The 144,179-nt window shown below is 33.4% G+C and overlaps 12 protein-coding genes and 2 long non-coding RNA genes across 28 annotated transcripts in view; 4 read left to right on the top strand and 10 right to left on the bottom strand.

Moving 5' to 3' along the window:
- Positions 1-1,718, top strand: part of LOC108196445 (sphingosine kinase 2) — a 13,927-nt gene extending 12,209 nt beyond the window's left edge. For 2 of the 3 annotated variants that reach the window (XM_017363740.2, XM_017363741.2), the window contains 2 exons: positions 82-204; positions 1,307-1,718. In XM_017363740.2, coding sequence (XP_017219229.1) covers positions 82-204; positions 1,307-1,498 — 315 coding nt within the window. In that variant the 3' untranslated portion in view covers positions 1,499-1,718. The remainder of the gene's footprint in view (positions 1-81; positions 205-1,306) is intronic. The other variant, XM_064081483.1, reaches the window with a different exon arrangement.
- Positions 1,719-11,345: 9,627 nt separating this feature from the next.
- On the bottom strand, positions 11,346-22,713 carry LOC135148063 (uncharacterized). Of its 4 annotated transcripts, none has more exons than XM_064082303.1 (4): positions 22,238-22,713; positions 21,186-21,271; positions 20,995-21,049; positions 11,346-20,917 (listed from the first exon to the last, which is right to left on the bottom strand). In XM_064082303.1, the coding sequence occupies exon 4, from the start codon at positions 18,479-18,481 to the stop codon at positions 13,052-13,054; it is 5,430 nt and encodes a 1,809-aa protein (XP_063938373.1). In that variant the 5' UTR covers positions 18,482-20,917; positions 20,995-21,049; positions 21,186-21,271; positions 22,238-22,713; the 3' UTR covers positions 11,346-13,051. The 4 variants fall into 4 exon arrangements, with proteins under 4 accessions (XP_063938373.1, XP_063938374.1, XP_063938375.1 ...); XM_064082304.1 differs by having other exon boundaries at positions 20,995-21,101; XM_064082305.1 differs by having other exon boundaries at positions 21,186-21,276.
- Positions 22,714-23,336: 623 nt separating this feature from the next.
- Positions 23,337-24,832, bottom strand: LOC135147847 (uncharacterized). The gene is made up of 2 exons (XR_010285748.1): positions 24,688-24,832; positions 23,337-24,517 (listed from the first exon to the last, which is right to left on the bottom strand). It is a non-coding gene; the product is annotated as an uncharacterized LOC135147847 (long non-coding RNA).
- A 14,452-nt stretch (positions 24,833-39,284) lies between these two features.
- LOC108196393 (B3 domain-containing transcription repressor VAL2) lies at positions 39,285-53,338 on the top strand. The gene is made up of 13 exons (XM_017363661.2): positions 39,285-39,664; positions 40,209-40,290; positions 40,435-40,533; positions 41,942-42,266; positions 42,414-42,741; positions 43,216-43,312; positions 44,668-44,842; positions 45,192-45,268; positions 50,036-50,437; positions 51,171-51,220; positions 51,785-51,898; positions 52,303-52,364; positions 52,436-53,338. Exons 1-13 carry the CDS (start codon positions 39,534-39,536, stop codon positions 53,125-53,127), a joined length of 2,634 nt encoding a protein of 877 aa, XP_017219150.1. The 5' UTR covers positions 39,285-39,533; the 3' UTR covers positions 53,128-53,338.
- Positions 53,339-55,999: 2,661 nt separating this feature from the next.
- LOC108193816 (uncharacterized) lies at positions 56,000-62,148 on the top strand. 4 transcript variants are annotated; one of them, XR_010285901.1, is made up of 4 exons: positions 56,001-56,191; positions 56,820-57,864; positions 60,563-60,808; positions 62,075-62,148. XR_010285901.1 is itself a non-coding variant. In XM_017360641.2 (3 exons), the coding sequence occupies exon 2, from the start codon at positions 56,925-56,927 to the stop codon at positions 57,861-57,863; it is 939 nt and encodes a 312-aa protein (XP_017216130.1). In that variant the 5' UTR covers positions 56,000-56,191; positions 56,859-56,924; the 3' UTR covers position 57,864; positions 60,563-60,824. The 4 variants fall into 4 exon arrangements, 2 of the variants coding, with proteins under 2 accessions (XP_017216130.1, XP_017216131.1); XR_010285900.1 differs by having other exon boundaries at positions 56,859-57,864; XM_017360641.2 differs by lacking the exon at positions 62,075-62,148 and having other exon boundaries at positions 56,000-56,191; positions 56,859-57,864; positions 60,563-60,824.
- Positions 62,149-63,380: 1,232 nt separating this feature from the next.
- LOC108193449 (uncharacterized) lies at positions 63,381-68,178 on the bottom strand. 4 transcript variants are annotated; one of them, XM_017360104.2, is made up of 5 exons: positions 67,990-68,178; positions 67,081-67,378; positions 66,857-66,979; positions 65,901-66,191; positions 63,381-63,885 (listed from the first exon to the last, which is right to left on the bottom strand). In XM_017360104.2, exons 2-5 carry the CDS (start codon positions 67,342-67,344, stop codon positions 63,682-63,684), a joined length of 882 nt encoding a protein of 293 aa, XP_017215593.1. In that variant the 5' UTR covers positions 67,345-67,378; positions 67,990-68,178; the 3' UTR covers positions 63,381-63,681. The 4 variants fall into 4 exon arrangements, with proteins under 4 accessions (XP_017215593.1, XP_017215594.1, XP_017215595.1 ...); XM_017360105.2 differs by having other exon boundaries at positions 67,081-67,373; positions 67,990-68,140; XM_017360106.2 differs by having other exon boundaries at positions 67,081-67,390; positions 67,990-68,128.
- Positions 68,179-69,543: 1,365 nt separating this feature from the next.
- On the top strand, positions 69,544-75,483 carry LOC108193550 (uncharacterized). Of its 3 annotated transcripts, none has more exons than XM_017360257.2 (11): positions 69,544-69,748; positions 69,836-69,907; positions 70,012-70,104; positions 70,967-71,048; positions 71,187-71,243; positions 72,069-72,133; positions 72,269-72,364; positions 72,517-72,603; positions 74,021-74,101; positions 74,272-74,978; positions 75,073-75,483. In XM_017360257.2, coding segments are annotated over exons 1-11 (1,440 nt in total). In that variant the 5' UTR covers positions 69,544-69,649; the 3' UTR covers positions 75,074-75,483. The 3 variants fall into 3 exon arrangements, with proteins under 3 accessions (XP_017215746.1, XP_063938223.1, XP_017215747.1); XM_017360258.2 differs by having other exon boundaries at positions 69,575-69,748; positions 74,272-74,982; positions 75,073-75,213; XM_064082153.1 differs by lacking the exon at positions 72,517-72,603 and having other exon boundaries at positions 69,574-69,748; positions 75,073-75,213.
- A 1,367-nt stretch (positions 75,484-76,850) lies between these two features.
- Positions 76,851-83,605, bottom strand: LOC108196301 (uncharacterized). Its single transcript, XM_017363530.2, has 8 exons — positions 83,373-83,605; positions 83,164-83,187; positions 81,970-82,075; positions 81,766-81,834; positions 81,084-81,577; positions 79,808-80,069; positions 78,575-78,783; positions 76,851-77,127 (listed from the first exon to the last, which is right to left on the bottom strand). Exons 1-8 carry the CDS (start codon positions 83,375-83,377, stop codon positions 77,061-77,063), a joined length of 1,236 nt encoding a protein of 411 aa, XP_017219019.1. The 5' UTR covers positions 83,378-83,605; the 3' UTR covers positions 76,851-77,060.
- Positions 83,606-86,204: 2,599 nt separating this feature from the next.
- Positions 86,205-87,975, bottom strand: LOC108193501 (uncharacterized). The gene is made up of 3 exons (XM_017360184.2): positions 87,627-87,975; positions 87,031-87,458; positions 86,205-86,848 (listed from the first exon to the last, which is right to left on the bottom strand). The coding sequence occupies exons 1-3, from the start codon at positions 87,789-87,791 to the stop codon at positions 86,413-86,415; spliced, it is 1,029 nt and encodes a 342-aa protein (XP_017215673.1). The 5' UTR covers positions 87,792-87,975; the 3' UTR covers positions 86,205-86,412.
- Positions 87,976-93,914: 5,939 nt separating this feature from the next.
- On the bottom strand, positions 93,915-104,355 carry LOC108196060 (uncharacterized). 2 transcript variants are annotated; one of them, XM_064080960.1, is made up of 14 exons: positions 104,021-104,355; positions 102,255-102,416; positions 101,975-102,040; positions 101,724-101,867; positions 101,462-101,575; positions 99,976-100,077; positions 99,692-99,877; positions 98,811-98,900; positions 98,600-98,734; positions 97,816-97,938; positions 97,387-97,472; positions 95,733-96,345; positions 95,538-95,615; positions 93,915-95,108 (listed from the first exon to the last, which is right to left on the bottom strand). In XM_064080960.1, the coding sequence occupies exons 1-14, from the start codon at positions 104,228-104,230 to the stop codon at positions 94,068-94,070; spliced, it is 3,150 nt and encodes a 1,049-aa protein (XP_063937030.1). In that variant the 5' UTR covers positions 104,231-104,355; the 3' UTR covers positions 93,915-94,067. The 2 variants fall into 2 exon arrangements, with proteins under 2 accessions (XP_063937030.1, XP_017218626.1); XM_017363137.2 differs by having other exon boundaries at positions 103,998-104,355.
- Positions 104,356-109,520: 5,165 nt separating this feature from the next.
- LOC135147740 (uncharacterized) lies at positions 109,521-110,545 on the bottom strand. The gene is made up of 3 exons (XR_010285527.1): positions 110,396-110,545; positions 109,941-110,000; positions 109,521-109,847 (listed from the first exon to the last, which is right to left on the bottom strand). It is a non-coding gene; the product is annotated as an uncharacterized LOC135147740 (long non-coding RNA).
- A 4,710-nt stretch (positions 110,546-115,255) lies between these two features.
- On the bottom strand, positions 115,256-116,617 carry LOC108194188 (squamosa promoter-binding protein 1). The gene is made up of 2 exons (XM_017361104.2): positions 116,173-116,617; positions 115,256-115,632 (listed from the first exon to the last, which is right to left on the bottom strand). The coding sequence occupies exons 1-2, from the start codon at positions 116,478-116,480 to the stop codon at positions 115,515-115,517; spliced, it is 426 nt and encodes a 141-aa protein (XP_017216593.1). The 5' UTR covers positions 116,481-116,617; the 3' UTR covers positions 115,256-115,514.
- Positions 116,618-129,506: 12,889 nt separating this feature from the next.
- On the bottom strand, positions 129,507-129,830 carry LOC108194784 (protein RALF-like 4). The gene has a single exon (XM_017361723.1). The coding sequence runs from the start codon at positions 129,828-129,830 to the stop codon at positions 129,507-129,509; it is 324 nt and encodes a 107-aa protein (XP_017217212.1).
- Positions 129,831-131,039: 1,209 nt separating this feature from the next.
- Positions 131,040-135,874, bottom strand: LOC108196105 (eukaryotic translation initiation factor 3 subunit D). Its single transcript, XM_017363214.2, has 2 exons — positions 134,045-135,874; positions 131,040-131,217 (listed from the first exon to the last, which is right to left on the bottom strand). Exon 1 carries the CDS (start codon positions 135,762-135,764, stop codon positions 134,055-134,057), a length of 1,710 nt encoding a protein of 569 aa, XP_017218703.1. The 5' UTR covers positions 135,765-135,874; the 3' UTR covers positions 131,040-131,217; positions 134,045-134,054.
- Positions 135,875-144,179: the final 8,305 nt, after the last annotated feature.

Genomic DNA, 144,179 nt, shown 5'->3' on the forward strand with positions numbered 1-144,179 from the left:
CCATTGGCCCAAGAGGTAAGGGGTTATGTTATTTTTTGAAATACAATAGTTAATTAATTATTTTTGCTTGTTCATGTGCAGTTTGCTGATGGTTATTTGGATCTGATCATAATGAAGACTTGCTCCAAGTTACCCTTGCTAGCTTTAATGGCTGAAATGAACAACGGTAAATATGTCAAATCACCGCATGTATTGTATCTTAAGGTGAGTCTATTCTTTGAATACCAACTATTAAACCAACCTGGTATATCTATATCTGTGCCTGTGTGTTTCAGATTTATAATTAATCTGGTACTGGAGTCCATAGAACTTCATTGCTTGACGTTAAAAATAATTTATCTGTGGTATACACATTCAGAAATAATATATTTAAAGATGAAGATGTTCAGTATGTGCTCTTAAAAATAGTGAAATATAACTATAATAAAATCAACAAAGGTGATGTAAAATGATTTGGGAAAAAATGGAAAGAGTTTTAAAAGCAAGGAAATATAAATTCTTTTATGATAATTAATAACAAACTTTAACAAAAGGAACATTCCATGGATACTGAGCCTATGTAATAAATAGAAGCAATTAGGTATGTGTCATTCACCTATTATATATCAATAAATATAATCAAAATTAAAATATAAACATTTATAATAGAATAATGTCACGTATCCCATGTTTTTCCAAATGACGTGGCTAACAACTGTCCGATTTTGATTAAGTAAGTTGTGTGCACAGAGAGGTCCCCATTAGTATTAGTGTGAACGGAACCAATCAAAAATCATCAACTGAGATTTTGAAAAAAAAAATTAAGAATAATTTTTGGGATCTCTACCATTTTCCTTCAGAATAATGCTAAAGTTCCCTGTTTGGTACTAAAATAATTTGCAAATGCGACATGGCATGTTGAGATTTGTCGTCAAAATAACACTTTATTGAGACGGGGCACACAGCATCCATACCAATAACAAACATAAAAATGTTCCCTACATCTTCACCCCAATAACAAAATTTAAATTATTCCAAACCCCCTAATCTCACATCATTTGAGAATAAATTGATCCACCTAATTTTGTACTCTAGCACTACGTACTCATTCAAAATTAGAAATAGCTGATTTCCATTTCAACAAATATTAAGGGTGATGACCCGTTTCCTATCTAACTGAATTAAGAGTCTTGACTGGATGGGACATCAAGTGTATTCTGACGTTGTATATAAAAAAAACTGAGTGCACGGACTGTAGAATGTGTACTAAGTAGTATGCAAATGATTGTTACGAGTGAAGCTGATGTGATTCTTTTTGTATGAATAGGTGAAGGCATTCATTTTAGAACCTGGTTCACAAATTGCTGATCCATCCAAGGAAGGGATCATAGACTCAGACGGTGAGGTGCTGGCTAGAGGGAAAGGAACATATAATTGTGACCAGAAGTCACTGCTGACATACGGAAAGCTTCAAATAACTGTGGATCAAGGTTTAGCTACGCTTTTTACCCCAATTTAGGACTATTCTTTAAACCTTTTTGTTGATGTGATGTTAATCATGTAATTAAATTTGTAACGCCAAAACATTTAATTTTGTGTTATTAGTGGTGGCAGTCTGTTTTGTAAACAGATGCAAACGACTTGGAAAACATGTGCATTTGTGCAGAAAGGTGCCCTGCACGAATCCGTCTATACTCTATATATAAAATATTGTGGAAAAATGTTACGAATTTTTTTTTTCACAAGTTACGAAAAAAAAATTGAATGAGTGCAAAATTGTTATAATGAGATTTGAGAAGAAATTGAGTATAAGAAAGATTGGAGCATTCCTGGAGGTGTGATCTGTATAGAGTGTAAGTAATGGAACGGAGAAAATAATGAAATTTATAAACATTTGTTCATAACATTATTCAAATTTTATTCCATTACTTCTGTATTCATTCACCTTAAACATGACATAAATGTGTGTTCATTACAAACTAGTTTTGTTCATGAAGTGCAAACAAGGCAAAATAAAACCTTTTTTTTATAAAAGAATAATTTACACTTTGCACCTTGAAAGTTTAAGAGCTTTTTCGATTTGGTCTCAAACAATATTTCTTTTCAATATGCACTCGAATATTTAAAAAGCGCTCGATATGTACTCCTCTGACCTCTTCCATCAAATTGACCGTTAAGTTAAAAGCTACGCGATTTACATTTTGCACCTCAAAAGTTTAAACGTTTTTTCATAAATATTTTCAAAAACTAATGAGAATGGGATTCCAAATACAAGCTACAAGGTTTGAATACTGCACAACTTGTTGCATACTTGGCATAACATCAGGTTAATGCTTTATTTCGTCAATCTACTGAATCAAAACTCTCAGTTGGCCTACCGAATCAAAAAAGTTTTCAGTCAACTAATTGTCCCATTAAAAATTTTCAAATAAGCCACTCCGTCAATCTCCTTTAAATTTTTAACGGGTTAATATTCTATTTCATCACTATACTCGATCAAAATTTTCAGTTGCCCTACCGAGCTCGCCAGCATCTGCACTGCACCACCTTAGAGACTCTAATGTCAACAATATGAAGATTATTTGAGGAATTTTGTTGAGAGAGTATTTGGAGTATCGGAGATGCCTGGTGAGTGCTTGGAGACCGTGTGATGCCAGGTGATGGTTGGCATCCCCGTGCTCGAGGCAAGCTCATGTTGAACATAGAGTAGGTGCTGAACACAGTTCAGATTCCCTGCCGTGATAACTTTGGCACAAGGATTCAGCGGTTGTTTATCATTGTTCGTAAAGAATTTATCTTCTTTTCCAGCATTGAATTTCACTTTTTTGGTGGTAGGCAAATATTCGGCACCTGCATTATTCTTGTTTTCATGTTTATACTATTTTGCTTCAAATTGTAGTAGGACATAACATGGACTTATGTTGTATGTTCTAAACCTCTGATTGCTTGCTTGCTCGCTCCCGACTCTGTTTTCTTTCCATCCAAACCATCAACAAAATCCAATCAGCCCAGTACATACATAAACACGTGTATATATATACACAAGCAGGGGCAACTCTGGGTGAGGTCTACTACTGAATCTATCGAGCAAGTGGACTGCTTGGTTTCCCTGTTGGCGTTAGAACATGCAATGCAGAACAAGGATGCAAAAATATTCAATTCCATTAAAATTAACGTTTTTCGTTAAAGTCAAAGAAATGTTTAACGGCGCTGAAATGTTTTTTATACTTAATCTCGTGATTGAAAGTTTTTAGATGCTTTATCATTTAAATAAAAACTTTTTTGGCTCGGTAGCCCAACTGAAAGTTTTGGTCCAAAAGAGTGACGAAATAGAGCATTAACCCGCTTAACATCAGGCTCGGACCTTGTGTCAAGCCAAGCTTCAACACCAACTTAACCTCTTCTGGCACATAATCTGCCCCCAAACTGCGCTCAATCGCCTAAAATTTCATCGGTGTTTCATCTTGATAGTGTCTTCATGTTTGTTTATAAAACAAGTTTTTTTTTCCTAAATACTCTTGGTATATCTTATTATATCTAATTAAATATTTTTATATGATTGTGAATTTCCTTTGATAAAGGATTTTTTTTGGTATAGCTTACAGTGTAATGAATTGATGTTAGTTTCATTAATTTAACTACTTAATATTTCTTATAATATTATAAATTTTACATTATTTTGATGTAATTGGATTGAATATGTTATTTTTTATTATTCAACAAGATATACTTATTAGTTTGCCGCTAATCTCATAGCATAATTGTGGATTTATCATTTCTAAAGAGAATAAAAACAAAATGTTGGTTTTTGTATTAAAAAGTCAAGATTGAATATGTATATCAAACTTGACCTACACAGCTTGTTTGTCATGATATATTTTTTAAAATTTAAATGTTTCGAAAATATATATATATTTTTAAATAATTATACATTATTAGTAATTTCATTCATGAACTCATGCCATTTAAATTTGATAGTCGTTAAATTGGTATAATTTTCTTATGCGCTTAAAATAATTACTTCATGCATTCTATTTTTAAGAAATTAACAAATATAGCATGTAATCTATTGTATTAACTTAATATAAACTTTTTATTTGGGAGAGAGAAACAAAAATTTGGGAACTAGCTAGAAAGCTGGAGAGAATATATATTTTTTTTATCATATTCTGAACTTTAACTAAAAGAGTATTGTCGGAGGTATCAAATTAGTAAAAATATGTTACTGAATTATATATGTAGCACTATTAATGTAGAAGTTTTGAATAATTGTACTGAATAGATTAATATGAACGCAGGGATTCATTATTATTATTATGATATAGTTTGTAAATAAATTTCCACATGATTACCTACCTGCCTGTTACGACTACTGCAACAAAATCGGCTTTTTGCGATGGATTTCTTATGACAGATTTGTTTGCATGCAAAACTTATGACGGAAAAGCAAAAATCTGTCGTAATTTCTGATCATTTCTTATTTCAGGTCATATTTACTATTTTTATGCGATAGAGATTCTAAAACAAAAAAATATAATATAATAAATTTTTCCCGCAAACAAAACCGTCGTAGGTTTTAGTACTTAAATATCTATATCTATTTAGAGTGGAAAAATAAATGAAAATAATATATTTTTATTATTCCATCGTAAACTAATCGTCGTAAGTTTTGTATTTAGATAATCATATATATTTAACAACGAAAAATAAATTAATATAAATAACTTTATATTTTTGTCGTAAGTTTAGTATTTTAATAACCATGCATTTTTAAAAACGAAAAATAATGAATAATATATATGTTTTTATTATTCCGTCGTAAGTTAAAAACAAAATTATATTCAGAGAATTTTGTTTTGCCTTCTTTCTTTCCAGCATGAAAAGGCTTAATCTGTTTAATCTGTTGACTATTTACATCCTTTAAAATCATGTCACTCTTGATACATAACAAAAGAACATATTTGAGTCTTGGACACATGTACACATACACATAAAAACAAGAATATACAAAAATTCGAGAGGCTGACTCTATACTTAATAACCGAGCTTTCTCATGTTCTGCTGTTATGCACCTGAAATTACATGTGCTTGGAAACCCATAAAAACAAGAATACAACCATTTTCTTAGCTATAGCAATGGAAATTATTCCCATAGTAAACTACAAAACCACCCTCACACAATTCCAAACCTTTAATTACTTGGTCCACAGTACAAGAAAAGCAATTATTTTTAATCGTCAGATTCTAGTTGAAAATAGTCATTTTCGACCGGAACAGAGGTAGTCGAATTTAAAAACCCAGTCGAAAATAGCCGCCGCTCGAAATTTCCGATCGGAAATATCCGCTTTTAATTCCTATAGTGTTACATACATCTTATTATCTATATTCTTTTTCTTTTCTTTGACATTTTTGATATTTTAGAAACTAAATTTATTTTCTTTCTTTATGGATGTGTATTGTTTTAACGAATGTTGTTCATTAGGAATATATATATATATATATATATATATATATATATATATATATATATATATATTTCATTTGCCAAATATTACCTCGTGTTACAATTATTACCTCATGTTACAATTATTTTCATTATAAATATTACAATTTATCTTTGGAGAAAGACCTTCTAACACACCATCTAATAGAATGACTGATCTAACATATTGATATCATTATCAAAATTGGCAAGTCCGAAAAAGTATGTCATATCCACAAGTGAGATGATGCAACTGCTTATGCCAAAAGTGATGAAACCTTTGTGACCGTTCATGAACATCGGTTTCCATGATTCCATAATTTTTTTCCATTTCCAGCACAAAATTAAAGTTCTCATCATATCAAGAGATCCACTAGCCTCCCACATCTTTAATAAATGTTGTACGTCATTTTATTTTTTCTTTCATAAGTATTCATCACTTTCAAATACATCAATGATATCGTTGACAAACTTGTTCAAACATTTAACTACAGTCGAATTGCCAATACATTTATAGTCATTAAAGGCATCAAAAATTGTTTCATACATAATATAGGTGAAAGAACATTTCTTCTCCATTCCCTCCTCCCTTTGCTGAATTAATTATGGATTATGATTTCAAAGAGCATCTATAATATGAATATAAATGTGTCTTCCCATTCCCTGATCGGTTCGAAAAGTTCCTTGACCTTCACATAATTCTCTGTGAAAACTTTGTTTTCTTCTCTTGTTTATTTCTTTCTCCTTGTGAATCTGCTCATCATTTTCACCCTTGACTATACTTGCCTTATGGAGTACCACTCCTGCATAATGGTCAATTTAAAAACTACCACCGACCTACGTATCAACGACTTTTAACTCCTTACTGAAATCTTTTTGCTCTCTTTTCATCAGTATCAACGTACTATGATACAAACCTTGCCGATTTTGAGAATTTTTTTTCCGTATTCAGTGACACTCATATTGTCTTGCTTCAACTCAAAGAACCTTATCTATATTTGGTTCTTCATGTATCTAGGAAAAAACTTCTCCAAAAATAATTCTATAAACTTTTTCATGAGATTACCTCACCTGTTTCCTGACCCTTGATAGATTCCCACCAGTAAGTGGAATCGTTATTCAGGAAATAGCTTTGCAAAATCCATCTTCTGGTTCTCTTCGACCTTGAACATGACAAAGGATTTCTTCATTTCTTTTAGCCATAGTCTGGCCTCTGTCAGATCTATTGTACCTTTGAACTTTAGGAGGATTGTCTGCTTGAAAAGTTTTAAAAGTTACCACGGGTTGAGCAGATGGTTGTTGTTGTGCTAGGATGACTATTTGTGTTGTCTGAGTTTTTCTAGAATCTAGGTTATATCTAGGTGTCTAGGGATCTCGAACCTCCAGGGTTAAGGTTTCTAGGAGGTTGAGTAGTTCTTCGGAGAAGGATTCTAGGGTTAGGGTGAAATGGGTGTAGATGATATATACCAGAATTACTGGCAGAATCATAAGAGGGAAAACCGTCATGGGAGGTGCTAGCTAAATAGCAAGCAACTCAGATCTTGCTATAAACTCATGCTCGTTCTTTCAAGGATCATCGAAAAATCACAAATGGATCATTGAAATATAGTTGTAACAGGTAGTGACTCCAAGAATATGATTAATCCCATTAAAATCAAATTAAAATTTGTACACAGAACACTACTTGTTGTGAATTAATAATCTTCACAATATTTATCCTCACAATTAAAATATTTCGTGAATGAAATTCGAAAAAGAAATATGATGATACAATCTCACACCGGTAATTATCTCATGAACTGAAACATGTCGTAAATGTTAGTAGAAAATAAGATAACTTAAACATATCATGACAGCAAATAACCTTAACAGGTTTATGATCCAAGAATGTTTATCTCATTAATAACAAATTAAGTTTTGAAAAGTGCACACTTTTTGCTTGTGAATTTACTATATGTAAGATAGGAGGACAATCCAAATTATATTTGATAATTTATTTTAAAAGGTATAAAAGTAAGATAATATAATACATATTTCTAAGATATTAAATAAAGAAACACTTGTGATGCAAAGATAAAATTCACTGCCTTGTGTCCAACAAGAGGGATCTTAGCATGCGGGCCGGGCATGGAAAGGATTTAATTAGGTGGATAAAAAAAACTCTACTGCGGTGACGATACTGTAGGGGAGCTCCTGCTGAAAAATAGCTCGACGCCAGGATGATAAAAAACTTAACACCTCCCATTTTTATTTCTTTTTCAATATGAAAAAGAAATAAATGAGAAATCAAAAGGTCGTCTTATTCAAAACCCTAATTATGACATCCCTCCTCTCCCACTTCACACCTAGGAACGCACCGTTCCGTTCTTATAGAGAGAAAGGCTTAATTCGATGCAAAGCGAAGAACCTTACCAAGGCTTGACATGCCGCGAATCCTCTTGAAAGAGAGGGGTGCATTCGGGAACGCGGATTTTAATTTAAAGGTCAATATAAAAGCTAGCAAATGAAAAAAACCAAAATGAGTTTATCTTGTGAAAAAAAGAACTTCTACTTAATGTCATATCCAGCTCAAGTAAAATCATAATAATTATTTAAACCATAAGCTTTTGTATCAAAATCGATATCTTAGATCTCAAATGTTAACAAAAATAATGTTAACCATGTCTTACTATAAGTTATCTTACATTAAAATATAATGATGTTATACATATTCAATTCAATAATTACAAATGTAAAGATAAAATCATTTTGTTTCCCCCAATTAATGTTAGGGTGGCAGGCATATATATTATTTTCAATACTAGCAGTGCCTTCACATGTATCTAGACCTTGTTTTACACGGGTGGAGGTAATTAGGTAATGTATGTGCAAAATCCATGGTGTTCATCATCTCCATCACTATACAACCAGTTGCTAACCCAAAGCGTTTTGGCAAAATAAATTTTGCTTCTTGCCAGCAAAAAAGGTTCCTTCCCCGACCTGCCGCTATCACTTTATTCGGACTTATGGCTGCTGAGTAGTTCATACCATGAAAAAGTATTATCTTATGCTTGGTGAATAATTAGCATCTGAAATGTAACTAAAATTGCAAGCAATATATTTTCATAACCCCTGATGAGGAAAATATGGTTGGAAGCAAGTATTGATGATGCAGAAATTTATATCATATCAAATATATATCAATTAAACACAACTAACAAAACTTATATTGAGTTGCCCAAGAGAAATAGGTACAAACTTCTAAAATATCTCGAAGATAATCTTCTAAACTTCTATAATCTTTTTAAATAGTTGCAACTTATTATGCAATTAAATGTAATTTTCAACAATTTTTTTTAAATTGCATTTGTGATTGCATATATGGTTGCTAACAATTGCACATACAATTGCATCATCTCATTTAGAACAATTTATGTTGATGCAACTCTCATACTCCTTTCTATTTTCAGGACATAGTTGGTGCTTTTCCTCGGCTGTACTTCTCCATTAGCTGAGCTAACTCTGCATCAAACTCCTTATCCAACTTTACATTCTTCTCGCAGCGCTGCCTCTTCAACTCAACCTTCCTCTCTTCCCGATATTTTCGAAATTTGTATCTTTCTTCGGCAACTCAATATGGGTTTTCTTAGTTATTTTCGATTGAATTTTTTATTTTAGTTGATTTTCTGGTTGTTATAAGTTTCAACTGTTTGAAAAGCAACCATGAAATTAACTAAAATCAGTGTTTTAAAAAGCGCATTAAGCGGCCGCTTAAGCGGCCGCCTAAGCGGAATCGGCCATAAAACGCCTCGATTTTGTATTAAGCGGGTTCTTAAGCGTTTTTGAAAATTAAGCGGACTATTAAGCGGATTAAGCGGTCGTTAAGCGGATTAAGCGGTACTTAAGCGGTCAAAATGATTTTGACTTGCTAATTTTTCAGTTTTAAAATATTTTTTTATATAATATAACTATAATTATATTAAAAAATTAATATATATATATATATATTTAAAAATTTAAATTCTTACCACAATATAATATTATTTTTGAATATATTAATATTAAAATTAAATATTTAATTATATTTTATTAATCCGCTTATTGGCCCGCTTAAGATTCCGCTTAAGCGTCCGCTTTACCGCTTAAACGCTAGAAGGTCTTTTCACCGCCTAGAGCCGATTTGCGCTTTTCATAACACTGACTAAAACCAAAAAATCATCTAAAACAACCAACAAAACCGATATTGAGTTGTCGAAGAAAGGTACACACTTCTAAAAATATCTGGAAGTGAGGAAGGCGGAGTTGAAGAGGCAACGCTTCGAGGAGGATGTAAAGCTGGATAAGGAGTTTGATGCACAATTAACTCGGCTCATGGAGAAGTACAGCCGAGGAAAAGCACTAGCTATGTCCTGAAAATAGAAAGGAGTACGAGAGATGCAGCAACATAAATCGTTCTAAATGAGATAATGCAACTGTATGTGCAACTGACAACCATATAAACAACTACAAATGTAATTTAAAAAAACGGTTAAAAAATACATTTAATTGCATAATAAGTTGCAACTGTTTGAAAATTTTATAACCGATCATTATTAATATCATAGAAACAATCATAAAATCAACTAAAATAAAAAAAATAATTAAAAAGAACCAACAAAACTGATATCGAGTTGTGGAAGAAAGGTACAATCTTCTAAAATATCTGGAAGAGGAAGGCTGAGTTCAAGAGGCTGCGCTGCGAGGAGGATGTAAAGCTGGATAAGGAGTTTGATACTGAGTTGGTGATGTGCTCAAAATATGATTTTGAAATTACTCGCAAGTGCACGATCCCGTTTTAGTAATATAAGATTCGTTCCAAGGACTAAATTTATTTTCGCGAAAACTTAATTTTTAACTTAATCAAATTAGACCAAATGATTTTTGAAGGTGTTTTGATTTATCTAAATTGAAAATTAAAAATTGAATCTAAAATCTAAAATACTAATTAACAATTAAATTTGAAAGAAAATAATTATCTAAATAGAAACTACTAATTAATAATTAACAAGTAATTAGGAAACTACTGACGCAGGCAGTTGAAATGCGTGGTGCGGTAAGCGAAACAAAGGACAAGAAAATAATAAAAGAAAACAAATAAAAAGTAAATAATAAAATAATAAAATAATAAAAACAGGCGGGGTGCAACAGCAGAATACTAAATGAAATAGTAGGCGCGTGAGTAACTGACTATATCTTCTCGAACAGTAGCCGTAAACTAAACAGTGACGCAATTACATGATTCTCGCATCGGAAGTTATGGAGGTGCTCGGAATAGCTTAAATCTCGTCGGAAAATTGATTTGACCGGAAAATTAAGCCATTCCAACTATGACAAATAAAAGCACACTAACCTCTAAACCAAATTTGACACTAAATTTTACACTAAATAGCCCCTAAACTACCCATTTCTTGACCAAAACGAGATCCAAATCAAACCAAATCAACTCTAAACTACACCAAATTTCAAATCTAACCTAAACATAATATTTCCAACATAAACCCACTAACCTCAATTAAAAATCATAAACTAAAATTTACACCAAAAAGCCCCAAAATCAAGAACAAGGAGAACACCAAATCTTACCAAACTAACTCCAAATTACACAAAACTTTAAAACTAGCTTATCTATCAAGTTTCTAACAAAACCCCATCAAACTACCAACCAAAATATCAACTAAGCCATTGAACCCACTAATAATATTGAGAATCAAAAGGGGCTCAAGCTAAATACTAAAAATGTAAGCTTAAAACTTGAATCAAAGGCTCAACCCACAAGTGGTTGGCATAAATGCCACTTTATCCACTTGTTGTAAATAAAGGTTTTCATAGCCATAAATTTCAACAAGGTAAAGATGTAGGAGATGAAGAAACTAAACTTGAACTTATATTAAACAAGAAAGTGTTTACAATATTTGAGAGATTACAATTTGAAAAAGAAAGCTAGAAATTGATGGAGGCTACTAACAACTAGGTAAAACTAGGGTAAACTAACTTGAGAGCTAATGAGAGAAAAGGGTGTTTATATAGGCCAAGATTAGGGTTTTAGGGGTAGAAGGGTCCTTGTTTTTTTTTGATTTTCTTTTCCCTTTTCTTCTTCTTCTTCTTTTTCTTTTCTTTTTCTTCCTCTTTTTCCCTTCTTGCACCTTTTTGTTCCTTTTTCTCTTGAATTCTCGATTTCTCTAAAAATTCCTGAAAACAAAACAATTAACTAATAAAATACGAAAACAAGCAATAAATCGGTAGTTAAAATGTGCAAAATAATGGACCTATCAAACGTCCCCATACCTAAATTTTGCTCGTCCTCGAGTGAAAATCAAAAGAAAAGAAAATAAACTAAGAAAACTAGATGCGATTCCTAGGCTCCTTTTCGTAGGCGTGACGGGTGATTTTAGGTTCACCAACCCGTTAAACTCGTAGACGATCTCTACAAGAGGAGTTTTGTCTCCTAAGGGTTTACAGAAGATATACCCATAAAATCTTCGAGACATTCTAGCAAGTGTCTACTCGACTCTACTCTAATTTCGTTGATGTTAACAAAAAGCGTTTTTAAGGAAAATATGACTTAAAGACTCATCTACTAATAATCAAGATACAGTCGTCTCTAATCTACTTGACTCGACACAAAAATTTACTAGAAATCCAAGGAGTGTAAGTAATTTAAGGCCTTTGATGGATCCTAATCGTCTAATAACATTTTCTCTTTTTCAACCAATTTTGAACTGACCCAATCTCTATCGAAACAAATATCTAGCCAAACTTCACAAACTCTTATTCTTCTTCTCTCTTCTTTTTTTTTTTTTTTTTTTTTTTTTTTGCATTGACTTTATTTTGTCCGTTTTCTTAGGCAAACAATGTTACCCATGTAACGAGCTTTAGGTCAGTGACTCCCAAACCAAACGGTCTTAGGGCACTAGGTTTTAAAATCCCCCGACGGACTTAATAACTCGAGTAACAAAGGCCACAAAACGAGACTAGCCAATCTACTTTTGCCCATTTATCTAAAGATTTTATCTATAAAGAACAATGGGTATTGAAGTAGTTATTCCTTTTTTTCTTCTTTTTTTTTTTTTTTTTCTATATTTCTTTTTTATTCGCAAAGGTTCGATTCGACATTGTTTCAACATGTGGGTTCTCTCTCAGGTATCGAATAATATCACTAGACAATCTCTCCATCAAAGGTCTTGTGCAAATGTGTGTGCCATCTTGGAATTTAAAGTACAAATCGGTCGATACAAGTTTCAAAAAGACAACCTTACTCAACTACGTTCAAATTATCTAAAAGACACTACATATATATACTTTTCAAAAACATGCTAAACACCAACTACTCCTAAAGTTCGAGTGAGGGAAAGACAACTTAGCTAAAAGAATCTCTGTTTTTGGATTTTCTAATTTTTTTATTTTTTAGGGATTTTCATTTTTTAAGAATTACACTAAAGCCCTCCCCATACCTAAATCATGCATTGTCCTCAATGTATGCAAAAGAGAGAATTGAAATGAGAGAGTAAAGAGGAAAAATACCTGAATAGGAGATGAAGGGATTTTTATTAACTACTGAAGCAACTTACATGATCAAGGGTCGATGAGGTGGATGACCTCTTCCTCCGAATCAATAGGCAATTCTAAAAATGGTTTAAGACGTTGACCATTAACTTTAAAAACATTACCATTTTTAGGATCCTGAATTTCAATAGCACCGTGAGGAAACACAACTTGAACAATGTAAGGACCGTCCCATCTAGAACGCAACTTACCGGGAAACAAATGAAGCCTAGAATTGTAGAGAAGAACTTTTTGGCCGGGAGAAAAGGATTTTCTCAAGATGGTCTTATCATGGAAGGCCTTGGTTTTCTCTTTGTAAATTTTAGCGTTTTCGTAGGCATCATTTCGAAGCTCGTCTAACTCGGTCAATTGCAACTTTCGATGACTACCGGCGGTGGGTAAGTCGAAGTTCAATTCTCTAATGGCCCACATGGCCCTATGCTCTAACTCAACCGGCAAATGGCAAGCTTTACCATACACGAGTCTATAAGGAGACATTCCTAAGACGGTCTTAAAGGCGGTCCGATAGGCCCATAAGGCGTCTATCAACTTGGTGGACCAATCCTTCCTATTCGAGTTGACCGTCTTTTCTAGAATTTGCTTAATTTGCCGGTTCGACACCTCTACTTGGCCACTAGTTTGAGGATGATAAGGGGTAGCAAGCCTATGAGTGATGGAGTACTTCTTAAGAAGTGACTCGAATTGACGGTTCTTAAAATGTGTCCCTTGGTCACTAATGATAGCCCTAGGCGTTCCAAATCGAGAAAAGATATTCTCTTTAAGGAATCGGAGGACAACTTTGTTGTCATTGGACCGGGTCGGGATGGCTTCTACCCACTTAGAAACGTAATCTACCGCGAGAAGGATGTAAAGGTGGCCAAATGAACTAGGGAATGGGCCCATGAAATCTATGCCCCACACATCAAAGAGCTCTATAACAAGGATTGGGCTCATAGGCATCATGTTCCTTCTAGTGATTCTTCCTAGATGTTGACACCTACTACATGCGGAACAATACTCGGCGGCATCCTTAAACAAACTAGGCCAATAAAAACCGCATTGGAGGATTTTAGCGGCGGTCTTCTTCGCACTAAAATGACCTCCACATGCTTGATCGTGACAAAACGAGAGGATGCTATGAAACTCACTATTTGGGACACACCTCCTAATGATTTGATCGGGACAATGTTTAAAGAGATACGGGTCGTCCCAAAAGAAATGTTTCACTTGAGAAAAGAACTTGGCTTTATCATTCTTGGACCAATTCGAGGGAATGTCACCGGTTGCTAAGTAATTGACTATGTCGGCGAACCAAGGGAGAGTGGAAATCGTGAGAAGGTGTTCGTCGGGAAAGGACTCGCTTAAGGGCAAGTCATTAGTGGATTCAACCACTAATCGAGAGAGATGGTCGGCGACGACATTCTCACAACCTTTCTTATCCCTAATCTCTAAGTCAAACTCTTGGAGCAACAACACCCATCTAATCAAACGGGCTTTTGAGTCTTTTTTAGAGAAAAGGTACTTAAGAGCGGCATGATCGGTGTAAACAATGATTTTGGACCCGATAAGATAAGAGCGAAATTTTTCTAAGGCAAAGACTACGGCTAGAAGTTCCTTCTCGGTGGTAGAGTAATTGAGTTGGGCATCATTTAAGGTTTTACTAGCGTAGTAAATGACATGAGGCCTCTTATCTATTCGTTGTCCTAAAACCGCTCCTATGGCATAATCGGATGCGTCACACATAAGCTCAAAAGGTTGACTCCAATCGGGAGATTTCATGATCGGGGCCGAAGTCAATTCTCTCTTAAGGTCGTCGAAGGAATGAACACACTCGCTTGTGAACTCGAATTTGACATCCTTAGCTAGAAGGTTGGTCAAAGGTCGGGCCTTTTTGCTAAAATCCTGGATGAATCTACGATAAAATCCCGCATGTCCAAGGAAAGAGCGAATTTCCTTAACGGACTTGGGAGGAGGGAGATTAGCTATTAGGTCGACCTTAGCCTTGTCTACTTCGATTCCTTTTTCAGAAATTTTATGCCCTAGAACGATTCCCTCCTTAACCATGAAATGACATTTCTCCCAATTTAACACTAGATCCGTTTCCTCACATCTTTTCAACACTCGATCTAGATTGTTAAGGCATTGGTGAAAAGATGGTCCAAAGATGGAAAAGTCGTCTATGAAGACTTCTAGAAAGTCACCTATCATTTCCGAGAAGATGCTAGTCATGCACCTTTGGAACGTGGACGGGCCCGTGGTTAGGCCGAAAGCTAGACGTCTATAAGCGAAGGTTCCAAAAGGGCAAGTGAAGGTGGTCTTTTCTTGGTCCTCGGGTGCGATTGGGATTTGAAAATATCCCGAGTAACCATCTAAGAAACAATAAAACGCATGACCCGCTAACCTCTCTAGCATTTGATCGATAAAGGGCAAAGGAAAATGATCTTTCCTAGTGACGGCATTGAGCTTTCTAAAATCTATGCACATTCTCCAACCGGATTGGACACGTGTTGGAACTTGCTCATTGTTCTCATTGGTCACCAAAGTAATGCCCGACTTCTTGGGCACTACATGAACGGGACTCACCCACTTGCTATCGGAAATGGGATAAATGATCCCATTGTCTAAGCACTTAAGAATTTCTTTCTTAACTACCTCCATCATGGGAGGATTCAACCTCCTTTGAGGTTCTCTCACCGGCTTAGCATCTTCTACCAAATGAATCCTATGTTGGACAATCGCCGGGCTAATTCCTTTAATGTCCGAGATGCTCCACCCTATCGCTCCCTTATGCTTTCTAAGGATTTCTAGAAGTTCTTCCTCTTGTGACGTAGTCAAATTAGAGGCAATGATAACGGGATATGACTCATTAGGGCCTAGAAAAGCATACTTAAGAGTGTCGGGAAGAGGTTTGAGTTCTAACTCCGGCGGTTGTGACTCAACGATTTTCTTAGGTAAAGGCAAATGCTCGGGTTCAACATCACGCTTTTGACCCGTTGTAGGAATGGTGGATTCTAACATTTGGTTGACCTCATGTGTGTAGTCGGAAACATCCCAATCCTCTCCAAAATGTTTTAAGCAAAATTCAAGGGCATCTTTAGGATTCATGAGATCTTGATCAACTATTTCATCAATTAGATTGACGTCTAAAGGTTGATCATAGAAATCATCGGATTGTTTCCCTACATGAAAGATGTTGAGGTCGATTGTCATGTTGCCAAATGTTAGCTTCATTAAGCCATTCCTACAATTAATCAATGCGTTGGATGTAGCTAAAAACGGTCGTCCTAGGATAATGGGAATTTGATTCTTAGGGTTCCTAACCGGCTCGGTCTCTAGGACGACAAAATCTACGGGAAACACGAAATCACCTACTTTAATTAGCACATCCTCGATCATTCCCTTAGGAATTTTCACGGATCGATCGGCTAATTGAAGTGTGACATTGGTTTGGCGGAGCTCCCCTAAACCTAAAGCTTGGTAGACAGAATATGGAAGGAGATTAACACTAGCCCCTAAATCAAGTAACGCCTTATCCACAAAAGTTTCTCCTATGACACATGAAATTGTAGGACAACCGGGGTCCTTGTATTTCACGGGAATTTGGTTTGAAAGAATCGAACTAATGTGAGAGGTAAGGAAAGCTTTCTTAGGGACATGGTTAGTTCTCTTATGGGTGCATAACTCCTTAAGACACTTAGCATATGAGGGAATTTGTTGAATAGCATCTAAAAGGGGTATGTTGACCTTGACTTGCTTAAACACTTCCAAAATCTTCTCCATTTGAGCCGATTGCTTAGGTGAAATAAGTCTTTGTGGGTAAGGGACTCTCGGTTTATAGACTACTTCACCTTGCAACTCGGGTTCCGGGTTTGGGTCACTCGACTCCTCACGGGCTTTTGAACTCTCGGGTTTGTCATGATTAATTGTAGTGAAGGGTGGACTTGGATTAGAAGTCGAATCCCCTTTCTTACCAAGGTTCTCACCAACGTGGGTGTCTATTTGCTTACCCGACCTAAGAGAAATGACTGAATGCACATTATCCGGGGGTCTTTGATTAAGTGGAAATTTTGGGTTCGGCTCCGGTTGGCTTGGGAACTTGTTCTTTTCTCGTTCACACAACGTGCTCGCTAATTGACTCAATTGGGACTCTAACTTAGAGACGGCTTGCACATTAGAATGCAAAAGTTGCCGATCTTGGGTTAAAGTTTGCATGAAAGTTTGTTGGGATTGGGTTAAGTTAGTTTGCGATTTCACTAAGGCCTCTATGCTTTTTTCTAAGGAATTGAGTCTCTTATCCGAATCATTAAAACCGGGAGGATTTAACGGGGCTTGACTCGGGTTTTGATAATTCGGAAAAGAATTGGGATTGGGCCTAGGAAAATTAGGTTGTGGAGCTTGAAAATTTTGCCCTTGGTTCCACGAGAAATTCGGGTGATTCTTCCACCCGGGGTTGTACGTTGGTGCAAACGGGTCATTTCTAGGCTTGGGTTGGAACATCGCGTTCACTTGCTCAAAATCATGAGATTGTTGGATCTCGGGATGGGAAGCATTATAGTTCGGGAACATAGGCATAGATGAAGGGCCACTATGAGACTCTAAAGCTTCGAGTCTCTTAGTAAGGGTTGCTAATTTGGCATCGGTTGCCACATTGTTTCCTATCGAGTGCAAACCCCTAGAGCTAGACGCCTCGATCGACTTTTTAGGTTCCCTAGTAGACTCCCATAACATTGTTTTCTCGGCTAAGTCCTCGAAAAATTCCCACCCTTGGTCCTCATCTTTCTCCATGAATTTGCCTTGGCACATAGATTCTAACAAAGCGGTTGTTTGACTATCTAAGGCCTCGTACACAATCTTACAAAGTCTCCATTTCTCTATTCCATGGTGGGGGCATTGTGATAAAAGATTTTTGAAACGATCAAAGAATTTCCAAAAAGACTCATTTTCCCTTTGATGGAATTGATTTATTTCATTTGTAATACGAGTCGTTTTGTGGTTTGGAAAATACTTTTTAAGAAACATTACCACAAACCCCTCCCAAGTGGAAATAGAATTGACGGGTAGACTATACAACCATTTTTTAGCATTTTCTTTTAAAGCAAAGTTGATTAGTCTAAGCCGAATGGAGTCTTCACTCAATTGTTGGAGTTTTTGCAAACCGCAAACCTCCTCAAATTCTTGAATGAAAAGATAGGGATCCTCACCTTCACTCCCTAAAAACTTAGGCAACATGCTAATGTGATGTGCCTTAATTTCGAAATTATTCCCATTAACGGGAGGAAGGGTGATACACGATGGTTGAGCGGAACGGGATGGGTAACATCGGTCTTTAAGAGACAACGCCATGTTTACTATCGGTTCGCTAGCTTCTATGGGTTCGGAGTCGGAAGAGGATGAAGACGGGATTTCGATGATCGGTCTAACTAATCTAGACGATTCGTTCCTAACCCAAGTAGTTCGCATAAACTAGATAGTAAACACGTAGCAAATAAGTGCGAAGAAATAAAACAAACAAAAGAAAGGGTGTAAAAGTGAAAGAAAAACTTAATTCTAGGGTTCCCTAATAAAAATGAACTAGACCTTGCTCCTAACGTTAAGGACCACCAAAAACTCGATAAATCCAAAATTATTCGGACCGGTCTGGCCAGTTTGGAGCAGGCATTGCCAAGAGGCCAATCTCCGCGCTTAGACACCAAACCTTAATCGGCCAGGTAAGCTTTCGCTTGCCTAGACACCGAAGAGTCGGAATAATAAAAGATTACCTCGTCTTTTAGGTACCTTCCTAGTTGAGCGCGAAATCTTAGGGGCTAACGTCTAATTCAATTTTATTAAAGGCTAGGTAAATGCAAATGAAGAAATACGTTGTTGTGGGCTAAGGAAAGAGTGATGAAATCCCTCCCCTTATCTTGTGATTGGGTTTTGCCCTTAAGATTTATTTAAAATGATGCACCACACAACGAGATAATAAAAGCGGTAAACAAATATGGATGATTTAAACTACGTGTCCTAATCTAGAGAAAGAAAGAAAATTAACGCACCTTAGGGTCCTCCAGCGATCACCACAATTTAAAGGTACGAAAATTTAAAAAAAAACAAAAATTAAAATCTAAATGATGTGCCCTAAGTGTAAAAATGCATGATGCAACACATATTTAATTCTAACTACTATTTTTGGATTTTAAATTTTTAATTTGTTTGTGATTTTTTTAATTTCAATTTTTTTGTGATTTTCTAAATAAAATAAATTGAAATAGGAGAGAGATACAAGGTACCCAAGCAAGCTTCCAATACTCCAAGAATATTCTCCGCTTATTCCAAGCTAGCTCATATTCCTCCGATTTCCTAAAATTCAAACAAAAAGGAAGTGAGAGAATATAAAAAAAAACTAATCCGAAAAATTAAAAATTAAGCCGCGAAAATTAATTTTAGTCCCCGGCAGCGGCGCCAAAAACTTGATGTGCTCAAAATATGATTTTGAAATTACTCGCAAGTGCACGATCCCGTTTTAGTAATATAAGATTCGTTCCAAGGACTAAATTTATTTTCGCGAAAACTTAATTTTTAACTTAATCAAATTAGACCAAATGATTTTTGAAGGTGTTTTGATTTATCTAAATTGAAAATTAAAAATTGAATCTAAAATCTAAAATACTAATTAACAATTAAATTTGAAAGAAAATAATTATCTAAATAGAAACTACTAATTAATAATTAACAAGTAATTAGGAAACTACTGACGCAGGCAGTTGAAATGCGTGGTGCGGTAAGCGAAACAAAGGACAAGAAAATAATAAAAGAAAACAAATAAAAAGTAAATAATAAAATAATAAAATAATAAAAACAGGCGGGGTGCAACAGCAGAATACTAAATGAAATAGTAGGCGCGTGAGTAACTGACTATATCTTCTCGAACAGTAGCCGTAAACTAAACAGTGACGCAATTACATGATTCTCGCATCGGAAGTTATGGAGGTGCTCGGAATAGCTTAAATCTCGTCGGAAAATTGATTTGACCGGAAAATTAAGCCATTCCAACTATGACAAATAAAAGCACACTAACCTCTAAACCAAATTTGACACTAAATTTTACACTAAATAGCCCCTAAACTACCCATTTCTTGACCAAAACGAGATCCAAATCAAACCAAATCAACTCTAAACTACACCAAATTTCAAATCTAACCTAAACATAATATTTCCAACATAAACCCACTAACCTCAATTAAAAATCATAAACTAAAATTTACACCAAAAAGCCCCAAAATCAAGAACAAGGAGAACACCAAATCTTACCAAACTAACTCCAAATTACACAAAACTTTAAAACTAGCTTATCTATCAAGTTTCTAACAAAACCCCATCAAACTACCAACCAAAATATCAACTAAGCCATTGAACCCACTAATAATATTGAGAATCAAAAGGGGCTCAAGCTAAATACTAAAAATGTAAGCTTAAAACTTGAATCAAAGGCTCAACCCACAAGTGGTTGGCATAAATGCCACTTTATCCACTTGTTGTAAATAAAGGTTTTCATAGCCATAAATTTCAACAAGGTAAAGATGTAGGAGATGAAGAAACTAAACTTGAACTTATATTAAACAAGAAAGTGTTTACAATATTTGAGAGATTACAATTTGAAAAAGAAAGCTAGAAATTGATGGAGGCTACTAACAACTAGGTAAAACTAGGGTAAACTAACTTGAGAGCTAATGAGAGAAAAGGGTGTTTATATAGGCCAAGATTAGGGTTTTAGGGGTAGAAGGGTCCTTGTTTTTTTTTGATTTTCTTTTCCCTTTTCTTCTTCTTCTTCTTTTTCTTTTCTTTTTCTTCCTCTTTTTCCCTTCTTGCACCTTTTTGTTCCTTTTTCTCTTGAATTCTCGATTTCTCTAAAAATTCCTGAAAACAAAACAATTAACTAATAAAATACGAAAACAAGCAATAAATCGGTAGTTAAAATGTGCAAAATAATGGACCTATCAGTTGGCTCGGCTGACCGATCGAGAAATACAGCGAGCAAAAGCACCAGCTCTGTCCGGAAAAAATAGAAAGGAGCGTGACAAATGCAGCAGCATAAATTGTTCTAAATGATTGCAAACAAAATCACAGACCCACACAAATTCATAACCATATTATTTTACGAAAAATGAGAAAAAATTAGGTTTACCTTGCATGGTGGTACACCGGAACATTTTCTTCCTTTTTTATCAAATTGCAATCATATATGCTAAAGGATGGGAGAAAATACGCAAGCTGTACTATATGAAAATATATTAGATATGAAGATTACAAGAATATGCTCAAATAAATAATATGTAATTTAAAGGGAAACCAAAAGTTCCAACAATAAAGAATTTAAATACAAATCACATGATAAATATGTCATATTATTAGTTAAATATACAAATTTAGTGTATAATGAATTTTTATTTATTATAAATTTAACATAGATTATATTTAAGTCTTCCACAAAAAAATATATAAATATAACCCGAACCAAAATACCTTTTTAAAAAATATAGTAAAATAAGAATAAATCCACTTTAATTTACAAAACATAATTACATTTAAATTAATTTTTAAATTCTAATCATAATGAGTAGATTAATTTAATAAAATAAATGAAAACACAAGAAATGTTTGTGCAATATACTTAAATATTTATTTTTATGCATCACAACTTGATGGGATATTTTTTTCATACTATAATTTTTTAGTTTGTTTTAAAATACAATATATTAATTTATTATCAATATTTCAAGTTGCTCTATTTTTAGAATTTTAGTTTTAAGCCCATATAAAAAAATTCCAATGACCACAAATATGCTTACATATATTGTTTCAAAAATAAAATAGCAAAATAATTTGTAAAATAATTTTTTTTAAATATTTGAAACACAAATATACTTTAAATACTAAGCATCTTTAAAATATAAATTTCTTTTTTTGACTTCAATTAATATTAATTTCTTGAAATCATTGATATATTATCATCTAAAATTTACGTTGAGAGAAAAATATCTATAAAAATTATATAAGCTATATCATATATATGCACACCATCTGTCATATAAACACGTCAAAAGAAAATTTAATAGAAGACTATATCTAAAATCAAATATTAAATACATAAGAAACGTGTAATCTATTAGTACATAATCATACACACATACAAGAATATGAAATAAGATATTGGTAATGAGATTACAGATCCAATACCTTGGTAATTCCGGCAAACCCTTGTGACAGTTTACTTGGCCAACGCACATACAGGGGGAAGGATAAAGAGACTAGCATGTGTGTGTATATATACTAAAGATTTGTGTGTATATATATATTAAAGATTTATACAGATTTTGAAGCTAAATGACTGGGAGTCATGGTTGGAGAAAAGATGGAGGCTAAAGAAATGGGGAGAGAAAGGCTAAATGACTGGGAGTCATGGTTGGAGAAAAGATGGAGGCTAAAGAAATGGGGAGAGAAAGAAGAGAAGAGCGGCGGTTGAGTAACTCTTATGAGATAGGTAATGATTATTTATATGCAATTTTTAGGGTTGGAAAGAAATTGACTAAAATATCCCCTCTAATAAAATTAATAAAATCAACCTATATAAACTTTAAAATTTGAAAAGATAATGTAACAAATATAAATATGTATCTATTATGCAAAATCTAAAAAACTATGACAAATAAATTATCAAAAAAATTACTTATGTCAATTTTAAAATATTTTTAAACTACATAAGAATTTAATTAAAACATATTTTTTTCTATAATGTGTGTTACTTGTACATAACATGTGTATAAATAATATGTTTCGTCATTTGATAAATTAAAGATAATATTTAATACAACATTATATTTTATAATAAAATCAAACATACCAAGAAGGTTTTATGTATTAGTGTATGGAAACATATGTGTGTATATTATTAGAAATAAATAAAGAAAAAATTTGTATAAATAAATTTAATAAATAAAAAAGAACTAAATTTTGATTAGTAATAATAATGTAAAATGCAATAACACAAAAAGTTCAACTAAATTAAGAATATAATATTATTTTAAACTTTCAGGACAAACTTAATTTACATGCTTTCTTCCATGAAACGGTATGAATATCACTTTAAGATTAAAGTCCCATAGATTTAACAGAAGTGTCTCATAATCCATATTTTGAAAATTATACAACAATTGTCCCTACCACTTATAACAAAAATTTCTATAACTGACCTAGAAAATTATACAACAATTATTCTTACCACTTATAACAAAATTTCCAATGATTGACCCACAAAAGGATAATAATCACACTAATATTCATGACCAATATAATTGTTTAAAATTCAATTTCTTACATGTCATAAATGATTAACAATATAAAGATAAAGACATTATTTTCAAAAAAAAACATAAAGATAAAGACATGGTACAATCGAATTTGTTGACGATGTCTTGGACATAAAAGCAGCTCCGACGATAATAATTTTGTTACCCACTTTCTATCTTGGGAAGACCAACATGAAGTTGTGCACAAATAATATAACCAGCTCTCTTTAGTGGGCATGGCCAACTGCACAGGCACATTTTTGTGGTGCAGGGAATAGCATGGAAATATATCAAGGCCGAGGAAAGTCTAAGAAAATCTCAAAACTTTCACAAGCCATCCACCAACTCCAAGAAGCATGTGAATGATACGGAATATAATACGGAGAGCTCGAAGACAGGGGATGGCGAAGGACACTGATCAAGAAGAAAACAGGACCGAGGTTTGCTGAGTCTGCAAGGCTGAATTCCCCTACGGTCAGATTCTTACGGAAATAGAGAAATACGGTTGGAGTTTGATGGTCAAAGCCTTTACGGTCTTACCCGAAAAAGAGGAGCAAGTTAGTAACAATAATAATCAAAATTAAAAAATTCACAACTAAATATACTTTTTTCATCGATGTTAGAAAGGCCGAGCATTTTTAAATTCTTCTCGTTAAGAAGCTCCCACGAGAGTCATTGACCGTTATCTTGGATCAGCTCCTCATAGGTAGTTTTATCTACATCAGAGAGATGGGTGGAGTCCGCGTTTCCATCAATTACCTTGCCGAAGCTCAAACGGAACAATGTTCCCTGTCACCCCCTTATCAAATCATTTAAAGAATTCCTTTTTCTAGTTTGTGTTGTTCACGGCGATCGAGGTGCTATTAATAATATGGGGCTTATTCGGTCTGTGGTTAATTGAACTGCTGGCAGAGTTCTTAAATTGAAATTTTTTACTAAACAAAGGAACGGACATAGTAATGCCCTTTGAAAGGTACTAGACCATTAAACAATGGATGATCCTCCAAGCATTGGGTGCAAACTGAAATGGGTGTATTTGAACTTCAGCTAAGAGTGTGCAAATAAAAAGGATGGAGAAATATAAAGCCCGGATAAAATGGCATCCTTGTATACAAAGAGGGATTATGGATCCCGGTGACAAGTCTGATCCCTGGCTTCAGCTAAAGCTAACCTGAGGGGGGAGGAAGGTTCATTCTTTTACTATAAGTATTAACAGAAGCTTGACTAAAGGTAGAAGCAAAGCTGTAAGAATCTAAACTAGTTAAGTTATGGTAGTTGTCCCCCCACAAATTGATTAATTCGAACAAAGACATATTGAGAAATTATTCGGGATGAGTATACCTCTCTTTACTTAGCTAAAACTCCTCTTAGCGAGCCTTGCTTTGTTTTTATATGCCATGATTCTCGAAGAGAAGAAGCTTGATGAAAGTACTTGGACGAAAGAAGAAGTCAGTTGTTGGAAAGAGAGCGCTTGGAAAAGCTAGAGAAGAGAAACTATGTTATGTAAAAAGCATGAGGATTCTAGCCATATTATATATGAGGGGGAAACTGGAAATCATCCCGATAAATGGACCTTGTGACTGGTTATAGATGGTAAAAAGTGCATCGACATGACCTCTAGAACTCTTTAGAATTCTCTATAACTGGAAAAAGAAAATCAAAAATGCAAGACTCTGGAGAGTTCTAGAGGCCATAAATATATAAAGAAATAAGGTAATTTAAAAATAAATTACATTTATTAAAAAGAGACTTATGTAAAGCTCAGATTAACTAAAGGTCCAAAACTAAGCCAGGCCCAATATATAAATAAATAAGATATAACTCAAAAATGAATTATGTTTTTAAAGGCTTGTGTAAAGCCTAGATTAGCTAAAAGTCTAGTAAAGCCCGAGTTCAAGTCCAAGGCCCAATTTAAAAACACGAGACTTAAAAGGGCTTTGAAAAATTTGATCCGGAACCACGTCGATGATCGACCTGGATTTTCATTTGATCTGAACACAACTCACTCTCTTAGATCAATTTTCACCTATATCAAAGCAATAAACAAAAATTATATAAATATAAATATATATATATATATATATATATATATATATATATATATATATATATATTGGCAATTGCTCAAATGAGAACTTTTTTAAAATGAGAATCGTGAGAACTTTTTTAATTTATCAAAATCTCATTCATTTGAAGGGCCCCGTCAGGGGCACCTTCACAAAAAATGTATATCATTAAAGTCTCCACCTAGTTAGCCGAAAAAAAAATCAAAAAAAAATCACTGATGACGTGGCAGTGGACTTTTTGTTTTGAATTTTTTTTTACTAGCTAGGGAGAGACTAGTTTTATATGCATTTTTTATACTGGGTACCCACTAGTTTGATGTTTAGATTAGTCAAAATATGATAAATTAAAAAAGTTCTCACGGTTCTCATTTTAAGAAATTCTCTATCAAAATCTCATTCATTTGAAGGGCCCCGCCAGGGGCACCTTCACAAAAAATGCATATCATTAAGGTCTCCACCTAGCTAGCCGAGAAAAAAATAAAAAAAATTAAAAAAAAATCACTGATGACGTGGCAGTGGACCTTTTTTTTTGAATTTTTTTTTTTTGACTAGCTAGGAAGAGACTAGTTTTATATACATTTTTTATATTGGGCACCCACTAGTTTGATGTTTAGATTAGCCAAAATATGATAAATTAAGGAAGTTCTCACGGTTCTCATTTTAAGAAGTTCTCACTGGAGTAACCCTCTATATATATATATATATGTAGGCCAACATTCCAGAGAGGGACTCCTTATATGGAGTTACATAGTGCGCCACTATAAATCATCAATTTTATTATAAATTCTGTTATAGAATACATATAAAACGTGATTCTAATATAAAATACTTTAAAATAAATCTATTTTAAGTAATTTAACACTTAAAAATTTGATTAAAAAAAGTATATTTTCGAAACTGATTCTACAACAGAATAATTCTGGATGATTATTATTCTGTTATAGAATCATGTTGAGATATTGCATAATTTTAGATGATCTTTGGAATAAAAAAATTGTATAACTTCGTTTCCGGTTTAATAATCAAAATTTGCAATTATATTTCATAAAAAATATAATAGAATATATATTATGTATATATTTATAATAGTGTGCTACGTAACTCCATATAAGAGGGTATGCTACGGAGTGATACCCTATATATGTATGTATATAGGGATAGGGAGAAAATTTCTATGGAGACTGCATTTTGTGGAGGATGGAGAGACTTAATCACAGCCATCCAATCTTTAAACATCCAAGGGCTCATGTTATTTGTAGATATTTTGTCCTGCACATTCATTTTCTCTCCTTATCCTGTCCTGCACTTGTAAATCGGTATACAACAACCAGTACTTCTAAATCCTACATAACATAAAATAATAATTCCATAATATTGGCGTTCAATCACCGAAATCCTAACAAATAAAATTGATAATTGCATACAAAACAAAGATGTAGTTGGACATTGCTATGATTGGCACTGAACTCATCGTCATTGTCCTGCAACGAATTGAATTTGTTGCAAGACAAGATAACACTTAGATATATCACAAATACGCGGTACAAATTATTAACATTACATTACTAGAAATGCAGGACAAGAATAGTGTAAATTATAAAGATTGTTTTGAATTAAAAGTAAATCAAGAAATGCAGGACAAGAATATTAATAATATATTACTAGAAATGCAGGACAAGAATAATGTAAATTATTAATATTACATTACTAGAAATGTAGGACAAAGAATATTTAATCATGTCCATTAATTGCCATATTATTTTTACGGTAGATCTTGTAGTCTCTAAGGACTCCAAAATTTTTGGTCTCCATTGAACCCAACTCATTCAAATAAAAACTTTTTAAAGTGACAAACTTACAAACTTTTTTTTTGAATTTTTTTTATTCTCACATCGTATTAATCTTTAGTTATAGAATGTATTCATGTTGAAAATTCTTAAAAAAACATCACAATTTTTAAAAATAACGCATATATAAATCGTGAATTCAACATATTTGTAATTGGGGTTCAACATCGGGTGTAGAACACTAATTATCATTGTGTTGAATATATCTATAAAAATAGTTAAACTATACCTTTTTGGGTAGGGTCTAAAAACATAAATATTAGTTATATAATACGTTTAACTTAGTTGTTACATTGAAATATATATATACACACACATATATAGGGGGCTTTAGTAACTGAGTAACTTCCGATCTCGGCCTTGAGATTATTAGATACACATAACTTATGTGTTATGCATGGTACAGGATTTTATATGTTGCCCTAAATGATAGTTATTCTTTCTCATACGTGCACATACAACATTTATAACTGCTTTTTATTCGTGCAAACAAGTGTTTTTCATACTAATTGTGTTATATTTTAAGTTTCATGATTTTTTCAAGTGTTCTGTAAATTTTACTATTATTTATTTTACAATTTTTTTTATATATGTGTTGTATTTTATGTTATGTATTTTGTGAATTTTTTATTCTAATGTAAATATGTCTTTTATAAAGAAGTTATACATTTTACAAAAATTTATGTTAATTAAAATTATGTGAATTTTTTTTATAAATCTAAACTAGAAAATATGTTTAAAAAACTTCTTTTTAGTGTTATGTATCTTTTATAAAAATATGTATACTGTATTTTAATGTTATGTATGTTGTATAAAAATATGTGTACTGTATTTTAATGTTACGTATGTTGTATAAAAAAAATGTGCATTATATTTTAATGTTATATATCATGTATAAGAATATATGTATTGTATTGCGGATTATAATATGTGTACTGTATTTTAATGTTATGTATGTTGTATAAAAATATGTGTACTGTATTTTATTTTATATTTTTCTCACATGTTCAGTATTTTATTTATTTAATAATTGAAAAAATAATACACACAAAATGAATATACTGAATTGAAAGTGCAAATACAGGATAAAGCCATAAATATAAACTATAAAAAATTATGGCCGTCAAAATAAAAAAAACTAGAATATAGAATCTTGTAAAAAAATGCCGCATAAAAATATTTGAATATTTAAATAATAGAGAAGAAAATTTAAAATAGAATACTTTTAATTAATAAAAAAAATTATATAAGGTACACTATAAAAAAATTATGATGGGTTGGGCCACGTGTTTAACAGTTTTATTGGATACATATAAGGTACACTATAAAAAAATTTATTGTGCGGCTGAATCGAGTTACCCAGTTACCTATAAGTTCCTCGTTGAACCATCCCATATATATACATATGGTGGGTTGAGCTCTATGAAGTACACAAAAATATTAGAGTATTTGAGTATCCCATATATATACATATGGTGGGTTGAGCTCTATGGAGTACACAAAAATATTAGAGTATTTGAGTACAAAATTGGATAAAACATAATCTAGTCATCTAAATTTTAATTTTTTTTGCTCCAAAATATTCGTAAACATTATATTCGATAATCGGCAGATTATGTTCTACAACATAAATATTATAATCAAAATATAGAACAATTATTTTTATAAATCACAGGACACTTTCAGCAATATAACTAATTAATAAGCAGAACAATAATCTTAATACTTGTTAAAGTTGCAAGATATTAATAATTTTTTTTAATAAGCATCATTATATATCATATAAAATATAAGTGGATAATAGCAACCCACTTATCAAGCATCCACAAAATTAGGGCTTAGCCTCTTAGCATGAAATCTGAATATTACAACCCAACAATGGGTTATAACTCTACTCAGAGAGCAATAAAAATCCATCCAAAAGATACGTAATTAAAATAGAATAATTAAACTAGAACTGAAATTAAAAAGCATGCAAGAGGAGAAGATGAAGGGACCTCGAGCAAAACCTAAGCCCATCATCTTGGCTCGGACTCTCCACCATGACTAATTGCTCAATCAATGTCGAGCAAGTCTTCTCCCATCTCTGGTGCTGGAGCCATTCCTTGTGCTGCTACATTAGCCTCCCCTTCCTCAGCCTCATCCTCTGCATGCACCTCCTCCAGGACCACCTCCTCTTCTTGCAGCTGCAGATATTCATCCTCATCCAGGACCATGAAGTTGCCTCCAATGAAACCAAGTCCCATGTCGAGGTGCTAGAGTTCACTGACACGCCCGAAAGTCCTATACATCCGCACTGCTCTGAACTTTGTCTCAGCTCCATTCTCTGCAAGATATCGAGCCAAATTGTTCTGGCTGGCTCTTATCTGCCTCTTTCGAAGGATGAGGTTGCGGTCCTTCAGTCTTTGATTCAACTGTCCAATCACTCCCCTATGCCTGTGATCCACAAACCAACGCCAATCATCCCAGTCCCTGAGGGCCTCCCTTGATTCAGTTTCCAGCTCTAGCCTGTTACGACCAATCTTGAAGGCCAGCTGTAGCTCTAGGACCATTGCCCAGAGCTCATTCACCCTGCGATAGAGGTTGCCTAGGGTACCAGTGATCATGGCTAGAATCACTCCATCCTCATCCCTAATCACCACTCCCACCCCTGTTGTGTTACCATTTGGGAGTGGCGCATCATAATACACAGTGTGAACGTTGATTTTTACAAATCCAATGCTAGGAAAATCCCACCCCAAATCCATAGTGAAGAAACGAAAAGTTTAACTATGTTTCAGACAACTTATAAATGATAAGTTATAAAAATTTGGATAATCAAAGATATTATTTTTGATTAAACTAAAATATTATGTCCGGTACTCCAATACTCCAACATTTTTGTGTACTCTATAAAACTTAACCCTTTTTTTATATTCATAATATATAATTGTTCAATATGTATATGATTATATATAGTTTTATAAGTTTAGTTTATTTTGATTGGCTCCTCTTTTTAATAATGGTGAATCCCCTTGTATACAAAAACTACACCATTCAAGATGAGTTTTTTTTCTATGATCAATGAAGATGAGTTAAATACATAGAATTTAGTATGTGCTCATCAACACATCCTCGACAAACCATTATTATTGTAACTCTGTTCAGGACCGACTTTTAGCATGTGCCAGAGGGGCGACCGCACAAGGCCCAAAAATCTAAGGGGCCCCAAATTTTGAGGACCTAAATTTTTATTAATTAAAAAAATTAAATATAATACAAAGTTAAAATACAATATATATATATATATATATGAAATTTTTAATTAATTATCATTCTAACTCTTATTTTTTGTTATATTTCGATTCTTACTCACTCGAAATCTACTATATCTATTATACGAGAACAGATCTTTTCCCTGAGCAAATTAATTCAGTGTGAAAAGACTGTTTAGCCCTTTCGAGCAATGCTTGATATAGTACCGAAGCAAGACAGAGGCCTTTTCAAACGCAAGAACAGACTTTCACCATCTTGCCCTTCCGAGCCTGACTCCTGGCCTTGCTATCACAGCCGGTGGTCATTTCTGTCGGTCCATGTTCGGCTCTTTCCATATTCCGCCCAAAGCACTGCTTCCGTGTTGATCAAGAGGATCGGATTTATCTAATTTCAGAATGCAGCCTCACTGATTTGAGTGTTCCTCTACGCAGCCTGGGGATTTATCTAATTTCAGAATGCAGCCTCACTCCTTCCATGTTCTGCTGTCAGCGCTAGATGTATAGATTTTTTCTTCGTTTTCTGTGTGGGTTAGGCTTTTGTGTGTAATGTGCCAATTGTACAGCAGTCATATGCAGCAACAGCTAGATAGCTAATTTAGAGCATGAATACAAAGTTAGGAACTTACATTAATTATTCCCTGTTACCATGGCATGAACACTTGTGTTGCCGATAAATCACATCATTCTATATCATTATGCAAAGTAATGCAGATGATCAGGCATGAAGAAGTCTGAATTTTGCAAGAATTCAGATATATGTAAATTTACTGGAAGCACTAGGTAAAGATTGGACAGAAGGAGCTCTTTCGTTGAGCCGCTCTCTTCGTCTGCAACTCGGTGGGGAATATAAAATGGAAATGACAAAACATATGGATTAAAATCAAAGTGTTCTAAGTATGATATGATGTTGCTGGTATATTAGTTAATAAAAAATTGGATATTGAATGATATGTACCTGTTGCAAAACTAAAAATGCTTTCTTCTGTTAAGAATTTAGAAAATATTAATCAACACATTGGGTTGTGCACCTCATAAATTAGGTGAATTAGAATATTATTTAACAATGATATATTAATATTTAGATGTTTTTATGAATAAATATTTATATGTTCTAAATATGTGTAGATATGTTCTGGTCTATCTAAGCAAAGAGTCGAGGCTTGGCCCTCATTTGATGTTGTCTCTCACCAGAGCACAATTAGATATAAGTTTACACGCAAACACAGTAGAGGCCGCTGCTGAGTAAAAGCAATTCCTGCTTTTAGAGTGAAGACTTCTTATTTTATATCTAATAAAATGATTAAATGAATGATGTTGATTAAAACTTAGCAGGCTGCCTTTACAACAATTCATGTTATACCTCATTTGTGCTGTAATAAGTTTCAGTAGGACCATCCAGTGGCTCCATACCAAGTAAAAACTGAGAAAGTTGCGTGGAAGATGACATAGGCAGGCAGGTGAGTAGTGCTGAAAAACAACTGGCACGGGCCTCGTATAAAAACTCAGGTTATATTATTATATTATGATTATCTTTGTTTTTTTATGAATATTCTAAAATGTCAAATAAAATTCCAGATTAAAAAAAAGAGAGAAGGATTTTGAATCTAAGGTTACTGACTTAAAAGAAAAGGAGAAATCTCTTAGAGTTGAGGAGAAAAATATGGAGAAGGAAAAGGAAAAAATAATTTTGGAGGAGAAATTGTTTAGTCTTAAAGTGCAAATCTAAAAGTCTAGACATGAGATAAGAGCGACAGAGAAAAAAAGAAAGAAAGTGAAATTCTTAAATTAACAGAAAAAGAGAGGTTGGGACGTTTCCTCCTGCAGTTAGAACTAAAACAGGAGATTGATAAATGTAAATCTCAAAGATTGAAATGACTTTTAAGATTGCAAGCATAATTAGGCCAACATATAGCAATATTTTTTGTATAATTGTGTGTCTAATAGATTGCCTGAATATTAAATCGTTTAATGTAATCTTGCAAAAGTTTGAAGCCAAGCAACATGCTTTTAGGTCTAAATTTGGGCAATGACTGTCGTGGATAAGTGCATTCTGGTTCTTATACATGTCTAAAGTTAATAAAGTTATTAGAAGTCACATATGAGATGTATATTAACGGTAGATTATCAACCTTTATTTTTAGAGATATATTACTTATTCAAAGGTAAGAAGCAGTTCGTTGCATTCAGTCAGTGCATGGTTACACATTGGAGGGCAGACCATTAAGGTTTGATTCTATTGGAAACTATTATCACAGTGGTACTGCCGGTGCTTTTTCTACTTTGAGTAACGCAGCGATCTGGTGATTTTGTGACGCAGAACGGAACACTCGGATCAACAAACGTTAATCCTTATGCATACACACACAAATCCACCAACGCGAATTTGAAAGTTAAATCTGGAATCCACCAGAAAAGATGAGAAAACTCTCAAGGGTTTTGTTTATTCAATCATAAGCTGCCGACTGTTTGCTTACAATATTGTTTATATAGGAATATAAAACCCTAAAACATAATAATAAAAAAACAAATTCTACTTAAAATAAAATATTAAATATAAGTGGCATGATCATGCAGTCAGTCAGCGTGATCATGTTGTTGTCCTCTCTAGCCTCTGGAGCTTTTTCCTGCTTTGGCATGATCATGCAGTCCTTTAGCATGCTCATGCTGTTTTCCTCCCTTCTTCTTTGCAGGCCTTTTCATGTCAAGCTTCTCTTCCAAATTCTGAGCCTCTTGTTCTACATCATTTTGTAAGCACCCATTTTCATAATTCACCCTACAGGTTTCTAATGATTTCAGAGGTGCAGGTCTTTTTGCAGATAGTGTCTATAGATATATATTTTATTACTTTGTGAAAGTTTGGCATTTTATTGATAGATTGCTTGTGGAGAATAAATACTAAATTTGTTGTTAAATATGCTCTCATCATTTACGCCTTTAGTTTTTTTTTCTTCTACTCTATTCAGGGGATGAGAATGCAAGTTTCGAAACTTGAAGATGCTTATAATGGTCATAAAGGCCTGCTTCCAATAACCTGGTACTCTAATAATTTTATGAAATATCTGCTTTGTTTTGTTACTTACATGCTGATATACCGCTATACAATTTTACACTTGATTTTATCTTTTTTATAAGGTTTTCTCCAACTTTACCTTTTTAATTGTTGCTTATTAATTTTAATGTTAGTGTATATAGGGAATCGAAAGAATTTCTTGATCTTGGCCCGTCTCTGCATTTAATGCTCTCAGAGCTCATTGTGATGGTCAATTTTTGTTTAAATTATAGTGATGTATCAGTTTTGTAGCTTGTACATAATTATGTCTTCTATGTCAGAGTCATATTCAATTTGGTAAAATATTTGTTGTGGGACGATTTTTTTTATCACCAATTGCATATACTTTGGATCATTATACGTGTACGTGTTTGTTTGCAATAATATTAAAATAAAAAGACCAAGTGGCTTGCAATATAAAATACATTTTGTTGTCTATGTCACTATTTTTCTTGTCTTATTCAAACCCCACCAGGTAGATACAGTGATCATACAAGCAATTTGTTTATTGGATGCTCTTGATAAAGAGCTTAACACCTATGCTTTACAAGTTCGGGAATGGTATGGTTGACATTCTCCAAAGCTTGCGAAAATTGTGCAAGATAACATATTATATGCAAAGTCTTTGAAGCTCATGGGTGATCGAGCAAATGCTGCGAAGCTTGATATTTATGGGTTCCACGTTTATTATAGTGTCATGTTTGTTCTTTTTAATTATAATCTCAAAAATTTAAGCTCAAAACTTACATAATATTTTGTCTAAAACCTTTTCATTTATTAGATTTTATTTACTTTTTGATCCATTTTTATGAGATTAATAAATCGGGAGTGTGTGGTAGTAGTCTCTTTTAATTAACTAGAAAGTGAATATTGTCACATTAGGATGCATATAACTTCATACGGATTTCTTCCTGCAATTAGTTTAGACTAATATTAAAAGAAATATATATTGTGCTAAACTGCTAATGTACGACAGAAGAGAAGCGAGCCCGGATACTAATTGAAACCAAACATGGACAAGGATTGTTAGAAGTAGAACAAGTGATTGATTTGCACAATGCTACAGAGGTTTCTAGACTTCTGTCTTTATGTACAATTTGTGCGTATAGTACATTCTGATTATGTTCATCCTGTTTTGTTTTAGTATATTTTCTCTCATTGTTTGTCCACCAAGTCTAGGTGTTATTCTTTTTATTCGAGCTTCTCAGGTTAAAGATGGAGTAATAATGTCTAAAGATGGGAATGTCGATATTTACTAACGGCCAGTGCAGTATTTTGTTTTGTGTGTTGATCACTTGTACCAACATACCTTCATTTCTAAAAAAAAAAAAAAACTAAAAGCAATTTACATTGAAAGGGTTTCTGTCTATGATTAAAAATCACCACTTCTCTTTCAAATATCATATATATCATTGGTTCATTATCTGTTTTGAAGAAAAATTGTACTATTGTAGTGGCAGTTATGCGGAGGGATTTATCATTTATCAAGTTGTAATGGTACTTCATTTTTTTATTTTTATTTTGTCATAAGAATGGTACTTCATTTGTGCAAGGAACTACTAACAATTTATAAATATTATATATTTTCTAAAATTAATAATATAATCATAATTTACTAATTTAATTACGAGTTTGCATACGAGTCCCGTGCCTTGCACGGGCACTAATGCTAGTTTATCTAAAACCGGATACTATTTATCATATTAGAATTTATATATTTTAAGAAAAAATTTAAGAAAAATAAAAAGAGAAATGCTCCACAATACGTGATTTCATATTTTATTTGCAGAAATACGTCTTCATTGTTTCTCCTTCATCTATCCCTCATCTGTTTACTATCATGTCAATATTATGATTCTTATCAACTCCTTCTTTCCTCATCTCTCTCTACGCTTTCTCTGTCCCTCTTTATATTCCTCTCTCAAAGTATAATAATAACTTCTTTCACTCTTGATGCCACTGTCACGACGGAGCATGGAGAGGACGAAGCGGGAAATCACTAGATAGACATGGTAGACGGAGTTGAGCCAAGTACGGCGGGCGGTGCGGCTCGGTGATGGCATAGGGGAAGGTGTTACTAACGGGGAAGTATTGATATATGCGTCGGGTGTTGACCAGGGGTTGCGGTAATGTGGTGGTTGGATGTGGCTCCTGAGTTAGAGGGAGTTTGATTGTTTTTAGTTGATTTCATGGTAACTTTTGTGATATTAGCATTGGCTCCGCATGCGTACTCATTTTTCACCATTTGCAACTACTTGCAACTTATTTTGCAACTAAATATAACTTTCAATAGACTTTTTAAAAATTGCAATTTTGGTTGTATATAGGGTTGCTAGCAGTTGCATATGCAACCACCATATTTTGCAAATATTTTTTGAAATATAATATTTTTGCAATTTGCTTTAAAAAGTGACAGTATTTTTGCAAAAATTCTTTTAAACTTGGTTATATATAAAAAAAATCCCAAATAAAAATTATTTTTCATATTATATTTGTTATTTTACACTAACTATAAGAAAGATTGTAGAAGGGGGGGTTGAATACAATCTTTTACAAATTTAAAAGATTCAAGAACAATACACCAAGAATACAGCAAACAGAAAAACACCAAGTATTAAAAATACGGGTGGATTGAATGATCCACCCATGAGATTTTATATAGAAGAATCTGTGGATTGTTTACAATTCGCACAGCTGCTGGTTCATCATTCGGAACAAGTTCTAACTCTCAGTTTTTCTCTCAAGTAATCTGAACAAGTTCAACTGATGCTTCTAACTTGGTTATATACTCCAAGTTTTACAAAGCTTTTAGCTAGATTACAAAACGCACTCTAATCTAAAAACAATGCTGCACATCTTTGTCTTATGCATGCTTTCTGAGATGTTTTCATCTTTGACCATCATCTTGATTTGATCCAGATTGCATTGCATGAGATAAGTATGGTTTTGCTTCTTCTTTATTTTCCTAATTAGGCTTCCATGTCTATTTTAGTGTAATTCGATCCATGTGATTTTCGATCCATGTGATTTGTCAGACTAGAGCTCTAGTCGCTTTCAACTGCTCTTTGTTTCATCAGTTGAAAGTTCTGGTTACTTTCAACCGCTCTTGGCTTCAGTTGAATGTTGCGCTAGTCTCATCAGTTGAATGAATTACGAGCTTCATCAGTTGAATGCTGTACCAATCTCATCAGCTGAATTCCTTTGCATCATCAGTTGAATACTTTGTCTTCAGTTGAATGCTTGGTTTTCATCAGTTGAACCATGGTTCAGTTTTCATTAGTTGAATAGTTACATCTCATCAGTTGAATGTCCTTCACTTAGATAAAATTACATGGCATTTGATATTTACAATTAGCCATCCTATTCTACCCATCCGTTGACAATTCCCAAAGACAAGAAATATAACAATTACAACTGAAATTTGATAAAGATACTAAGTAAGACATGTTACAAAATGTTTATGTTATCATCAAAAATTATTGATTCTTAACAATATTTTATTTTATTTTTAAAAATTAATTGTTATAACAATTGGATAATAGTAATATATTTTTGAGTAATTAGCACTTTGCACCCCTTAACTTTGGTCGTTTTTGCGATTTGGTCTCGAACTTTAAATTATAGCAAAGTGCATCCCATAACTTATGAATTTCAATCACATTGCACCCGTTTGACTAATTTCTGTCAAAAACTAACGGTCAACTAAAGACCGAAAGTTTTAATTTTACAATTAGCACTTTGCACCCATCAACTTTTGTCGTTTTTTCGTTTCGGTCTCATATTTTTATATGTCGACAAAATGCATCCCCAACATAAAATTTTAATCATTTTATAACCTTTTTACGAATTCCCGTTAAATGTATTGGGTATCAATAATATATTTTTCTTTTCTTTTTCTAAATTTAAACACTCATATCTAATGTAGCACAATTTAAAAATAACACTATATTATATATGTATCAGCATTACACTTCTCAGTTAAGTTGTCCTTAATCCTCCGCAAACAACCAAAATATTGCCTTTTTATTAATAAACCGCCTGTAGAATCATCGGACATGCTCTGAAACTCTCGACCTTAATTAGTCAATAAAACTTGTACTAACATGCTGATATTCTATCACTTACAAAATAATTACATGTCCATCTACTGAGATTCTCTCATCACATAATCCTGAATAAATGAACTCTATCCCTCTGGCCAATTACAACTCAGTTTAAAAGCCCGCATCAATTAATCTCTAAATAATTCCAGCATGGATGACAGGTATGAGCCAGAAAGAAAGAGATGAAGAGTGAGGTGTTTGTTTTGGTAATATCTCAACACCGTCATGGATTCAAATGTTGTGGTGGACAGAATCGAGATCAATGATTGATTATTATTGATGAGAGAGGTGTGAACTGGATGGTGGAAGGGGATGGATTTGGAGTAACAGCCTGATCTCGTCAACGATTCCATCGGCTCATGAGGGATGAAATTGAGGGACATGAAGAAGTTGAGAGATATTATGTTTAATAATTCTATAAATTAATGTATGAATAAATATACAAATAATTATAATTGCACATAATCACAATTTCAGTTTTACCCATGCCATTTAACATTAAATGTTAATATTTGACGGTATTTCGTTAAAAAGTTGTGAAATGAATAAAATTTTTATGTTGGGGGATTTATTCTGCCGACATATTAAAATACGAGACCGAATCGAAAAAATGGCAAAAGTTGATGGGTGCAAAGTGCTAATTGTAAAATTAACACTTTCTGCTAGGGGTGTACACGGGTTGGTGAAACCGACCATATTTCACCCGATCCAACCCGAAATTTTTTTTAACCCGATATGTAATTGGGTTAAAAACGTATTAACCCGATTTAATTGAGTTGGACACGGGTTTCATTTTTATAAACCGATCCAGCCCAACCCGATTGAAAAGTACGAAAACATATAACATTTATCCAACCCATCACATATTAGTCCAGTTTATTTGGTTTATTGTATTTGTGTGCTCCTTAAATTTAATATAAAAATTTTTGTTTGCTACTTAAATTTATATGAGATTAAATGTATGAATGAAAAATGAGATTAAATTTATTACTATGCTTGTTTAAGAGTACACAAACATGAATACTATATTCGTTTGCTACTTAAATGTATTTGTGGTCTTAAATTTATCTATTTAAATATCAAACAAATGTAAATGTTTGTCTTACAAATTTATACGATCCAACCAAACCAAACCAATCTGATCCAAACCGAAGTACTACAAATTGGTTTGGGTTGCAAATTTATATGGTTCGGGTTGGGTTGAAATTTTGAAAAGCCGAATTAATTGGATTGGGTTGGCAAATTCCGCTAAACCGCCCAACCCGAACCGTGTACACCCCTACTTTCTGCCTTTAACATTGACCGTTAGTTTTTGACAGAAGTTAGTCAAATGGGTGCAATGTGATTGAAATTTGTAAGCTATAGGTTGTACTTTGCTATAATTCAACGTACGAGACCAAATCGCAAAAACGACCAAAGTTAAGGGGTGCAAAATACTAATTACTCTATATTCTTATATAAATATTTAGGTCCTATTATTAATTTTTGCACAGGACCCCAAAATTTGTTGAGACATCACTCTGTTTAATATTTAATCCATTTTAAAATTTTTAAAAATAAACTAAAACTAAATTACTGGAATGGTTTCTACTAGATTATGATTTTAATCAGTCCGGTCCGAGTCGGACTTATACTTTTTTGCGAGGATGTTTTAGAAATATAAACAATAAACAATGGGCGTTCTTTTCCACGTACCACCTCGATTTCCGTGCCCTGTCATCAAGGGGTTTACCCCAAAACTTTCCGATTTCACACTCATTTCGGTGTAAAAACATTTATATAACATAATCATGATATGCCTGCTGGTATAATCGGCCATATTTATGTCTATATCTCTTTAGGTCTGTGATTTCTTCTATGAACTAGCGATGGCCTCTTTGTCTTGTTCTCTCCCCAAGCTTTGCTTCAATTCCAACTGTAATCAATTGCTTCATCACAACTCTCGCCGTGGATGGCGCCGCCGCACCGGCGACTTCGCCGATTTATGCGATCGATGCGCGTAATTTTCGTTCCTTTTGACCTGTGTTTGACTCTTTGCTTTGGTTTTAACTGTGTGTTATGTATGTCCTTAGTTGTTGTGATTAAGCATTTGTTGACTGTTTGTTTTTAATAACAAACACATGCTTGCGTTAAATTAAATGGTAGCTTAGCTTTGGGATTATGTTGGGAGATATTAGTTGCTGAAATATTACAGCTCAATGATTATAAGTAGAATGTTCTATATCTTGCATATCTTGCAGGGGCATATTAGTCGTGGAATTGTTTCGTCTGAATGATTACTAGATTAAGTATGTATTTGTTCAAATGATTTGTTAACTTAAATGCACCTTTAGCTTAAAGCGGACCACGTGTAGAAATATAAATATCCGGGATTTTCTATAAGATTTGAAGTTCGATTTTGTTATTAATAAAATTGGCAACCCAGTTTAACGCATTTTCACTACAGTTTCATTGCACACATAACTGAACTCCCGACGTTATCGTGATATTGCTTTTCAACTCTTGTCGGTCTGTTAAGTCCAATTGCTTTTCTGTTATTTCAGTACTGCTTTCGAAGAGGGGAACTTTTGCGAGTCTTTCCACCTAAATGCTTCTGGTTGGAGGTCCTGTGAGACGTGTGGGAAGGTCAGATGAGTTTCCTTGTTATACTAATTCTAATTCATAAATATTTGTTTAGGTAGGACAGATTACATTGCATAGGTTGAATCGATTGATTTAGCTGTTGTACTTTTGAAGAGTGAGTCATTATAATGATGATTTTATTTGCAGAAAATTCACTGCGGTTGCATTGTCTCATCTCATATGTTCGTCTTACTGGATGCTGGAGGGATCGAATGTATAACGTGCACAAATAAAAGTCATGTCTTGGTATGCTCATTGAATATGTGCTCTATGTGAATTTTATATTGGCCACTAGTTGGTATTCCATTATATCAATATTTTGTAAATGGGGGTGACTAGGCTGTAAGGCGTTCTGCTATATATAAGCACATATATTGGATATTATGTATATACCAGATTGATTGTAATAATAATTACATCGATGTAAAGATTAGATTATTTGATTAAAACATAGAGATTTTTATTTTTGTTTAACTTTAAGACCTTTGTTATGGGTATGATGATGGTTGAATAGTACAAGTTGATAATACACACACTAGCTTAAATCCCGCGCGATGCATGGGTTAATTTTAAAATTTGTTGTATCATTATATATATTTTAATGTATCTTTTCTGTAAAGAGAAATGGTGGAGGCCCTAAAAAGATTTCCCAAAAATTTCCCAAAAAGTGATGTGGCAACTGGCAAGTTGTTATTGATTATAAATGGTCCCCCTTGTATGCACATTCATTTCACTAATTAAAACATGCCATGTGTTTTTTGAAGTTATTTTGGGAGTTGTTTTAGTACCCTTAGCATTGTTAATTTGTAAAAGATGTGTTAATTACAAATAGTATGTTGTGTAATTATATTAGAATATATATTTAGAAATAATAGTATAAATATTCAATATTTATATGTTTTTGATGGATTCAAACCTTTGACATCTAATAGTAAGTTAGTTGATTAAATATATTAATATATTATTGAGCAATTTTTTATTGTAAGATAGAATACCGAAAACAAGAAAAAAACTTTAATATATATTTGAACGCTTAATGCGCCCAGACCCCACGCAAACTTAATTCACATAACTTGTTAAGATAAAGGTGGTCTGGACACCTTTCAATTTTTACCGCCTTTCCGCCTAGGTGATGTCTTAAAAACTATGTTTTTGTCATCCCTTGTTGTGACCTGTTCAATATTATTTGATGATTTTTGGGATAGTATTTCGAACTTTAGGTGGGACAATTAGGTTGAGGACTGGTTACTTTCGCTTCTATAAATGACAGACAATCTTAATTTTTTTGTTTATCTATGCTACAACCTTCCTTGGATGATAAAGAGATATTAAACCGGACTTGCCAATATATAAATTGTTTAATTAAGGAGTGCATTATCATGCAGTCGTTAATATTAGAAGTTCCCTTCTATTCTAGTTACTTAACATTGAATGAAAACAAAATTGGTAAAGGGTTTATAGCCATTATTGATTCGATTTATAAATTTACGCGAGGTACATCTTTTATGTTCTTTTTTTTCTGAGTGATTATGTTATATTTGGATACAAATTTTGTTTAGCCTCACTCGAGGGTAATGTACACCCAGCTAGCCAAGTACTAAAGAGAAAGCTACTTGATTAGTTATACCACTTCTTTATTTGTCTTATGTTTTAGACACCAAACCCTGCATGGCCACCACCTTCACTTATCTTACCGGTGCTACCTGAAAGAGTCAAAGATCTCTCTGTAACAAATTGGAGTTCGATAGCTGCATCAGGGCCCAAGCCTTGTCGTCAAGCGCCTACGTTCTTTGATCAAGACTTGCATCCAAAGATGCCTGTAGAAGTTGACATATCTACCGGCATTAATAGGCACATTGGAAGTAAAAAACTCACCAACTCTCCCATAGAGAAAAGGAACAATCTGGATGCTTCTGGAAGACTTGTAAATGGAAGTTTGAAGCATGGTGCTTCACTGTTACTAGAAAATGGGACATCTGGTAGATGCATTCTCCTTTCTACTATATCTCTTAATTTTAATATATTGATTTGTGATGATTGGCAAACCTGTGTTGTCGTGCAATTAAAACCCCTTGTATTAAACATGAGTTGTTGGCCTAATCTGCTGAGCCGCATTTATGTGACAGTAAGCAAGTGTGACGAGCAGCCTAGTGCATATGGTAATGATAAACCACTGAGTGCTGTATCAAAAGATGAAACTTCTAGTCCTCATATACATCTGGCTCACAATCATGCATCAAAAAGTAAAACAGGGGACCATTTCAAGGTTTCTGTAAGTTATGCACAACGATCAACTCCTCCAACAGCAGCAGTGAAAAACTTCGGAAGTCCCAATGGAGTTGGCTCATCTGGTGAATCTCGAACCTGCAATGAAAGGCCTCAAGGTCGAAATCAGTTACTTCCACGGTACTGGCCTAAGATAACTGACAAGGAGCTGCAACAAATGTCAGGAGAGTATCCTAATTTTTTATGTTAACATCCTATATGCTCTATCCATTTTATATATATATATATATATATATATATATATATATATATATATAGATATAAGTTCTTAGTTTACAGCAAATGAGGGCTCTATAAATTATTTCTTGAAAATCAAACCCATATTCGTGAAAATTAGATGATGGACGTTGGAAATCTAGCAACCGTAATTTATGATCATTGTAAGTCGGTAATACAAGGAATACATTTTCTGTGGGAAATTTCCGCGGGAATTTGGGTTATAGGCTAATATCCTCTTTCTTGGTGAACTCGTGAAAGCATAAAGTCTGCACTGTTGATGAGAAGCAAATTTGTGTTTGCATTTTCAGTCTGATAACTTTTTGCGGTATTGTTTAATGTTGTGTTAGATCTTTTCGGTGCACACAAACCCACCCCCACACACACGTTAAGCAGCATTTTTTGTTATCCTTGATCAGATGTTAGCACAAACTGTGTAATTACGCCTTTGTTTGAGAAGACGTTAACTGCCAGCGATGCTGGAAAGATTGGGCGTTTAGTTCTTCCAAAAAAATGTGCAGAGGTAAAGCATTAGTTGATTACTCTCAGATTACTGGTGCATGTATTTAACTGTCGTACTATATCTATGAAAGTTGACTGCATTGTTAATTGTAAATGTATAATATATTTCGCTTGTATTCCTATCAGCTACACATAATATATATCATGAGGACACAAGGTTTTTCTCCATTTGATTTTGTGTATTGTTGCTACCTTCATCTAGGGAACAAGTTCTGTTTTCTTAGACTATCTCTTTATTTAAGCTGAATATTTCACTTCAACCGTTGAGCACTTGACCTTGTCTTGGATGATAGTGTGTGGACTGTGGACAACAATTAACCAAATCTTGGTTCGTGAAGTACCTAAGCTAAGTGTAACTGTAAAATAAATTTACACAATTAAATAAAAATATGTGTGTCGTTTCTTTTGTAGCGTAGTACATTCAGGGATGATGTGTACGGGGTGGGGGTCGAATGGATCTTGTAGTTAAACTTAAATCACAGTTTATGACAAAAGTTGTTGTGCTGGTGAACTGTAGTTAGTAGGATTGTGGCGGTATGGTGAATTCTAATAAGAAGGAGCTATGTGCATCAAGCCATCAACAACATCCAGTTGCGGTTATATACATTTGAAATTCACTCAGAAGTATATGGACTGCCTGGTGATTGTTGTTACAAAAGTTTCTTATATTTGAGCTATGAATGTATTTACTCATTCTGCATTTCCACACGAGTAAGTAATTTTAGACTATGTTACCCGGACTCTTCATTTTGTCTCGAGTATCCGTGTCGGACACTCGACACTCGGACATGGGTATGGACACTCCTACACTTATTTTAAGACAAAAACATGTAAAATTTTCAAATTAATGCTGAGTTCGACACTTCGACACGTATCCATGTTGGACACTATTAGCCGAGTCCGAGTAACTTAGATTTTAGATATTTTTACACAAGTTCCTTATATTTGAGCTATTAAAGTACTTACTCATTCTACATTTCCACACGAGTAACTAATTTTAGATATTTTAAGCATGTGTGATTTGATTTATTATGCAAGTAAAAATGTGTATGTAGTGCATAGAGTCTTTCTGTTATATACTCTATGTCTTTCTATAGTTCATGTAGTCATATTTTATAATCTGCGGCTTTGATGGCTGGTTTACTAGACTTTTTGGACATCCATGAATAGCATGTAAACAGCATAAGAAGGAAGTACCACTTCTTTTCTTTTTAATATTTTCAATTATTATATAGGATAAACTCATATGCTAGCGATTGCCCTTGTTTTCCAGGGTTTTATGATATATGACACCTAGAGTGAGGTTGGACTAGATATATGGCGGTTATTTTGATGTTTACTATATATCTTGTGCAGGTTTACCTTCCTTCAATTTCTAACTCAGAAGGAATACCTCTTCTTGTACAAGATTTGAAAGGACAGGAGTGGGTATTTCAGTTTCGATTCTGGCCCAACAATAACAGCAGAATGTATGTTTTAGAGGGGGTCATTCCTTATATTCAATCTATGCAATTGCGAGCAGGCGATACAGGTAAGACATCTATTCTCTAAAAGCTATTTTGGGGAAATTATATTGCCCTTTCTTTTGTACAGATGTCAAACTGTCTGATAATTTTTTTTATAGTAGCTACTTTCTTCAAAGCATTCTCCCTTTGGATTGGCATGTTTGTTGTTTGTTCTATTTCTCAAACATTTCCTAATGCTTTTATATTCTTGCAACTCATGTATTGGTTGTGTTTATTTGTCTCATTAAACATACTATTACTATCTTTGCTCGTTCTTTTAAATAATCCTCATGAGGCTTTTATGTTGCACTGTTTGATTCTAAAATATGAGTTTGCAGTGCTTTAAGATGGGACTAAAATATTTTCTTTTATCAGTAACATTTAGTAGGTTGGAGCCTCATGGAAAGTTGGTCCTGGGATGCAGGAAGAAGACTTCCACTTCATCAGATCAGGTTTGATTTACTTGGATCCAGTAAGCATATAGAGGAAAGCCTATAGAGGACTAGTAATAGTCTCCACAAATTTTAAATATGTGGTCAGATTGCTGTAAGAAATAATAAGGGTTTAATTAACATGTATACACTTGAAATATTACAGAATTGGAAGTAAAAATTAAATAACAATTAGCATAACCGCAAATCCAGCCCAAATTACTTTATAACTCATGTTCTTTTTAAAAAAAAATTTGACCCTTACAAGTTAAGCGTTCAAAAGGTAAAGGTGTCAAGAGGGCTTGGAATCAGGATCATATGTCATATATTTTATCACTCCACCTTAATCGAAAGCCCATATCTTGGGTTGAATAGTAGATCATATGCCATTTTTTTGTGAATAATAATTTGCCTCGGTGGCCATAATAATATATTATGATACTATCCGGAGAAGCAAGATCTCGGTGGCCATAATAATATATTATGATACTATCCGGAGAAGCAAGATCTATGCCAACATGAGCTCTGTGATACTTTGATATCAGGACCTGGGCTTACAAGGATATGCAACTTCAACAAACCCGTCCCCATTACTAATAAATGGTTCTATTATTTTACCCAGTCCAAAAGTCTAATACCAAATATTATATAATTGTACTATTGTGAATGTATATCTTATTATTTTAACCTGGTCCATTGATGATTAGAGAGTCCATTCTATTATTTGATTCGACCAAAAAGACCATATATTGACTATATATGTGTTACTTTAACCTCATCCAAAGTGGCCAAGTGGGGGCCTTAAGTGGTCGATAGTGGTGAATGTCGTGATGACAAGGGTGGTGGCGGAGGCGATGATGGTGGTGGCGGGAGCCGGGAGGGCCATCATTGTAGTAGAGGCGTAAATGTTGTGATATATAGTGTTTGTATGTGTGTTTGAATTCGAGTATTGTATATAAAACAGTGATCTCCAGTGTATAAATCGAGTTATTTTTGTTTGTAGACAGTGATCCGAAATTATTCAGGACTAGTTTCTAAGCTAATTTGGTTTCTATTAGGATAAGACACACACACAGATATATATATATATATATATATATATATATATATATATATATATATATATATATATATATATATATATATATTTATTTATTTATAGGTATATAGGGTCCTACTCCAATACAAACTACTAAAATACAAACCAATGCAATTAAGTAGAATAGGAAGGGTTTTGGGGACTAAGATTAACCTTGAGGTGGGCCTAGTAGTGTCGGATGAGGCCTAGTGGGACCGTGATGGGACTCAGTTTTGGCTCCTAGGGAAGTGTGGAGCCTTCCCAAGGCCTGTCTGGAGCTTTGGCGGGGGTGGGTCGTAGGTGGGTCATGTCATATAGGGGGTAGGTGATGACAATAGAGGGTGGTGATGACGTTTAGGGGTGGTTTCCATTGGTTTCCATTTTAGTTTGTATTTTAGTGTTTTTTATTTAAGCAATTGCAAAGATATATATAAATACAAACCTAAATTAAAGTAAAAACTATAAACTAATCTAAGCCCTTAAATAAATCTAATTTAATGGCTTCATCGAAGTCACTATGCATAATTAAAATACACCCTTCCACACATGTTCCCACATTATCCCCTCCATTTCTAATTTGATTTTTCCCATCAACAGGTGAGCTTTTTCTGAAATCTGACCTCATTGTATGTTTTCCACCTACCCACGATTAGTTTGCATACTATATGTGTTATATCTCGATGTGATTTAGGAATTTGTTTAGTTTAGTTTTTAGTTTTTAATTTTAAAGAGGTTAGTGTGTGTGTGTGTGTGTCTATATATATATATATAGAGAGAGAGAAAGAGTTTTACTCTAATACAAACCTCCTTATTCTACAAACGAAAAACTATCATTAAATTCCTAAGAGAATATCACTAAATTCTCCAACAACCCCACTTCTCCTTCTCCAGGTCAGCCTTTACCTCCACCCCACTTCCGGCAACTTCAACGTCGCCAAGTCTGCCGCTCCATCCACGTCCGCCGCCCCCATATCTACCATCTCCACCGTCACCTCGACCACATCCTTCTCTTTTCCGTTGACAACATCACCACCCCTACATACAACCTAAATATATACACACACATTAATTCATATTTTACCCGGTAGCTTCCATCTCCAGTAATCTCGGCATCGACTGTGAAATTCATCTTACACACCCATCACATCTATCTGATATCCTTCAATCTCCACAACACCAGCAACACCAGTTAAATTATAGCTACAACCACCCCAGTTTTGCGACACCCACCAATAAATCGAAACTATTGTTCCATCAACTCCTTTCATGTCTACCACCTTCATCTCCTCCTTCACATCCACTATCTCCACCACCCCCAGAATCAAGTACAAGAACGGATCCACAAATTTTCAACGATCTCTGGAAGATTTCACCATTTTTTACAATACAGATCACTAAATTTAAAAGAGAATATCACTAAATTGTATTAAGAATATCACCAAGTTGAATTGGTTTTTAGTTTTTATTTAAGAGTTGATTTGTATTTGATCACTAGCCTATATATATACATGCTAGTGATCAAATAAAAACCCAAATGAAAATGAAAACTACAAACTAATCTCAACCCTTAAATTAATTAAATCTAATGGCCCTCTAGAAAATAGTGATTTGTGTTGCAAAAATTGGTGAAAACCTCCGGATCTATCCTTGTTGTCGATTCTGGTGGTGGTGGATTTGGCGGTGGTGGAGATAGTGGAGTGGAGATGGAGGCGGTGGACATGGAGGCGGGGGTGGAGATGGCAGAGGTTGGGGTTGAGATGTCGGAGTTGGAGATTGAGGTGGATATAAATCACACCGACTATAATGCATTTTCAGATAGTAAAAATAACTGTATTCCAGATAGTAAAAGATAGGGTCACATCCACTTCACTAATTCAATATTTTATTATTTGCAGAATATGTGTGTACTACCCTGTGTTTATCTTTTTATTTGTGTTAGTAGACATGTGATAATATTTTTAATATATGAAAAGAGCTTTTTACAAACAGCATTTTGTACTATAAAGTTCTAAAATTTTACGTGTATTCTATAGATTAAGATACTTTATAATTGCTGGGTTTTGTAAAATTAAATGATTAATTTGTTTTTTAAAAATATCAAATTATGTGTCGTACTAAAATGTAAAAATAGGGAACACATTTACGTAAACAAAATGTTTTGATAATATTTTACAGGACACTTCTATTTGTCTTTATTAAAATAATTACTTGTACAGAATAGTGTGTTCAGTATTTTTATACAAGAAAACTGAATTCATAGAAGAACAAATATTTTACATTGAATTGATAAGTCACAAAATATATTTTTTGTGGAACATATTAGTTTGTTGTCTTATATCATTTACAGTTCATAGTAATTTTTGTAAGGTGGCATATTTTTATACAATAAAATATATCATAACATGACTGATAAAAGAAATGGAATATAAACCAACACACAACTTAGAAACTAAATGAAATTGACGCTGGCCTTATCCTAGAATCAGACTGCGTGCTTCTGGTATGTATGATTTAATTCTAATCTAAAGGCTAAGCATGAGTTACCTAGCTTACTCAAATATACAGTTCTATACTCAAATATACAGTTTTTCACAGAGACTAACCCATATGTATATGGATGCGGGTACCCAGCATACATATGTTACAGCATACTATTATTGGCTTAAACCTTCTACAGCGGAAAAATCACTAATTCTGGGGTTTCTCTCGTTCAGCGCCTTTTTCCCGCTGGATGTATGTTAACATTCAACTATTCTGGACTAGCTGTTATATGTTTGTGTGGATATATTTATATATAGATATACATTTATATGTGCGCATATATATATAGGCAAGTGATCAAATAGAAACCAATCTTATTTTAGAAACTAGAAACCACTCCTTGAATCACTGTTTATAACTAGTGAAATCACTAATTTCTATGTTCTTAATCACTATTTTATACAGTATATTCATCAGTATTTTTATTTTTAATAATTGAGAAAATTTATTTATGATTGACATTGGTCGTCGATTATTGATGATCAATTATAGTTGTAGAAGGTCTATGATGGTAGCAAATGACGGGATAAGGTGTGTGGTCATGGTAAATAGTCATTAGTAGTGGCAAGTTATGATGACAAACGGCGATAGGCAAATCATGGTTGTAAGTGAAGCGGGCAGTAGCGAAAGAGGTTGATAGTGATACCAAGAGTTTCATCAATGTAGTATGATTGAACATGATGGTGATATACGATGTATATATGTGTATTTATATATCTATATTTGTCAGATTTTGCATATATAAATCAGTGATTTCTGATATTAAAATAAGTGATTTTTGTAGTTAAGAACGATGATGAAAAACTAGCCAGAGACTAGTTTCTAGTTTCTAGGCTAATTTAGTTTCTAGTGGAGTAAGCCCCTATATATATACACATTTATATGTTTATATATATATTATGTCATTTCTTCCGTAAGCTTGGAAGCTAACCTTGTTCTCCCCTCTTTATCATAAATAAACGTTGTGCTTCTATCTTATTTTCTGTGAATCAAACCTTTGGCCCTTTTTGAAATCTTCGCTACGGTTTGAGTCCCTCTCAAGTCCATCACAGCCATGAACCAAAAATCCCTCCTTGAATATTATATAAGGCATAATAAGATGTTTTTTCACTTCACATTTTTGGGGTAAATATATGTCATAATTTCTCGGTTCTCTTCTTTTTTTACAGATAACGGAATCAGTTAATACTGGTGATAAAGTGTATGCCGGAGAAGCTATAGCGAAAACTACTAAACCTGGAGAAGTCATGGATCAGCGTTATTCGAATGGCAATTCAGCATCATCTAACCTTTTGCCAATGAATAAGGCAGACATAGCAGACTCAGCAAGAAACTGTTTTGAAGTTGAAATCCACAACAATGCCAAGGCAGTGCCTGGAGCTAAACTAGATTTATGTAGTAAGAGGGAGCATACTGGCTTAGGTCCAAAGAGTAAAAGATTACGAATCGAAACCGAGGAGTTAATGGAGCTAAAGCTCACCTGGGAGCAGGCTCAAGGACTGTTTCGTCGTCCTCCCAATGATGTCCCGAAGGTCGTGGTTATTGAAGGCTGCGAAATTGAAGAATATGAGGTAACATCACTTGTTCTCCGTTCATGATCATAAATTATTGGTGAGCCAATTTTATCTTCCTCTAATAGATCTGCTTATCTTCTTTTCTCTTCACCATTATGAATCTAGCAGTGTCTTCGTACGGAAATCTTATGGTAGAGTATTGGTGAGCAAATTCTATTTTAAATTGATCTGCTTCTATTCTGTTTTTTCTTCACAACTGAATCTAGTAGCAGAACAACTGATTAGCTGAATCCAGATGTATTCTCTTAATTAGAGATCACAAAATTAAGTCTTTAAAAACTTAATGCGTTACTACGTGCCACGATAGATATATACTAGATAATGAATTTTAATATGAAACGTAGAGGTAGGTATACAAATGAACTGATACAACTACTTATACTGCTAGGATTCAAATACTTGGGACCAATGTGTCTGCTGCCTTTACATACAGATACATAAATTCTGTTTGTTTGTTTCACATTTTCTCTGTGATGTTCTTAGTTGCTTTTTTTGCTAATACTTAAATTGTTTGCATGAAATATGTGAATGCAGTTAACAAGCTAGTAAAGGTCTTCACTGAATTGAACTAGGCTATTTAAGTCCTAGATGAATAAAGTGATTATTTTATTAGATAATTCTTCTTGTTTTGTATATAAGCTAGGGTCTTGTTAGTTTTGCAAAATTGTTTCTTTTTAAACCTATGCAATAGCTATATATAAATAACAGCAGGACATGTTTTCGTTTGCAGGAGCCACCAATTATAGGAATGCCTACTATTGTAGCAACAGATGATGTGGGGTAAGTCATTCATATGCGTAACTTCTTCAAATTAGTTTATTGTGTTACTTTGATGTCAATCTGTCCTATTGATCTCTAGAAAACAATTGTATTTTTAAGTTCCTATTTAAGCTAGTGAGCAATGTTTTTGTATCATTTATCAAGACAACCTTCTCTTTTTGTGGGGGGTGGGGGACAACACCAGGGAGAGGCTAATGTTGCTTCTGGGAGATAATATTCCCTCCCTATCTTGGGTGTGAATGGTACTTGGTGAGTTCTCCATAAGTTCTAATTAATACAGTCGTAACACAGTGAGTAATGGCTGCCGATATTCTTAACTTTATCGAGATTCAAGTAGGTAGATTCCTTGTATATATGCTCATATATGATTGTAAGGTTCGTCTTAGAAAACATTATGTGACTGACTCGTTCACAAACATTAAAAGTTATATCAGTAATTCAGACCTGAGTGCTACTGTCCTAGCACTAGGGATTACTATGGCTTAAGTTTCACTTCAATGGACTTTTTAGAATTATTTTGTCCTGTTGCTACTGAGTGTCAATGCTATATATCACTTGTGTCAGTGAAAGCGTTCAATGGGCACAATGCGGGAATTGTTCCAAATGGCGTAAAGTTCCGGGCTATGCTATTGTTCCATCAGGGTGGACATGCTCTGGAAACTTATGGGATCCTAAGAGGTAAGGATATTCTTCGACCAATGACATAGCACCAATGTTTTAATTGGCCTAGTACTTGTTTCAGCACTCGTGTCTCTGATGATTGTACCATTAAAAATATAAATCCCTTGCAATAATGACTTTCCCATATAGTTTTCTCTTTAAAGTTGCTTAAAAGGGTTAGAGCTGTAGACAATTTTGATTTGAAAGTTAGTTCCCTAGTTACCTTTTCATTATAATTTAAAAGTTTGATTTTTATTAATTGTTCAGATCATGCAATATATACTTGCATATATGTATATTATGCATATTATACAGAGATGTATTTGCATGATAAAATTTGCTTGCCTTTAGTTTCAACTGACACTAGCCAAGGAGCAATCAGGATTTGAGATGATAATATTCGTTTTGCCTTTTACCGTCAGATCTCTTTGTTCTGTTGATCAAGAATTAACATCTGAGGAGCTCCAAGATTTGCTACCAGCAGGTAATATCGGTATAATTGCTTTCTGGACATAAAATTTTTCTCTTTCATCTATTGATATTATTGTCATGCAGCTGGAGCTAAAAAATTGAAAACTGACAAAGAGAATCCAGATTCACTTGAGGCTTTAGAAGGGCTAGACGCACTTGCTAACCTAGCTATCATGGAAGATGGAGATGTTGATGCGTCATCATCACAGTTTACAACCAAACACCAGTTTACAACAAAACACCCTCGTCATAGACCTGGTTGCTCTTGCATAGTTTGCATTCAACCTGCTAGTGGGAAGGGCCAAAAGCACAAGCCAACATGTGTATGTAATGTTTGCTCGACAGTAAAGCGCCGTTTTAAAACCCTGCTGTTGCGGCGGCAGACGAAGCAATCAGAGAAAGAAGCTGAAACAGCACAACAAAAGCTACAACAGTCTGAACAATCAGGTGATGAGGAAGTCCAGATGTTCTGTGAAACTAGAAACGGTAGTCCTAGCCATAATTTGGTGATGAATAAGGGTTTTAGCCACGACCAGAGTAAGAAAAAATCATCTAATTCTCATTTCGAAGGTCAGATTGACCTCAATATACATCCAGAACGAGATGGAGATTTATCGTCTCTTCTTAATTCTGTTGGCATCACTAGGACGCTCCAAGATGCTACTCAACAAAAGATCTCAAGCTTAGGAGGGAATTCGACAAACTCTCAGCCACATCTTTCGGGAGTTGTAGGAAATTACAGCAATGGTGTTTTGCATGATGGTAGTAGGCATTAGAATGCTGAATCAGAACATCCAAGTTTTTTAGTAACTAAAAGATGATAAAGCACTGTTGTATCCGGAGCAAGTCAGTCTTGTTGATGGAAGTACTTTAGCTGGTGTACATTATCTGTATCAGGACTATGCTGCTTTAAATATGTACATAAAGACATGCAGTGTGTAGATGATAGATCTATGGTTACAAATTTTAAGTAATTATGTTACACAAGCAGTTGTGTCTGACGATCACCATACAGTAACAGTAGAATGTGTTTTATTTTTATAGAAACGGCCCTAGTGATGTAATGGAGGCATGCAAGTGTAGGCAGTAAGACTGTAAGAGCCAGTTTTTCTCCCCTGCTAATTTTAGATAGCATTATATTGGAAAAGAATAGAAAATAATTTACAAGGTACGAGTTAATCCTGTGTGCACAATTTGCACTAGGTTAGTATGAGTTCCAATGGGTAGTCCATCCTGTTGTGACCGCTACCGATGCTGATATGAATGATTTTCATAGCCGTATGTAGTTGCAAGAATTGTCCTCCAAATCCAAAAAAAGTCATCAAGTTGATCTAAAAAGACCTACACTCCAGCCTTGTGCTTGTGCAGTGAACTTACTTCGCCACAAAGACAGTATCTTTCTTCAAAATTTGAATTGTGTGCAGTAACGTGACAAGTTTGAGGTACTTTTTTAGAGACAGTTTGATGAACTTGTCTTGTTACTTAAACTTAACTAACGTAAAAGTGATTTATGGTATCAGAAAAAATTTAAATAACGTAAAAGTGATTTATGGTATCAGAAAAAATTTAAAAAAAAACAAGTAACGCGAAAAATTTAGAGATAGTTTGATGAAAAAAGTACTTTGAATACTTTAACTTAAGTAACGCAATTTTTTCTTTCCCCAATTTTTTAGAATAACGTGAAAAAGTACCTTAAGTGAACCTACTTCGCCACAAGGTAATTTTTTGAGTGACTGATTTTTTAAATTTTTTCTATGTCATAAATCACTTTTAAATTTATTATTATTTTAATAATTTCTAAATTATTAATAAATTAAAATTATCACATAATTTATGTTAAGTCTAACAAATTATGTGCTCAACCAGAAGTGTTTGAAGTTGGCCAACAAATAACCAGTAAATCTTTCTATGTACTAAAATAAAATATGACTCATGTTATTCATGTTTACGTGTCAGCCTCTCTTTAAGGTATCAGCAAATTTATATATGAGTTCTTGTTTGTTTGTTTTTTTTGAAAAAAATAAAATAATTCAGTAATGAAAAGCCATACGGCATCTACAGATATAATCGAAATTGAACAAACGCATAATCATATCACCGTTGAATCCTTCCTTCTTCGGTAGGCAACCAAGCGATTTTTTGAAGAGATATATACATGTTGTAATACTCCCAATGTTGTTTTGAGCAATCGACCATGAATGTATCACCATACAAATCTTTATCACTGAATCAGCACCATGAAAATCCCGCAGATCTGTAATCCCGGACATGATGAACACACAAAAACCAAACAAAAACCTAACTCTCACAAGGAGAGACCAAACAAAACCCAAATAAATTGGGAACTTATTGAAAAAAATAAAAAATTAATTAATAATAATAATATAAAAAGGCAAGATTGGGGCTTTCCACCAGTGAAAGCCGATGGAAGCCCCTCGGATGGATGGCAGAGGCGGCTTTTAGGGTTTTGAAGAGAGAGTTTTGGACGAAGAGAGTTTTTAATTGATATCCATTTATATATGAGTTCTTGTTCTTCATTAGTATTATACTTTAAAAATAATTATTTTATACAGTCTTATCTTACTATACCAATTATCTCTTATTCTCCATTAACTTTTTTAATTCTCCAGTTTCGTCCTTCACTAATTTCCAAGCATCTTCATTTCTCATTCTCCACTCATTTTCATCGTTCTTGATATTAATTCATTATAATATATTGGGATCTTTTTAAAATTACCCATCTGTAAAATTATTTTTTTAAAAATACTACCATCTTTTTCATTGTTTTTAAAAATACTTTTTCATAAAAAAAAAATTCAAAAATACGATTTGCAACTTTTGCAACCTCATTTGCAACCTTGGGCGGCGCAGCCGTAAAAGTTGCAAATGAGGTTGCAAAAGTTGCAAATGAGTTTGCAAAATTTGCAAATGAGGTTGCAAAAGTTGCAAATAAAAATGGAAAGTTGCAACTGTTGCAACTGCAATTGCAACTAGTTCAACTGAAAACTGTAAGTTGCAAAAGTTGCAAATGAGGTTGCAAATGAAGTTGCAACTGCAGTTGCAACTAAATGCAACTGAAAACTATATATAGTTGTAAATGAGGTTGCAAAAGTTGCAAATGAGGTTGCAACTGCAGTTGCAACTTTTGCAACCTCAGTTGCAACTAAATGCAACTGAAAACTGTAAGTAAAAACAGATGTATGGTGTGCCCCTGGCGGGGCCATTAGCTTACAATAGAATCAACTGAATGCAACCATATGCAACTGAATACAACCATATGCAACCATATATGCAATTACAAATCCTGATTTCAAGTTCCAGTTTTCAAATGTCATTTTCTACCTCATTTTCGGAATCGATATATATATAATGACATTTGAAAACTGGAACTTGAAATCAGGTTGCAACACGGCTGGCGCCGTCTGTAGTTGCAAATGAGGTTGCAAACAGTATTTTTGAAAAAAAAAATTATGAAAAGGTATTTTTAAAAATAATTCTGGAAGGTAGTATTTTTGAAAACAATAAAAGAAAAGGTAGGTAGTTTTGTAGATTTCCCTAATATATTTATTATAAAATTATTTTATAATGATAGGTGACTAGGGTGTCAGTTGTCACTAGGATATCCTATTTTTAAGATGAAGACCGTAGTCCGTATACATTACAAAAATGAAAATCAACCCCTAAGAATATCACTCTTTTGATTAAAAAAAAGACTCTTTTTAGCATCAGAAACGCACACCTCTGGTTGAACTTTTTTATTCTTTTTTCTGGCTGACAGACCTCTGGTTGAATTATAGATACAGATTCGTGTGTTTTGAAGACGCCGCAGTTACCTGATAGGTAAATTCTGAGTATGATATCATGTGGTTTTCACTTGTTAAGCTATTAATCTTTATGTGTTGCTGCGCTCTATGGATTTTCATTATTCACCACTGATTTGATATTCTGATTAATTTTAGTTATAAATTAGTAAGAACTAAAGAATGCTTGTATGGAGTATTGTTAATTGTTTCAAGTAAATGGATAACATGCTTCAGAATCCTAATTCATATCAGAGATTGACTGTCCCAGCTCCAAATGCTCCGGCCTCGGCTTGCTTTCGAAAACCAATATTTAGGCCGCAGATTGAATTAGTTGTTTTGACCAACGGATTAAATCAGTTGTTTTGTATGAAAATGTTTGGTAAATAACTGTTTGATTAGTTTTTTGTTTTAAAAATTAGCTTTTTGAGTTCAAACTGCTAACTTCCAAACACCAATATTAGATAATTCAAATAACCTCTAGTTTTTCTCAAACCTCTAGCTTCCGGACATGGCCTTAACTTTAAAAGAAAAGCGATAAATATCAAGTTGGCCATTGTAGAATCATAGAATACGTGTGATTTTTGATTCCCTATTTTTTTTTTTTCTTCATAATGTGTTTAACTTTTAATTTTATGCGGTTCGTGTTGACGTGTTTTATTTGTTAGGGAGTATCTGGATTATTTCATGATTGTTTTAAGCTACAGGATGAATTTATCTATATGAAATTTTGACTGAAGAGCAGTAGCACAAGCCGACCACCTCCAAGCAGCATGATGAAGCTTTTTGATTCTCATTGTCACCTCCAGGACCAAAGAATCTCCAATGTTGTCCCTAAACTAATTACAACGGCTCTTGATAATGGTATAGTTTATTTCGCTGTAAATGGAACCTCTGAGAAGGATTGGCCTAAGGTAAAGGAGATGAGTGACAGCTATCCTTGTATACTCCCCTCTTTCGGGATTCATCCCCTTTGGGTCACTAAGAGGACTCCCAGCTGGTTTAGTACATTGAAGAATTATTTTAAGGCTAATCCCTGTGCAGCAGTGGGTGAGATTGGACTGGACAAAGGTACACGTGGAAAGAAGGTTGACTTTGCTGACCAAATTGAGGTATTCCAGCAGCAGCTTCAACTAGCTAAAGATTTGAAAAGACCGGTGTCTGTTCATTGTGTGCGTGCCTTTGGAGATCTTCTTCCAGTAATGAAATCTTTGGGGCCATTCCCTGCTGGTGTGATACTCCATTCTTACCTAGGTTCTGCAGAGATGGTTCCTGAATTTGCTAAGCTTGGTGCTTACTTCTCCTTTTCAGGGTACCTTATGTCCTTGAAAGAAAGCAAAGCAAAGAAAATGCTAAAATCTGTACCTGCTGATCGAATTTTATTGGAGACTGATGCACCAGATGGGCTACCAAAATCTGATAATTTGGAGTCGCTGTTTTATATTGAAAAAGATTCTTCTCATCCTGAGGATCATAATGCTCAGGTTCAAAATGCAGCTCCAGTTGAGGGCAGTTCCTCCGACAGTACATGCTGTGATGCAAAGAACTCCTCTGCAGTACCGAATGAAACTCTGAATCATCCGGCCAACATTAAAACTGTACTTGCTTATGTGGCATCGCTGCTTGATGTCAATCAAGAAGAACTTGCAGACATAACTTATGAAAATGCATCACGGTTGTTTTCCTATGAAGGTTCTAAGTTAATATTATAAGGTTAGTTATGTGCTTCTACTTTATCACATGAGCATTTTTTCTGTTTCTAATTGGTGAAACGTTTTTACTTGTACATTATCTTTATCTGTATGTATTGGGTTGTATAATTTTCTCTTAAATTGTCAAAATTTAGAATAAGACATCTCCCGTTTTGATGTATGTCAGTTTGGGCCTGATTCTGGTAGGAGCCAACATGTACAGCCGAGACATATTTGCACAGAGTGCTCAATACTGTATTCAAAGGACAACAGTACATGTACTCTGTAATAGTTTCTGCGTCCCTGCATAGTTATATTCCCTATTTGAGCAAGAGAGCAAGTTCAATTGTAGATGCTAAATATGTATTGCTATTGCTATAATATAGCACCACAAAGTACATTTTGGTGCTAAATTAGAACTTGTACTCCAACGCGATTTTCATAATTAGTTTTAAATTTACCCAACTCTTTTAACTTCTACGTATGTTTTTGGTTTTGGTGATGTGTAATTCAATAATTGTGCAAGTCATCTACTCCAGTTATAGTTATTTATGATGTGTCAAGGGTGGATGGATCCATCCTTGGTTTCAAATATAGAACCAAGGATGCATATATGCATCTTTGCATCCAAATGTAGAACCCTTTGGAGTTGAGGGTGCTATAATATACTCCCTCTGTCCCATTTAATTGTATACGTTTCTTTTCAACTGCTCGACACGCATTTCAATGCTCTTATAAAATATAGTTCCGTAACTTATTTTTGAGATTTTCCTTTTCTGAATAAAAATATAACATCCAAACTTTAATTCAGAAAAAGAAAATTTCAAAAATAAATTACACAACTACACTCTACAAAAGCATTAAAGTCCGTGCCGCGTCCCCGTCCCCCAATGTATACAACTCAGGGGGACGGAGGGAGTAGCAATAGCACCACTTATAGCATTGAAATGGGCTTGCTCTTATGCAGAAAATTTTAAGTATCCTAAATATCTCCTACACCAGAGCATAGTTCATCAATTTACTTTCAGAGACTATAGTAAGTTCCAGTGTGCCTCATTCCTTAATACTTCAAAATTATAAGGTTTGGGTTTGGGTTATGCATTTCGCATTTATATATTATTTGGCAGTAGCTTTTAATTAATTTTGGAATGTGGGATCCTCAAAAAATGAGTTTTCGATGATGTCAACTCTTCCTCTTCCTCGGGGCTGTCTTTTTGAGTTTTGGAATTGGAGATTTCTACAGAATTTCATGTCTCATTTGTATGAATTCTAATTCGCACTCCTTATATCTTAGGAATGTACTTCTGCAATTACTTTTAATCACGGTAAAATATTTTTTAGAATTTACTTCATATAGCCAGATGTCTTTCACTTTCAGATACGATCTGTGTTTTTTCTTATTAATGTTGCAACTGTTGCATCTCTCTAATTAGGGTAGACAGAATCTGCTCGCCTTGTCTTTGTTTTATGCTTTCAAAATATTTGATAAATTTAAAGTCTTTGCTTTCCCAGTTTGTTACTCCCTCTGTCCCCTTCCCTTTTACATGTTCATTTCTAAAAGTCAAGTTGACCGATCATTGATCAAATATTAAAAAATATTCATTTATTATATATAAAAATCAAAAGTTACATTTTAAAATAGACTAGATGTACGTTTCAATCATATATATTTTTAATTATAAGATATATATAAATTTTAGTCAAACTATAATCAATTTGACCATTCAAAAGTCAAAAAGGACATGTATTTAGGGACGGAGGGAGGGAGTAGTATGTAGTAGCATTTAAAAATTTATTGACAAAAATGACATGCGGAAAAGAATCATAATATTACTTCTTTTTTGTCAGGGAATCATAATATTACATTAAATGACATAAAAATAGAGAAATGAAGAAGTAAGAATAAAGAGCCATGGTTCAAATAGAACTCCAGGAGACTTTTAGAGGCTCTTTATAAACTAAAGAGCCTCTTCTCTTCCCTCTATTTTAAGAGCCTCCACATGAGTCTCAACTTGTTTTTATTAATAGAAAAATGTGTTCCCTCCAATTCATCCACTATTTTTCCCTCTCTTTTAATTCAAACATGAATAAAATATAAAATAGAGAATGAGTGTAAGAGCATTGCCGGAGTTGAGACTTTTAATTATGTAGTAACTTGCTAGGAGCCACATTGTTTATAATGTATTTAGGAGACTCTTGGAGATGCTCTTGTACTAGTATCTAATATGGTATTTTACTCTCAGTTACATTTTGTACTTATCCTTTACCTCCACAACATTACACACCAGAAAAAATCTGTCTGGAATGAGCAATGTGATCGAGTAAATTAATGTGTAAGCCTGGTTCAGGTCGGTGTTGATAATAAGATGGATTAATAATAAAGTATATCTCCTGACCAAATAAATAAATAATAAAGTATATGAGCAATTGAGCACAGTTTTACACTCTCATACACACTATACGCGGAATAATCTAGTAGATGCCTTTAATCTTCATCAATTGTTTAAATTTGGACCAACTTGAGTAGAAGCAATATGGTTTTTACTACTTGGTCAAGCATAAAGAGTTTTAAAAACAATGAAATGATCATTTGTGATTGATATATAATGTGTGACACTTTCTTTTCCCTTAGCACTTCCTCACTGTAACTGTGATGCATATATATATGAATTTTGCTGAGGTGTATTACTTTGTAATCTGTTATATGATTTGTTGAGCAGGTCAAGATTAAGCTAGGCAGTGGACAATTCCTAACAAAAGCTGCTGATGGAAACCATAAGTGGATGTTGGGTGTTATGTGCCAGATTTTGCAGTGCTTCTTACACAGACTAGGAATGGGAGTCTGAAAATCAGTGATCGTACTTCGTATATCGATAGAAAAGTAGCGGCGAAATATAAGTTGTATTTTCATAATTAGAAGAACGGTAAAGAGAACTTTTGGTGAGCGTTTGTTTCTTACTAATATGGTTTTGATACTCTCAAGGTTTTGATGATGACACTAACAGCAAGCTAATAACATGAAACTGATATGTGTAAGCATGCTATCAAAGGTTGTTTATGCGGACTAACAGTATTTCAGGATGTTAGCATGATTATAGCTGTCAGCAAGCTTACAGGAATATTTACAAGCTATCAGCAGGCTTACAGCGTGAACAGAGAAACAATCAGATAAAGATCAAAGTCTGTTTTTCAAGGAGATTTAATAGGAAACGACTTTGTAAGGATTCTAATATTTATATATATCTGATATAAATATTAGAGCTCAGTTTTATAAAGAGTTTCATTCAAAAACGTTTTCCTAACAAATAGGAGATTTTATTTCAAATCGATCTTATCTTTAACAAACTCCTATTTTGTTTCAAACGGGTTTTAATTTAAATATCTTTACTGAGATGATTTCAAACGTGACTTATCCTTTACTCAGTAATCTTACTTCATTCAAACGTTCATCATTCAATTCAAATTTAAACGTGAGGTTGTTACCAAGATCGTTGGGAAATTTGTTGGAGTATGACCGTTGGTATGATGTATATAAACTTGAGTGTGGTTTCGGTTTTGAGAACAAGGAAAACACACCAAGCTTTCTGAAATACAACTCTTTACATTGCTAAATCTTTTATTGAGCTCTAGTACTTATATTTATATATATCGATATTGAGAGTTCATAGTTTCGGTTGTATTACACTTATTCATTGTATTGTTCAAGGTGTAATGTTTTGTTGCTGTGTATCGAGCTTGTGAAACAAGGGAACAAGGGGACTAGTTAGCTTGGAGAATATACTTGGGAAGTATAGGTCTTGGTAGGCTTTTGGTTCGTGGTTCAGGGGTTTCAGCAGGCTGATAACAGGAACAAGGGAGAAAGGGAGTTATATTATTGAATCTTGTAATCGTTGATATTATTGATTAATAATATAATCTCTTACCAGTTGGTAGGGGACCAGGACGTAGACCATTAGGGTTAGGGGTCGAACCTGGCTAAAATTCTTGGTGTTGCTAGCATACTGCTTTACATTATCTGCATTGCATTTATCTTATTAGCAGGCTAACAGTTTACTCTGAAAATTAACAGCAGGCTGTCTTTGACAGATTAATTATTCGGTAACTTATAAAAATCGGGTATATTAGCCATAACACCTATTCACCCCCCCTCTAGGTGTTATGGCTAATATACCCGATTTTTATAAGTTACCGAATAATTAATCTGTCAAAGACAGCCTGCTGTTAATTTTCAGGTTTCTGTTCATGTATCAAGATAGATTTTGAATTGGTTGTAACATAGTCAACGTGTTGTGTTATATTCCCTAAACCTTTTCTACAATTCTGTTACTGGGGAACTAAATTGATAATAGAAATTCAGAAACTGGGAATATAGAACTCAGAGCTGATCTTAACCCTTTTATCTCAGTGTTGGATTTGTACCCTTGACAGGGGCGGATGCAAAGGGTGGCTCAGGGGCTTGAGCACCTCGCGCCCAAAAAAAAGAAGGTAATAAAATTAAAATTATATATATAAGCGCCTCCCTAATAAAATTAAGCACCCCTTTAAGAATTTAACTATTTAAGCATTCAACACATTTTAAAAAAAAAAATCAGTGTATGTGATAGTCCATTTGAATTTGTATAAGAAAGCCCAAAACTCATGCTCCTCTGCTACCGAGTGCCGATTGCAGCCTCCAAGTCAGGCTGCCTGTATAACTTAAGTATGACCTGCTGCAGTGTTAGTGTGATGGCCTAGATTACTCCTCTTCTTCTCTTATTAGTAAAGAAGCTTCATATTTGATTTCCATTGTTAGTAAGCAGGGAAGCTTACAAGAAAATTAGGGAAATTGAATATGAAGTTTCCTCACAAAGAAGAGAAAAAGAGGATTAATCTATGTCATCACATTAGCACTGCAGCAGGTTATACTCCTAGTTACTTCTCCACTTAACTCCGCTATCAAACTAGGGATACTTGAACTAAGCCGAATTTGTGGAGCAAGGACTGCTAACCCGACTCTGTTAATCTGTTCCTAAGCCGATCTGTGGACTGAGTTGCTAACTGCACTCTCTCTCATCTTCAAAGAGGAATTCCCAATCTAATATCCACATAAATACCTATTCTACTTTCATGCAATAATCTAATAGCATATGGGGATTTTACCAGCTATTCCCTCTAACGCAGGGAAGTAATCCAATCCCCTCTAATAGCATATGGCCTATGGGACATGCAATGATACCTTCTAATCTTCAATTCCATTTCAATTTTTCTTTTTCTTGCTCCCCCATTTTTTTTCTGTTTACATCAACTGTTTTTAATTAATACTAAAAGATTTGTTATTTCTAATTTGCCCGAAGTTGCATCTTTTTGCTTTTGTTTAATTGTTCCCATGCAATATCAAACATTGCGTTCTGTTATGTATTTTTATTTTCTGAAACACAAGCTTTTTCAAGATGACTCAGCAAAATGGAATGCTAAATCTGACCCAAGAAGTCAAACTGTTCAACCCAGGATACAAAGAACAGGCGCACGACGAACAATCGCTAAATTTGCACAGTTCACTAAACTATGGTAATGTCTGAGTACCATTGCCAAAAATAGGAGTATCAACTAAGAAAAATATTCTGACAGCAGAATGATAGACATAGTAACATGATCCAGCTAGTATTGTCTGGACACATTGGTGACAGTAAAAAGGGCACATAATGAGTACAAATTGTGCTGTTTCTACCTCTGAATATATATTGCATTTGTTGAAAAAGTTAGCCAGCAGCAAATGAAATAGCAGGACCTCTTGGCACTGCAACTGCTAAAATCAGAAGCCCTCTGGTGCCTTAAAGAAAGCCTCTTGTGGGAAGTTCAATCATTCATTTCTCCGTTTAAATTTTGCTTGAACATCACCCATATAGGGAGCAACATGGTATGCATATTGCTGAAAAACAGAAAACACAATCATCTCAATACAAACCAAGATATTCTGAAGGCTTTCATCAATATGCTCCACCTCCAGCCAGAAATGATGAGATTTAATCACGCCCATTGAAACAAGGGTTTTAAGCACTACTCCCTGCATTGGCATAAGAATTGATTCATTCACATGTCTAGTCAGGAAGAAAATTCAGAAATACATTTAACAGACTAGAAAGGAAAAACATGATATTAGAACTCAAGAAGTACAGAGAAAATAGACGTAATGGCTCTTGGGCACATCCAAACAACATCAAGCAACTGCATCCAGATGAACTTTCAAATTCTACAGCCCCCCCCCCCCCCCCCCCCCCCCCACACACACACACACACACACACACACCAAAAAAAATTCACACAGATGTCCTCCGAGCCCCCAGATTGAAGGGTAGCAACATATTCAAATTTGAACTATAAGCTGAAGTCCAATGCTTCCAATAGGATAATTGTACTTTGGTCACGAAGCTGACCGCGAACTAAGACTGTTGTCATTGTGCTTAGTTTATGGTCAGTCAACTATCGTAACCTAGTGCAAAGACATGACAACACTTCAGCAATTTTCTGTTAATACATCAACACATGACCTCATGTAGCCATTAAATAAAACTGATTAGGAAAGAATGGTCCCATATTCTTTTCCAATCAGATCTGGCAACAAAACCAATAAGCCTCTAGTATGTGCATGTCAGTCTAGGCGTGGAGGCAAGTAAGGGCGAGCAGACGCCTCTGCTCACCCTGAAATCTGAGAATTCATGTATTCAATTTTCACTCTGATAACAGCCTCGGCCAAAACCTTAGTATATTGTAAAAGCTCAAAACCGGACATGTAAGAGATGCAAGTATATATCCTCATCTGTATACTGTACTCCTGTCTAAATGTCTATGCTAGGTTCTAATGTTTAGTAGCTGTTAAGACAGCATGAATTATATTTCTATAAGTTTTATATGTGCTCATTATTATCGGTTACGACTTAATTTTTTAATAAAGTATACTCAGTATAGGAAAAAAAACTGATTATAAGAATTAATAATTAATCCAGACAAAAGTTTAAATGATCACTTTTTAGCCCTCCCTGGATATAAAATATTCTATCAAATTTTTGTAAAAAATAGAGGAAGAAATTTTTAAGCCCTCCCTTGGATCTTAATCCTGACTCAGACCCTGCATGTTACATATTCTCTTTTAACGAAAATGGAACAAATACATTGCACTGTTAAATTTTAATAGAAGAAAACACAGAAAAAACTAGTAATCCTTAGATTTTCATGCTAGAACAGGAATTTGATTACATCAAATGTGGTCAATCAACAGGGTACCAAGCTTTTAAGGCATCACATAGTTAACATGTTAAAAATTAGAGGTGAATAGGCTAACTCAGACTCAATTTGCAGCATGGTCAATTAAGTCAAAAGGCTTACAAATAACAATAAAATTCTTATTGTTTATTTAATGGCTATGAAAGTTCATCTATTTTTAGTAATCCAAATAGAAACTATTAACAAAAAGATTATGTGATTATAAGCATTTTGAGTTGAGTGACCCAGTTGCGAGTTGGGTTTAAATTGGTGATGAAATAGCCTATTCATCCTATAAAAATAGATGAATATTGAAATATATTTAGGTCCAGATAGTGGAATATGGAAAAACTTGCAAATACGTGAGAGGACGCAAAAGATATGTGAAGGAAAATTAAGAGTATTAATTTCATTGAGGGAACGGAAACTATATTTGAAAGAGAGACAAAACTTCATCTTGAGTATGCTACAGCTAAACCCAATATAATTTTACTTCACCAATTCAGTCACTATTTTCACACAAAGCTCTCAATCAATCATGACAGTTTTGTGTGTTATCTTTAGTATAAATAGACATCTAAATTCATAACATACATGAGACTAGATCATTAACACCAGCATGTTTGTGAAGCCTCAATAAGCCTACATTTTACTCATTGGTCACACATTTAGACACTAACTTCTAAAAGGTCTCCCTAGTTTCCTATAAGATGTGGTATCAGGTACCTTCAACAATGTATTCAATTAAAAGAAGTGCTATGACAAAGAAGAGGAGTCCAAACAAGAGAATCCAACTTTTAACAAATAGTCATATATTACCTGCCAGAAGCAAAAGAAAACAGTTCCTTTAAGGCAGACGAACTTTGCCAGTGGCTTATGCGGTTCCAGTTCCTTTGCAAATACATGGTAAAATTTCACCAAGGAGTACAGAGCTAATGATATTGACATGCTAATAATGATGGTGAATAGCCAACTTGCCCAGCTGGGATAAATATCTAATATTCGTAATGTTATCATCAAAACCGAGCATATTGGGCGAGTAATGACGAATTGCCATGCCCAGTATTTCAGAAGCCTCAAAGTACGCTGGTCCAGTAGAGTAGTGCGTGGCTACAGTTAAAAAATTAAGTTATTAACAAGATGTATTCATACAATTTACAAGATTAACGAGTCACAATCATAGACTTTTTACATTGAAATGCTATTCCAATTAACTGTTACCCCAACCAAATAAAATTTAGAAGGTAGAAACAGAACCTAGTTTTAAGGGAGGTCCTTATTGTGTACTAGTAGCCGCTTACTAGAGATTTAGCCTAACATGAGAATTAGTGGTTATCTGAAGTTCAGAAAGTATAGCTACAGTTGCAGAATTATGGTAAGTTGATAAATATAAGATCCAACAACGAACTTTAACCCAGAAAACTAAAACAAGTAAAAGGGAGATGGTGGATTTGAATTACTCAACTCAAATACTCTATAAAGAAATTAATTCTGGATTCATGTAAACACCCCTTTTTACCCTTCCCTAACCAGTATATTTTCAGATCTGCAACCTGCCCTAGCCACCACGCACATTCATACAGGTGCAGTAAACAGAAAGAGTGAAAAAGAAAAGAAAATGTTTCATGTGTGTGCGTGTGTATCAGTGTATTTCACTTGATCATTCCACAAATGTCTTGTTACATTCAATATATAATATCTTGGCATTTCCATCTAACATGCTGAAATCTTTAGGCCAAGTACACGAAAAATAACTTAATGGAGAAATTGTTCACCTGAAAAAGTGTCATTGGAAATGAATGCCGAATTTCTCTTCCTTTCATTTCATCAGGTACCATGTCGCTGTCGAAGGATATGTGCAAGTAACTATATATTAAGGCCAAAAACTTCGCAATCACCTGCAATTTGGAAAAAAAAAAATCCAAGGACACATGGCAAGCATTAAAATAAGGTATAACTAACGTAAAGAACAAGTACTAGCAACAGTAATGGTACTTACAACAGCCTCATAACATTCCTTAATGGGGTCTAAAAGCATGACATATGGTTTGCTTCCTTTAAGATCCAACATACCAATAAAAGATTTAATAGCATAAATAGGAGCCAAGAGGATAATAAAGAGTATCGCTCTTTGTTCCTTTGGATTCTTCCAGTAAAATAGATGTTGTGATAGAAGCTGGACTGTAAAGTGCATTGACATGAATGCACAACCGGCACACCCCAGAACAGTAATCTCTCCACGGTTCATTTTACTTATGTCCATAGTGAATCAGCAGCTTTCAAACCCCCAGCCTACTCTGAAAAAGATGCTACAAAACTTGAGGATTATTCCAATTTATCTCGCCTTATAAGAAAAAGATCAAACTGATTTCCCCACCCTTCACCATTACAACTTAAATGAAATGTGTACACATCGATACATAACTTTGATCTAGTATGCTTATAACATAAAGTTTGTGCCTCAAAGAAAGAGAGATATGAAACCGATATGCATCTAGTTTGAGAATAAACATATAATTAGGAATTACTGGATTTCATGATCGCTACACAAGCTAATACAATTGAACCTAATGAAATCGAAATTGAGATTTGCAGTGGCATAGATTAACAAGTAAACTGATTTCTCAAATATAACGATCCAGCTTCGAGTAGTTATTAACACAAATTATAAGAATCTTTACTTCACCCAATCCAATTATCATATACAAGTGCTAGTACTAGTAGAATAAAGTAAATGGCAAAGTTGGTTCATTTCAAATTCTTAATTCCAGGGCTGGGTCTGATAAATATTGTGGTAATCATCTGGTGTTTGTTGAGTAAGAGAAAACATAGAATTGAATTGAGACACGCATGAAATAAAAGAAGAGAGCAAGTAGAATAGTGTAAATTGAGATCTGAAGAAGCTCACCGATGATGCTAGGAACAAAAATGAAGAGCTTCTTGTGAGTATGTGTTTGACTTGTAAAATTACATATCGGTTAAGAGTTAAGACGAAGAGGTATTGGGCGACTCCCAGCACACAACTGTGGAATAAGTCTGGAACTCCTGCAAGGAGCGCGTTTGGATTTTTTTTTCGCGAAAATATAAGACCCGTTTTATGAAAAAGTTTCATGCTGTTAAAAAATTACCTTATTATTTTGTCAAAAAAAAAATTACTTTCTTATTGTTAATATGATGATTAATTGATTATTATTACTATAATAAGAGTTGTTTGGAGAAGTTGAGATTTGATGAAATTGTTTCGTGAATGTTGATTATGAAAAAAGATTATCATGTATATCAACCAAACACTTGTTATCTGTCGGGAAAAGAAAAAAAAAAAAACAAACACAGGTCTTAACTTCCGGTCCTTTTGTTATAATACATGAGTCTACCACACTGCAGTTAACCAATTAAAAAAAAGAAATTATTTTAGAACCAATCAGAGGTCATTCCTAAATTTTAGACCAATCATATTTTTTCTCCAACTTTTCTTCTACCACACTATGCAGTTAACTAATCAAAAAACAGGAATTATTTTAGGACCAATTAGAAATCATTCGTAAATTTAGACCAACCATATTTATATGACAATAATATAATTTCATATGTACATTCTTTTACTCTTATTATTTTTCAATATTTCATATTGTAATTTAGCCCAGCATCGGTGCAAATTTAGAATTAGTATGAAACTGAACCGAGATAATTCAGATTTTAGGTCTGGAACAAGGAGTAGGGATTGCATTTCATATTTTCTAAACGAGTCGATCCATATATAATATTTGATTGAAAAGAAAATATGATTTTTTCCATTTGATTTAATACGAGTGACATTTACTGTTGATCAAATTCAGAGTATTAAAAAAATAATATTATTTTCTTAAAAAAATTATACCTATATTATATTATTATGTAATAAAATTATATAAATGATATCAAAATAATATTATTTCATAATGATGGCCCTCCTGCATTCACACCAACCACACCAATGAAACACACCAAATTTATGAGTTTTCGTGCTTAGCATGTGCCCATGAGCACACACTAGATAAACACATATAAAAAACAGTTTGCAAACAAAGACAAAATGATTACTCCCTCCGTCAAACCCAAATCTTTTCATTAAATTTGGACACTGAGTTTAAGAAATACGAATACTACCTCCGTCCTTTTTTACTTGTCACTTTGATTTTTTGCACGTAAGTTAAGATGATTAATGAACATACTTCTACTTATTATTCACAAAAGAAAATTTTCTGATGGCTCGACTTCCTTGTTTGTTGGAATGCCCAAGCATTTTTACGTTTCTTCTTAATAGTAGTTTGGTGGAGGCCCTGCTGTATGATGTTCCTGCTTAATGAAATTTATTTTGCTTAAAAATAATAATAATTATAATTATGTTTTTTACTCACCTTAAATTACGTACAAAAAATCAAAGTGACAAGTATAAAGAGACGGATACTAATTTTATAACTTCGGTCATTAAACCGGATCTTTCCTTTTACTCCCCTTTTTTCCTTTTATGCATTATTACAACCTAACAGCTATTAGGGTTTCAGAGAAGTGAATGCTTAACAGGAGCAATGACGATACTCAACACAAAGCAAATTCTCCAGGACAACAAAACAAACGATTCTAACGCCATTACATCTCTCACTCTCACCTTCAAAGCTCTCTCCGATGTATTCTTTCATTGCTCTCTTCTATTTCCCCTTTTTTAATCTTTAATTTAGTTATTCATAACTTTATTAAATATAATTGTTTTTTAGGTCTCATGCTTGAGTGATTTCAAGAACCTAGAGAAGCTTGACCTTACTTTCAACAATCTCTCTTCTTTAGAGGTGCTGCTTCTTTTTAATTCATTTATTAATGTAATTGAAATTGAAATTTCTTGTTTTGATATGTTATATGAATGCTGTGGTGTTTTTTGTGGCTCGGAAATTAGGCGATCAAGGTGTGTGTCAATTTGAAGTGGTTAGCGGTTGTACAGAATAAGCTGAGGAGCTTGAAAGGGATTGAAGCGCTTACTAAACTCACTGTAAGTCCGATTTTAACTGTTACACATTTGTTTTTTTAACATGGCTAACTATAGGTATGACTTACTGGATGCATTGTAGTTATACTTTATTTTGATTTACGACTCATGCTTCACTGAGAAATTTGCATTGAAACAATTGATGAGCCAAGTCACTTGCCCTCGTCATAAGGATATGTATAGAGCCTTGTGCAATCATTCTGCAATGTGAAAATGTGAAAACCTGTGCATAAAATGCAGAACAGTTCTCATTTTATAGAGCAAATGCTATATACTTTGAATTTGTGAATAAACAGTCGTAGACATAGATGATGTGCATAAATATTTCGATTATTAATTTAGCATATGTAAATCTTGTCTTTGTTCTAGTGCTTAAAAATACAGGAACCACTTTCTCTTACTGTTTTTGTAACTCCCTCCCTCACATGCCATTTTTAAATATGCGTTCATCTCTGCATCCCGAATCCCAAAACAATGGGTGTGACGAATGCCAGTAGAAATTGTTGTATTCTAATCAATCAAAACTTAGTGAAGGCTAAGAGTTCCTGGCCCCTAACTTCCAGAGGGTGTATGCAAGGAAGAAGTAACTTGCAACTAGAAATGTATGTATGGTACAAGAGTTGGATTATAGTTGTAAAATGTAGATTTTGCATCTCAGCCCAAATTCAATCGTCCGAGACACATTGTAGCTCGTCTAAGAAAAATATGATTGATACTCACATTTTAATGTGTCGAAGTAATCTTGTTATTATTATTTTTCCTAAATTTCTTGATTCTCACTTCCACCTTCATGTTGATAAACTGCTTATTGGATTTACAAAATGTCTAGTTTATCAGTGAAATCTTATTTTAATATCTGAATTAGGTGTTAAATGCCGGGAAAAACAAGCTTAACTCAATGGATGAGGTGACATCAGTTATTACCTTGCGTGCACTAATTCTGAATGGTAAGGCAATAGCTAGTGTTGTCCACCCCCCCCCCCCCCCCCCCTCTCTCGCTCCCTCTCCCTCGCTCTCTCTCGCTCCCCTGCCCCCGCTCTCTCCCTATTGGTTTGTCTACATTATCTTTCTTTCTTTTCTTGCAGATAATGAGATTACTTCTATACCAAAGCTTCATCAAATGAAGGCGCTTAATACACTTGGTATAATTCAATTGTCAATCTTGTGTATTGTATGTGAATATGTTTTTGTTAAGCAATGTTTATGATATACTTCTGTACATTAAAAGAATTCCTAGATATGTTCACGTTTGTCAAACTACTCGGTTTCTAGGCAAGTCTCACACTTGGTCATACTTTTCTATATAATGCATTGTTTAGACAGGCTCTCTATGTTAAATGGCTGATGAGTTCTATAGATATAAAAATTTGTGTCGGAGTGCATTGTCAGGAAAGGATACCTGCTTTTTTTTGAAGAAAATGCACAGTGTGATGAACTATCATTGTAATATAAATTGTCAGAAAAAGGGTCGTACTGGAATTAAAGAAATATAGATAGGCACAAGAGGGTGAAGGAAAGATCTTGAATTGGCTGTACCCCCACCACAAATTGGATAATAATAGTACCGTGGTACTGAAGCAAAGTATTGTTTTGATCACATATCAGAGTTTGAAGAAGCATAAGGACTAACATATGGATACAATTTAAAAAACAAAAATTACAGTAAAAGAAAGGATGGATTCAGATGAAGTTTCGTGGGTGCTAAATGCTGTCACTTGCTGTGCTTAAACAGTCATCCCAGATGGCTACATACAGAAAACAGCTTAATGCTTTTTACGACTTCAGTGGGCTATGTATCAATCTTTATAACTATTGTTACAAGATCAAATTTTAGTAAACAAGCCTATGAGAATTTCATCTCGCTTCTGGTTTATAATTTTTTCACAGTATCTGTTACGGACTTGCAGCTTACAAGTTTCCAGGTGATGGAAAGTGTTTTATAATTTATGACTGGTCTTAATTTGCAGTCCTTTCTAGAAATCCGATCCAGGAAATTGGTGAATCTATGACAAAGCTTAAATTAATTTCAAAAGTAAGTAATTCTCTGTTAAATGTTTAGCTATGGTTTTAAGTCTTTAACTACTAATGGTTTGTAAAGGATCTATTTTCGACTTTCTATTCTTAGCAGAAGTCTTATTTTTTATTTTATTTTTGGCTTGTAAACCAGATATCTCTTTCTCATTGCCAAATTCAAACCATTGGATCTTCACTGAAGTCCTGCACTGAATTGAGAGAGCTCCGACTTGCTCACAATGGTATCACGGTACATGTTATAGTTATAATAAATTGGTCAAATGAGGTTTTTTTAGCTGATATATTGCTTTAAGCTATTATTTTCCAAGGGCTTTCTTGTTCTTTTGAGGTTTAGTATTTTTAATACAATATCAACTTATACTCTCCTTCTCCCTTCTAAAGAATCTCCCAGATGATTTGGCATGTAATACGAGAATGCGGATATTGGATATAGGAAACAACTCCATTCGAAGGTGGTCAAATCTCAAGGTGTGCACCTTGATTGAAAACACACACTCGCACACAAGTTACTATTAAAACAGTACTGGAATTTCTTGATCTTTTGTTTTTGGTGCAAAGCCTCATTCTTTAGTCTTACTATTTATCACTTTTTTCTCTGTTAACTTTTTCATAGTTTTGCTTTAATTATTATTATTGGTTTGTGAGCTGCACTTAGTCTAAGAAAATTTTCTACTTTTTTAGTTTTAAACTCTTTTAAATAAGTTAAATAGCTAATCACTAGAAATATATATAAAAGAAATAATATATATATATATATAGAGTTTTACTCAAATAGAAACCTACTTATCCTAGAAACTAAAAACCAAGCTGAAATATCACTAAATCCTAAAGCAAATACCACTAAATTCTTAAACAACCCCATCTCCACCTCCATCTTCACCAAACCCACCTCCATCTTCACCAACCCCACCACCACCACCACCACCTCCGTCGTCGCCTCCTTCATAACCACTACCACCTCTATGCCGCCCGCCCCCTCCATGACCACCATCTCCACGTCCACCTCCATTATTTGTCTAACAACACAACCTCCACACCTCCGTCTTCACCAACCCCATCTTAATTGATGCTTCAACCTCCTTCAACTCCGCTCATACTTCTTTCTCCACCTCGAATCAACTTTAAACGCGGAGCCGCCACTATTCCGGCAACGATCCAACCCCCCACTTCAAGCCGCCCAAACCTCTGCTACAATCATCCTTCCTCCATCTCCACCTTCACCTCCACCATCTCCACCACTATCACCACCATCTGAATCGAAAACATGAACAGATCTGGAGATTCTTAGTTGGAACATATCTGGAGATTAAGTTTTCACTAATTCCTGCAACACAGATCACTAAATTCTAAAGAGAATATCACTAAATTGTACTGAGAATATTACTAACTTGTATTGGTTTCTAGTTTTTATTTTAAGATTGGTTTCTATTTGATCATGAGCCTATATATATATATATATATATATATATATATATATATATATATATATATATATATATATATATATATATATATTAGTCTTTTAACTGATATATATTATTGAATATTGTATCAAACTATATCAGAAATTTTTCAGTGTTATTATCAATATGAGGTTATTACTTGTATTAACATTCATAGCCTTTACAGTTGTATATGTAATAATTAAATTATAAGTTGCATGCGTTTCCAAGGGATTATATAGTATATATTCCATGACTTATATTTTGCTGTATTATAAATAATAATGAATGTTGATGATGATTACATTACTGTGAGACCTTCATTTTATGTAATTGTATCAATGTCATCCTTTATCGGAAGCCTGGTTCTATCATCGTATTACATACATTTTTTTTTTATGAATACATTCTTATAATTTGTTGGGCTCATGATGGAATTTTAGGTGCTGTCTTCATTGGTAAACCTCAGAAATCTAGATCTACAAGGAAACCCCATCACCGAGAAAGGGAAGTTGGCAAGAAAGGTGACAGATCTTCTGGAAGCAGATTAACTCCAATAAATACTATTGATACTTATGTTACAACTTTAACCTATAAGGGGATTAGACATTAAGAAAGTCGTGTGATTTTTTCTATATATTTTATTAATGCGGTTATTGTATATTCTAGAAACTAATATTGCATTCTGTTGCAGATGAAGAAACTAATACCAAGCTTGCAGATATATAATGCTAAACCAATAGAGAAAATTTTGGAAAATGAGGATGGCAGAATTAATGATTCTTCTGTTGATGCTGGTAACATGCGGGCAGTTAAGAAACCTAAGCAGCTAGATCGGAGCAAGGAAAGTGGTAGCCTGGAAAATGATGTTGCTGGTCCAAGCAAAGACACTGATGTAGATGGTAATGAAGATTTTTCCGTGGAGAAGAAATTGAAACCTAAAAGGAAGAATAGAGACGTAGAACCCCTGGAGAAAGCTAAGAAACGACCAATGTCTGAGGATTTGAAACAGGATGATAACAAATTTAATAAAGATGATAAATCTTCGTATCTGAATCCTGATATTAAGAACACTTTATTGCTGGAAAAACATGAATTTAAGGTAAGCTCGAAGAAAAAAACTGGGGACAAGGTGCAACTCAGCAAAGATAAGATGAACGTGACCATTGATGATGGAGAAATTCCGTTTTCTGATTTTTTCACGGCTGATATTGCTGAAAATGCTGTTACTCAAAATGAAAATATGAAGTTAAAACAAGACATCCATAGTGGAGGTGAAGCAGTGACCTTCCCAAAGAATAAAAAGAAAAACAAGGGAGGAATCTCTGGAGCTTCTGCTCTTCAGTCGCTGATGCCAGCAAATGAGATTGGATTGGGTGGCCCATCAGCTTGGAATGAGTAGTAAGTAATAACTATTCCTAGTACCATGTGAGACCCTGAACTATTATGTAACATATTTGATTCGGTAACACTGGCAAATCATTTGTGATGACAGGTTCCTGCTGTTGCCTGTTGACTTGAGAGAGTACTATTGGATTTAGAACTTATGCTTGTGTTGATCACAAGCTTGCTGCGATGTTGATGGTTTGGTATCTGCTTAACGGTGGTGAAGGGCATAGGGCATTAAAAGTTGTCCTTCTTGTGATTGCTGGATGGTACCTAAGTTGCTCCATTGAAGGTTGCACATGGACCTACATAGAGCTTTTCTGAAACTTTTAGCATACATTCGCGACTTTAGTGAACATTTATTTAAGATATCTGCTTTATTTTGAACCATTTTTTTTTTTTTTTTAAATAAATTATTGGCAATACTTTTATTAGCTGTATTTGACAGAGGTTCAATGCCGAGTATGTACTTCTGGAGTTTGGACTAGTCTAGTCTAATATCATTTATAACTTTTGGACACGTCTAATCTAATACTCCCTCCGTTTCAATTTAGATGTCCACTTTTGAAAAAAAAAATATGTTTCAAATTAGTTGCCCACTTCAACTTTGAACACAAAATTATATTTCCAAAGTCAATTCTACTCCACATATCTCTTATTTATATTTCCTAGATCAACCTCATACCACATATTATGGTCATTTAATGCATTTAATTTGTAAACAACAACTTTCCTTAAATTGTGTGATTTTTTTAAAGGGGACATCTAATTTGAAACGGAGGGAGTATCATTTATTACTAATTTGATTGAAGCAAAACACTTTGGGAAAATTAGGTTTTTGAGTCAATTTTGAGTAGAAAATGTCAGTTTACACAAAGTCAAAATATGACCTAAGGTTAAATAATTTAAAATCAGGAGTTTGTAGGATATATATTTTTTAAATAACTTGTTTTATTTTTATAATATTTTTAACCAAAGTTAATTTCATTATTAAAACAAACAATTTATCGAATTTATTTTTATTATTAAATTTTTAATAACTCATAAGTTACTTAATAAATAATAATTTATCAAAAGAAACAAAATGGAACAAAGATCAATCACCTGATCATTGATGATCCAACCACAAGGCCAACAAGTGCTATTTGAACTAATGTCTTTTCATAGATTCCTCACAAGTGCAAGGATGCTTTCATAGATTCCTCACAAGTGCAAGGATGATAAGCTCATTGATGATCCAACCACAAGTGATATTTGAATTGATGTCCTTTCAATGATTCCCCGCAAATACAAGGATTATAAAGTAATGCAAATGCAAGAATATCTATGCAGATGTTTCTTTGTTTGTTCAAAGTTGAAACAAAAAAAACAGAAGAAACATTGACCAGAAGGCAAATGAAAGGATATCTATGTCACTGTTTCTTGTTCTAAGTTGAACCAAAGAAAGCGGAAGAAACATTCTTAGATCTGGAGTGCATAATTGCTATACAAGAAATCAACTTGAATGAAATAAAGTTTGGATATCAGTTACTAGGCCAAAGAACAAGTCAAATGGGTGTTCGGAGAAAAGAAAGATGAAATAGGAATAGTAACAAGGAACAAAGCTAGACTGGTAGTCAAAGTTATTGTCAAAGGAAAAATCATCGACTATAAAGCTTTTTCTAGCCTATAATGCCCATACAAATTTTAAAGATGGGTCTCAGATCACACTTTTAACAAAATACTAAGAACCTCCCATCTTCAGCTCTAGGCAGGTAACATAGTGTTGCCTTTACTTAATTCATTGAGGTGCCGAAAGAAGAACCATTAAATTGTAAACTACACATACCACAATAAAATTGCAGTATACCTTTAAACTGAATCAATTGTAAAGATGACAAACAAAAATGAAAATGTCAAACAGATTATTATCCATAATAAAAAACATGGTGGCTCAATCATATCATCAGAACAAACAGAACTTCTCAGAAATACATTCAACAAAGAAGATCGTAATACTCTAGGATTAAACAGCAGGAAGAATTGCAGTAGGAAAAAGGTCAGACAGATTTATCCTCTTCTGCTGCCTCTAGCCTCACCATAGGATTTAAAGGCCAGTTATTCCTCCTCTTCTGCCTCCTCTAGCCATTTTGCAAAGGGCTCCATTGCCTTCACAAAGCTTTGCCTGCATACCAATTGAAAATACATCAACATCTCTAAATAATCAGTTTAGCAAATTGCTACGAGTACTGTCATAATATTTGGCAACTAGAAAAACACATCTGAAGCTCTCTATAATAATTAATTTAGCACAATATTTACTAAGTCATGTCATAATAATTTGCAAGTGCAAGAAAAGCATAGGAGCATAAATGATTCTACAAGTGTCCAGTGACTTCCCATATCTTTTGACATACTCGATTTTCATTCAGGTATTCCAGTGTTTGATAAATTATTGCTAAAAGAACAAACTGTCAAAGCATCTTAGGCGTTCAAGAAAAGGTGCAAAGCAAAAACAAAATTTGAATTTTTCTTATCGATAATAGAAACACCGCCAGAGATGAAAAAAACAGGATGCTCATTTCAGTCCCCACCCTGGGTACATGCACAAAAAAATATAAATAAATAAAAGCACCAGCCTTCTCTTAAGCTAATTATCATAAATGTCTTTTCATATAATTTACGTTCCTGCAAGCAAGTGATTTAGATCAAGTCCAATAGGTTACCTATCTCATTACCTATTAATAATATAAAACAATAAGTCCTAGTAAGTCCTAGTCATTTAGGAAATCTATTTTTAGTGTCAACTCCAATAGCAATCCCTATTTTTTGTTCCCTATTATTATTTTAATAATAAATTTGAGGGAAAGAAGGTGGAAAGAAAGGAGGGAGACGAATTTTTTATTCATAAATATTGAATAGGTAATGACTAGAGGTTACCTAAAAATAGGTAATATCTAGGAAATTTGGGAATGTGCTACTGGTTTAGGTAATCACTAGGATAGTGTCTGGGTACTATTTTTTTGATACATCACCTAAATATGAGTTTAGGAGCACATTTAGATTTAGGTAACCTATTGGACTTGCTCTTAGTTAATCTTACCATGCCAAAAAAACCCAATTAGTTCAATATACTACCTATATCAGCTTGATGCTGCAGACGTCTATCTCTGAAATGTTACCTACTACAAGTTTTTGCAAAATAAGTTCCTATTCTTCCACAAGAATTCCATCAAAAGCTAAATTTATCGTATTCGATTGTTTATTATCCTTGAATTTAGAGTACGATTGTGCCTGTTGCAAGCAAATATAAACTTTAAAGTACAGAAACTATTAAGTGCATTCTATTTTTTGCCACGAGATTTAAAAAATATTCATCAATTTAAACAAGTTTGACAAATGTTTCAGCTTGCTAAACAACTGCATAGTTGTTATATTCTTATAAAATCCTATACATATATAATACTGCACAAAAAATTAGACACACAGCTCATTAACACAATTTTTTTTTTGATATTTACACTAGATGTGATAAAACAGTACTTGGCAAAAAAAATTAAAAAAAATGTAGTTATATACACATACTCACACACAATACACATAGAAGTCCATTTCTATATTTTTAAGATTACCTGCCCTTGGGGTTTGTTCCCTTACGGAACCAGTGAAGAATGGTATCTTCTGCAAGAACGTCCAAGTCATATAGAGACCTCACAATTTCTGGAAATATCTTCATCAGCTTAGTGTCCTCGTAACACTGAACCTGGACTTTATACAGGAGTTCCAATTCAAGCTTGCCACTGGTGCAAAAGGTATTCAATAATTCGGCCCATGTTTTCACCTGGATACAACCCTTTCATGTTAGTGCACAGAAAAAAACTATTATCAAAATTGTGTTCATTTATAATATATAAAATGACAAACTGCTATTCCAAGAACACTAATGTCCACATCCATATCATTTTCCTTCTTTCTCAGTTGACTTGTTAACTGACAGATTTTCAAAAGTATATTAAGTAGTTACAAAATCAACAATGTAGGTCGGGTTTATTGAAATTTTAAGATGACAAATTGACAACAAATATTAAGACATGTATGTGTTTTTCTCTGCTCTGCAAATAAACAGATTTAAGTTCACAAAGACCGAGGCCTCGTCAGCTTGCAACACTATGAAATAAAACAGATTATATTCACAGGAAAAGAAAAAATATGGATTCACAACCTAGCACATGCCTAGTTGCTAGTCTTCGTAAGATGCATGAAACAGACTTGCAGACAACCTAGCTATATTTAGAGAATAGTGCTACAAAGGATAGCATTGTATATATGATCAGCTAGCCAAGAGAGGACATTCAAAGGCATTTATGAGATATTAGACAAGCTACGACCCCATTCGCTGCTATTTATACCATATGAATTAATCTCAGCACCTGAAAAGTTATGGAATAAAAAATTGTTCAAACTGCCCACTCCGAGGGACAGTTGTTGGACAATGTGTTGGAAGGGCAGAGCTGAAGGCATGGGAGGACAAAGTAGGACATGGATGAACTGGAGTCAATATAGTGTTCTGTGTCATAGACCGATTGTCAGAGACCGGCTTGGATTAGGAAAGAGGCATGCTAGTCATACCAATGTAGGAAGATTTTGAAATTGTGATCAAGGGTTTAAAGGATAAGGAATCAATGGGTAAAGAATTTGGAAGTAAGAAAACGCTGGTGAGTACATAGTTCATACAAAGCTATCATCATCCAGATATTACGAAGGATAGCTTTAGTCAGTACAGTAAATCTACTGCCAATTTGGCAAGCCTGAGACCTAACCAGAAGTGAAATAAAAGGACTAATATAAAATAACACCCATTATACCTGACGAAGAGCTAAGTTAGCATTCTGCTGTTGATTCTTTCCAGACCACTGGACAGCATCCATCATAACATCCCACAAGATCCGTACAACTTCAATATCTGGTAATTTAGCATCTTTAACATGTTGTTTCACAGATTCTATTACTTCAGATATATCAGCTTCCTCTGCTATCTGTGTTGTTAGTGCAGATTTCATTTCCTTCAGCTTCACCTCGAATATCTTCTTCTCATTGTATTCAACCAAGGGAGCAATTCCAGCTTTCCTGTTAGGCAATACTTGTTATACAACTTTTACCAGAGGCGGTAATGTGTTAAAATGCATATTTCTAAAGTTACATGAGAAAACTTTATAATTCTGAAGTTACATGACACTGTAAAAGGATATATATATATATATATATATATATATATATATATATATATATATATATATATATATATAGGCCAACATTCCAGGGAGGGACTCCTTATACGGAGTTACATAGTACACCATTGTAAACCATCAATTTTATTATAAATTCTGTTACAAAATACATATAAAACGTGATTCTAATATAGAATACTATAACATATATGTGTTTTAAGCAATTTAACACTTAAAATTTGATGAAAAAAGTGTATTTTCGAAACTGATTCTAAAACAGAATAATTCTAGATGATTTTTATTCTGTTATAGAATCATGTTGAGATATTGCATAATTTTAAATGATTTTTGGAATAAAAAAATTGTATAACTTCGTTTTTTGTTTAATAATCAAAATTTGTAATTATATTCCATAAAAAATATAATAAAATATATATTATGTATATATTTATAATGGTGTGCTATGTAACTCCATATAAGAGGGTATGCTATGGAGTGCTACCCTATATATATATATGTGTGTGTGTGTGTGTGTGTGTGTGTGCATAATATGAGCTTAGGGAGATCTCAGTGCCAATTAGGAGGTATAAAAAGTACAGAAAATGGCAACAATTTTTTTAACTGAAGGACAAAGAATAAAGGGAAAGGAAGAGCATACTTTTATACAACCATAACCAAAGCAACTAGTATCAAAGCATAAAGCGAAACATACCATATTGTATACATGTAACATTGATCATTACCTACAACAGCAATACTTATGACGAGGAGAGAATATAAGTGTGTCAATTAAACAACAAAACAGGAAAAATCACTTTACTAATCGTCTAAAGCAGTTCTATACCTAACTAAAACCACACGCATATTGAACAATGTGCGAACCAAACAATATTGACCATAGAATAAAACTTACGTAAAATGCTCCGAGAAGGCTTCAGGAGAACGCTTTGCAGATGGGAAGAACTCAAGAAGATTATCCTCCATCTTACCCCTCTTCAGAATTGCAATCAAATCATCAAGACTGTTGTCAATCAGATATTCCTTAAAGAAATCTGTTATAAATGACAGTACTAGCCCTTTGCCAACAAGGTTATCCTTGAGTAGAGGCTGGAATACAGTCTCTGGTGGAAGTCCCGACAATTTCTGGGAAAATGCAAGTGCTGTGAATATTGCCAGCTTCTTCCTCTCATTTTCCTCAAAAAGTTCAAGGGACTGCAAAAATCTTCTAGTAACATTTTCAAGATTTTTAATGAGGAATGGCCGTCGTCGCAATATCTTCTGTATGTAAATTACAGATGGCAAAATGAGTTCACGCTTAGGCTCGCAATCAATTACAGAGTAAGGATGGCGCTCCCCCTCATCAGATTTTGTTGTGCCAGGTTGTGTACGCCCTCCTGTGAAGACAACCTGTAGGCATCCAGCAGATATTAAGTATCACGCATTTATATTGTACACCTCAACAATCGAAAATAAAGAAATTTAGTAGATCCACGCTGAAAAGGAAAAGAAAACAGCATAGAACTATTAACAAGTTTCTGATATCAAAGAACATAGAATATCATATGCTTAAAATTCGAGAAAAACTGAACACTTGCCTCAAAAAAGGTGTCACCGTATCTAGAGAAGTTAAGGTCTGACGATTCAAGGCTCCTAGCAATAAGTTCCTGTAAAATCAATAATCAATACTATCCTTATCTTGCCTGGAAACCAATAAACTGTGTACAGGCACACTTGGGTGAATAAATAAGTAAATGAAATAAAATAAATTATACAGAGGAACATCTCTACACTAGTCTTACCAGATCACCAGCATTATCCAGATAAATCTGGACCACTGCATCAGCAAAAGCTGCAGGGTCCAGAGGAGCAGCAATGTTCCGTTTGCGGGTCTTAATCCGCGTACCACTATAACATCAGAAAATGTGAGCCAAATTTGTTGATCAGAACTAAGCTATCATGTAGAAGCTGCATTATCATTGATTTCTACCACTTATATTTATTCATATACATATACCTGTATATAGTGAACAAACACATCTAGAACAACTATCCATGTTCTCAAACATATAATAGCACTATGCTCTAGAATAATGCAGGGTAAATTTATCTTTCTTTTACACCAAGGCATTACCAAAATAGGAACCAACAAAACAAAAAAATATAGAGTTAGCTACATTCATAGCCCCAATGAATTCTTTCTGCAGAGAAGGGGCCAAGTTTTGTTGATCGCAACAAGAAGAAAATCTGTTCTCGATTTTAATAACAATCCAAGCTTACATAAAATCAATTTCATGTGCGGAATTACATGGGTCATTAACCTGAACCATATATTGCAAATTAAGCCAATAAAAATTATTGGAGCTTCATAACATCTATTCGTAAAAATTCCTGCAGCAGCAAACTTCCTAGAGTCCCGTAATTACCCGCAAAATTTTAAGGTTTTCCAATATCAATTAGATGACAGCTTAATAATATACATAAAACATGTTTTCCTTTTATTTGATCCTTTTTCCTAATATGTACAAACTGGGAGTTAAAGTGTTAATAGGTACAAACTAAAATACATATTTCAACAACCAGATCAATAACAATTTCAAATTAGTAGAAGATCACATCTTGTACAGAGAATAACAACTTATATTCAACTAACCAAAACGGAAAACACAGAACTATAACATAATGACCAAAATACACAATATGGTTCCTCAAGTAAACGGTAATGAGCACGAGCATAGTAGTTCCGCCAAGACCAATTGTAATACTAACATACATGCACTAAACACTTCATTCAAGATAATCGTATTCAAGATATGTTCAAATACATATACTATGACGGCACAATACAAGGACTAATTCAAGAAACGTATAACAATCTTAAAGAAATAAAAACAGAGCACCAAATGCCAAAATCTTTCGAGACTATCATACACAAGAAATAACAATAGATCTGGCCACAAAAACAATTGAATTACAAAAAGAAGAATGAATCTCACCCGAGCGTTGGTTTCTCCTTCGAGCTGCAAAACAAAACAAAGAACAAAAAATTAGACCTAAATTAATCAATATATACAAACATATATCCATGAATTGATGAATAAATAATAAAGAACAGATCTTGAGCCTTAACACAAAACATTCACGATAAATTGAATACATAGATCTGAAAAACAATGAATCAATTGAGATACATCTGTGTGTATACCTCATAAACCGAGACGTAAAGATTCGAAGAAGGCGAGAGAAATTGACTCTGCGATTAAGCGAAATTAATCTGGAGAGAGAGGAGAGAGGGATTTGAGAGAGACGAGAGAGATGCAGGGGGAGAGATGAAGAAGATATTTGTGTGTTTATATGTGTGAATGGGTGTATAGGTCAGGAAAAAAGAGCATAGAGATTACTACCGAAGTGGAAGCCTTGTATAAAGCGCGTGGAGATCACTTCCCATGTAGTGTTCTGTTTCTTTTTTCCTTTTTGTTGGCGAAATTAAGAGCATTTTCAAATACAAACTAAAAATAATAAATATATTAGTTTCAAAAAAAATAAAAAAATAAATATATTATTATTATTATTATTATAAATAAAAAAGAGATATGTTCTATGATATACTCGCGAAATTTTATTTCTCTAATTATATCGTCATATTTTTGCCTCCATCTTTAATAATCATGTATTTATGAGTTTTCACATATAATATTCTCATATTATGTAAAATTTAATAAAATTGATTTCAGATTATAAAATAAATTGAATTTTTGAAATATTTATAAAAAAATATACACGAAATAAACTTTTAAATCACACGTGTTTTGATGACATCATTTGATTTCTTATAATAAAAAAGTTTATCTATAACAATCAATCCCAAACACCAAAACTTGTCAGTTACATATATAAAAAACAATAAAACATGACTTGATATCTTAAGGTCCACGCTTCTAGCGAGACAATCTCCAATCATAATTTTATTTACAAAACAATTTCATCTTTATTTTTCATCTTTTTCATTTTACATCTTAATTTCATCTCTAACCATTATTTTAATGCTACTTAAATAACAACAACTTTATATACAAAACAGTGATGTAAATTACTTATATATCTATACTATACTATAATAAGCCAACATGGGTATAATTTGTAATCCAAGGTTTTAGTTATATTTTTTGGTTTGGTACTCTCCTTTTGGTACTACAAGTCTACAAATGTGGAGTCTATTAGTATTATAAACAGTTTCAAATACTAAAAACACTCATAACAATACATTATCATATAATATTTCATTAAAAAAATTATAATCATTAAAAAATTATAATGATGTTATAAATAAAATTATAAATATATAATTTTGAATATCTTTTTTTAACAAGAACTTTCATATAACTCTTTTTAACTTTAACGTGTTCTATTTCTATATAACCATTACATAACCCTTTACGTTGAAATTCGATTGATTAGATTACTGAATCTTTCAAAGATATTACACGATCGGCTATGTTTAGAAAAGATTAGAATTTTATGATTTTTTTTTATTATTTTTAAACCTACATGTACTAAATTCGCGCGGATTAAATGTACTAAAATCCTAATAAATATATATATATATATATATATATAGAGAGAGAGAGAGAGAGAGAGAGTTAAGTTCTATGGAGTACAAAAAAAAATTGGAGTATTGGAGTACAAAATTTGATAAAATGTAATCTAGTCATCTAAATTTCAATTTTTTTTGTCCAATAATATTTGTAAATATTTGACAACCTGCACATTATGTTCTGCAACATAAACATCGTGATCAAATGGTAGAATAATTATTTTTATAAATCATAGGACTTTATGTTCAGCAATATAACTAATAAGCAGAACAATAATCTTAATACTTGTTAAAGTTGAAAGATATTAATGATTAATTGACAATTATGTGCAAGACAACTAATAAATGATAGATTATATCAAAATTTGGATAATCAAAGATATTATATAGGATCAAACTAAAAAATTATTATTTGTACTCCAATACTCCAATGTTTTTATGTACTCCATAGAACTTAACTCTCTCTCTCTCTCTCTCTATATATATATATATATATATATATATATATATATTAGGGTTTGTCCATTTTTAAGTAACCGAGAGAAAATATAGTCAGTTGAATCATATAATTTAATTAAAATTCAATCCATTAATACTAAAATACTAATAAAATGATGTTAAAATTTAAATTATAAATAATAAATTACGAACTATATACTCGCCCGTGCTTCGCACGGGTTAAAGGCTAGTAAAGATAAAATAATGAATGATTGGAGAGTGAGTATTTCATTTCTAAAACCGAAAAGAAAGAAAAAATAAAATTTGAAGGAGTGACCGGAGATGCCCTGAATTCCTGGCTATGTTGATAATGGGAAATTGCCTCCTCCACATGTACGGTAGAGAGCAGAAGAAAATTTAACTTAATTTAACTTTGGTCTTCAATAAAGCATATAAGTCCGCATTGTCGAAGAAGAATATGTAACTAGGAATAACTGAAAGAATGGTTCTAATTTGCACCAATAAATGAACGGGAGCTAACTAAAATAATATCATGTCAAACATATCTTTGCAGATATTTTTAAAGAGCAGATGTTCCTAGAGCCCATGAAATTATTTTTCGCATAATCCAGCAGCAACAGAACTTGGCACGGTATGAGCCCTGCCTTTCATCAGGCAACAAAAATAAAATTCTTGGTAGAGTTCTGAGACACCAAGGTCATGCAAAATTAAATCTGTTACACACTTCTACACTTCTTCAGTTCTATTTAGGCTACTATAACAAAGAATTCCAGATTGCTATTGTCTCGGTTTTAATTGCCCGAGTAATTCCAATATTTATGTTACTCAAGTTGTATAGAGAATTGCCGGGATTGCTAAGAGCAAGTGCTCATAGTAGTTCAAGCCAACAAATATCCCAGTAGGCACTGCAAAAATGAGAAAACAGAACACTTTAGATTAGCTACATTCAATCTACTAAATTGGTTAATAACTTTGCTCAAGAAATACACAAAACAACTAAAAACCATCGTTTTTATTCGTAACCAAACTATATTTGTTACATAATCAGACCGATTCGCAAGCACAGTGACATTCAACTTGAAGGGTTTACTCGATACTATCCTTAAAAACAGAAAAACTAAAATCAGAGCAGCAGAAAATTGTATAAAATACACCTAAAGTACATTGGAGATGAACCAGGCAGATGAGCTCCTTAGCCAAGCAGCTTCTTGATCCCACTTTTCTGTTCAGCTGTTAGCCTAGCTGGAAACTTGATGTTGAACTTGATTCGCAGATTCCCTTTCTTTGAAGGATCTTTCGGTATAGGCATTCCTTCATTCGGAACGACCTCCTCATAAGATGGATGGATCACATTGTTAATCGGGATTGTCAGTTTTCTCCCATCGAGGGTTGTGATGGAAGCTGTGTATCCCGACAACGCTTCAGCAAGTGATATTCTCTGCGTGACCACTAAATCATTCCCATCTCTAGTGAACACGGTATGAGGTTTCTCATCAATCACGAAAACAAGATCAGCTGGAATAACATTTGGCTGCTCATTGCCTTTCTCCGGGAATGTTATCTTTGTACCCTTTTTCCAGCCCGGTTTAATGTTAATGGTCAAAATCTCCTCCACGGGCATTGTCTTCCTGTCCAACAATACTATTCTCGTGTTATTAACATGAAATCAGCGATCATCACTCTTGTCAAGTACACTTAATTCACTGCATACTAGTTTAAAATGATCAACTATAGAGCAAATTTACAACTTCTATCATAACTAATACTACTCAATTATCAACAGGAACATCTACTTTAGGCCGAAACTTACCCACTGGCATCAGCAATCTCCCTGGAAATCTTCATCTTCTTCGTCGTACCCTTATAAAGTTCTTCTAATTTACAAGGCAGCCTATTTTCAATCAACGGAGCTTTGCGAGGACCCGAGCTCATAGGCCTGCCTTCTCCAAACGAACTAAACATATCATCCCCAAACATTCCACTCGAAAACATGGTCGGACCCCCACCCATGCCGCCGCCGCCACCACCCATACCGGCAAACGGACTCGACCCCCCGAAAAACTCGGCGAAAATATCGTTAGCGTTTCTAGGATTAAACCTAAAAACATTCGGACCATCGCCGGTTTGAAAATATGTGGCCCCACTAGGCCCTCCGGCATTAGGCGGTGGCACTTGCCCTTTCAACCCTTCTTCACCATATTGATCATATACAGCCCTCTTCTGAGAATCACTTAAAACCTACACATCAAATCAAAAACAAATAATCCATCATAAATACCAACGACCTCTCGTTCAATAATATCTCCCTCACCCCGTTTAATATCGAGGGTTCGAACCTTGTCAAATACAAAAAATATAAAAATTTCTACAGAAATGAAAATTGTGAATAAAGGGAAAGAAGCTAACCTCGTAAGCTTCGGAGATCTGTTTGAAATTGGCTTCGGCTTGCTTCTTGTTGGTAGGGTTCTTATCAGGATGCCACTTCATAGCGAGTTTTCTGTAGGCTTTCTTAAGATCATCATCGGTGGCGTTCTTGTCCACCTGTAGAATCTTGTAATAATCAACACCCATCTTCAATTATGTTTGTGATGGCTTCTAAGTGAATTAAAGACAATGAATGTGAGCACAGGTTTTTAGGTTCTAGACATGGATGATGGATATGTGTGTATATGTATGGGAGATGGATGAGTGAGGACAGCAAAGCCCAGAAGGGGGTGGAAGTTTCTAGATTTCTCCCGCGCTTAACGTCTCCTTTCCTGATGTGGAATTTCAGTTTTCACTAGCTTTTTTAGATTTTTTTTATAAATGGGTTTTTTATTTCTTAAAAAAAAAATTGATCTTTCAAAAAAAAAATTTTAATTCTTATCTTTCCTTAAATTTATGTATCTGCGCACGGACTTTTGTGGATAAAAATAGATTCGGAGGCTAGATGATCGAATCACTTTTATACATCCAAGTGATTAAAGTTAATGAAAAATATCTGTTGTTTTAATGTTTATAAAAAGATAGCTAAAAATTAATATTTATAAGATGTTTAGTAATATCCGTCAGTGTTCTAAAAGTCGGCGATTAATCGGGATTAATCGCCGATTAATCGTTGTTCGGTCGGTCACCGTCTCGATTAAGCGTTAATCGATGTAACAATCGTTTTTTTTCTGAAAATCGATCAAGATCGGGATTAATCAGAAAAAATCGGTCACAAATCGGTGAATTTAAAAATAAAAAGTAAAATAATTTTAAAATTTTATATTTAATTTTAAATAAAACAAAAGGCAAGAAAATGACAAAATACAGAAATTAAAGTTGTTTTTATTACCTTTCACTTTTTCAATATTAGCTCTTAAACTCTAATTACACAAATTTGCAATATATTCTTTCGCAGATTCAATCAAATTCATGTTTATGTATGAGATGACTGGACTTGTATATGTATATAAAGGCATGTTTTGTGTTATAATTTATAATAAATCATTAATCTTTTGATTTTATACGACTATAAATTTATATTATATATAATTATATTAATATATATATATATATATAATTTTAAAAAAATATTAAATTTATTACGATTAATGATCCGATTAATCTCTGATTATCCGATTAATCACTGGACGGTGCCTTCACCGACTAAGTCCGATTCTCGCTTTTTACAACACTGGTATCTGTTATTATACAAAAACAAGTACTTAATATTTTTTTAAAGTGTGTACTTAATTATATATTTTTTTGAAAAACAATTAATTAATTCCGAAAGGTAAAATATGCCTTGCGCAGTGTTCTAAAAATCCCCGATTTAACCGATTAATTCCCGATTAATCCCCTGAAAGTCGGGTTACTGATTCGATTTTTGAAATCCGATTAATCCATATATATATTTCTTAATCGAAGTATATATATAAATTATTAATATTAAAATTAAAATACTATATTACTTTAAATATGAATAATTATAGAGTTTATGAATATATTAAATATATTAGTTGCTAAATAGCTAATCAATAAATATATATATATATAAAGGAGGATGCGGGCGTCTCTAGAATTGATCGATTCAGTCTTCTGATTTTTCTTAAATTTCGGATAATAAATCTAATTATAATTCAAAAATTCAAGTTTAGTACAATTCTAAAGATAATACGATTCTTTTTCTTATTGGATTCTAAAGATAATACAATTCTTTTCTTATTTAGAAATCTTAAGAGAAATACAATTTATATTTGAGATTTATAAAGTAATACAATTCTTATTTTCAATTTAGTCTTTATAATTTTCTTAAATTTATTCGGAAACTCATCGGAAGAGATTTATCCAGAAACTTATTGGAAGAGTGCAGGACATGCTCTATGGATTACCTAACAGAATTTCAAGATGTTTTAGTTCCAGGTGATTTTTCTTTTCGTTTTATGTTTGATTGTTTTGGCGCACTGTTTTTTCCAGAATTTCTACAAATTCCTGATTTCGACACCGCATGAATCCTACTAAACTGAATCTGCAAATGTCAGCAGTGTTTGCGTTTATATGTTCTGTGATTTTTCATAACCCCTCGCCGACTGGCCAAAAGGTTATCAAGATGCTCCTTTTAAAGAAAAAGAAATTACAACTTAGATTTGTCCTGATGATCAAACGGCTTGCGGCCACTATTGTCAATAATTAATCTCAAATCATGGGGTTGATGTGATTTCATTGATCATCAAAGTTCAAACCATGTCTTGAGTTCATTAACATGTTTTCTTTTTGCAATTAAAAGAATACGTTCATGTCAGGTTCGGTCTTTTTTTATATTATTATTTTGGTGAATTTATTGTAAGGAATATAAAGAAGGATGAGAAGGGCGCCTCCTAAATTTGTGAAATTCTAGGTAGTTAACAAATAGGAATCTTATAAGTAAAGATTATGAGTAAAAAAAAAGGTAAAGAGAGATAATTCGAAAAAATTAAAAAATAAAATCTATAAAAATGGAAATATTTATTCAATTATAATTATAATTTTATCATAATGTAAATGATTCTTGAGAAGATACGCAGGAATTCTGTTAAATTTTTCTAATTTTTTGAGACAAAATAGGTAAGGTAGCTAAAAAATAGTAATCGTAAGAGAGATATAATTCTAAGTAGATAAGAAATAGGAATTTTAACAAAAATATAATAGCTAAAATCTATGGAAATTCTAAGTAGTTAAGAAATAGGAATCTTAAAAGAAAAGAGAGATAATTCTAAACAATTAAAAAATTATGAATCTCAAAGAAAAATATAATAGCTAAAATCTATAAAATTGGATATATTTATCTAATTATAATTATAATTTTATTATAATGTAAATGATTCTTAATTAGTATTGTGCTTAAGGGGAGGGCGGCCCAAATTAATTTTTATCTAAATAATAATAAATTTTTTATTAGTATTAATGTTTGACGGTAAAGCGGCTAAAACAATATTTATCTAAGTTATAATGTATTTTTTATTAAAACGGTACCACGGCTTAAAATAATTTTTATCCGAATATAATCTTTAACTTTATCATTATTATAATATTTTTTATTAGTATTGTGTTCGACAGTCAGGACGACTCAAACTAATGTCTATATTATAATATTTTGTTATTAGTATTGTGCTTGACAAAAGAGTAGCTTAAACTAATTTTTATCTATATTATTATATTTAATTTTATCATAATTATTGATTAATATTGTCTTTGATGGGAGAGCGGGTCAAACAATTTTTTTATTAGTATTGTGTTTAACATGAGAGCCACTTAAACAAATTTTTATATTAATTATAATATTTTTCTTAATGATATGTTTAACAGGAACATGACTTAAAAGAATTTTTATGTAAGTTTAATATTAATTCGTATCAAAATTTCCAAAAAAATTCTTGATTAGTATTGTGTTTTAGGGAAGGACGGTCCAAATTAATTTTTATCTAAATAATAATAAATTTTCTATTAGTATTATGTTTGACAGGAAAGCGGCTAAAACAAATTTTTATCTAAGTAATAATGTATTTTTTTATTAAAACGGGACCACAGCTTAAAATAATTTTTATCCAAATATAATCTTTAACTTCATTATATCTTTGATGGGAGGGCGGGTCAAATAATTTTTTTTATTAGTATTGTGTTTGACATGAGGACCACTTAAACAAATTTTTATATTAATTATAATATTTTTTATTAATGATATGTTTAACAGGAACATGTCTCAAAATAACTTTTATGCAATTATAATATTAATTCGTATCAAAATTTATAAAAAAATATGCAATTATAATATTAATTCGTATCAAAATTTATAAAAAATTCATAACGCCGCCGCGAAGCGCGGCTTTATTCACTACTTGACATTTTAATTCTTTATATATATATAAAGGAGGATGCGGCCGTCTCTAGAATGGCTCGATTCAGTCTTCTGATTTTTCTTAAATTTTGGATAAAAAATATAGTTATACTTCAAAAAATCATGTTCAAGAATTCTAAACGTAATACAATTCTTTTCTTATTGAATTCTAAAGATGATGCAATTCTTTTCTTATTTAGTATTTCTTATTGAATTCTAAAGATGATACAATTCTTAATCCTAAAAGAAATAGGATTATATTTATTCAAACTAATAATAATAGATAAAATACAATTTATTTTTAAGATTTGTAAGGTAATACGTACAATTCTTATTTTCGATTTAGTCTTATAATTTTCTTAAATTGTAAAGATAAAAATCATTAAAAAAACTAACAGCAAAAAAATTAGAACCGTAAAAGAATAATAATTTCTAACTAATAAATAGGATTCAAAAAATAAAAATAATTAACAAATAATATATATATATATATATATATATATATATATATATAATATGAATCATATATTGATTTTATGATAATGTAAATAATTCTTGATTAGTATTGTGTTTGATGGGCACGGGAGGCGGCCCAAACTAATTTTTATCTAAATAATAATAAATTTTTTATTAGTATTCTGTTTGACGGGAATGTGGCTAAAATAATTTTTTTTATGTTATAATATATTTTTTGTTAAAACGGGACCACGGTTCAAAATACTTTTTATCCAATAATCTTTAATTTTATAATAATTAGAATAATATTTATTAGTATTGTGTTTGATAGTAAGGTGACACAAACTAATATCTAAATTATGTGGGTGTTTGTTTAACACTTATAAGTCAGAGTTTCTGGGATTATAAGTTACGAGCACTTATTCGTACGTACCGTTTGTGTAATATGAATTAGAACCGTAAGAGAATAATAATTTCTAACTAATAAATTGGATTCAAAAAATAAAAATAATTAACAAATAAAATAATATATATATATATATATATAATATGAATCATATATTGATTTTATGATAATGTAAATGATTCTTGATTAGTATTGTGTTTGACAGGCACGGGAGGCGGCCCAAACTAATTTTTATCTAAATAATAATAAATTTTCTATTAGTATTATGTTTGACGGGAATGTGGCTAAAATAATTTTTTTTCTATATTATAATATATTTTTTGTTAAAACGAGACCACAGTTCAAAATACTTTTTATCCAATAATCTTTAATTTTATCATAATTAAAATAATATTTATTAGTATTGTGTTTGATAGTATGGCGACACAAACTAATATCTAAATTATGTGGATGTTTGTTTAACACTTATAAGTCAGAGTTTCTGGTATTATAACTTAGGAGCACTTATTCATACGTACCATTTGTGTAATATGTCAAGAAGCACTTTTGTTTCAGGAATTCTACTTATTTCCCAAACACTTTAATCACTTATAAGTCTTATCTTGCTTCTAACTTCTACTTCACTTATCTATTTTAAGCAAAAAACACTTATTTTAAGCTCACCCAAACGGCCCCTAAAATGTTTTGTTATTAGTATTATGTTTGACAAGAGAGCGGTTCAAACTAATTTTGATCTAAATTATAATATTTAATTCTATCATAAAAATAATAATTATGGATTAATATTATATTTAACGGGATGCTGGTTCGAACTAATTTTATTATTATTATTATTATTGTGTTTGACAGGATGACCATATAAACAAATTTTTACACCAATTATAATATTTTTTATTTGTGATATGTTTAACGGGAAAATGACTCAAAATAATTTTTATGCTATTATAATACTGATTCATATCAAAATTTATCACGCCGCCGCGAAGCGCGGCTTTTTTCACTAGTATAATAATAACCAACTATTAAATAATATTTTAATATTAAAAATAAATCCGATTTTCACTCCGATTAATCCCTCCGATTAATCTCCGATTTCCGATTAATCCCTGAATCGGTAACTCAACCAATTATATTCGATTCCCGATTCATGTAATACTGCCTTGCGTGCTAATACAGCATACCCCTATCAATCGAATGGGCACCAATGTGGGTACTTGATTCAAACAAATAGTATAAACTGCACTTATTAATCATCTCGATTCTTTAGCAGAGGAAAAGAATATCACAGCCAAATGTAAAACTTAACAAGCCACATATTACACTTAGATCATATATTACAGCGGGACGCAACTCCACACAAACGCATAAAAACCAAATCAAACCAAGCATACCCAGTATACCATTTATCCTTAACTCCACACAAACGCATATTGTATGCAAAACAGAATGGGAAAATGAAGAAAAAAAACTCAGACGAGGACAACCGGCAAACAAGTTCAAAACAAAACCACTTCTAATTTTTACCAGGACCAACAAATTACTGGGTGACACGGTCGGAAAATTTACATACCTTCGGTTTCATATACCTACTTATTAAACACTCAATAGACTACAGCCTGCTTTCCTAAACAAATCCATAACATGAAATCTATGATTTCTGAAGCACACATCTCTCATAAAGAGCAACAAAATCCTTCTTGGTTGGATTTTTAAGTTCGAGCACCTCAGCACCGAAATTATGTCTTGTGAGCTCCTGCTTAAGTTTCTGAACAGTGAACTTTGTGTAGTCTTCAGAACTGGTCTGTTGGCTATTGTTCTGTTCTTCACCCAAAAATATGGAACCACCTTCTTCTCGTGTGAACTGTAGAGGGCTAGTTGTACTTCTCGTCCTTTTACTTCCTCTCGGTGTTCTGTCATTTAGTTCCATATCATGGACAGACTCCATACCCCCATCATAGTCATCCACTCTCACCCGCTTCCCGCAGGAAGCAGTTTTAAGCTTGCTGTCCAGTGCTGTTTCATTCAGGCGAACTGTAGTCATCTGCTGCTGAAGTAAATCCAATTTCCCTTGTGTAGCTTGCAGCTGAACAGAGAGTGATTCTGCCCTGTTTGTTGCCTCTGTACGTGCTGCACGTTCAGTCTCCAAAAGACTCTCGAGGACTTGAACAGTATTTGCCCTCTGCTCATTGTTTGATTGCAATAGTGACTCTATTTCTTTTTCCCTCTCTTCAACCCTTGCTTCCAGCATTGAGACCTTAGATCGTGCATCCATCTCAGCAATTTTGTACCTCTCTAATTCAGCAGCAAGGTCTGATCTTTGCCTTTCCAAACTTTCGAGATGCCTCTTGGCCTTCTCGATTTGATTTTGTCTTTCCATTGCTATCCTTTGCGCATCACTCTTCTCTTTTTGAGCAGTGACAGCTTCAGCACGGGCATTATCAGCCAATTCAGTAGCTCGTTTAGCTTCCCCCTCAGCGTTTTTGCATCTTTTCTGGACTTCCTCAAACCGATTGAACTCAGAGCGGTACTTCTCCTCCAGATGAACCTTTTCCTGTTCCATAGTTCTAGCCTCTCTTTCAAAAGACTGCGCGGTGGCTTTTACGGTTTCCAATTTGACCCCCAACTCCTTAATTTGCTTCTTTAGACTTGCTATCTCCATATCATAGCTTTTAATCTTTGACTCTGCAGCCTGCAAAAAGGGCACACCAGATGCCTACATAAGCACATATATTTGATGCAGGCAATTTATATTATTAATATATTGGCCAAGTTATAATGAAAGGGAAAGTAAAGTAGAAAACTGACGTTGCAGTTGTATTGTCTTATTCAAGCATGATACAATCTGTATATAAAAAGCTAACCATATCTTCAAAAAATTGAACTCAGTTTGCTGCGTAACTGACAGCAAACTACAACTTATGGGCTACCATTTGAAATATAATATTTTTTTCTACTTTTCATGACCCTATGATAATCGAAGCATAATGTCTTATCATTTATAATCAGAATCAAAAAATTAATACCAAGAAAAAAAAAGTGAATACTTTTCCCAACAACAAAACCATACAGCAAGGTGAATTTTTGGCTTATGTTTGTAACATTAGGAGCCAAAACTTACCTTCATCTCCAAGCTTAGAGTCGTCAATCTCTGTTCAGCATGTTCAATCTTAGCTGTCTTATCTTTCAGTTCCACTTCCTGCAGTTACATGATAGACAACGATAACAAAAACACTTCAGTTCTAGAAACATACTACTCTTAATATGTTTATATCACAGGTCTATACAGTATATACTTGGATAAAAAATAATTCACCTTATCAGCTAGTACACCAGAGAATTCATCTCTTAGAGCATCTTCCCTCAGTTGTGTTTGTTTGTTTGAACGTTCTTGTACAGCTGCTGCTTTCTCTAGAGCATTTTTCGCTTCTCTTACAGCAATGTCATACTTCCTTTTCCACTCCCCTGCCTCATCTTGAGCAGATTTACTTTGTTCCTGTGCAGCAGCCAACCTTGCCTCAGCAGCACTGCTTCTGGACCTAAGAATCGCAAGTTCTGAACTGGCCTGGTCTTCCTCTGCTTTCTGCTTTGATAAAAGATATTCATACTTTCTTTTCCACTCCATTCCTTCATGTCTAGCTGAATCAACAGCCTTGGATAAGCTAGAACATCTCTCTTCCAATGAGCTGCATTTGCTTTGCAGATTGGATATACGATTCATATAGTCCTCCGAGATCTTCTTCTTGTCATTTATAGCATCCTCGTACCGTTTTAAGTATTCAGATTTATACTTTTCACTAGATTCAAGTTGCTTGTTAAGTAATCCCATCTTATCTTCAATTGAGCGGCATTTTAACATGATGGAACTCTTCTCAGCTCCAATTTGATCCATTTGCTTCTTGATAAGGTCAGAAACTGGACCGTCCAAACTAAAGAGGGTAAAAGAATTGATCAAAGCACATTAAGAAGACAAAAAGAGAGTATATACAAGTATCAGTGTAGTTAGATGAGGAGGGTGACCATTATTAAAAGTACAATTCAGTTGGGAACAAAAATCAGTCTGACAACAATCATCACAGATAACACAGAAAAAAGAGAGAGAGACGCGGAGCAAGGAATCAATTAGTAATTTGCATTTATTTTAAGTTTTGTTATCTCGAGATATAACTGAATAATAACTCAATATTAAGTTTAACTACATTTGACACTCAAATTATTTGCAATATTTTAAGTGTTGTAGTAGAATAATTAGAAGTATTTACTTGTTATACTTATTATTTTGATTTTAAATATTCGAAGTGTTGTAGTAGAATGATAAGAAGATTTTTTTTTTTTTTATCTACTAGCAATCTTTATAATTCAGATTTTAAGTTTCTGCCCCAATATAAGGAGATCTAATCTTTTACTTTAAGGGAGATGTCTCTCCTGTTATGGCTTGCGATTCATACAAATTCCTCAGTTTTTGCCTTTGATAAATCTCGGGTGTTGTGATTCTTTCTACCAGAACTTATATTTTTGTTTATTGATCGTTATCCTGCAGCATTGTATAAGGGCTCCTCCCATCAAAAACTGAAATTGATATCCTGCTCATTGTACCGTTGACTGGTAACTATTCTAAAAATTGATTTAATTTAGTTCTAAATCTGTAAAATTGTGATCTCATCATTTCTTATGTCTAGATAAATTCTGCTAATCATAATAATTTTGCCCTTAAGTACTTAAATTGTGGATTAACTAATCGCTAACATTTAAAATTATTTACAAGTATATTATTCCTGTCCACGTGTTATACTTAATTACTTATAGATCTGAGAGTCTCTAGTAGTTCTTAGGTTCTCCAGAGAGCAATATTACACACACACACACATGTTCAGAAAACAGCATACACGAATAGCTGATTTCATATACCATAGGTTGATCTCCTACTTTCAAGTGAAACCCTAAATGAAAAAAAGAATACAAATACAAACCTTTGCTGCAAGAACATAGTCCACTTCCGCCATTTTTCTGGGCCATGAGAGGAGGCTTCGTATTTGGATAAAAGGCCGTCTAAAACCTGTATGTCCATTTAATGGGAAATTAATTATACACTAATTAAAAGCACATTTTATAAAAAAATAAAATTGTCAGGAGCACATTTTATAATTTAAATGAACATAATGTTGCATTTTGAACTTGCCTAATTTTTGGTAAATAGTTTCGATATCCTTGAGCAAAGGTTTTTCAAGTTGTGTGGAAAGTATACATGTAGATTCTAATAAGATGAAAAACAAATCAAAATGGGGAGATAAAAGAGAAGTAAACAATATAGAGACGCGTGTGATAGAGTCGTCATAATTTTGAAACAAATGATTTGAAATATCAACTAAAGCTAAGGTGGATCAACAGATAACTACTACCTTAATGACATTTTCTACTCGGGCATCAGGAGCATTACAAGCTGTTCTCAGATGTTTTTCCATGGTCTGTATCGCATTTGAACATTGTAATGATGCCTCCCGAAAAACGTCCTTCTTGTGATCCTACATCAGAAGCAACTATTATTAGGCATGTATGACTACTAAACCACCTGTGAGTTTCGTCACTTGGGGCTTGGTGAAATTAAGATTTATAATGCTGTTTGTTATTATGCTATCAGAAAACATTCATAAAAAATTAGGGATGCGAAGTACTCCTGTAAGTACCCAGATAAGTCATTTAAATAAGATAAGTAAGAAAAACCTAGACCGAATTTCTGTTAACTGTTTTGAAATATAAAGTTTTTGGTGGTGATGTTAGCGTTAGTGGTAGCTGTAAGAATCAATAAGACAAAAGCATACTGATTGGTCATAATATGCTAAAAAAACCTTATTCGAGTCAAATGCATTTATAAATATACTATATAATGAGAATATTAACTTAAATTTATCATGGGACCTGTATTATTTTCTATAAATGAATCATCTCAATAATTTTGAGTACTATTAATTTATCCTACAATGCATGAGGGAACTGTATAAAACAAAGAAATATAAAATATGTGGACGTTAGATTTGTAAGGTAATCCACACCTTTGCATTCACAAAGTTTATCGAAAATTATTTAGAGGAAAGAACCAAGTGAAACATAATGATTTTAAATAAAACATTTTCCAAATAATTTTGAATCTAGAGTGCTGACAAGCTCTAGGAGTTTTGTTTTTACCTCGAACGCCTTTGTCAAAAAGTGCTTGAGACGAAGTTCATGTTTCTGCCTGGTAGAACCTGACCCTACAGCAGTTGCATCAAATGCAGCCATAGCTTTCTGGACTGCTTCTTCATGTGCTTCTCTCAGTGCAGCCTATAGTCATTCAAAAGTTAAATACACTAATTCGTACACTATCTGTGAATCAATGAAAGTAAAAACAAGAACTTACTTCTTCGGGAGGCTTTGAGCGGGCAAAAGTTGACATATATACTTCAGCAGCTATATCATAAGCTCTCTGACACTCTGCTTCCTCTACACTCTACAGAACTATAAAGTTTAGACATGGATTTTTGAAGTACCACTTACTAGCAGTGCCAAAATACCGTAATCCCATATCAAAACGCAAAAAAACTGTGAAAAGGTGTTTTGGCTATACCATGCAAGTCCCACAGACTGGTTTAGTGGTCAAGCAGATTAACAATACTGCTCTATGTAATTAACTGGATCTTTTTTTTAATGGTTTTAATTGAGCCATATAATCAACTACACATACTGACAGGTGAAAATAGCAGATAGAATACAGTTAATCACCAGACAGGTACAAAAATGGAAGAACTCATGCAATTGAAGGCATAAACTCACATTTTAGACTCCAGATATTAGTATTTAATATTGAATTTCTAAGCTCATTCTCTTACATTTTTCATGCAACCGCTAGAGTTTGCAACAAACCAGACTAAATTATTTAACGACAAGCCTACAACCGAAAGATATTAGAATAAGTAAAAATCTAAGAATTTAGCTAGATAACGATTCGTCAGGTAATACTTTCAGTAGCATTCCACAGCTATGACTATGACACAGAATGATGTTGCGTTCCGCTTATGATTGAGCTACATTGGTGTATATAGATATATAATAATAACAAGAAAGACATTGATCCCCCCCCCCCCCCCCCCCCTCTTTCAAACATTATCACTCCACTTGCTATGATAAATCGAATAATTATGGTTTTGCCGATTTTATACCAGAGGAAGCAACATGTACAAACAAAGTATAATAAAAAGAAATTGAACATTAAAATTCGTAGGGACCAGAAACAAGCTAAACCTGCCATGAGGATGTTATTGTTGGCACCACCCCTTTGTTAAGTGCATCTAGGTAGGACTGCGTGATGCGGGCAAAAATAGGTCCTGTCATAACTGTACCTCCCATTTGTTTTGGCCTTGCTCTCTCAAAAATGAACGTAGTTAATGCATCTAAACCAGATCGAAATTCTGGCCTTAATTTGTTCAACTGCATGTTAGTACCAAATTTCATAAGGCTAAAAATCTGAATTCATTTACTAACCAAAAAGGATATCATGCTTTAAAATGACAGGAACAGATACTTACAGGAAGCTGATCAAGTTTCTGGAGATCATTCTCGTTGTTCGAAGGTCTTACAAGGGTGAAACATTCTCTGTCTGGAAAAAGGGCTCGAATGGATTCTCTGATCTAATAATCAGCAAGTTTAAAATTAGAAGTAGCATTAGAAACAAAAAGCTCAACTTAACTCAAAAAAAATAAACATCACTGCAAAATTTTGAAGATTAGGTTAAGAGTTATTATATTACCGACAGTTTATTAAGATCCATTGTAATTCTAATATAGCTTTAACTAGTGCAAAATTTTGGCACCAGAAAGTGGTTTGTGTTGCTATAAAGAATAATTTTATCGTCAAGATTGTTTTTGTTGCTATGCTAAACTTGAGGCTAGTTTTTTCTCCTTGGCACGCTTATGGAAACAAAGTAATTAAGAAAGAGAAAAATGTTCTTGAGGTTATCCTCGGGAACTTACCTAAGGTTAAGATAATCTGTAGTATAGAAGTGCAGTGGCAATTTTTTAAATATAAATTAATTCCTGAATTTAAAAATTATACTAAGATCTTTCTAACCTCAGGGAACTTCAGGAGCAGCAAGTCAATTAAGAAAATAATATGCAAGAACAATATTCTATTAGTACTCATGATATAATTAAGTGTACTTGATTACGTATATAAATTCTATTAGGAAAGTAGATAATTATGAATATTTTAGTTTTTTTGGTAACAGAGTCAAAAAGGATATTATAAATTTACTCAATTTCCAAGTCATTAGATTTTTATATAATCTCTTGTAATCATCATCATTAAGCCTATAAATGTATGATTTATTGGGGTATTCAATAAATCTAATAATTTTATTTATGGTTCTAAGTTCTGTCCCTGCATTCTTATCCATTTCTTAACAGTGTCCTACATCACAACAATAGCAATAGCCCTCTACAGTTGTATATATGAAACCAAGTATATATATCATATTTAGATAGGGATAAATATCAAATACATCACTCATTGTATCCAAATATATCAAATGAGTCATTTATTGCAAAAGTGACTCGATTTAGTCGCTACTTATAAAATTTGAATCAAGAACACCATCTGTCAATGACTAAATTGATACAAAATTCCAACTTTTTAATACCCGAGTTGATAGAAATTTTCACGGTAGTGACTACGTTGAGTCACATTTGTAATGACTAATGAGTGACTCACTTGATACATTTGAACCCAACGAGTAATGTATGTGATATTTAACCCTATTTGGATATGCACTAGATTCATTCGCTCTGAAACTGGTTTCATATTTTAGCGATAGCACCACCAATCTTAGCCAAGTTTGCACAATTCAGATCTATCCTACTCTGTTGAGTCACTGCATAATGAGCATTCAAGTGATAGTACTCATTGAACAGATAAGATATATTAATATAATTATTACATACACGACAAATGGATATATTCCAATAAGCATGCAAGTTTATTTTATCCGTAGCTATAATATATAGCCTAATGACCAACCTCATTTTTAGCAGCCACATCTCTCTTGCTACCTTGAACTGGCCTCAAAGCGATCTCTAGATAGTCACGAGGCGTTATTCTCCTATTATCCTCCACCAAGTCCAGATAGAAGTCCTGCAAGTATAGGTGAACAAAAGCACCAAATTTTTCAGATCACTTCACCAACCAGAATGCAAAATGAACCATGCAGGGCCACAATTTGGATGATAAAAAAAAAATAGAAAAAAGCAAGAGCGGACAGCATATATACAAACATCATTACCCTTAGAAGCCACACAAAAATAGGAGAAAACTGGCCAATCTCAGAAGCAGTACTCTTTTCCCCAGAGGCTCTGACACGTATACGTTTACTCATTTCAGTAACAAGTGAAAGACGATCAAGAGAAGCTTCATCAATTCCACCAATCTGGAAAAACAAACTTTGCATAAGCATGCGAAAAGAGATATCTTCCAAATATTGGAACACAAGTGGTTGGCACATAAGTATATACAGGAACTTATAACTTCCCCAACCTGGTTGTATATGAACATGCTCGATAATAAGACAGCTAATGAAAAAATTTGTGTGCTGTAAGTTCCCTGAAAAAGAAGCCAAGGAAAAGAAAACATGATCAAGTAACATTATTGTGTAAGAAAAGGGAAAGTTAGTAAGCGATTAAACAGTTTTCAACGGAGATCGAGCTAAGAAAAGTGAAAAGATGAATAACAGAAATAGAGACCTGGTGACGGCAAAAGATCTTCATCGGGATAAAAGAAAACTTAAAAATGAAAACCAGATAATGTAAAACCTAACCGTTTGATCGTAAGCATCAATCCCTTCACTATCTAGCAGCATAAGGTTGTATACGGTGCCATCAAGGGCAGTCCTCCTAAGAGGAGTACTCCACAGCCAAAGGCCTTTTGTACATGGTCGATGAGTTGCGGCCACCTGAAACCCACTACTCCTTCCAAGTAGCTACAACAAAGAAGCATGAGCGCGGCGCTTAGCAATCAGAAAACTTTATAATTTTTCAAAATTTCAACTTCACATTTTTGTTGTGTGTGTATGTACAATTATACATATTGTTCATTATTATAGTTATTAAGGACACGATATGACATGGAAGAGTCATGTCATATGAAAAGCAGAATAACCAGTTAATCAAAGTCTATATATATAAATATATATATACACATAACTATATATATTATATATAATATGTATGTATGTATGCATGCATGTGTGTGAGTATATATATGCATGTGTGTGCATAGGTAAGTGATCAGATAGAAACCAATGTTATTCTAGAAACTAGAAACCACTCCCACAATCACTGTTTATAACTACAAAAATCATCAGTTTATACACTATTAATCACTATTTTATACAATAAAATCAATTTTTATTTTTGATAACTAAGAAAATTTACTTATATTGCTATTGGTGGTTGATTATTGATGATCAATTATAGTTGTAGAAGGTCCATGATGGTAACAATTGACGAGATGAGGTGTGTGGTGGTAGTATATAGTCGCTAGTAGATACAAGTTATGGTGACAAGCGGTGATAGGCTAATTATGGTTGTAGGTGACGGCAAGATGTTTATCAACGTAGTATGAGTGAATTAATGATGATATACGTTATATATGTGTATGTATAAATCTATATTTGTGAGATTTCTTATATAAAAAAACAAAGATGTGCAAACGAGTGATTTTCAAAATTAAGAACAGTGATCAAAAATTGGTCAGGGACTAGTTTCTAGTTACACCATATAACACACGTAAACTATAGCAAGCAAACCAAAAAGATTAATGCCGATCTAGTCTCTGTTACTCGCAACCTTTAGGTTACCTCTCCCCTGTGTTGACTAAAAGGAATAATGCTGAACATGTAATAGTTATGTTAGTTGTCGGGTATTTTATGTGCATACATTTGTAATCAAGTGTTGGTCATCTCTGTTAAAAATTTAAATATATGGTAATAGTTATCTATTAGGAATTAAGAAAATTGTTAGAATTACATTCTTAATATCTAAAGTATGGCTTTTACTCTAATAAAAGAAGATGTAATCAATTAATCATCATATATTTATCAAAATTTGAGTAACATACTAACATTAATTTAAAACATTGACACCTCAAATATTCCATCTAACTCTCAACTAATCAGTGTAAACATCGCGTCATCATCATAACAAATTTCTATCCTTTACCACCTTAACTCAACGAGTTAAACAGCAAATTAAAAAGAAAAGCTACAACTTCTCAAACCTAACTACGTATGTACACAAAAGAACTCCCAAACCAATTTCATAATCACGCCTAATTATACTCCGCAAAACCCTAACACTCAGTCAGTACTGACGCAAAAACATAAACAAACCATAATTCAAAAATTAATTCTTCATGTCAATATATCGCGGTGAGTAATAAGTGGAGAATTCAAGTCTCGGTTACGCGAGTAGATAAATTTTACACATCCGTAATTCAGCTTTACCAATTCTAAACCCTAAACCCCAAATCAGAAGGAAAACAGCTGCGAAAAAAATAGAACCTGATTCAATATAAAGCTCTTGCCTTGTCGAGCCCGGCCGCAGACAGAAACAACACCAACAGGCTCCTTGAGAAGCTGAAGCACCGCGACAGCCTCGGGATCCATCTTGAACTTGCCATTCTCGTCGCAATAAACCAGTCGGATCGGTCTCGGAGGACCTGACGGAACCGGCGGAGTGGCTGTGTAAGGTGAGTAAGGCGGTGGCTCCGCCGAAAGGCTCGCCGGTGAGTCATCGCCTGAGCCTCGGCTGAAGAATCTTCGCATATTTGAGGAGAAAGGGGGCTCAAAGCAAGGGGGAGCAAACGTGATGTCTGTGCGAGTTCGCTTTTACAGAGTGTGTTGAATAAATAAGAAAAGTGGAGACGTTTAAAGGAATTTAAACTGCTCCGATTGACCACACCTGCCTTTATTTTTATTTTATTTTCTCTATCTTTCATAACACACTGGGCTCTTGTGGCACATCTTTCGTTCTATTTTTCTAATTTTTTAAAATTTTAAATTATTAATATCTAATATAAAAATTCCCATTTTTAGTTTTGCTATATTGAAAAAAAGTTTCAAAATTAACTTTTTCGATTTCGAAATTATTGAAAGGAAGTTTCAATTAATTTTGAATAAATTGGAAGAAAATTTCAATACTATCTTTTTCGATTTCGAAATTATTGGAAGGAAATTTCAATTCGTTTCGAATATATTGGAAGAAAATTCCAACACTGTTTTTTCTAATTTCGAAATTATTGGAAAGAAATTTTATACATTTTATATTAAAAAATATTTTATGAAGGAAAGTTTCCAAATGGTAGGAGAAATATATTGGATGTAAGTTTCAAATCGAGTTAAAATAACATCAAAACAAATTTATGGTGGAAAATTTGGGGAAAGAAATATTCTCCGTTATATTTTTCTAATCTTTTAAAATTTTTAAATTATAAATATCTAAAATAAAAATTAACTTTTTTAGTTTCGATATATTGGTCTACTTTTTTCTATTTCAAAATAATTAGAAGGAAGTTTTAGTAAGTTTAGAGTATATTGGAATAAAATTTCAAAACTAATTTTTCCAGTTTTGAAATTATTGGAATGAAGTTTCGAGCCACCAATATTGAAAATATTTAATGTGCAAAGTTTCCTAATGATTGGAGACATCTATTAGATGTAAGTGGTAGAAAAAATAACATTAAAACAAATTTTGTGATGGAAAAATTGGGGAAAAAATATTTATAAATATTCAAAATAAAAATTACTTTTTTTATTAGAACTAATATTTTATCAATTTTTCTATGATATGCGCACATGTAAGAAACAAAATTCATATATTTAATTTATTTTAATGGGCTATATTATAATGACGAATCTCCTGTGTATATAAAAGTTCGTCAATCAATATAAGTCAAATACAACAAATTTAATCCTTAACACGTGTCCATATACACACACGCTAACCAAACCATATTTTTTGTGATATTTGTTTCCTTTATTTTTCATTTTTGATATATATAACAAGCTAAATATATATATTACTTATGATGGCTAAATTACTACCGTTTATAATCTTTAATCTTTAATTTACGATAGAACAATTTATGAGGGTTTGTTTGGTGGGAGAATTTATTTGTTTACGTCAAAATGCCAGCACATAGAAATAGTATATACTTCCTCCGTCCCAGTCATTTGTATACAAATGGTTGAGATACGGAGACCAAGAAAAAATGTAAAAAATGAGTAAAGTTAGATGAAAAGTGAGTATAGTGGTGGGACCCATTTATATTTAATAATAGATTTGAGATAGTGGAGGAAAGTAGTGGGTGTAATAGTGTTTATATTATTATAGAATGAAGATAGTGGAGGAAAGTAGTGGGTGTAATAGTGTTTATATTATTATAGAATGGAGATAGTGGAAGAAAGTAGTTGGTGTAATGTTATTTTATATTATAAAAGTTACTACTTTTGGTATGTATACAATTCATGGGATGTCCCAAAAAGGAAATTGTATACAATTCATTGGGACGGAGAGAGTATGCAGAAAGTGACTCCGTCATAAGAAATGGCCAGAAAATATGACGGATTGAGCATTTCCGGTTTAAGACGTCACGCAAACTTTTTCGTCGTAAATAATTGGTTTTGTTGTAGTGTTCGTTGGTGGATAACCATACCTCACAAGCCAGGTCAGTGTCAATTTGCTCCATATACAAAACTAGGAGTGAACGCGAGCCGGGTTGGCCCGGTTTAAGTTTTTTATCGACCCAACCTATTAAATTTGGTTTGCTAATTTTCGAACCCAACCCATTAAAATTAATTTATAACCCAACCCAATTTGTCATACTTCGGGTTGGGTTGATTTGGGTCGGTTTGACGAGTTACTAACTACTAAATCGTAGTTTTAAAATTGCGCCACAACCTAAAAATTATAGAGCATTAAAACAAGTTTGGACTTTTAAAGAATAGTAGCTTCACTATCGAACTCTCAAAGGCACGTAGACGAATGAAAAATGTGCAGGTAAGATATTTTAAGGGAAACTCGAGGAAAGATACCAATGTTATAATTCAATTTTATCACACTAATGTTATAATTTCAATTGGGGTAGCTATATTTTATATATACACAATTTTGTTATACATATAATATAATGTATTTTTATTAAAATACCTTCAGGTTGGGTTGGGTTGGTCAAATAAAATCTAAAACCATACCCAACCCATTAAAATCGGGTTGGAGCCGATTCAACCCAATTAAAAAACGGTTTAAAATTTTCGGTTTGGTTCAGCCGAAAATAGGACCGGTTTGGATTGGTTTAAACGGTTTGGGTAACCCATGTACACCCCTGTACAAAACTGTTGGCTAATTTGTACAACTGCTGCATGCTTCATGATTCCTATGCTCTTATTGTGTACCTTACTTCGAGTATTACTAGTTGAGCCGCCGCGTTGCGGCGGTCTATAAAAATTATATTAATGATTCAATATTAATATTTGTAGAATGCAATAATTTTGTGGCTGTCTATAAAAATTATATTAATAATTAAAAATTAATATTTGTAGGATAAAATAAATTTAATATTATAAAAATCTTGATGTAATACTAATACTAATATAAAAAATTGCAAAATTGGACTATAACTCATGGTGAAAAAATGAAAATAAATTTCTATACGCAATTAACGATTTAAAGCACGACGAATCTTAATTTTATTTGCGTTTTTTTTAAAGCAATCATGTTCTTATATCGTCAATTTCCTTCAATTTTTTTGGATTGATTGTGCACAAAAACATCTAACTTAAATCCTTTATATAGCAATCTATAACTACCCTTGCTTATAATTACATAATCTGAAACAAAATCAGATTAAAACTTTCAAGTTACTATATTCCATAAATAATCTGAAACAAAATCAGATTCTGAGACTTGCTTCTAATATACCCGAAACTAAAAAAAGGTAATTCTAATTTTTGATATTTTTTATCCAAAAATTTTAAAAAATTATAAAAATAGAAGGGAGCGATGTGAGACGCGCCACCTACACGCCTCTCGCTTCTCCTTTATATCAATATACTTATATAAAGGAGAAGCGAGGAGCGTGTAGGTGGCGCCTCTCAAATCACTCCTTTCTATTTTTCTAATTTTTTGAAATTTTTGGATGAAAAATATCAAAAATTTGAACTACCTTTTTTAGTTTCGGGTATATTAGAAGCAAGTTTCAGAATCTGATTTTGTTTCAGATTATTTATGGAATATAGTATTTTGAAAATTTTAATCTGATTTTGTTTCAAATTATTTAATTATAGTTTCGGGTATATTAGAAGCAAATTTCAGAATCTGATTTTGTTTCAGATTATTTATGTTGGTATGAGTCAAGATATTACTATGGCAGAGGTACGCGTGGCTTTAGGCATGATGGGTAAAGGTAAAACAGTTGGGTTTGATGAGATTCCGATTGAGGTGTGGCAGTGTTTGGGGGAACAGGGGGTACGATGGTTAACAGCTCTTTTTAATTTTTTATTTCGGACATCCAGGATGCCGAGTGAGTGGCGGTTAAGTGTTGTTGTACCCATCTATAAAAATAAAGGATTCGAAGAATTGTTACTATTTCAGTGAATCAATTTGGTTTTATGCCTGGGAGGTCCACCATTGAGGTGATTTATCTCATTCGATGTCTTATGGAGAAATATCGAGAGCGTCGTAAGGATCTTCATATGGTGTTTATAGATCTTGAAAAGGCTTATGATAGTGTATCACGGGTTGTTCTTTTGAGATGTTTAGTAGCGCGAGGAGTTCCAGAGGTGTATATTCGGACCATACAGGATATGTATTCAGCAGTGGGGACGTGTGTTAGGACACCCGTTGGGGATACTCAGTATTTTCCAGTTGAGGTGGGTCTTCATCAAGGTTCGGTATTAAGCCCTTTGCTTTTTATAATTGTTTTGGATGTGATTACCCGTGACATTCAAGCTCCGGTGCCTTGGTGTATACTTTTTGCTGATGATATTGTGTTAATCGCCGAGTCTCGAAGTGAGGTTAATGTGAAATTGGAACAGTGGCGTATATCGTTGGAGGGTTATGGATTGCGTCTGAGCCGTTCTAAAACCAAGTATCTCTGGGCCAATTTCAGTGAGGAGATTCATGAGGCGGATGTTGCTGTATGTATTGCGGAGGATCGTGTCCCACAAACTAATACCTTTAAATACTTGGGTTCCATCATTCAGAGTAATGACGATATTTCTGCGGATGTTACACATCGTATTTCGACAGGATGGCTTCGTTGGCGGGCTGCTACAGGGGTGTTGTGTGATAAGAGTGTACCTTTGAAAGTTGAAGGGCAAATTCTATCGTGCAGCAATCAGACCATCATTATTATATGGTTCCGAGTGCTGGCCTTTGAGAAAGGCTGCGTATGTTGCGTTGGATCTGTGGTAACACCATGACAGATCATATACCGAATGATACTTTTCGACGTCTTTTAGTTGTTGAGTCTATCTCTAAGAAGATAAGGGAGGGACGTTTACGTTGGTATGGACATGTTCGGCGTAAGTGTAACTCAGCACCGGTTAGGAGAGTAGACACTACTAGAAATTTGCTAATACACATCAGTCAAAAACTGATGTCCCATAGAATTGTAACTGATGTTACTGTGGGCGATGTTAAAGGTACCTGTCTTTAACATCAGTTAATAAATGATGTCTATTGTTAGATCTAACATCGGTTCTGTACACCTAAATGATGTATATTATGCTCTTTAACATCAGTTCTGTAATCTTAGATGATGTCTATTGTACTAATTTACATCAGTTAATAAGTGATGTTAAAGCTTAGTGCCTTTAACATCGCCCACAAAGACATCACTTGCATTTTTTGCTTACATCGGCTAATAACTAATGTCTATAACCGTTAACATCACTTCAACTTTAAAGAAACTGATGTTATAACATTTGATTAACATCATTTCTTTACTCATTAACTGATGTAATAACATCGAATTAACATCATTTTTATAATTAAGAAATACCAAACCAAGAAACAACCAAATCAACACCTAAATCTTATTAATGCATATATAAATCAATTGTACTCTATACATCCATCAATTCCAATCTCACCGACTACACATCCATCAAATCAAATATCGATCAACTACTACACATTCATCTAATATAAATATCAAGTACATAATCAAAGCCTGTAAAGCGTGTAAAGTACATAATCAAATCTATGTCGTTGAGGTTTGCTCCTCGAAGATTAACTTTTGTCACATCCAGGCCTTTTAAATGCACCCACCACATGCAGCAACTCATTCTAAGTAACTCACTTCTGATATTTTTCTGACGAGTTCTACACAAAAGTCCAATCACTTGAACCTGGATAATGAATAGGACGGCATAGCCTAAAGCAACTAATTACAAAAATTGAAAAGCTATGACAAAAAAAGTTGGTCAGATTATATATATAACCTCTCCATTGTCTTCAAATAACTTCTGTACTTCATCGGAATGTAGCCTTCATATAAATTTCTGTGATGTTCAAGATGAAAATGAGTTTCAGTGTTATAATAAGAATCTCTACAAGAAGTTAGGAAGAAATTTCATGAAACATTAATCATTTAACCTTAAAAATAAACCAATCCCTATGCATATTTAGCATACGACTGTTTTGATCTCCAAAAGAATTAGGTATTGTATTTTGAGGGGCACACAAAGATTATTAGATTAAAAAGTAATTGATTTTTTCTATGCCATTCTCCATAAAACTGAAAATGAGCGGAATAAAAGTTATGTTCAATTGCATAGCACAAAGAAAAAAACTTTACATGTGATATTTAAATTTTAACATACGACATACCCAACACTATTTTATAGGAAGTACATTCAAAACAGAAATGACTTAAGAAGAAAAATCTTAAGTGCACCTGTTTGACGACCTGCTTCCTTACATATTTGTGATATTCTGGATTATGGAACAACTGATCTGCAAGAGCTTTAAACTATTGAGCAAGCAAAATAATTATAAAAACCTGCATGCTATATCAGGATAGTGCATATGCTAATAAATATTGATATTTAAGAATGATTTGGTGATTCCACAAATTCTTGATAGTCTCAAAGGTGTCCCCAGTCCCCACAGTATAAGCATTTAAATAAAATAAAATTTTCTTGGACAAACCTTTTTGTCCCTAGTCATATTCTTTTGATGACATAGGAGTTGGATATCAGGAAATTTAGTAATTGTAACCTCGGCATCTCTGCTCTCTTGGTGTTTCGACTGTGAAAGAATCATGGACAATGCAGGCTTTCGCTCTGTCTCTTGAGCTAGGTTGTATGGTTCCTAATCATAATAACAAACTATAGTTTTACATGCAGAACTGCACAATTTATATTACCATTCCATTATATTACCAAGATATATTAACAGAATCCAAAAACTTAGAGTAATATTAGAGAAATGCAAATTCATTTTAAAAGTAACATACCTCAAGTGGAGTCTTTGATGAGTTTTCGCTTGTACATAATGAGATGAGCTTCGTCGCAGTCATGACTAGATCAACTGTAGGTACAACCATAGAATATTAAGCAGAAGCTATAAAACTCTCTTGTCATTTTGATTTGCTAGCCAGACAAACTATCATGATCATAATAACTAAGCTGTCCAGGACTTGTCAATACAAACAGAGCTGCATATCCTAAATACGATTCTAATTCCAAGAATAAGAAATGGCTGACCTCCCGTTATAGAGTGTATAATACCACATGATTTTCTTGATTTCTGAATCTGTCTTCTAAACCCTTATAAAATACTTGATTCTGAATCTTTCTTCTAAACCTTAATAAAATATGATACCTAAAAAATGTCAGTCAAAAAAAAAGAAACTAAAACAAGAGACCACATCATGCATATAAAAACAATGACTGATTCAAATATTTCAAATCAGGAAAAGAAACAAATAAGACACATAATTAAAAATCCCCCTAACCAAACCAGAGATGTAAATCAATAATACACATATACAAGCACAACATAAGAATCCCAAGTAAACCAAGCAGATACATCAAATCAAGCAAACTACAAGGATCCTAAAAATAAACCAACAAAATAGCAAGCAAACCATAAACAAACCAAATCAATGGAGCAAAGTAACATCACATAGAACTATAAAAGTAAGCTCACTGGAAGGGGGAGAAAATGACTGCAACATAGAAAATTTGTTTGTGAAAGTAAATTTGACATAAACTTATAGAATATATACCATTGTGGTTGATGCTTGAATCTCAGACTTGCTCATGATTGTACTGTTTCTGTGCTTCTTAGCAATAACAGGATTAATCTTTCTCTTTTCGGATTCTCCCATTTTTATAGAAACTGAATAAAACTGGGATAATTAATATCCAGGCCCCAAATACCTTCTACCAATATCCTGGACTCTGCAAACTTGGTGCTATGACTTCTGAAGGAGAAATTCAGGCACAACACTATATAGTCTGACACAAGATGTTAAAATCTAGCATTCGTATATACAAACACGACCCGAAACACGAAACACACAATACAATTCCAAAACATAAATAAATTAATTCAGTTTATACAAATACCATTCCAGAACATAGATAAATAACTAGAGCAATAAACTTTAAAGATAAATCCGAACTCAAGTTTATACAAATACCATTCCATCAGACATCGCTGGTTCACCCAATTACTTCCACTTCAATTCACTGTGTGATACAATGGCAATTTCCTGGTCAGAGTACAAATATATCAGAAATATGTAGCATAAAGATATTAAAAACAACTAGACATCAAAGATACAAATCTGCATTATTTATGTTATACAAGTTTAAAGTACATCAAAAACGGTAAATATATATTATTAGTACATTATAAATTGTTCTCTCAAACTGTGTAGAAGCAACATACAAAAGCAATTGAATAGATTGATACCAGGTTTACAAAAGCGGTGACCTCTAATTTAAAACTTGGTATTTAAGTACTGATTAAAGCTAACCCACTTAAAATTTCGATCTTTTGAACCTCCGACTATAGTTTTGAAATTCGGTTAAGCTCCGACTTTTTCAAACTCCGACCTCTGAGTTTCAATTTAGTGAGAGAGCAGTGAGATTGGGATGGGTAAAGTTTCTGAGAAGATGGATAATCTGTGAGCAGGGAGAATGAGATGCGCGCGGGGAGGCTAGGGAGGCGAGAGAGATGAGCTTGGAGAAGGGGACTAGGGTTCTAAGCAGAAACAAGTGTTTAGTGTTCTAAGCAGAAACAAGTGTTTAGTGTTTTTGTTGGCTGAAATATATTTTATGTTTGGTTTTAATTATGTAATGTTATGTTTTTTGATTTGTATTTGTAATGTGTTGGGTTGTAATGTGTTGGGATATTAATTTATGTGTGTGTGAGAGTAGTTTTAATTAGTTTGATATTTTATTTTAGTTGAATAATTATAATTTTTAATATTTATTTTTTTACATTTTAGAGTTATAATATATATGATTTGTGTATTTTAATGATTTTGCTTATATATATTTTTATATTTTTAGTTGAATGATTTTATTTTAAAGTTTTGTGTTATGAATATTGGAGGGAGATGAAATTTGTTTAAGGGAGGGAAGTTGAAATTTTATAAGAGAGAGAAATTTTTGATAAGGGGGGAAATTGGGTGGGAATGGTGGAAACTTTTTTTAAACACGTATCTTACACATCAGTTGCATAAATAACTGATGTCTAAAGTACTTTAACACATCAGTTTAAGTGAAAATGATGTTAAAAGCATTTTTAACATCAGTGGCAATTCTAACTGATGTTAAATGTGTGATGTCTATTCCACTTTTTCTAGTAGTGAGAACACATATCGGTTCGGGGTAAGAGAAAGAGGGGGTCGGGCTCGTCGGACATGGGCTGATCAATTAAGTTTGGACATGGGAGCCTTAAATCTCACGGGTGATATGACATTAGACAAGAATGATTGGAGACGGCGTATTAGAGTGGTTGAGACTAGGTCTCGTGGCTCACAGAGATTATGAGGGTTATGGTGTTCAGTTTTAAGAGAGGGTTCAGCTCAGTCATTACCAGATGCATTCGCGCCAATCTAAAATGTTTGGGTAAGTCCCATGTGAAGAAGGCCATGGGCTAAGGTATTATATTCTTATTATAGCACACACTATTTTATTTGTTGTGCACTAAGCCGGGGGTCTTCACGGATACAACCTCTCTACTTTCAGGGTAGGGGCAAGGCTGCGTACATCTTACCCTCCTCAGACCCTGCTCTAAGCGGGATATACTGAGTATGTTTGATTTGGTTTGGTTTTTAGTAGTTTGAAAGTTTTAATCTGATTTTGTTTCAAATTATTTAATTATGGGAAAGAGTATCACACAAGTCTATCTGCAGCTATAAATACCCTCATAGATTATAGGATTTTGGATCATCTAAACACAACCTCCTCTCTCTCAATACCACAACTCTATCTCTCTCTGGTGATAGTTCTCTTACTTGATTTCTAACTCGGTGGTGCCGTTCTTCTGCAACGATAAGTAAGGCTGTTTATATATTATTAATAAAATAAAGGTTGTTGCAAGCAAAGGTAGTTATAGATCGCTATGTGGGAGTCGACAAATTGGTGATAGTTCTCTTGCTTGATTTCTAACTCGGTGGTGCCACTCTTCTGCAACGATAAGTGAAGGCCGTTTATATAGTATTAATAAAATAAAAGTTGTTGGAAGCAAAGGTAGTTATAGATCGCTATGTGGGAGTCGACAAATTGAAACAGGGGAAAAAAAATATAGTCTTGACATGATATTGATGGATGATATCAATAAATTAACTATTAGTAATGTATGTTTGATGGTTATTCTTTTATAATATTTGTTTTGTCCATCAAGCATGTTTGTTGTTGTTAATTTTTATATGATTTACTTTGTATATTAGGACAATATGGTGGAGAAGCGGGGAGCGTGTAGGTAGCGCCTCTCACATCGCTCCATTCTATTTTTCTGGAATTTTTGGATGAAAAATATCAAAAATTATAACTACCTTTCTTAGTTTCGGGTATATTAGAAGCAAGTTTCAAAATCTGATTTTGTTTCAGATTATTTGCGGAATATATTAGTTTGAAAGTTTTAATCTGATTTTGTTTCAGATTATTTAATTATGGGAAAGAATAGCACACAAGTCTCTCTACACCTATAAATACCCCTATAGATCGTAAGGTTTTGGATTATATAAACACAACCTCACGAATTTTAAGTTAGATGTTTTTGTGTATAATCAATCCAAAAAAATTGGCGGAAGGTGACAATGCAAGAACGTGATTACTTTTCAAAAAAAAAAACACAAATAAAATTAAGATTCGTCGTACTTTAAATTGTTAATTACCTGTATAAATTTGTTTTCATTTTTTCACCATGAATTATAGTCCAATTTTGCAATTTTATATATTAGTATTGGTATTATATCAAGATTTTTATAATATAAAATTTATCCTACAAATATTAATTCTAAAACATTAATATAGTTTTTATCAGATAGCCACAAAATTATTTTATTTTACAAATATTAATATTGAATCATTAATATAATTTTTATAGGCCGCTGCAACACGCGGCTTCTCAACTAGTAAGTACATAAAGTACATTGATGTATGACAAATTGTAGGCATGTCACTAACGATTTAGGTTTAGTTCTAAAGCTCCGTTTATACAAGAAAATTATTTGTCATTTTATCGTGCAGAAGCGGAAAAAAAAGTGCATATAGATTGAGACAGAAGCAAATACTAGCACAGAAACAAGCAGAACTGCTAAATCATATATGGACATAGGTTACATCTTTAGTTGAATAACACTTGGTAAACTTGAAAAGAAACAGTCATTTTTCTGCTAAGAGGGACATTTAGGAAGAAGTCCATATTTGACAGAAGAGAGAGAGCGTTCTAGTGATCGCTAAATCACGTTTTATTGGTGCTTCCTGAGATGGTCATTTAAATCACTTTCTTTATTCTACCAACAATTCAGTGCATTTAACTAATTCTTATTGTCAGCCTGACCCTTCTCCTGGAAAATCATATGAACTCTTGCGACGGCGTTCGTTATGTCCAAGCAAACGCCTGCGGCAACTCCTCTTAGCGTCATCAAACTCTGGTAGCTCATGGAACCTGCAGAATGCCAAATTATACCTGTATATTATCCTAATTCCCAACCCGTAAGAGAGGTATTCTAAGAACAAAGAATATATATTAAACTAAAATGTACAAATTAATCAAGTCAATCACACATACATTCTGCCTAATATTATCGGGCTTCAATTTCAGAGATCTTTTACTGATTTCCCATTTCTGTTAAGCAATTCTAGGGAAACTGTCAACGACGCTTAAAATTACAGGTTAGCTTTCTCCCATTCTTCTCTAGCTGTCTCCGTGTCTGTCTTGTGCAGAAGAAATGTTCTTGCTTATATAATTACACGGTTTATAAGGAAAAGTCATGTACCTGAAAGCTAAATTGAACGCTTCTCTTTGTCATCTTATCTGTAATTAGTCTTTTATATTTGCTCGCTGATTGAACTTTCGTCATTCGACTTTCTTGTTAAATTTGTTTATGTTAGCTTTAAGAAACATTAAACTGTACTTTTTACCAATAGATAATAACAAAAGATGAGCAAATTAAATATAGCAGTGATAAGAATTAGGTTTCCTAACCTGCTGCATTGCTGACAGAAACGCTGCTGGACTCCAGAAATAACGACGACCGGAGCCTTAGCATGAAATTCACATACTTTGTGCCTGCGGTGGTACGCCTTGGCAATGCTCATGTTCGCGAGGCAGTCCTGAACTTGGCAACAGGGTTGAGTCGATCCTCCTCCGGATCCTTTTCTTCCGGAGTAAGTCATTACCCTTTTCTTCTTGTTGTCCTCTTCGGCATCTTCATCTTCCTCGTCTTCCTTGACCACGTCTGCCTTCATCCGATCTCTCACGCTCCTCTTCCCTTCCGCCTTACCAATATCCATTCTTTTTCGCAGAGGAGCACGGGGAGATAATAAGACGAAGATGAATTAAAAATGTTTTTGGTTGGGAAGGAAGTTGAAAAAGAAAAGAATAGTGTGTGAGGACCACAAGAGCTCCATCCTTTTCCTTGGCTGTGAAAATAAATAACTGAAGGTTAGATGCTGACATTCAAGTCTAGCTCACGTACTGACATAAAATTATACGTAAAAATGTACTAGTATTGAACTTTCACAAATGTATTTAGAGCTTTTTGTACAATAAGTATTTACACAACATAAATAACATAGTACAAGAGTCTGTATGAGAAGCATTTATACTGACCCCCACCATCCATATCAGAGTTCTCTTTATGGGAGAGATTATCGGTGATGATGATGCAGCATACACCAAATGAACTTGTCACCATTGATCCAATAGTGACACTCTAATAAAGACAAGTTTATATCAATATCTGCTTCATATGCTTTGACAAAACAGTCTTACCACAAACCCTATTATGCATTCTATCTTCTAGCTACTTGAACTTGTTTTCTTCGCCCTCAAAGCTAATTAGTTCCGGAAAGTGCATATAGATAGTGTTGGGTGACCCTATTGCATCCCAAAATTTAGCTCCTCGTGACTTGACTAATTAATGATAATTTTGCTGCCTCTACAACAAACAGGACAAAACTGACAGCACAAAACCGACTGTTGTGGCCCACCAACGGCGGGTGCTAGAAGGGCTGTCTCAACTCTGCGATTGCTCGTAGGGTGAGGGCTTCCTTCGCACCGATTAATTAGTAGCAACATGTACTCCAGCAAAAAGGGCAGTATGATGATAATAACTCCCTCCGTCTCAACCATTTCTTTACTTGTTGGGATGTACCATCCAATTCTTTATATTTCAAAACTTATCAAAAATAATCAATGGGTTCTATCACTTTCTCACTTTTACTAGCTTTTCGCAGTACTTTTATTTCGCTATTGTTGTTTTATACTACATTAAAAATCAATGGAGTACCACCACTTCACCCACTTCTCTTTCTATTTTTCACTACTTTATACATATTTCCAAACCTCGGTGTCCAAACCAAACGCAAAGAATTGGCTGGGAACAGGAAGTAATAATCTAGCTAGCCACCTCTAACTGTTCCAGGAATAAGACTAGGATCTCCATGCCCAGATATGTATTCTTAGATTAAGCATCATAACATAATCAGGGATCCATAATCATTGTTACGTCCCCATTCGAAAATGCTTGAACTTCCCCAGACTGCCCTAGTCACTCTAAATCATGTCAAATGATAGTGTAATTCTACTAGATAGATGGTCCTGTGACTTGATATGATAGGAGAAAACTCATATGGTCCTGCGATTGGTAAAAGGGCCCTGTCTTGAATCGACATGTGTAGCGAGCATGGCTGGAAATCATGTCCTTGCACACATTTTTCTCCTACATGATTGTGGTAACACTGTTGAGAATGTGTCCCATTAATAAGCTAGAAGCGCATTGCCCACCTAACTTTGTGTGCTTAATTGTACTGCTAATATTACAACTTGTTCCACCAAACAGTTGGGCCATATTATATGCTTATGGCATATTGCTTAGCTTGGTCCCCCTCCCCTTCCCAGGTACGATAAAGAACTTTTCCAGAAAGATAATGCAAAAGCAGCTGTGTCTGTAGTTGCTCTAGCCTATCTTGTAAATCTGCTTCTCTTTTATTTGAACCAAAGTGTTTTGTTTTCTTGGTCACCACTAAACTTGAGTTTGGACCATGTCTAACATTCAAATTTCAAAGTAGGTCATGTTTATTACTCAAAATCAGTTCCAAAAAGCGCATTAAGGGCAGGCGGAATAGAGTACTACAACGCTTCGAGTTTGTACTCAACGGGTGATTAAACGTTTTTGAAAATTATGCAGACTATTAAGTGGTCAGCGGTCAAAATGATATTGACTTGCTATTTTTTCTAATTTTAAAATATTATTTCTTTTATAATATAATTAAAAATTAAAATTATTTTATTAAAAATGTTATTATAAATTTAAATTCTTATCATATCATAATTTATTTTAAATAAATTTATATTATATATTATTAATTCGCTTACTAACCAGTTTAAAATTTCATTTAAGCATCGGCTTAATCGCGCCTTTTAGAACTGATTTTTGACGTTTAGAACCTTAGACTATCTAAGCTTTTAACACAGTCCACTGTATCGATGGCTTTTTAGAATTGACACATGTTCATTCACCTAGCGATAGCTTGGGGTCGAGGCTCTTTCTCCTTCTCAACATGTCATGGATTCGAATGCCCTACCGATGTCAAATTATAAATTAAGAGATAATTTAACATTTGAAATCGAGGCATTTTATTTGACTTTTTTACATTCATAATCACGCTGAGGCTGAGCTGAGCACAGCAAAACTGCTATTGGCTTTTGTTGAGTATTGACCTATTCGTGAATTTACATAGGAATTTAGGTCATATAAATCCAAATCCGTCCGTCGACACAAACGAGAGCAAATATTTTTCTTTTGTCACAAAACGAGAGCAAATATTGATTGTTCAGATTTATTTTTATTTTTATACTTGAATTTATCTAGAAATAGAAGGAAAAAGGTTCTTTCATGGGTTCCATTCACTTATCTTATTTTTCATTTTTGGAAACAAATTATTTATTTTTCTAAAAAATACATGTTTACTTTATTCTGAAATAAGTACTTATTTTTATAAAAAAAATATTAAGCTCTCTAAATATCTACTTTCAAAAAAAATTCTACATTTTTATTTAAAAAACCTAAAAAATAATAGGGGTATTTTCTTAGATACCCAAACCTAGAAACTTTTTTACAAAAATACTATAGTTTTTTAATTTTTTTGCAAAATACAATCTTCCAAAAAACATCTGCAAAAATACCATTTTCTGAAAAAAAAAAATTGCAAAAATATGAAGCTTGCATTTGCAATCATATTTGCAACTGCTAGTAACCATACGCAACAACAAATACAAATTTGAAAAAATATGATGAAAATTACATTTAATTACATAATGAGTTGCAAGTGGTTGTAGTGATTGAAATTGAGCGTCCCTGCGGAGCCAATACAAATATCGTAAAACTAACCAGAAAATCAACTAAAAGACAAATACAAAAATCAACTAAAAGCAACCAAAAATATCCAAAAGAAAATTTAAAGGCAACCAAAACATCATTTGTATCTATCTACTCTACATATATGTGTCTTTGCTTTCTCTACATATATGTGTTCTTGAACAAATACAAAAATCCAACGACATGATTATAACCACGGCGGCGATGCTGGCGTCGTTGGATTTTGGTAGGATTTTGGTAGATCCAAATTGATTAGGTTCGCGAGCAACCAAGTTTACAATCACATCAATACCGGTTCAAATTCGAATAATCACATGGATATGAAAATCAATGATATTTTATAGGAAACAGAATATGAAGAGTGCTGCACAAGTGGGTGAATTATGGTAAAGAATGGAGGTCAGATGGTTTGTATTGCAAAAGATGCACAAAATAGTTTGTTGGTCTTGTAGATTGCAAATTACAGTCAGAAATTTTTTACAAAAATATTGAAACTGCAAGATATATTCGCAATTATCCCTAAAAAAGTAGCATGTTCGATAAGTATCCAAAATAATATGTGAATGTAATATTTTTCTCTCAAAATAATTATTATTCAGAGAATACAAGAGAAGACAGCACGTAGCATTAAGAGCAACACAAGAGACTCCCCACTTTGTTTCCTAAATCATATTATAATGAATTTGATGAAAAATTTGACTCCAATAGCCTCTCCCCTCCCTCTTAAAAAATTAGGAGTTACAAGACTCTCCGCGGTACAGAGAATTGTGTTAGTCTCCTAATCTCCTTCCAAAACTTATCTATCATTTCCCTCCTTCTCTGAATATTTTTCTCTCTTTTATAAATGGATAAAGAAGATGTCGAGGAGAGCTGTTAGAGTCATCCTCCTCATTTCATGAGTAAATGAATTAAGAGTGTCTATTATCATAATTTTTATAGGGAGTCCGTGTAGCAAATCTTGGAGTTGCTCTGATGCACTAGATTTAACTGACCGGTTTGGCCGGTCGAATTCCAAGCAAGAACATACTGATATCAAGTTCGTGCAGATCTCCTAAAAGTAGAACCACTTAATTCGTTTCCATTTACCGTTTCATACATTTCAGCTCCTCAAAATGTATTTTAAGGGCTAAGCGGTTTATTTATTTTTATTTTTTACATAATCACTGAACCCAGTGGCAGAACCAGAGGGGGGGCTAGGGGATGCTAGAGCCCCCCCTAACCTCGAAAAAACAATGTATATTTTTTTTCAGCCCCCGTTGAATTAGTGTGATGTTAGTATAATTTTTTTTAGCCCCCGCTGAATTATAAATGTCATAGAGAAGTATTTTATACAAACTCCTTAACTTTTCTCTAAAAATAATATAAACAATCAACTCTTAACTATTTAAGAAGTAAATTACACAATATCTCCAACAATATTCCCTACATGCGCTCTCTATCTATATCTGCTAGGAGTTTGTTGGAGTTCATTTCATCTCTATATTCTTCAAATTTAGGCTAAAGAGCCCATATGAATAATCTTTTGGACATGCTCTCAGCCTCTCATAAGTCATACGCACACATTGACACTACCCTAGAGTTCCTTTGATGAAAGTTTTCTTCGCAATTACTAATGATTTGCTCTTTGGATCCTAAGAATTAATTTTATAGGAATTAATTGACACTAGCCTAACATAGAGCTACTACTTTATATTTGCTCTTTGGATCCTAGGAATTAATTTTTTGCTTTGTACAATTTTATCCAAAGGATATCTCTTTACTAGACCTGGAGTTGTTATCAAATGAGTTAGACAAGTTTATCTATGATGTGAGAGCGGATAAAGATTAATCCGGACTTCAAAGTATAAGAAATCTTTCTGTCATGACGGTTAAGACACACGGACATACTGCTTATCTCTTAGTTTATCTTCTGGTTGAGTTAGCTCTAGTTTTACCTGTTGTCATTGCTATTGTTGAGAGAAATTTTTCTGCTATAAAACGATCAAGACTTATTAGCGTGATAGGATGAGAGATGCATGATAGTATGATGATATATATCGAGTAAGCTATTTATGCAAGTATAGATGAAAAAATATTTCAGCCTCCCTAACTATTACTCCTGGTTCCGCCACTGAACCTAAAAATGAAGAGTACAAATATCTCTGGAATAAAATTCAGGCTATAAGGCTGATAATAATTTTAAGGTGAAGACAACTTGCACTATTTCTAATGGGGTTAATTATCAAACTCATCACTGAAGTGGACAAATAATATCAACTTCATCACTGATCTCCACGGGGTCTCAAGTTGCTCACTAAACTCGCTTAATGATATCAAACTCATCACTGCCGTTAAAAAAAAGTAACGGAGGTTAGACGGAGTGACAGATTGGCGGTTGACGTGACACATTAATAAAAAAGACTGAAGAAAAACAAATGAAAGAAAATAAAAAAAAAGTAGAAGATAGAAATGCCACTTAATTTGAAGTTTATATGGAAATAAGTATGCAAACTTTTTATTAAATTGATTTTAGGATATAATTATCTAAATAAACGTATCGAACTAAATTTTAATATATAATTAAAATTGATTTTTTTCACATATAATAAAATTTTCAAAAAATAATCATAACTCGCTCCTCTTTCAAATAAAAATTAATTATAAAATTACACAAATATTCAATCTAAATAAAAGAGATTATAATATTTATAAAAATTTATAACTACATACTGTAATGACCCGGATTTTTAAAAATATTTTTATTAGTATTAAAAGTGATTTTCTTCAAAGAAGGGAATAAGATTTAATATTTTATTCCAGTTTAAGGAGTTTTCAAAATTTTATATTAAACCCCGGGTTATTGTGTTATTGATAAATAATTGTATTTTCAAAACTGATTTTCATATATTGTTTCGAAAATTCTAGATGATTATTATGTGAATATATGGGTGATGTGAGTAAGTGGTATTGGTGGATTTGTTGGTTAATTAATTATGGTTAATTATGAGTATTATATGATTAATATATGAATTTTTGTGAATTTTATATTATCTAGTTTATTGAGCTGAATGCTCGTATGTGTTCGTATTTGCGAGATTTCAATTTCTGTATGCTCAGAAGAAAATATAGTTTATTTGGATATTTTCATATCGATTTATGGAATGTTAGATGATTTTATAATCGATTTACGGATTTAATTGCGTATATTTATATTTATTTATTAATTATTTGACTTCCGTAAAACCGTTCACTCGTAACGAGGTAGCAAATTTTCTTCCCGGAAGTTTCAACAAAACTCACCTTTAGCCTAATTTGAATATTCCGGACACTTTTCGTGTTTTGACTTTTTCGATCCGGAGTACGGTTTTTCCCGAAGTCGGTCCGGCGGAGTTTTTCGGGTATTTTAATTGTTGATAATTATCCAGTTTGTCTCGATATACGTGAATGCTAGATATTTTGATTATTATATTCATTCTTATCTTGTAATAATTGCAATGGGACCCGCATACTAATGACTGATTAAAAAGCCCCGTTTTGATGATTATCTTGAAAACCAGTACCGATTGGACCCCGCTTTATTATATAAAGCTAGTAAATATCGTATTTTCATGTCATAAACGATCCAAAGGGGTACCAATTATTTGTAAATATAAATAGACCTTTCTAGAGCTTATTTTCAACCGTAAATCATTTTCACCAGTTTCTGTTCACGAATACCGAGAGAAACCGAGCTGCGTTCTTCGTGTTCTTCGTAATCAAACAAGGTTTTGAAGGTGTTATTGGAATCCGATGGAGGCGTATGAATAGTCAAAACGAAGCTATCGACGCGTAGAATCTAGTACAATCATCCGTTTATGTGCAGATTGGTCAGGTGATTTTATATTGATTTTTCAAAATTCGAATTTATATGATTTAAATGATGAATTTTTGTAAACGTGATTGTTTAATTGTTTTGATGAGTCCATGATGTAGAGCATGTTTTTCTCGTCGTTTTGGTATATTATATGTTGAATTTGGGGTTCGGAATCATATAGAAACAGTGGTTTAATTCTTGAGTAGGTGTTCTTGAGTGTTCTTCGTGGGTTATGAATATTTTCAATTGAGATTTGGGCGTTTCTTATCTGTTAATCACATGAGCAATCGGTTGATATGGTTGGATAGAGCGTGAAGAGAGGAACTTGTGGGTATGTTCAAAAGTTATGTGGGATTCCCGGAAAGGGGTCACCGGAGTTTCGAAAGAAACTCGCCGGCGGGTTTTTTTGCTTCGATTTTCCGGCCATTCTTTGCGACGATTGGTGATTCTGATTATGGGTATGGGTTTCTGGTAGTATGAACTTCAAATCTGGAGTTTATGGGGTGTGTATGACGTCGGAAAATCGATTTCCGGCGAGTTAGTGTGGTGCCCGGCGGCTTATTGCTGTTTGGTCACCGAAGGTTTGAAGATGATGAAGTTTTTGTACTCAGGTTCTGAAACTTATGAATTACCCCCTGTAACTTTGAAAAGTTGCACTTTAAACCCTGGACAAAACTTTCAAAAGTTTACAAAATAAACCTTTTGATTTAATTTTCAAAAATTGTTTTATTTAATTATTTTGATTTTCAAAAATAATTTTTAATTATTTCTTTATTTAAAAATAAATCTAATTTGATTTATTAATTAATTTTAATTAGTAATTAATTATTTTAATTAGTCAATTAATTTAAATATTAATTGATTAATTATTTTAATTGATTATTAATTGATTTTAATTGATTAATTAATTGGATTTAATTATCCTTTTTGATTTAAAAATTCCGAAAAATAGTTTCGAGCTTTAAAATATTTTTCCAAATTATTTTCAAGGCTCGATAATTGTTTATGAAGGATTTCAAGTCCAATTTCAAGTATTTGGGACTTGATTATTTATTTGAAAAGTGATTCTTTTATCGATTTTAATTCCGAAAAATGTCTAAAAATTCCAGAAAATTCCCGAAAAATCATTTTTAACCCAAGACTTGATTTAAGATCAATTGGGATGAGAAACCTTATGTGTTGTGTGTTGTCTGCTATTGGTTGGATGTGTTATGTGCCGATAGGAGAGTGAGAAAACTGTTTTGAGCATAACTTTTGATCCGTAAGTCGGAATCAAGTGAAACGAAAGAGAGACAGAAGCTTATAACGTCTATTTTAATATGATGTGATTATATGGCTGAGTCTATAGGGTGAATAATTGTTGATAAGTATGCATAATGTGATAAAATGTGATCTAAGTGCTACCAAGTGATGATTATGTGAAGTACGTGTTAGTTTTGATATTGTGAAGTGATAAATGATTGTACGATTGATATTGGATAAGAATATATGGATTATAGTGATTGGATGTGGTTGGTTGATTGTTGATTGAGATAGGATAACAGGTGGATAGTTTAATAAATAGACGAGACGATGTCGGATTTTCGATAGGATTCATATGATAATTGATTTGTAACATGTTATGTGGAATATGACTTGACTATATGTTAGAGTCAAAGCATGCTTATGTGTTATGTGGTATCTGATAAGTTTAAAGGGGTATATAAGTGGGTATCGATATGCGTGATATGTATATGCGATCGATTGTTTAGTGATTATAGTGTTATCTTATTCTCGTAAAGGATTTGGACGAGACGTGTACGCTTGAAGACGTCAGAAAGTCGGAATGGTATTGCAAAGCGAATAAGGGATGAATCGAGTAAGCGAAGTGGTGTGGCGAATAGGGTATAGCCAGGGATGGTCTAGAGACTATGATATGCATAGAGTATGAGATTGGAAAGATGAGATTGAGATGTGAGACTGGAGTCAGATTTGAGGCAAGTATCCTACACCCTGCTTTTGGATATATTGCATATTCTGATCCATTCTTTTCTATATGTGTTGCAAGTATCCTAAACCCTTCTCTTGGATATATTGCAAATATTCTGATCCATTCCTTTGGTATCTGTTGCAAGAATTCGTATCTTTCCTTTCTATATTTAAAAGTGCATATGTTCGAATCTATTCTTTCTATTCTTTAAGAATCTAAAGAATTTCCGTGTTATTAATTAATTCGAAGTTCAGATTGTCATTGAAGCATGTGTTGCTCAGTGATAGTTGGAGCTTTGAATGAATTGGGATCTTCTTGATTATTCAACCCGCCATTGTCATGCTGGTTTAGCAGGCTAAATTCAGTTGCTTAGCCGATAATGGAGGATACTGAATAGTTGAGGATTTCCTGAACTGTGATTTATGAAATGAAGGATCATGATTTATGAATAGATTATTATCAAAGTTTGAATTGGAATTATTCTGTTGTTGATGATATTTATGATGATGTTCTGTTAATTTACATTGGCTTCTTGAATTGAATTAGAGAATTGGATTATTGTTTTTATATAAACCTGTGGACCAGATTCGTGGTCATGTTAGGCCAATGAGTGCCTTGGATCCAGTGATAGAGCATGGCGGGGCCTGCTCGGGGTTAGTGCGGAACTGATCAGCTGCCTAACCTTGGTTTTAATTAAAATGTGATAGTCCAATTCAATAATTCTTTTGGAAAGATTGAATTCCTCAGTATTCAATTGCTGCAAGGTATTGTGATTTTCTTATACAATACCTAAACTCGTGAACTCAGGTTGAATCCTTTTATATCTTGAACTCGTGAACTTTTGTTATATCATTTCAGAATTTTCATTGTTTATTACTACTTGCTGAGCGTTGTTGCTCACCCTTGCTATTCCTTTCTAACCATTTCAGAAAGGCTTAAAGATGAGTGGCTAGACTGTGATGGTGAATAAGGCTAATGCTAGGCGAGGAGACAGAGTTGAGGATCCAGTGATTGAGGAGTGTTCAGGGAAGTTGATGAGGTTGATGCAAGCTAGAGCTGTGCTATAAGGATTCAAGTGTAAGTCATAGCTGGAATAGTTGACAGTGATGATCTGATTTGGTAAGAGATGTTGTGTAATAATAGTGGTTGATTCTAATTTCAATACTGTAACCTGGAAGCGATCCTGCTGTTTTAAGGGGGTTAAAGTGTTCTCTTTTAAATCTTTTATTTAACGTCTTTCAAATCCTTTATTAAATGTTTTCAAGTTTTAAATTCTTTTGGATTTTCATTATCTCTTATAAAAAAAAAAAAAATTACAGGATTTCAAAAGTGTTTAAAAATGGGTTTTATGTGGTGACGTCAGAATCCAGACCCCCGGATTCTCGGGCTGTCACACATACGGCTACCAACTTCAAATTATATATTAAAATTTAGTTCCATACATTTATTTAGATAATTATATCCTAAAATCAATTTAATAAAAAGTTTGCATACTTTATTTTCATATAAATTTCAAATTATGTGGCATTTCTATTTTCTACTTTTTTTTATTTTCTTTCATTTATTTTTCTTCAGTCTTTTTTATTAATGTGCCACGTCAACCGTCAATCTGTCACTCCGTCTAACCCCCGTTACTTTTTTTAACGGCAGTGATGAGTTTGATATCATTAACAGAGTTTAGTGAGCAATTTGAGACCCCGTGGAGATCAGTGATGAACTTGATACCATTTGTCCACTTGAGTGATGAGTTTGATAATTAACCCATTTCTAATGTCCTCTCTCCGATAAGATCGTGTGGGGAGTCTAATCCAGTAGACTCAGGCATGCAAAAACGGTGGGCCAGCCCATGTTTGTGCAGTACAGCCCATTAAGAAATTGACGATAACACTTCATCAAAAAGCCGATTCCACATTTTCAATTTTTTTCATTATTCCCTTTTCTTTCTATCTACTTTCGCTAAAAACAAATTCCCGCCCCCAAATTGTTCTGTATCTGGTCACTCACTTCCTTCGCAAAAAGGGCAATTTTTTTTAAAGCAAAACGGGACCTTTTTTTTCGCAAATTAAATTTTGAGCTTATTTGTCTTGAGCTTAAATCTCAAATTTAAAGTTATTTTTATTTTAAATTGAAAATAATATTTATTTGTATAATAAGTTAGACGTCAGTTTAAAATTAGAAATAGACTGAAAACCGACTTAAAGACAGAAGTTAGCCTGAGATATTTTTTTAGTGACTTAATTTTTTTTAAAACTTTTTTTGGGGATAAAAATTATCGATAAGTTATAAATTACCCATAAATCACTTTTATTTTCATTTCATTTTTAATAATCCATAAATTATTAATAAGTCAAAATTTCTTCAAAAACATTTTAAACTTCCAAATTATCATATTAAGTCACTTTAAGTCACATAAGTCACAATTTTAAACTCATCCAAATCAAGCTCTTTATTGGATATCCAATTTGTTTTGAATTTATTGAATATCACTGAACTCGGAATTTTGGGTTTGGATTTGAATGTAATATTTCTTTCGTTTCAAATTAATAATCCACTTATGATTTTTTTTGTCAAATTGCCTAATTTTTATTCGAAAATTACAAACTATTCTTATAATATTATAAGAAACCGAGAAAAACATTTTAAAGAAAATTACATATACTTTTTATTATATGATTTCTATAATATTTTTTTAATTATATATCATATATAAATTTAATCAAAATTTGGTCAATTTGATTAAGAAAAGTTCGTGGACTATTAATTTGAAAAAGAAGGAGTATTAATCTAAAGGTGCTTGGATTTGAATTTCGTGCACCCACAACTAAAATTTGAAAAACAAATTCGAAATCCAATCTGAAACCCGATGAATATATGATTCACACTACGTAGAAAACAACCTTATATAGAGTTTAATAGCAAGCACCTCTATATATACATGTATTAATCACATTATTCATCAAATATTTAACTAGTAATTATGATAATTTTTTTTTAATCATTTTCTCTAAAAAAATATTAAATATTAATCATAATATTCAATTCAGGAGTAGAACCATATTCATCAAAAGTGATTTAAAAATAGAAACAAATTCAAAAATTTGCTTAAATTATATGTGTTAGATTGTTTGAACTTGTTATGTATGATTATTATTCTACATAAAGAATAAAATTTATGCCTGAGTATGATTAATTTTAAAATTGTTAATGTTATTTTAGTGTGGAATCAAATAGTTCTCTACCACACTTTAAACAAAATGCTTTTTTATATAAATATAAATTGTTCTACAGATATAAGTTATTATTTTATTATATATATAACCCATTGTTTCAGAGAGAACCATCTACAATATTATCGATCATCACTCTTTCTCTTTGAGTTTTAAACTCTCTATTGGGCTAGGCCCCTCTTAATCTTTTAGTTGCGTTTAGCAATGAAAATTTATCTTAACTACAGAAAAGGAAAAAGAAAATACCACTGATTTAGTTACCTTCAACTTCAAGTTTCAGATATTCCGGATACTCTAGAGAGCAAAAGCCAAAATGTAAATATTCAGTTCAGGCTAACTACATATTTGGAGTTGAATTACAAAGCAGCTGGTTCTGTACAAAATATTATTACAAAAGAAAAGAGATAATTAATGATGTTTTGTTTACCCTATCTTCTATATTCAAGAAATCAATACGAAAGAGAGAACACACTTTATCTTTATACTAACAACATTCTGGCTATAGTGTCCGATAAATGGAGACCATCCTTCGACCCAACCATATAACTATCCTGTAAAACAACAAACACAAAGGAATTACATAACAGAAAAGCTCATTTCCATGAAACAAATTAACCCAGAGATATATGTTGTAATAAAGAGCAGTGCTAGGCGTACAGAATTTTGTACAAAACCTAAGTTTGTACATAATGTCATAACAATTGATGTGGAATGTTTTAATTGGAGTTGTCGACGTAAATACAGTGGATCCTTCCAATTAAAACCCATCACATAAAATTTTATACACAATTCTGTACACCAAGCATTTTCCTTTAACAAAAAACTTGGAACTATCGTCGTACAATCTTGCATCTTTTGCCGTATTTACGCACATTCCAACAGTCTGTTTTTCTGCCCCGATCAACCTGTTCAGTGGCGCGCACAACGCGTAGCAGCAGTGCAGCCACGGCGATACGGATTAGCTCTCCCAGTTGCTTGACAATTATAATAAGCGGAGCCACGGGTGTTGCATGGCACCTTGTTCTTGTTAAGAGCATCGTAACTTATACGAGCTTTTCCTGCAAGAACTCTGCGGGAGCTCAACAGTTCTTCCAGTTCATCCGTGCCCGTTCTGAGGTTCATTCCCAATTCCGCATTCTCGTGGAATTTTATGAACGAGGAATCAGCCAGTATTGCTGATGCCAAGGCCACCAAGATAAATGTGGTCATTATAGCAGCGTGACGCGAGCCCATTGTTGGACAAACAGTGACGGATCCAGGAACAAAAAAAAATATTTTTATTTTTTCCGAATGGAGGAGAGGTAAATGCATATAGAGAAATTTATCAGTATAATTTTGTGGTTGCCCGAATCACTTGTCCGTTCTGCTCGATGTTGGGAAATATATACGAACATGTAGAGAGAAATGTTGAGTGGTGGTGAGATTAATTAGGCTTGAAATTAAAAAAGATGATTATTTTTGGTTAATAATTTCTCCATTTTGCTGCTCCGTTGTTTTATTTTTGGACATGTTATATGGTTGGTTGACCAAATTCAACTCTTCCCATGAAATCCAGGCTCGTCAATTATAGATTTATAGTAGTATATAACTTCATGCATTTCTACTTCGCAATGAAATGTCAGATACAAATGAAATTATGGATTAAATTTCAGAACAATGGTAATCTCCTTGTTTTTACCTTACGTGTTGGCTTTTGTCGCATATTTTTAGATGGATTAATTAGATAATAATAATTATTTATTATTGATTATTTTTTTGTGAATAAAATTTTGATTATATTTATTTATTTAAGAAAAGAAAATTTTTAATTACCCAATCTAAACATCTAAACATTTGTAAATGTGTGTTAAAAATAAAAACATCAAAAATACATAAATAATGGAAATATATATTTTCAAGTAAAAAACATGAGGTGACGTAAACGTCCTAGCTGTATTCAAATTAACCATTAACAATAGGTTCGAACTCTGCAATATCATATAATTTTGCCGTATCTAAATACTATATTATGAATTTTGATCAAAATAAATCAGTTCTCGAATAAAACGAAACTAAGAAAAAAGCTAATATTGCTAAAACGAAGATTTACCTGCATAATTTGAGAAATCAAAATAAACCGTTTCAAAAATTAAAATGACGTATAGTTTAATTTCTTAGAACATCTTCAATAATATAAAATAATGATGTGAAACTTTTACAATAGTCAACCATTATGTGCTTCCCAACCTGAGACTTTAACAACATAAACAGCTGTTTTATTTGTGCAGATAAAACAAATGGACTGTTCACAAAACTTAGATTTAGGTCCACACGAGTCGTACTAACATTTTCCAGACATTATTAAGCAAACCAGAAGGAAATATAAACAAATTTAGGGTGAAAACAGTTCCCGCATATGATAAAGTTTTCAAGTTTAAGCTACAGATATTAGAAGACACTATATCAAGAACATAGCTCATCAGATGATTAAAGTTGAAAACAATAACATCCCCAAAACTTCAAGCAAAACAAAGTAATCATAAAGAGATAACATTAATAATTAATTATTAACTCTTGACCGACAGAGATAATTTCTTCCACAACTTCTAGTAATAGAGCAATTCAACTTTTAACTGGAAACCTGTTACAGACAAAACTAAGTTATGTGAGAAATTGACATTTGATACATGGCAGCTGAAGCACAAGACAGTACAAACTTAATGGCAGCTGAAGCATAAGACAGTAAAAACTAAATGGCAGCTGCAGCAAACAAAATATAATGAAAGGAATAGCGAAAAAATATGCATTCCAAAACTTAATAACCAGAAACTAACTCCTATACATTTGTACAATCCCCAGTTCCCCACTACCCCTAGAATATTTATCGTTAATATACACAAGTTGGCAGTCATTAACTTGATTGATTCCAGAGTTCTTATAGTCTATAGAGCTACAACACATCTGCACAATGTGCCAATTCTATGTGACTATAAACAAACCATCAACTCAAAGAAAAACAATGTAACATTCAGCCCTCTGCAATTCAGAACCTAACAATTAAACTAACACTAAAGCTGACAATTAATAAACCCATATATCTATATGCTAGACTTGTAACTCCAATCTAACATATTGACATGCATAAAACTTACAAAAAATGCGTATAATATTTAGCTTCTCTAATTTTTTGAGACGGATGTTATCCCCAACTGGCAATTCTAATTTCTAGGTAACTGCTAAAATATTGATATATTAAGGTACAAACAACTTTAAAGAAAACAATATTAACAAAAAGAAGAAGAAGAAAGTTTCAGGTCCAACATCCACGGTAACACTTGCACATTTCATTATATTATTTTATTAGTGCATCACTACAGAGTTAATAACAAAACATACAAGCAGGATTGATAAACTCAAAAGTTGTTATTGGTGTAAATTTGCAACCAGGTCATGATTTTAGAATTCAAAATTTTGTAATAGGCTTGCAAATGTACATTGTAAATTATAGAAACCGTACCAAAAAACTACCCTGAACACAATGGAATTATACACTACAGTATGAGGTGCATATAGACTTAATAGATGCCTTAGAGAAGATACATATAAGATCAACAAAATATTCCATGTGCTAATATATAAAGTGAAAAGCATTTTATATCGCTATAAGTTTGGGCTTACATTTATATGTCACTAACCACAGGCTTGAGGGTGTTTCCACTGCCCCGCCTCAATTTTTTCAATTAAATACTCAATCTTTAATTTAGGATCTGACACATCAGTTAATTACTCAACCTTACACATATATATCACTTTCTGTATGCCAAACATAGCCTAAAACTAGAAAACTCGCACCGCCCCCCCCCCCCCCCCCCCCCCCAAAAAAAAAAAAAAAAACCAAGAAAAAACTTATTCAGGGCGAAACAAGCTTGCAATGCATCCCTCTCTACCTAGATGCATAAAACAATCAAAGTAGAGATCAGAATTCACATGTGTGTCGCCTACTTAATAACCACCTCCACCATTACATTTATGGCAAGAACCACGAGAGGACGCCAGAGAAAAACAATAAAAAGATCATATTAATAAGGTAAGGCATTTCAGTGAAAATCATAATATATAAAGTTAACAGCTATTCATATGTCCCATTTCACAAAGAATGACAACATCACATAATATTGTTTTGCCACAAATCCAGATATCCAATAGAGTTCAGCAAAGACCCACATACTATAGAGAATTAAACAGGCGACATCTAGAATAGAATGACACAACCTCAACCCTATATATATAAGGGGTTAATTATCATATAATCACTCTTTTTGTTCAAGTATATCATGTGGATCATCAACAAATTTTTTATCTCATTTGCATCAATTATTTAAAATAAAGTTACATGCTATTAATTTTATAATTTTCATAAATGAAAAAGCTGACTATTGAAGTTTTTCCAAATAAGCATATGTGCATCTTTCTAACTACTTCAATTTCTTTAACCATACATGTACTCCTCTTACTTTAATTGAATTCAAACTCAATAAGTGATTAAATTATAGAGGTAGAAGCAAGTTAAGACTTATAAGTGATTAAAATGTTTGGGAAACAAGTAGAAGTCATGAAACAAAAGCTAGCATTCTCAACTTCTTTTAAGTACTTTTTGACTTTTTACACAAACGGTACGAATAAGTGCTTCTAACTTATAAACCTAGAAGCCGGGCTTATAAGTGGTGGCCAAACACCCCCTAAAATTTCTTTAATTATAAGAAATATGTTGCCCAAGTCAGCAGCGTATTCACTTTAAAGTATCTCACCAGCATTGCAGGCCAGAAATCCATATAATAGAAACATTTAAGAAGTTTAAACTTTTATGTAAGGAATTACAGTAGAAATAATTTAGATCTGAAGTTAGCATCAGATATTTTAAGCAAAAACAAACCCAAAAATTGCTGCCCCCTTCAAGTAGAATAAAAATAGTAATGTAGAGGCCAAAAAGGAACAAGCATAACCATCCTTAATGAATATGGATTTAATAGCTAAAGTTTATTTTAAAAGAAACTGGTCAACACCATTTGATTTCTTTCATTATAGATATCAATAGACAATTGTAGAAAAATACAAAGTTCACTTGCAACTTGCGAGTGAGGTCATTATTCATTCAATGTCATCAGAGCTTATAATAAGTTCAATACAAAAAATTATTTTAGCAATGCACCATTCATAAACAGGAATATATTCATAGTATATATTAGCATGCTGCCTTTGGATATGTATTCTGGAGTATATAAGATCACTTTCAAATTTAGAGCTTTATACACTCTAGAACTCTCCTGACCACCTACTCTAAAACCACAGAACAAAGTGCACTTCAATATAGAACCAATTCAGACTAAACTAATCATAAAACTTCAAATCAATTTATAGTATATTTCAAGACCAAAGTAAAACTAAAGAACAGTAAATATGAATTTTACCTATTAATGCTTAAGCCTTGATCTCCTTGTCTTCCACATCATTAGTAGCTGCTGTGGTTGAATCTGCACCATCTGCATTCTCAGTAGGAGGCTGCACTTGTTCATCTTCTGGCAATGGCTCCTCCACATAATCATTCTCAAAAGCATCAGCAGGAACCTCGTAAATCCTCACCTGTGGCTTTATGGGATCCTTAACCAGAACATACTTCCCCTCCTTCAACTTCATGCACAAATCAACAATGGACTTCACTATTCCCCACATATTCGAGACATTCAAATTTATCTGTGTCGCAAATTCTTTAGGCTTGTACCCCACAACAGCCAGGATAACATGATTAAAATGATCTCTTGGATGAACTCTTGAAACATATCCGAGTTTCATCATATCTGCACTAGCTAAAATCGATTGTGCTGTCCATTTGGCCAACTTATTAGCATTATTCTTCAACTCGGTAGCCAAAACTGCACCTCTTTGTGTCTCCAGCTTCCTCCTCCACTCAACACCCGAATATTTTGGATCAAACTCATTAAGTGCATTGAGCGTCAAAAACGACCTTGAATTATTAACCTCAACAACACTCTGCACCTCACACCTAGCAACCAAATACATATCATTGTCCAACTTCCATCTCCTATACCTATACCCAACTGATGCCACCTCTTCACCCTCACTTGCAAACGGATTCGCCTCCTCAAAACTCACCTTCCCCCCATCCCTAACCAAAACCTGCTGCGAGAAATTCTGATTAATATAAGCCGCCTCAACACTCAAAGAATACGCAGAATTAATATCATCTTTCGCCTCTGGCAAAGGCTCCTGCGATGTCTCATGAACCGCAAGCAAATCCAACTGTGATCCATCACGCTTATCAAAAAACAACTTATTCCCAACCCTCTGAATCACAATATCCCAGGAATAAACCGACCTAGGCGCACACATCAAAGTAGACAAAATAGAGTCCGTAGCAAAAACCGTAGCCTTATCCTCATTAGCTAACCGCCTAATAACCGGATCATCAGTAGTCGTAACCTTGAAAAAGTTACGATTCTTAAACCTCTCCAACCGCCTCTCATTCTTCGGAGTAATCCTATCGTAAGTCCTATCATAAAACTCCAATCCACCACACATCAACAAATCCTCCGGCTCCGGAACTGAAAACGAGAGCTTGGAGAAAGTCGAAAACGGAATCTGATCAAGCATGTTCCACTCAGGCTGTATATCAACAGAACTTTTAAACACCGCAGCTTCGCGTCTCGGATTATTCCCACCAGACCTATTCAAATTATAAAGCCTATCGCGCCGGGCCCTATCGCGCTCAGCCTCACGCTTCTTCGCCTCCACCTCCTCGTCTCGGCGCTGCGGAAGCTGATTGCGATTGTTATGATAGTTCTGATTGAACCTCCACTTGGGCCCGAACTTGGGCCGGGGCGGGGGCTTGCCGTCGACGAGACGGAAGGATGCGTCGTCGTCGGCGGCGAAAGAGTCGTCGCCGGTGAAATCGAAGGCCGAGTCGTTGGGATTGACTCGGTTGTTCCTAGGGTTGGGGTTGTTGCGAGTGAAATCGGCGATTCGGCCGAGTTTGTCGGAGCGAGAGAAGGGGGCGAAGGGGACGTTGCTTGGGTGGTTGGGCAGAACGACGCCGTTTGAAGTGGAGGAGGAGTCTAGTGGACCCCATCCGTCGGGGTTGTACGGGACGGCGGCGATTTCGAAACCTACCATTTGAGTTTGTGTGTGATGTGAAGATTGAGTTGCAGCGAAGAGGAGGGTTTTGAGATTAACGAAGCCCTAGTTTTGTGTAGACGGAGTTAGGATTGGGCTTTTAGTTAGATGGGTCGTGGGCTTTAATTCATGATACCTATTTATCTAAGATATGTTGGATGTTTGTATTAGAGCAAGTCCAATGGTGATGTTAAAATAGGTGTAGCTATTGTTATAATTTGAAACCAAAAAATGGTTTTTGGTGTTAAAATAGAACTTATGGTCCAATGGTAAATGCAAAATAGCCCCAAACATATCCAAATAAAGCTATATTCTAATTCTATAATCTTAATGTACATAACTATATTTGTCAATATTACTTTATTAATGCATTTTGTCACTTGCATGCTTATGTGGCAATTATAGCACCATCTATACTTGGTTCTATATTTAGCACCAAGTATAGCATTTTGCTATTTTACATTCAAGTTTAGCATCCCATTGGAGATGAGTTTTTTGCTTGGATGCTATATTATAGAAATAGCACCTACTTTAGCATCACCATTGGACTTGCTCTGAGAGATTTAGAGTAATATTGTGCATAGCATTAATACATAGCTGGGCCAATGCAGACCCAAATAATCCTATCCTATCCTATATTATAATACCTGAGTCTACCCAAGTATGCAGTTAACCAATCAGAAAAGATGAATTATTTTAGGAACAATCAGAAGTCATTCTTTAGACCAATCATATTGATTCTCCACCTTTCCTTCTGCCACTATATGCAGTTAACCAATCAGAAAATAGGAATTATTTTAGGACCAATCCTTCTGCCACTATATGCAGTTAACCAATCAGAAAATAGGAATTATTTTAGGACCAATCAGAAGTCATTCCTAAATTTTAGGCCAATCATATTCATTCTTCAACTTTCTTTCAACCACCTTATGCAGTTAACTAATCAGAAAAAAAAAAGGAATTATTTTAGCACTAATATTATTTATTATACAATATAATTAATCAACTCCTTTTCATTATCTGATTATAACTCAACTAATTAGACTCTTTTTCATTATCTAATTAAAAATAATCTAATTAGATAATAATAGAATTTGAGATTTACTTTAAGTAATTTAATTTAATTCAATTCAATTTATGAAAAAATAAATTATTTTAGGATGTTAACCAATAAAAAAAGAGGAATTAATTTAGTACCAATATATCATTCCTTATTTTAGGCCAATAATATTTATCCGTTATGCCATTCCTAAATTTTAGACCAATCATATTAATTCTTCAACTTTCTTTCAACCACCTTATGCAGTTAACCAATCAGAAAAAAAGAATTATTTTAGCAGTAATATTATTCATCATCCAACTTTTCTTCTATTAAATTTTATCCAAAATATTAACCACATACAAGTTAATCATGAGTTAATCAATACAATTTTTTATTATACAATATAATTAATCAGCTCTTTTTCATTATCTGATTATAACTAAACTAATTAGACTCCTTTTCATTATCTAATTAAAAATAATCTAATTAGATAATAATAGAATTTGAGATTTACTTTAAGTAATTTAATTCAATTCAATTTATGAAAAAATAAATTATTTAGGATGTTAACCAATAAAAAAAAGAGGAATTAATTTAGTACCAATATATCATTCCTTATTTTAGGTCAATGATATTCATTCGTTAACTTTAGATAATTTTAGAACAAATCAGAGTCCATCCTTAAATTTTTTTATATGAATAATCAATAATTATATGTTTAGATCAATTTGATAAATCTTTTTTAAAATTATACGAGTCTCCACACCCTACATATTAGAACTAGATTTTTATTTACTTGATGGCAAAGAAAAACAGTTTCCTTCTGTTGCGGTGGATAAAATATTAAAATGTTACATGACGTGCATGGTCTTTCGAGTATTATATGATATATAAAATTAGATATTTACTATTTTAGAAAATTAAATTCACACTTAGCCAATATAAACATCGTTTTTATAATTATAAATATATAATTATAATGTGATTGGTTAACTGCATACCTGGGTAGACTCAGGTATTATAATATAGGATAAATACAAGTTAGCATCCAGAATGACGAGTTTTTATAAACCTCACAGTGATTTTATAATTTACTAAGACAATTTTTTTATTAAATCCATAAATTTTATTGACATAAGTGAATTTTTACAAGATATACACTTTTACGGCATACTCGATTGAATTAAATAATTTTTATTATTTCATAAATAAGTTAAGTGCATACAAATTATCAGAAATATGGCTATAATGACAATTATGCAAATTAAATGAATATGCGTATAATTAGGTATATTATAATACCTAAGTCTACCAGGTATGTAGTTAACCAATCAGAAAAGATGAATTATTTTAGGACCAATCAGAGGGTATTCCTAAATTTTAGACCAATCATATTCATTCTCAAACTCTCCTTTTACCACTATATGTAGTTAACCAATCAGAAAATAAGAATTATTTTAGGATCAATCAGAAGTCATTCTTAAATTTTAGACCAATTATATTCATTCTTCAACTATCTTTCGACCACCTTATGCAGTTAACCAATCAGAAAAAAAAAATTATTTCAGCACTAATAATATTCATCATCCAACTTTTCTTCTATTAAATTTTATCCAAAATATTAACCACATACATGTTAATCATGAGTTAATCAATACAATTTTTTATTATACAATATAATTAATCAACTCCTTTTCATTTGTTAGGTCCTGAATAAGGCGTAAATTAAGCTAGAAGGGGGGTTGAATAGCTTAATATCCAATTTAAAAATTATAATTGCCTTTTAAAAATATTTTCCAAGTTTTAAAATATTTTTACCGTGTTGTTTAGCAATTATATGTGCGGAAGTAAAGAGCAAATATCACACGGTCGATTTTATCCTGGTTCGCGATGGAGCAACCTCTAATAGATTCTCTCACCCCTAGTCCAGTCCCCGAGCTCCTCTCCGGACTCGAGATTTTTCACTATAAGAAAGATGTACTCCTTATAGCCGGCGGAGAAGCCTTTACAATCTAAACTTACAAATATTTATCTTGGTTCGTAACTACCCGTTACAACCTCACAATAAATGTAAAACCTCTACTTGACTTATCTTAGAACGTAACTCCCCGTTACTTCTTCAAAGTCGGCGTAGAACCTTGGTGTAGTCTTTATATTCCTAAGCTTTTGCGGGTCTTGGATCTTAGGTCTTAGATCTTGGGTCTTTTCTTTTCTTCACGGTGCAAAGACGACTAACTCCCCGTTAGTTCGACTAGGACTTGGGTCTTAGAACAAGAATCACCTCACTTCACTTCACCTCACTGCAAAAGTTAGAACACAATATCTACGAACAACAAACAAGTTATAAAAGATGTGTTTTGAACTAGTATGTTACTGTACTAGTTCGGAGATGACAATAATATTCAAGTTATAAATATTATAGTCAAGTATAGTATACTTTCTTTGGATCTATAATATAAGATCAAGTATACGTTTAATTACTCCAAGTATAGTTGAGTTGGGAGTAATTAATCAAGCCTTTTCTTTTAAGCAAAATATGCTTAAGGCTACACAAGTATTCTTTTCTTTTGATTCAAAATGTTGATCAAAGAATACTTGGTTTACAAAACTCCGTTTTGAGATATATGAGAGATCTCGGAGATTGTAAAATATCCTCTCTTTAACTTCTTGCACAACTTGATAAAGCCAAGATAAATAAAATGTGGGTGGCTAGCCTCTTTGAGTTGTGCTCTTTGAAGTTTAGGATACAGAAAGCTTCCTCGAACAATAGTTCGGAATATTCGATATTTTCCCGAGATAATAAAGTTAAGTTAGTGCGGGATCGAATATGCTTTCTTTAGCTTCTCAAAGTTTAGCCAAGATAATAACAACAAATAAGTTGCTAAACTTTGCTTTTGAAGCTATAGTGATTAAAAGCTCTTTTGTCGTAAATCTTTCTTCCACACAACACTAAGGTGATAGATGGAAGGACGACGATGCTTTTATCACAAATCTCTTGTAGAGATTAAGTACTCTTGAAACTATGTTCAAATCTTTTGTCTCTTTGAAGAGATCGAGTACTTCCTCGGATGTTCTTTCTTTGTTCTCTTTAAAAAGAGAGAGATATATATATCTTTTATATCTTGAACAAATCCGGATCTTTTGGTCTCGTTTAGAGAACCTTGTTGAAGAACTTGTAAGATGAAGAGAGTTTAAGTACAAAGCCCTGAAACAAAATGGTCGGTTAAGACACAAATAAGAAGCTAAGAAGAAACCACTTACGGGAGATGACCGGAAAAGTTCGCCGGAAAAATTCGCCGGAGGTTCGGCCGGATTTTGGGCACTTGGACGAACTTGGGCAGCCCCTACGGAGGCTTGGAAGTGGTTGTGGGTGAGATAACTTGGTGGGTTAGAGCTTGAGAATCAAAACCTTGTATATATGAATATATATTTAGGAAAGAGAAGGTTTTGGAGATGAAGTATTAAAGAGAGAGAGTATAAACTTTGAAAACTTGAACACTTCTAAAAATCTCAGCACTTTCTTGGCTCTTAGCTTGGGAGTATTTGGTGTGTGGGAGGTGGGTATTTATAGAGGGAAGTGGGTGGAGTGAATGGTTGAGATGAAAGGAAAATTAAGGGTGGAGATTGAAAAGGTGTGGATTGTGGTTTTGTTGTGTTTGTTTGCCACTTGCATAATAAGACAAACAACTTTATGGGAGAAATCTCAGCTGAGTTGTGTCACTAAAAGACAAACACGCTTCTCGAGAATTTGATTAATAACGTAACTTTGTATCGTTATTAAATGCGACGATTTTTCGAAACCTCCAATAAATTACACCAAAAATATGATAAATCATAGAATATTGGAAAATGGTGATCTGGAAATTTTGGTCAATTTTGGTCAACGTTGACTAGGTCAAACGTCTAGTCAAAGATCCCAGTCAGCCCCTAAAAATAGCGTCCGGACCAAACTTCTCAGAAAATTACGAAAATTTTACTATGCACCAAAAACATTATTCAAATGATCCATCTCAAGTTTCAAGTCATTCTAGCAAGTGGAAGTATTTTATTTTGATTTAAAACGATAAAAACCAGTCTCCGGGTTTGAATAAAATACGATTAGCCTTTTGCGAGTTTGAACAGAACTTTGGCTAATATTTTGACTTGAGTAAACACTTTGAAATATATTTCCTTGAATATAAAATATTTTGAATTTGAAGGAAATATTTTTGGGAGATTAAAATAATTTATTCCGTAAAATGATAAATTGAATAATTGGGAATAAATTACTTTAAAATAAAAGACTTGCATAATAGATTTTTGTCTTTTCAAATAAATGTCAAAAGAGTGTTCTAAAGAATATAATGGATGTATATTCCTTCTTCAAGATTCTTTTGTATTTTGCTTTTGCAATTGTAAAACAAGAAGATACCATTAATCGATATTTCTCGTCCGATAAATTGCGATGTAAAAACTTTGAATACTCCTTAGAAAAATATTGAAAATCATTTTGTAAACAAGGAGTATTATTTATATTTATCATATAAATATAATTTTGGAGATTCTTTTTGAGCTAGTTTGACCATTTGACTTTTGACGGAATCAATTAAATGAAGATGTCCTATTGGAGAGGATTTTAAGTGAATTTAAATTTTATGTAAGTTATGCAAATATCAAAATAATCTTTTTATCGAAGATGTCCTTTCAATCTTCCCCTTTTTGGTATTTGCCAAACAAACATAAAATTTAAATTTTTAGGTGTGTGCTTCCCCTACGTGTATGCATGGATTTTTAGAAAAATATTTTTGCACATAAAATTTGGGAGCACATAAGCTAAATCCTCCTTATTGATTCCTGCACAAGGCAATTTTAACTTGTCAGTATGGGTTCAAAAAGAATACAATTATTGAAGAAATTTAAAATTTTAAAATTGGAGTCCAATTTCTTCTTCCCCTTTTGTTTGGAAAAATGCCAAAAATTACAAATATCTCATGAGAATTAAGAGTTGGTAGACAACTTAATTTAAAGAAACAATTATCAGTAAATCATGATTATAAGTCACTATTTTCGTTAATGAGATAACATATCTTATTCGGTTAAGAAATGTTAGGCATGGCATTTTGATTCATAAAATACTCCTCGGGGATATAAATAAGAATCATGCAAGCAATCATAGATTATTGTACCGATGTTCCAACTAGGAAACTCGAAAAACTAGGAGAAAAAGCATGGCACAATATATGATACTGTCCCCGTTTTCTTAATTTATACATGGTATTGAGTTTCGGAAAGAAAATATTTTTTGTAGATTAGAAACATGCACATAAAGATCCATTAATTGGTAATAGTCAGGAAGACTTAACCATACTAGAAACCTTGAGACCATAAGAGTCAAATGTATCAAATTAGGCATGTGTAAATCTAGTCAGAGAAGTATGCATTAGTCATGTTATATGTTAGTTACTAATATAATTCATGCTCATACATAATAGCCTAATATTAGTTTTTAGTCATAATGACAGAGAAGTCTTCGAAATGATCATATGTGTTTTTGAGACATTCCAAGCTTGTTTCACAATCCTGCAGAAAAATGTTAGTCTCCTAGGTCACAGGTAACAAAAATGGATAAGATTACAATAATATTTCCTGAAAGTAATTTCTACAGACTTGTACTTGATAATTTCTTAAGGTTAACAGATTAAATGGCACCAAAAGGGATAAACATCAAGTAGGCAAGTTTATCAAGATTCAATAATCCACAGAAATCAAGCATAGTTAGTTGATCTAAAACATGTCAATTGAGCCAGTTAAGATATAAACTAAGCAAGAATTTTATTATATTATAAGGCAATGACTATTAATATCATATGATAAGCTGTTCACAAGTGCACAGGATGTATAAAGGCATATGAAATCTCCAAACACATCTGCAATAATTAACAATCAGAAGGATTTCAAAGGATAGCATCAGAGATGACTAAATGAGACAACTGAGCAGGAAGCTCCAAGCAGTTAGACAATCAAAATTTATTAAACCAAATACTCTTATAGCAGTGAGCATACTCATAAATATGATGATTAATTTGATAGAGACTGGAGTGGAAGCACCTGATCAGTGTTTGATGTCCAGAGAGCTGACTTGTTGAGATATGGCATGAGATTTGATTGATGTGTTACACTATTCAGCATCTGAAAGTATGGAAATATATACTTGCTTTCTCCTGCAGTCTGATCAGTTGTGAATTCTTCTTAGCTGCAGTGTTCCTTAAACTCTTTACACAAGCGTTCAGGGAATTGAGGATTTTTAGCAGCTAACTAAAAATACTTGTGAATTCTGCTGTCTCTTGCGTCCTCCTGTACTCTTCATAGACAAATATAGTTCTAGAGCATGTATAAAGGGAAATCAGGGCATTATATTACAAGCCAAAAGAAGTTCCATATAATCAGTGGTACACTGATTATTAAGAACTAAAATCCAGACCCTGTTTAGGTTACAGACCAGAAGTGCTCGCACTTCTCAAATTCAAAGTTTAAGTTACAGAAACCAGCAGAATAGTAAAAAGTTCATCATACATAACTTAAGCAACATGATAAAATAGCCAAGCACAGAACATATTAGTTTCAGATCAGTTCACAGCATCTTTCATGGCAGCGGTGAAGCTAGCAAAGGTGGCACCAAACTCAATCAGATCGTCCGATCCCTGTCCACCGATTCCTACCCCAACCGCCTCAATGGAATGAAACATATCAATATCTTGTATTGCATTACCCTCACTAAGCATTGGAACTTGATACATAGGGTCTATTTCCATGCCCATTTGGCTAGTCTCTCCTAAAGAACCCGCAGCAACACTCTCCAAGTAGCTCAACCTACCCAAGATGCTCACATTTTCTTCCTTAAATCTCCTAATTTCAGATTTAAGTTCACTCACAATTAATCTTACCGAACCATTATTAGCCAAGGTGATGTCTTCTTCATCTAGTTTGGGTGACAACCTACCATTTTTAACCTCTTGAGGCTCACATTCATCTAAAGGCACTTGAGTTCAAATGTTTGAACGAGAAATTTGAGCAGTGGCTTTAGTTTCAAGTGAGGAAGGCATGGAAAGGTGGTAGATATTAAAAACGGAGGTCAACAAGAAACCATATGGCATGTATTCAACTAAGTTGGCATTGATCATGTTGAGCAAAATGATGTAAGATATGCTAAAATCAATTTTGTTAGTCACAAGCATAAACATCATTTTCAAATCAAAGAAATCAAAGAACTTGTCTTGATTTGGTTTAGGGAGAATGTTTGACCTTACAATCAAAGCAACAAGTTGAAAAGTAGGAGTGAAATGCTTGTAGTGAATGCCATAGTTTGAAACACACAATCCGGGAGGCACATCCGA

The sequence above is a fragment of the Daucus carota genome, chromosome 7, assembly GCF_001625215.2.
Source record: "Daucus carota subsp. sativus chromosome 7, DH1 v3.0, whole genome shotgun sequence".
NCBI classification, from domain to species: domain Eukaryota; kingdom Viridiplantae; phylum Streptophyta; class Magnoliopsida; order Apiales; family Apiaceae; genus Daucus; species Daucus carota.

Coding starts and splice junctions, on each gene's coding strand:
- LOC135148063 (XM_064082306.1), bottom strand. CDS start 18,481: ATGCGAACTACTTGGGTTAGGAACGAATCGTCTAGATTAGTTAGACCG.
- LOC108196393 (XM_017363661.2), top strand. CDS start 39,534: ATGGCCTCTTTGTCTTGTTCTCTCCCCAAGCTTTGCTTCAATTCCAAC. Junction 42,742..43,215: donor CTGCAACAAATGTCAGGAGA/GTATCCTAATTT, acceptor ATCAGATGTTAG/CACAAACTGTGTAATTACGC. Junction 43,313..44,667: donor TTCCAAAAAAATGTGCAGAG/GTAAAGCATTAG, acceptor TATCTTGTGCAG/GTTTACCTTCCTTCAATTTC.
- LOC108193816 (XM_017360641.2), top strand. CDS start 56,925: ATGATGAAGCTTTTTGATTCTCATTGTCACCTCCAGGACCAAAGAATC.
- LOC108193449 (XM_017360104.2), bottom strand. CDS start 67,344: ATGGACATAAGTAAAATGAACCGTGGAGAGATTACTGTTCTGGGGTGT. Junction 66,980..67,080: donor AGGAATGTTATGAGGCTGTT/GTAAGTACCATT, acceptor TCCAAATTGCAG/GTGATTGCGAAGTTTTTGGC. Junction 63,886..65,900: donor TTTTCTTTTGCTTCTGGCAG/GTAATATATGAC, acceptor ATGCCAATGCAG/GGAGTAGTGCTTAAAACCCT.
- LOC108193550 (XM_017360257.2), top strand. CDS start 69,650: ATGACGATACTCAACACAAAGCAAATTCTCCAGGACAACAAAACAAAC. Junction 69,749..69,835: donor CCTTCAAAGCTCTCTCCGAT/GTATTCTTTCAT, acceptor ATTGTTTTTTAG/GTCTCATGCTTGAGTGATTT. Junction 71,244..72,068: donor GAAGGCGCTTAATACACTTG/GTATAATTCAAT, acceptor CTTAATTTGCAG/TCCTTTCTAGAAATCCGATC.
- LOC108196301 (XM_017363530.2), bottom strand. Junction 80,070..81,083: donor GCCTTCTCGGAGCATTTTAC/GTAAGTTTTATT, acceptor ATTGCCTAACAG/GAAAGCTGGAATTGCTCCCT. Junction 78,784..79,807: donor CTAACTTAGCTCTTCGTCAG/GTATAATGGGTG, acceptor GGTTGTATCCAG/GTGAAAACATGGGCCGAATT.
- LOC108193501 (XM_017360184.2), bottom strand. CDS start 87,791: ATGGGTGTTGATTATTACAAGATTCTACAGGTGGACAAGAACGCCACC. Junction 87,459..87,626: donor AGATCTCCGAAGCTTACGAG/GTTAGCTTCTTT, acceptor TTTGATGTGTAG/GTTTTAAGTGATTCTCAGAA. Junction 86,849..87,030: donor GAGATTGCTGATGCCAGTGG/GTAAGTTTCGGC, acceptor ATTGTTGGACAG/GAAGACAATGCCCGTGGAGG.
- LOC108196060 (XM_017363137.2), bottom strand. CDS start 104,261: ATGCGAAGATTCTTCAGCCGAGGCTCAGGCGATGACTCACCGGCGAGC. Junction 101,868..101,974: donor GCATGTTCATATACAACCAG/GTTGGGGAAGTT, acceptor TTGTTTTTCCAG/ATTGGTGGAATTGATGAAGC. Junction 97,473..97,815: donor GAGTAGAAAATGTCATTAAG/GTAGTAGTTATC, acceptor ATGGACATACAG/GTTTTAGACGGCCTTTTATC.
- LOC108194188 (XM_017361104.2), bottom strand. CDS start 116,480: ATGGATATTGGTAAGGCGGAAGGGAAGAGGAGCGTGAGAGATCGGATG. Junction 115,633..116,172: donor TTCTGTCAGCAATGCAGCAG/GTTAGGAAACCT, acceptor GGCATTCTGCAG/GTTCCATGAGCTACCAGAGT.
- LOC108194784 (XM_017361723.1), bottom strand. CDS start 129,830: ATGGGCTCGCGTCACGCTGCTATAATGACCACATTTATCTTGGTGGCC.
- LOC108196105 (XM_017363214.2), bottom strand. CDS start 135,764: ATGGTAGGTTTCGAAATCGCCGCCGTCCCGTACAACCCCGACGGATGG.